This window comes from Phragmites australis, chromosome 10, assembly GCF_958298935.1.
Source record: "Phragmites australis chromosome 10, lpPhrAust1.1, whole genome shotgun sequence".
In the NCBI taxonomy this organism is placed as follows: Eukaryota; Viridiplantae; Streptophyta; class Magnoliopsida; order Poales; family Poaceae; genus Phragmites; species Phragmites australis.
In genome coordinates this window covers 955,645-1,095,544 of record NC_084930.1, presented here as the reverse complement: position 1 = coordinate 1,095,544, position 139,900 = coordinate 955,645, and the positions used below count along the sequence as shown (strand labels likewise).

General features: G+C 44.3%; 12 protein-coding genes and 1 long non-coding RNA gene across 22 annotated transcripts; 4 read left to right on the top strand and 9 right to left on the bottom strand.

Moving 5' to 3' along the window:
• Window positions 1–9,497: 9,497 nt before the first annotated feature.
• On the bottom strand, window positions 9,498–11,314 carry LOC133931205 (DNA-binding protein MNB1B). 2 transcript variants are annotated; one of them, XM_062378040.1, is made up of 8 exons: window positions 11,164–11,314; window positions 11,007–11,059; window positions 10,777–10,890; window positions 10,649–10,706; window positions 10,480–10,524; window positions 10,286–10,366; window positions 10,137–10,214; window positions 9,498–9,827 (listed from the first exon to the last, which is right to left on the bottom strand). In XM_062378040.1, exons 2-8 carry the CDS (start codon window positions 11,048–11,050, stop codon window positions 9,807–9,809), a joined length of 441 nt encoding a protein of 146 aa, XP_062234024.1. In that variant the 5' UTR covers window positions 11,051–11,059; window positions 11,164–11,314; the 3' UTR covers window positions 9,498–9,806. The 2 variants fall into 2 exon arrangements, with proteins under 2 accessions (XP_062234024.1, XP_062234023.1); XM_062378039.1 differs by having other exon boundaries at window positions 10,101–10,214; window positions 11,164–11,313.
• A 17,200-nt stretch (window positions 11,315–28,514) lies between these two features.
• On the top strand, window positions 28,515–30,435 carry LOC133931390 (uncharacterized). Of its 2 annotated transcripts, none has more exons than XM_062378263.1 (2): window positions 28,515–28,646; window positions 28,851–30,435. In XM_062378263.1, exon 2 carries the CDS (start codon window positions 28,883–28,885, stop codon window positions 30,023–30,025), a length of 1,143 nt encoding a protein of 380 aa, XP_062234247.1. In that variant the 5' UTR covers window positions 28,515–28,646; window positions 28,851–28,882; the 3' UTR covers window positions 30,026–30,435. The 2 variants fall into 2 exon arrangements, with proteins under 2 accessions (XP_062234247.1, XP_062234246.1); XM_062378262.1 differs by having other exon boundaries at window positions 28,763–30,435.
• A 20,359-nt stretch (window positions 30,436–50,794) lies between these two features.
• On the top strand, window positions 50,795–59,264 carry LOC133931198 (uncharacterized). 2 transcript variants are annotated; one of them, XM_062378034.1, is made up of 13 exons: window positions 50,795–51,085; window positions 51,928–53,092; window positions 54,028–54,246; window positions 54,365–54,564; window positions 55,139–55,213; window positions 55,521–55,592; window positions 56,074–56,172; window positions 56,260–56,331; window positions 56,420–56,534; window positions 56,877–56,945; window positions 57,050–57,371; window positions 57,859–57,976; window positions 58,064–59,264. In XM_062378034.1, exons 1-13 carry the CDS (start codon window positions 50,963–50,965, stop codon window positions 58,982–58,984), a joined length of 3,570 nt encoding a protein of 1,189 aa, XP_062234018.1. In that variant the 5' UTR covers window positions 50,795–50,962; the 3' UTR covers window positions 58,985–59,264. The 2 variants fall into 2 exon arrangements, with proteins under 2 accessions (XP_062234018.1, XP_062234017.1); XM_062378033.1 differs by having other exon boundaries at window positions 54,341–54,564.
• Window positions 59,265–61,154: 1,890 nt separating this feature from the next.
• LOC133931199 (protein CCA1-like) lies at window positions 61,155–64,311 on the bottom strand. Its single transcript, XM_062378035.1, has 6 exons — window positions 63,866–64,311; window positions 63,005–63,130; window positions 62,774–62,885; window positions 62,632–62,693; window positions 62,121–62,477; window positions 61,155–62,045 (listed from the first exon to the last, which is right to left on the bottom strand). Exons 1-6 carry the CDS (start codon window positions 63,887–63,889, stop codon window positions 61,416–61,418), a joined length of 1,311 nt encoding a protein of 436 aa, XP_062234019.1. The 5' UTR covers window positions 63,890–64,311; the 3' UTR covers window positions 61,155–61,415.
• A 2,019-nt stretch (window positions 64,312–66,330) lies between these two features.
• Window positions 66,331–84,192, bottom strand: LOC133931197 (callose synthase 3-like). Of its 2 annotated transcripts, none has more exons than XM_062378031.1 (42): window positions 84,035–84,192; window positions 83,649–83,898; window positions 83,470–83,570; window positions 83,078–83,202; window positions 82,902–82,995; window positions 82,688–82,798; window positions 82,486–82,617; window positions 82,298–82,390; window positions 82,065–82,156; window positions 81,730–81,856; window positions 81,415–81,552; window positions 81,260–81,336; window positions 81,082–81,175; window positions 80,544–80,666; window positions 80,321–80,435; window positions 79,522–79,856; window positions 79,380–79,432; window positions 79,236–79,296; window positions 78,582–78,663; window positions 78,461–78,510; window positions 78,293–78,379; window positions 77,851–77,976; window positions 77,559–77,747; window positions 77,314–77,474; window positions 76,656–76,779; window positions 76,479–76,579; window positions 75,963–76,092; window positions 75,714–75,865; window positions 71,435–71,544; window positions 71,194–71,319; window positions 71,013–71,081; window positions 70,753–70,927; window positions 70,144–70,288; window positions 69,468–69,587; window positions 69,268–69,386; window positions 69,049–69,132; window positions 68,728–68,840; window positions 68,418–68,647; window positions 67,527–68,336; window positions 67,391–67,441; window positions 66,956–67,141; window positions 66,331–66,861 (listed from the first exon to the last, which is right to left on the bottom strand). In XM_062378031.1, exons 2-42 carry the CDS (start codon window positions 83,869–83,871, stop codon window positions 66,613–66,615), a joined length of 5,883 nt encoding a protein of 1,960 aa, XP_062234015.1. In that variant the 5' UTR covers window positions 83,872–83,898; window positions 84,035–84,192; the 3' UTR covers window positions 66,331–66,612. The 2 variants fall into 2 exon arrangements, with proteins under 2 accessions (XP_062234015.1, XP_062234016.1); XM_062378032.1 differs by having other exon boundaries at window positions 83,649–83,893; window positions 84,035–84,156.
• A 16,764-nt stretch (window positions 84,193–100,956) lies between these two features.
• LOC133883758 (probable E3 ubiquitin-protein ligase ATL45) lies at window positions 100,957–102,303 on the top strand. Its single transcript, XM_062323189.1, has one exon. The coding sequence runs from the start codon at window positions 101,212–101,214 to the stop codon at window positions 101,824–101,826; it is 615 nt and encodes a 204-aa protein (XP_062179173.1). The 5' UTR covers window positions 100,957–101,211; the 3' UTR covers window positions 101,827–102,303.
• Window positions 102,304–104,646: 2,343 nt separating this feature from the next.
• LOC133931414 (monosaccharide-sensing protein 2-like) lies at window positions 104,647–107,151 on the bottom strand. The gene is made up of 2 exons (XM_062378286.1): window positions 105,538–107,151; window positions 104,647–105,447 (listed from the first exon to the last, which is right to left on the bottom strand). Exons 1-2 carry the CDS (start codon window positions 107,149–107,151, stop codon window positions 104,818–104,820), a joined length of 2,244 nt encoding a protein of 747 aa, XP_062234270.1. The 3' UTR covers window positions 104,647–104,817.
• Window positions 107,152–108,488: 1,337 nt separating this feature from the next.
• On the bottom strand, window positions 108,489–111,020 carry LOC133931082 (MLO-like protein 9). Its single transcript, XM_062377909.1, has 9 exons — window positions 110,421–111,020; window positions 110,200–110,260; window positions 109,996–110,084; window positions 109,766–109,840; window positions 109,543–109,681; window positions 109,252–109,466; window positions 109,145–109,180; window positions 108,947–109,014; window positions 108,489–108,870 (listed from the first exon to the last, which is right to left on the bottom strand). The coding sequence occupies exons 1-9, from the start codon at window positions 110,967–110,969 to the stop codon at window positions 108,489–108,491; spliced, it is 1,614 nt and encodes a 537-aa protein (XP_062233893.1). The 5' UTR covers window positions 110,970–111,020.
• Window positions 111,021–114,719: 3,699 nt separating this feature from the next.
• Window positions 114,720–118,418, bottom strand: LOC133931194 (phytoene synthase 1, chloroplastic). Of its 4 annotated transcripts, none has more exons than XM_062378026.1 (7): window positions 118,106–118,418; window positions 117,399–117,835; window positions 117,241–117,291; window positions 116,509–116,681; window positions 115,565–115,800; window positions 115,263–115,455; window positions 114,720–115,171 (listed from the first exon to the last, which is right to left on the bottom strand). In XM_062378026.1, the coding sequence occupies exons 1-7, from the start codon at window positions 118,183–118,185 to the stop codon at window positions 114,971–114,973; spliced, it is 1,371 nt and encodes a 456-aa protein (XP_062234010.1). In that variant the 5' UTR covers window positions 118,186–118,418; the 3' UTR covers window positions 114,720–114,970. The 4 variants fall into 4 exon arrangements, with proteins under 4 accessions (XP_062234010.1, XP_062234012.1, XP_062234011.1 ...); XM_062378028.1 differs by having other exon boundaries at window positions 117,399–117,883; window positions 118,106–118,417; XM_062378027.1 differs by lacking the exon at window positions 118,106–118,418 and adding an exon at window positions 117,964–118,099 and having other exon boundaries at window positions 117,399–117,883.
• Window positions 118,419–123,128: 4,710 nt separating this feature from the next.
• LOC133883273 (uncharacterized) lies at window positions 123,129–127,404 on the top strand. Its single transcript, XR_009902844.1, has 4 exons — window positions 123,129–123,530; window positions 124,291–124,379; window positions 126,710–126,901; window positions 127,327–127,404. It is a non-coding gene; the product is annotated as an uncharacterized LOC133883273 (long non-coding RNA).
• Window positions 123,930–128,161, bottom strand: LOC133883272 (sucrose synthase 7-like). The gene is made up of 15 exons (XM_062322544.1): window positions 128,026–128,161; window positions 127,808–127,940; window positions 127,558–127,712; window positions 127,271–127,463; window positions 127,056–127,174; window positions 126,659–126,971; window positions 126,384–126,560; window positions 126,195–126,311; window positions 125,934–126,100; window positions 125,614–125,838; window positions 125,218–125,539; window positions 124,867–125,111; window positions 124,624–124,762; window positions 124,323–124,528; window positions 123,930–124,213 (listed from the first exon to the last, which is right to left on the bottom strand). Exons 1-14 carry the CDS (start codon window positions 128,124–128,126, stop codon window positions 124,385–124,387), a joined length of 2,550 nt encoding a protein of 849 aa, XP_062178528.1. The 5' UTR covers window positions 128,127–128,161; the 3' UTR covers window positions 123,930–124,213; window positions 124,323–124,384.
• Window positions 128,162–129,409: 1,248 nt separating this feature from the next.
• Window positions 129,410–133,948, bottom strand: LOC133931192 (putative disease resistance RPP13-like protein 1). 3 transcript variants are annotated; one of them, XM_062378023.1, is made up of 3 exons: window positions 133,583–133,948; window positions 129,810–133,112; window positions 129,410–129,700 (listed from the first exon to the last, which is right to left on the bottom strand). In XM_062378023.1, exon 2 carries the CDS (start codon window positions 133,077–133,079, stop codon window positions 129,834–129,836), a length of 3,246 nt encoding a protein of 1,081 aa, XP_062234007.1. In that variant the 5' UTR covers window positions 133,080–133,112; window positions 133,583–133,948; the 3' UTR covers window positions 129,410–129,700; window positions 129,810–129,833. The 3 variants fall into 3 exon arrangements, with proteins under 3 accessions (XP_062234007.1, XP_062234009.1, XP_062234008.1); XM_062378025.1 differs by having other exon boundaries at window positions 129,410–129,588; XM_062378024.1 differs by lacking the exon at window positions 133,583–133,948 and adding an exon at window positions 133,228–133,572.
• A 2,100-nt stretch (window positions 133,949–136,048) lies between these two features.
• LOC133931081 (uncharacterized) lies at window positions 136,049–139,347 on the bottom strand. The gene is made up of 5 exons (XM_062377908.1): window positions 139,338–139,347; window positions 138,327–138,418; window positions 138,172–138,234; window positions 136,676–137,951; window positions 136,049–136,348 (listed from the first exon to the last, which is right to left on the bottom strand). The coding sequence occupies exons 1-4, from the start codon at window positions 139,345–139,347 to the stop codon at window positions 137,163–137,165; spliced, it is 954 nt and encodes a 317-aa protein (XP_062233892.1). The 3' UTR covers window positions 136,049–136,348; window positions 136,676–137,162.
• Between the last annotated feature and the right edge of the window lie 553 nt (window positions 139,348–139,900).

Sequence of the window (139,900 nt, the reverse complement as noted above, 5' to 3'; positions counted from 1 at the left end):
AAATGGAAAGCAACCATCATGGGATTGCAATTTGATGTTACGGGGGTTGAAAATACGTCCCCGACCGATCTTGTTGTTATCATACCACCTTTTAGCGGGTGCAGCAGGGGGGCCCATCGGCAGCCACCGAGCAACACCGCGTGCCCGCCCGGTCAGAGCAGGCCTGACACAGTAGGCGGTAGGCGATATGCCTCGAGCCCAGTGACGATATCTCCAAGCCGCACCGGATGATGCACGATGGAGCATTAAATGTCCCCACGCCTCCCTGCCAGGTGATGGCAGGGACTGACAGCAGGCGTGGGGGGAGTGGTTGGAAGTGACAGGCCATGCTCACTCTTAAATGCAGCATCGGACCTTTCACCAATTGACACCTCACTACTGAGCCCTTGTGGGGTCCACCGGCAAGGGGCTTCTCAGGTCCTCGGGGAACTTTGGGTGCTCGGGGACTACTGTTCATAGCCCGGAGCGCCATCTCCTGGATATGTCTCTTCTCTGTCCTCGGGGAATTCGGGTACTCGGGGACCACTGTTTATGGCCCTGAGCGCCCTCTCCCGGAACTGCCTTCTCGTGTCCTCGGGGAACTCGGGTACTCGGGGACCACTGTTCATGGCCCCGAGCGCCCTCTCCCGGAACTGCCTTCTTGGGTCCTCGGGGAACTCAGGTACTCGGGGACCACTGTTCATGACCCCGAGCACCCCTCCCGGAACTGGGTCTTCTCGGACCTCGGGGAGATAGTCCCTGAGGGAAAGTGCCACGTGGTACTCTGCTGCCCTGGCCTCGGGACTCGGGGACCCCTGGTTCCTATGTCACCAACAGTTTCATTTAACTTTCTCCATATCTCGTTAAACTTCACCTACTGGTTCTGAAGACACAACCATTTGAATCTCTTTACAAGCAACTTGCTACGATAACTTGTGTACAAGTTCGCGCCCAAGTGCTTCATGCACCATCTTCTCTCCACATCAGGCCATATAATGAAGTAGTTTGTGCTATCATGCATCACATCCAACACATACAAAAGGCCCTTGTTGTGGTCTGAGATAACGCAAATTCATTCCCTATTTCCCATGACACGTGTCCTCACCAAGGAGAGGAACCACATCTAGCGATCATTGTTCCACGCTCATCTATTGCATCCGCCGCCATCGTTGTCATAGTGGTACCATGGAACTTGCAGCTTAGAAATATGGCATCCACGCATACAATCGGCCTGCAATGCTTGAATGCTTTGATGCATTGTCTAAAGGACCAAAATAACCTAATGAGGTATCGATCAGTGGTGTTGTATGACCCATCATCTAGCTTGATCGGCTCATCCGTCATGACCCATTGAGTCCCTAGATTCGTCATGGCAATCTTCTGTAGCAGCCTCGGAGCATAGTTGTAAGACTCTTCGAAGCTTTCAGATAGTATCTTTAACGCCTTCTGCTTTGCTCGCCATACAGTGTGGTAATTGATCAGCATACTAGTCTTCTACACCTCCTCCATAATCGAATAATTATTTAATATTTGTCAAATAATTTTGGAACATAACTTTATTTATTAGTTATTTCTTAAGTATTGTTACATTTTTTATGATATTTAATACTAGTTTAATGTTTGTTAAATAATTGGGGATTCACGCTTTTATACAGAGCCAGAACGTTGCAGTCAAGGATCAATAATCTATGGTCGAATCTTCTAGTCCATGCTTTCTATAGACACCTATAACGATTGATATAGCATTTAATGCCTCATTACAAGTTGTGCATTGAGGGAAGGATGATCCCTTAACGTAGAATAATCTAATCCAAGCTGTGTCTAAATTGCATGCAAGTTCCTTCTGCTCTGCGTTAACAGTTATGCTTCAACATGTAACCACCAATGACCTTAAGGCTTTATAACATGAGTAGTGTCAAAGGCACCTCAGTGTGTGCGAACTAGCCTACCATCCCATTGTGCGTTTCTCTAGGAGGCGAAGAAGGATAGCGATGTTGCTTGATCGATATACATCCCACATTTAGGTTCGTCATTTTCTACTTATCTTTTTTCCACAGATTTGAACGCTCCTCTTTTGCGTTAGGCATTCCCGAAAGACGCATAATTAATCAACAAAGAAATTTGAAACTTCTTAGTGATGTATATGCTCTTGGAACGGGGGAGGGGTGTGATGCCTGGTTCGCGTAGAAGAAGACGAAAATCACTGAACCTAAGGGGTACACGCGCTCCCTCTACTATTCAAGTAGAAAACGATGAGGACGATGAGGATGATGATTTTATGCCACTAATGCCTTGACGTTGCAGCAACAATACAGAAGAAGGTTCAAGGAACACTAGAATAGGACGTTCACGCATCACATTGAGATGGTGTACAACCAACAATGAAATAGGATGTGCTCGTACCGTGATCGCTCAAGATGATGGCGACGACGACAATTTCATGCCACAACGACCCCTCCCTTCAAGGCCTCCATCTCCGGAGGACACTGATGACCCTAAAGATGATGGTGGATTTGTTATTACCCATTCTTATAACTTTCTATTACTACCTCGGAGATAACAACCATCTTACCCTGACAGTATTGATTGTTACAACGAGCATTTTTTTGCTATTTTGTATTGGCATTTTCACCACCATCTTGAGATGATCTAGGTATCCTCTATATTCTCTGAGTTAGTACACATTATATGGCAATACTAAATTGTTTGTGCACGTTGTGATGCAGGTATTTTTCGCATTGAGACTACCACACAGGTTTGCCACAACGACCATCCTCAGGTGGTGGAGGCAGCCGCCCAAGCATCAGCACGCAAGTCAAAGCGTGCCAGAGGCATGGTTCAGGATAGGGGTCAGGGTACCGGCCAGGGTAAGGGTCAGGTGTAGTTTCTTTTACTTGTATGCTTAGGCAATGTATTTTGTTCAGATTATGGCATGATTATTTATTCTATGTATCTTTCCACTACATTAGTTCAGTTCGATAGGTATATGGTTAGTGTCTTATATTACCATACTGTGTTATGAATTATTTGTGACCTTCATGTCTAATGCATGTGATGGTTAGTGTATTATATTAATGTATTATCCAAGCATACTTCTTTCCAACATGTGAAAAGCGTCACTTAGCCTCTTTCGAACGTATATGCTTGCCATCATGTAAGACAATAAATCGTTGGCTTGCAACTTTCCACATCAAAACCATTCGCACATGAATATAACGTTACATGATAGGGTATAATTTATTCAATTATGAACAACACTATACAATGAAATATTACATTAGGCTAAGATAGTACATCGGGACACATTGCTTCTAGTCATACAAAACTGGCAACACACGTAGCATACGACATATGAATGTCTTTCGTGAAATACATTAGCGGTAACAAACTCAATGGTCTGCACTTGTTGAACCACCCTTCCCATGATACGACTTTACTTTCTCTGCCTCCCACCTCACCTTCTTCAACCTCCCCTTCGACTCCTCCGCTTGTCACTTCATCTCAAGGTCTTCCATATTCCATTTCTTCAATAGGTTCACTCATTCCTTGTCCTCGGCTTTGATGTCGAAGTTGATCCACATTATGAAGTCACAAAGCCTAATTGATGATTGTACGTACAATGCAGTTACTATCTGGATCAAAAGGTGATGATTCATATGAAATATGACATAAATTAAATACCCCCTGACACATGGATGAAAGATCAACGTTTAAACACCAGAAGAATCTCCTCCCATAGGTTTTGATCTCATGGGATACCTTCATTTCGCATGCAATACCATACTTGCACAACGACAGTGGAATACTACATCCGTTCTCAAATAGATGTCATCTTAGAATGTGTGCAGTCAAACTTTAGAAACTTTGATCACTAATATACACAAAATTATTAGAATTTGGCATATGGAAATGATAGTAATGAATTTGTAATGAAAAATATTTTGACATCATCTAATTTTTATCAACTTTTATCAAGAGGTTGTTGTCAAAAGTAATAGTCAAACGTGCTTGTTGGAGACCGTGTTGATATCCTAAACATTAAGTAAAAGAGAATGGAGGTAGTAGCAAACGTATGCGTAAGGGAGCTCGCCATCTCTTTACTTCGTCTTGTGTTTGGGGCAGGGATAATATACGCAGTTCAGCGTTGCTTTTTATAGTCGCTCACAGCATCACTTGCAAACTGAAAGTTCATCTAGCCCTTAAGTGTGGTTTAGTAATTAATAACAATACCTAAGGACTAACAATATTGTTGAGCATTGTTGGTAGGTTGTTCCATTGGTGATGCATAGAGGAGGGATATGCATCAAGATGAATGAGCTCTAAGTGATGCTCGTGTACGTGATGATAATTCCTATGGACTAACAATTATGTTACTAATTGTTATTAGGATTATTCCATAGGAGATGCATAAAAAAATGAAGCGTGGATTCGTTGAAGCGTGACATGAGATCAAAAGAAATGCATTGTTATCATTGAGCCCTTAGTGATGCTCATGAAATGAATGAGAAGCTCAAGAAAATTGACAATAAGTATGAAGGCTAAGTTATTTTTGGAAATCAAGTAACTAAAGGTATAAGATTGTCAATTAGTTTTTATGGACTAATCCATGTGCTTCGAGCTTGAGGACGAGTTGAGGTCAGGTTCCATAATAAGGTATGAGTTGAATTGAGATATTCAATATGCCAAGTTGGAAGAAGCAAGATCAAGACAAGCTTAGTGTACAACTTATATGTTTGATGCTTACGATTTATGCCTAAGTGGTGAACCAGATGAAGATGATGAAAAGAGAGAAGTCTTCCATACTTGGTGCATGGGAAGCAATCAAAGAAACTTCATTAAGCTTTCAGAAGATCAAGTGAAGATCAAAATAGAAGCAAGGATGATCATCATCATCAAGAGAAGAGGAGTAGATGGCGTGCCTTGAAGAGCTATGAGAAGCATTGGATGATATGTTGATCAAGTCCGACGGGAATGCTCAAGGCTAAGGTATAACTAGAATAGGTTTTCTAATTTTACCAGTCTCAAGGAGTTTGGTGGGAGACTAGGTTATAGGATCGATAGTCGTACTATCAAGAGGGACTGCCGAAAGCGTTGCTCGATTGTTGTGTTGAGTGCTCAAGCCATGTGCTTAGTGCGGGATGGGTTTATGTTGAGAGTTCGCTTTTAGAGTTCAAGGTATCTAGAAAGTGGTTTAGATTTAACCGTTTGTGTTGTCAGCCTTAGTGGTGAAAAGTGGTTGTGGTCAAGCCTTAATGGTGTTTGGCATGTCCTATGTGGTTCCTAATTTAATCTTAGGGGATTAAGCTTTGAAAAATATGTGAAAGTGCCCAAATCTGTCTTCGGAGTGTTTATAGCTTTTATCAAATATGTTTGAGATCATGAATTCATTAGGGATGTGTATCCCTCCAAATAAGCTTTCCGTAGAGTCCAAAATTGCCGAAATCGGACTTTAAGATCAAAAGGTCGCCGTTTTTAGAGTGTCAGCTGTGCTAAAATCGGAAGTTCCAATGGTAGTCAAAAATTCTGATGTTTTAGAAATCCGGTGCTCTCGAGTTTGGAGTTAGCTTTTAAACGGAAGTTCTGATCTGGGGGATCAGAAGTTTCGATGTGTGCTGAAAATAGGTGTAGCGACTAGTTTCGCCTGTTGGAATTCATGGGATCAGAAGTTCCGATAGTGGGATTGAAAGCTCTGATATGTTCACTTTCAGTCCAATGGCTAGTTTTTCAGAGTGGGGTATTTATACCCCTTTGCCTCATTTCGTGGGGCTGGTTGCTTGGCTAGCTTTGTTCTGCTTCTGTGAGGTGTTTGAACTTGGTGTTCCACCTTTGAGTGCTCTCCTTCCTTCTCTATCAAGATTTGGTGAGAATCAAACCTTTGTGGCTTAGTGAATAAAGGGAGCCTACGGTTGTTGCATTAGTTACGTGTGTTGAGCACTTGGCGCTGATCGTGCACGAGATTAGGAGTTTGTTACTCTTGGAGACCACAGTCTCCTAGACAACTCGGTGGTGGACTGATAGTGATCTCCTAAAGTGAAGAATGTGAGGAGGCCCAAAAGTGGTTGCAGAACTCATCATCTCTAGAGTGGAGGAAGAGTTAGCCATAGTAGAGGCGAGAAGTGCATATGTACAACCTCGAGAGGAAAAGGGTTGATAGAAACCCAGCTCAAGTGTGACCGAGCTTCCTCAACGGAGACGTAGGATATCGGTAGATATCTGAACTTCAGTAAGAAATCATTTGTCTCTGTATTTCCTTACTCTTGTACATTACTTTGATATCCATAATTTTATGCTTATTTGTATGTGTATTGAGTTAATTTTGTAATTCTGAAATTTGTTACTTGTGAAAAATCCATTAGTCTATTTCTACTGCAAGTTTACGCCAAACAGTGAAAAGGGTGAAGTTTTGTTAAAACTACTATTCACCTCTCCCCACTATGCGACATCATAGTCCTTTCACAAACACACACTGCTGCCAAAACAGTACCTCTGTCGTGAGTTAGGCTTTAGACATGAAATGATCAAACGACTCGGCTTTAAGCATGAAATGACAACACATTCCTGCCAGTATATCATCTCTGTCACGACTCACACTTTAGACACGAAGTGACCACACAATAGAGCTTTAAACATTACAGTACAACATCTCTGTCGTGAATCAGGCTTTAGACACGAAGTGACCACACGATAGAGCTTTTAGCATGAAATGACAACACCTCTGTCCCGACTTAGGTTTTAGACCCGAAGTGACCACATGTCAAAGCCTTACAATCATGAATTAAATGGCAACACATCTATCCTGACTCAGCTGTTAGACAAGAAGTGATCACACGACAGAGCTTCAAGCATGACATGACAACAACTCTGTCATGAATCAGACTTTAGACACGAAGTGGCCACACAACTCAGCTTTAACCATAAAATGACAAAACATCTGTACAGGCTCAGACTTTAGACACGCGGTGACCACATGATAGAGTTTTAATCATAAATTAAATAACAACACCTCTATCCTGACTCACCCTTCCATGTAGAGGAAACAATAAATCCTTGTTGAACTTTTACAGAATAAAATGACCACACCAAGCAATAGCTTTCACATAAAATCTATATGAAGCATCAATGCCACAACCTTTTCAACTTTCACAGGGAATTCCATGCTCCAGCCCCCACCCATACCATGCACCAGCCTCCAATTACCATAAATAATCTTACCCTCAACCACGGATAGATCACTCCTTCCTCTGCCCTCTCACTACAATATTTTCCTCAGCTCCACCAAGCCCACCGAAGAAACATTGAAAGATTTTCACCCCCCAGGGGGTCGAACCACCGATGTGTTTTTGTAGTTACCCGTGTAGGTTTCGTGAGTCCTAGGACATCTACTACACATATGGTCTACGCTTCTTGATATGTGCCAACTACCAATACGACAAGCTTTGATATGGACTGTATGAGTACCCACTAGTATAGTGACATAGATCACTCACGTGGTATTTTTCAAATAATTTCATGCACTGTCTTACTCTTGTTTCATTTGTCCAGTCTCCTCCACCTATCTATAATTCATGGAATGGTTGGACATGAAGCAAAATGAGCACTAGAAGCGGTGAGTCGACATGAGCCTGCGGTGGAGGAGGGAAGCGCATGAACGCTGGGAATACAAACAACAGCAGTAGAAACTAGGACTCAAGCGTCAAGAGGAGGAGCGCATGAGGAATACGGACAAAATGAGCACATGAAGCTCGCGAAGAAAAAAGATAAAGGAAGCAGGAAAGGCCCCGTCGCGCTAAGGTGGAGGGCCTCGATGCTCTGAGGAAGGGCAGATATTCTAGATACACTTAGTAAAGAACATCTATAGTAACCCGATCTATTTTTATTCCCTAAGTCACGGTATGATTATGTGTGTGTATATATATATGTGAACTTAACCAATAACAATTATCTTGAAAATGCACACTATAGAAATCCATTTTATTTCATATCTGTGTACAAGCTTTTCCCAACCAAAGCACAAAACCTGTAGAATGCCCAATGCGATAGCAGCTTGATACAGCTAAGGCTGTTACTTAGGTAATAAAAGAAAATAATGCTCAATGCAAAGGTAACATAAGAAGCACAATATAAGGTATAGTGTACACCCTTGCATGTGGATCAGCACCGGCATCTAAGAGAGTAATTAAAATAAGTAGATGATTATTGTATGTTGCAAGGTGGAATCTTTAATGATAAAAGAGGTGAGTGTGAATTGAAAAAAATAGCTAGAAACTAAAAGGAAGCTATAGAACAGCATAAACTATGACAAAAGAAGATAATCTGCTGACGGGGTACAGGCCAGAGGTGTACAGCGGCAGGGACAACGTAGTTGCCATAGGGGACGATGGTGTCGACCGCAATGGGCGGCGAGCTAGCATGCCCTCATGTTGATGCCGACTCACGAGCCTTCTTTGTCGCTGTTGCTGGTGTTGGTGGTACTCGAGGTTGGATGGATGGCACTAACGGCTCAAGCAGCTTCGGCTCGGAGAGGTGACAGAGGGACCTGAGTGTGATGCCGTGGATGTACTCGTTAGGGTGCTAGAGGTTGTTGTGAAGGTTCTAGCAGATGAGGATCATCTCCAGCAATACCTTCCCCATGACAGTGTCGCGCTTGTCGTCTTAGCAAGGCTGTCGTCGAACTTGAGGTCCACCTTTATCTCGTTCGCGATCGAGCCTTTGCCAAAGTGCACAACTTCTCTATGGCCCCTAAGCCCGTCGGATCTGCTACGTAGGAAGTCGGTGGATCTAAGGGTAGGAGTTGGGAAAGAAGATAGATTATAATAATTTGATGTTGTTTGTTTTTTATTGTATAATCTACATTTAAGATTATAAAAATTATAATCTGAATGGTTAGAATTACAATAAAACAAACAAACAGACCTAACTAAACCGTAAGGATCAACTAGTCTACAACACGTACACTTAGATTAATACAGAAATTAATTGATGTAACCGTAGCTCGGAGAAGCCATTGTCGATCTCGGTCCCTCGGAGAAGAATAGCGACAGGAACCAGTACTAGGTTGAAGTGGCCACACATCAGTGATGCAGTGTTGAGGGCGAATCAAACACGTGCGTGAGTCATGGTGGGTCCAAGGCCCACGGTCAACTCGGCTTGTTAGCCGATATCACAACCAACCGATTGCTAACCAAAGAGAGTAGAGAAGCAAGGCAAAGGGCAACCAATCCATTGTAAGTATTTCCAAAGAGAGCAAAGATGCTAACCACTGCATGTCAACAGCCCACAAATCATCAGCCTACTCCATTGCTTCATCAGAGATTTGAAGGGTGTGATGAGTAGTGCCAACCATCATGTACACTGCATGTCAACGATACAGAAAGAGCAATTTGCCACATGACACAAACAGCGCACAATAAGGGCAGCACAGAAACAAACCCCACGATAAATCAAGTGCAGTCAGACATGGGATAAATCAAGTGACACAACTACGAGCACATTCAGACACAATGAAATACCCAAGGACAAGAAATAAAACACTGATCGCTTAATCTAGCATACCCAAACTGATATTATCACAATGTTAGCCGATGACAATGGAAACAGTAATCTAGGTACAAGCGGGCATTGCCAGTGGGCCAATCACGTACCACACCGCGCAAACACCCACCCCAGTGGCGCCAACAAGGAGCGCTATCCGTAATAGGACGACGAAAGTAAAACATCATGATGTGAATTGAAACTGAATAACTCTAGTAGATGGATAGGCTCCTTATAGTTCCACCACAGGGCCTTGTGTTGCCGCTCCAATGTTGATCGGAGCATCTTGAGCAAGCTCACTCGTCATCGTCTTCATCCTGCAAAGGAAGCAACAAACTTTAGCCTCCAGTTGGCAGTTCTAAACAAGCAGCTACCGACTTAGCCTTGTATCAACTTCGATTTGTGACCAACAACTAGACTTAACCGACCAATGAGAGTCTACTTGTCAAATCATCCGAGCGAGTTACTTCAAAGTTTGAAAAAGGGGTTATTAGGTAGATTAGATGCCGAACACATGGGCCTTCTTATTACTATCAAATTTCATGCAGTGAAGACAAGTTCAGTATGTGATACACGAAACAGACGTATACCTCTTCACTACCCTCGTCGTCATCCTCATCATTTACCTCGGACTTCGACTTGTCAGATTCCTCTTCGTCTTCCTCCTCTTCCTCCTTGGCAGGAGCCTTCTTGGCAGCAGTGCTCTGAACAAACCAAGACATGATTAGTACCGAATATTGGGATGCAGGATAAAGCACCAAGTATGCGTTCCTACCTCGCCCTTGTTATAGGCAGCAATGGCCTTGTTGTACTCTAGCTTGAGCTTATTGGCCTTGGCTACATAGGGAGCCTTGTCCTGCAATTAACAGCCACGTGTGTACGTTTCTCTAATCAGCACGATGTTGGTCAAATCTATCAACAACTACCACCAACTGAAAACAAACTAGACGGTGTCTCGAGGAGGCATACCGCATCGCTCAGGGATTTCCACCTGTCACCGGCTGCTTTTCCCACCTGAAAAGTTACACCAGCAGAAACAAGAAAATAATCACGACACCATATGAACTAACTAATCACAGATCACAGAGTAATTATTATCGGCTCGGCGACAAAAAAGAGTGGTTTTTAATGAACTTACAGCAGCAACAGACTTATTCTTGGGGTTCTTCTCCTTGAACTCCTTGCGGAATTCCTCCCTAACCACAACTAGATCAAACGACCACGCAAAAATAGAAAAAAATCTAGGAGGAGAAGAAAGGATCTCACATGAACACGAAGAAGGCACTGGGAGCCCTCTTGGGCTTGTTGGGGTCCTTGCCGGCCTTTCCCTTCCTGCCCTTGGCGGCAGGCTTCTCCGCTCCCTTGCTCTTCACCGCCAACCTAACAACAAGAGCGGGAGAGAAAAGAAAAGGTCAAAATCGAAATGTTTCGCGCGCCGTCGAACAGATCTGCCGCGACAAGAAGAAAAAGCAACACGAAAAGGGCGTGATTCTTACTTGGCGTCGGCCTTGACGGCGCCCTTGGATTTGGCCCCCTTCATGGCTGATTCCTACGGAAACACCCACGGAAACGGTCAGATCCGCGCGAGGCGAAGCGAACCCCGCTTCGAATCGGGCGAAACGGCGACGAATCGAGGGCGAATCGGGGGCTTACCTGGACGCGAGGAGAGGAGGGGAGAGCCTGGCCTGGAAGGGGAAAGGAAGGAGACACAGAGAGGGGGAGAGAGAGAGGGAGAGGGGCGTTGCAACGAGGGGATAAGAAGGATGCCCGACCCCGAGGGCATATCTGCGAATCCGCCCACTTTGCGAGGGCCCGCATCCAACTCCTAATTTGAATTTTCGTACCGATCGAGAGTTTTTCTCACCTGAAAGCGTACCCCACGCGATGACGCGTGGGTCCAACGAGTCGTGGGACCGGGATGTCATGCGGGTGAATACCCGGTGACGCCGCCCACGCACAAGTGGTGGAGGGGGTATTGGTGGTTACGCGAGAATCCAGGGGGTTAGATGGGAAAGTGGCGGCGGCAGGGGCTTGGGCGGGATTTTGGAAATTTTCGGCCGCGTTGATATTTTGCGCGGAAGCATGACAGGTGGGGACGGAGAGGTGGGTCCCGCAGGCCAGTGACCCACCCCCGGATATTTTCGGCCACGTCAGCGATCCGCGAGAAGAGGCGTGGTTGGCTGCTGGAGCGGGGTGCAGGGCGCCGTTGATCGCCTTGTGCTTCTCGCTGTGCTTTCTATGGCGCAAACCGTGGCCTGCTTCGCGGCTTTGCAGGCTCCGATCTCATCGATTTCAAATCTCTGGTTTTGCTGCTTTGCGGCGTTGCTTCGTTTGAGTTTTTTTTTTTATGATTAGCAGTGTTTTTTTTCTGATTGCACTACTAACTTGTGAGTCATGTAATTTTACCAATAATACATTGCAAGTTTTACCTTCGATCAATAGTTATTAGAACCTAGCTAAATTTTAAGTATGCTAAAACTAGTTATCGGACATGCAAGAAAGATATACCTATGATTATTCTATTTGTTTTTCGTTATTGCTGAATTGACTCGTAAAATATGCGACAGTGAATAAGGAATCATATAGAGCTAAATGTAGAGTATCGATTGCTTTTGCATAACCACAACTAGGTTTGGAAAACAGTGATAAAGCAATGATCAAAACTTCGACTATTATTACGAATGTCCTGTAGGATCAAATTACTCTTTGTGTTAACCATTACTCTTTACAATGCTCAAAAGGGCGTCAATTGATGCCTCAAGACTTCAAGAATAACCCAAGATTCCTACCGATCGTTGCTAGTATATCGAACAAGATTAATATGTTACGGTGTTAGTGTCTCAAATTAGAATGGTGTTGGCGCTTGGGCAAGTTAAATTATATCCCACATCATCTTCTCCGGCTCCGAACATTATAGAGTCCTGAACTATATTCGCTCCAGAGTGTCGTAAGATCAGAGAGACCAGCTCGTCGAGACTTCAAAGGCCAACCCTATCCTAAGACCACTCCCAAAACTAGTTTTGTTAGACATTAATTAGGTATCAACCTAAGTAAAAAAGATGATGTGGCAAATAATATACTAGAATAAAAAAAAATCTCATGCGCACATCCCCAGTTACAACTCGAAACACTGTGAGTTATAATTTGTTAGGTAGATCAGTTACAACTTCACGTCTATAAATGCATAATTGCAACACGAGAAACTAACACTGTGAGTTACAACTTGTTATACGCACTGCGTACATCCTAATTACAACCCGAAACACTGTAAGTTACCATCGAAACACTGTAAGTTATAACTTGTAAGGTGTGCGTAGACATGAAATATAGTGAGCATACCTACAAAATATACATACAATATATATATAATATACAGACAGATTCGTGACATACTCCTGAGCTGTGATGTTGTTGGCTCCTCCTTTAATTTTTTTTTTAACATGCACAGAAGTCCACCCTTTATCTTCAGCCAACCCACCGGAAAAAGGATAGAAGTGCAACAACAAAATAAAGGTGTTTTGTTTACCTGCCTTTTTATTCTTCTAGCTAGATAATATTGCTGGCTCAGCTGCTTTCTTTCTTTACTTGTCACTTCGTGTGTGCAATTACTTCTCTCCCCCGGCCCCTAGCTAGTCTTCCAGCCAAGGCAACATTCACCTCTAATTTCCCTCTGCATCGAAGAAACCCACTTCGTCTCATTTCGACGTGATGGCAACAAGCCGCTGACAATGCAGGCAAACAATCATGCGGACCTCAAGGTTTTCCATTTCACTTTTCCTTTGCTCTTCTCTCTGAACCGCATGCATCCCATTACCTTTATCATTTCACCTGTTCAAACAATACCGTTTTATTGCTCAACACCTTTGATGTAAAAATGGATGTTCTTATTCAAGTATATGGCCATCAGTATGTATGTATGCATATCAGGCTATGTTTCGTTTTCTTTCCTCGTTTGCATGATGCCTCTGCCTGTGTTTCTGAGCCAGTTGTTTGATATTTCATCGTTTTTATGCCATGCAATGCAAGCTGTTCGGTTATGATTATACAGGAGAATTCAGACTTCACTGCGTCACGTTGTTGTACCTTGACATTGTGCGAAGAATGCTAGTTGTACATTGATCTCATGCAGCAGCGGGAATTCTGAAGCTATTCTCAGGGGGACCAAAACGAAAAAAGAGGAAGCAGGAATACTGAAGATAACCACTGCATCTCACTATGTCAGAAATCTTACTAAAACCTGACACAACGCAGCCTAGAAAACAATGGAAATCGGGAAGCAGAGTACATGGCAACGGTGCGTTCTGTAATCCTGCCTAGGAAACCTTACTCTGTCCTGTTGTTTCATCAGTGTCTTTGTCATCAAGACTTGAGGCTCCTCGGAGCAGCCGGGACTTTCCATTGTCCGACAATATCATAACGGTATGTTCTCCTAGTTTCTACGTTCGATGTTAGGAGTACATTCATCTGTGGAATCAAAATCATCTCTCAACTTTAGACTGAGACTGTCCAAATATCTTCAAAGGTGTTGCTACAAGGACGCTCTCACATTTTTCAGTACATGTCTTTCTTCAGTTTTGTAGCACTGCATGATAGTTCTTACCAATATCTTTCCTGTCAGATGAGTCATATGCCATCCAAACGGTACAATCTTCATGACAGAGGCACTGCAGAAAAGGTGATCCACAACAACGAGTGTCATTGCCCGATTGATGGGCATCGACGCAATCCCAACACCACCAGCAAAGGGTTCAGTGATCACGCAACCACAAGTAACCATCAACCTGAAACCCTCTAGTGGTACTACTGAAACCAAGGCCATCTCGCCTCGATCTGCGCCATTCAAGCAAGCCAAATGCAGCTTGCTCTCATACCGCAGTAGAAATGGCGACTCCAGCACTGTCTGAAGAAGATGAGTGTACCAGGAAGATCACGCTCGCACCAGCGTCATCCACGGGAGGATCTCCTTCAGAAGACCAAGGAGGATTTCCAGGCATGGCCAACATCCAAAGCACTGGAGAGTGCAACAACTGTTGCAGCGTTAGGGAATAATAGTAAACATTTGGACGGTGGGTGTGTCAAATCCCTAAATTTATCCTCATCTCCCTCTTTCTCTCTCTTCTCTCTCCCGTCCCTCCCCGTGACACACCTGCCCCGCGCCGCGCTGTCGCGTCGCCGACCCGCAGTCCTCACACCCTGTGCCATCGCCTCGCGCCCCGAGCCACCTCGCCCCGCGCGCCGCCCGGTCGCCGGCCTATATAAAGATGAACAGTGCTTCTCCCCACCTCACTCCCACTCTCTCTCTCTCCCCGAGCACTCCGCCGCCGCCGGTGAGCCCCGCCCCGGCCCCCTTCTCTCCTTCCCTCTCCCTCCTTTGCCCCCCTGTGGACGTACCTGGGTCCTTCCCGTCGCCGACCGCCGCCGCTTTTCCTCGGCCCGCCGCCGCTTCTCCGCGCCGGGCCGAAGCCTTTTCCTCGGCCCGCCGCCGTCGTCACCCCTCCTCTCTCCCTCCCTCTCGTTGTCTCTGTTGCCCGAGCCGGCCCCCCTCCTATACTCTCTCTGCTCTCTCTCTCTTATATCCCCCTCTCTCTCCCTGTGTGGCTGACAGTGGGCCCCATTTTAGCCGAGCCGAGCCGCCGAGCCCACCGACAGTCGAGCCTGAGCCGCAAAATCGAGTCTGAGCCGAGCCGTATACACTGAGCTGAGCCGCGAGCCGAGCCCAACCCGAGCCGACTCAGCCGAATATTCCGGGAATATTCTCCCATTTTCTTTTTCTGAATTTCTCTCCCGGCAAAACTTCCGAAGCCCGTTTCTCCTCCGTCCTACCTCCGTTTTCAACGATTCTTCCATCGATATTCATCTAAATTCGAGATCTACCCAATCATGTCAATTTCATAATTTTTGTAAATTGTTTAGTCCTTGTTTTAATCATTTGATTGATTATGTGCCTTTGTCGTTGTTGCGATTATTAGAGGAAGGAGCATTCGAGGAAGATCCCGAGGACCCAGAGTTTGAAGAAGGAGTAGACGAGGACTTCAACGAAGGCAAGTCCTACAACCGTTGATCATGTTGATCATATGTTTTTAAATACAACCCGTAGAGCCGTTGTTTCAAACAATAGGAGTATGCATGATTAGATTAGTAGTTGTGGTTTTTTTAAGAAATGCTAGAATAGTTATGACCTAGCTTGTTTATCTCATGCCTTGCCATTGTTACTTTTATTCCATTGAAACCCTAGAAGGTTCCCAAGATCAATTATAATGATTGTTTGGATGAATACTTACTTACTAGTATGCTTAGGGTTGCTTTGCTAAAAAAAATAACTAGATTATTTACATATGATAATCATGCTTTGCAATGTGAAGTGATGTGTACTTGGTGCGTGTGCGTGTAAAACTTGTGTTATTGGGAAAACTCTAGAGTAGTGTTGATGAGGGTGAGTAAGGTGCCCCACAAAGGTGGGAACTACCTTGGAGCAAGGTTCGCCTTTGTGGCGTTCTTGCTGGGAGACTCTTGCCTCGGTCATATAAGGACCGGTTCGCTGTGACATCTCACATAGTATCCACTTATACAACCATATGATCTGTATGGGCAGGACTTGACCTAACCCCTCTGACTTAGTACGGTACCCACCCGGAGACCGGTAGTGGCAATGGGAATCAGGAGAAGACTTGGGTAGTGTGTAGCTCAAGGTCCGGCTGGTGATATTGTTGAGGCTATGTCTAAGCCTTGGAATTGCTAAGTGGTCTTTCACGTGAATCTTCTAAGGCCCCTGGTATCTTAGTGCCCCATGGGTGGATATTGTGGCTTCGTTGTGAGGTCGTTGCGTCTCGTTATGACAGCTTCACCAATTGCTAAGGTGGGAGCCTGTCCATATCTTACGGGTAAAGTGTACAACCTCTGCAGAGTGTTAAACCTATCCAGATAGCCGTGTCCTCGGTCAAGGACATGCTATGGTTTGGTCACAATGATTAGCTTTTCGACGTGAGTATCTTCTTGGTGTGTGAGTGGGATGTGTGCCCGTGTTTTTGAAAAGAAGGGTTTTGGCTTTGTGCCCTAAGCCTCCTGGATTGTGTGTCCGCTGGCAAAAGACTTGTGGGAACTGGCGGGACAGATGTATCTCCCCCAGGGCCGTCAACCCCCATAAGCTCAACTTATATATTTCTCTTCAAAAATATTTTTATTGAAGTTAGTTTTTGCAAAATGAACCTTGCATCAACAAAACTAGCTTTCCGCAAAACCTAAAAGACTCTACAGCCTTACCCTTGATCTACCTTTAAGCATCTAATTCCCCCCCCCCCTTGAGGTAGGACTTGCTGAGTACCTTATGTACTCATACTTGCTAATTGTGGATCCAGATGATCTAGAGGTCGACTTCGTCGAAAGAGAAGATGAAGATTAGAGAAGCCGGTTTCGTCTGCACTCAGACTGCCTGTAGGGCATGTGTCGCTTTTATGTGTTTCCGTTGTGCTTTGAGGGTTTGTTAATTTATGTCTTCGGACTTCTGTTGTAATGAACTCTGTGTTGTACTATATTATCGTATTTATTCGATGTATGTCTGTGATGTCTACTTCTGTTGGAGTTCGTGCGTACCAACTACTGATCCAGGGACTGGTATCCAGGGACTGGTATGAGCTACACGAGGTGACCCCAAAAGAGGGGTCCGACAGGGTGCATTCAGATAATTGCGCAGGAGAACTTGCGCAAGGAAAAGATGGCACGATATGGTTTTGGAAACAAGGTGATATAAAATGTGTAATCACTGAAGAATGTTGTGCAAACTAGTGACCAAGAAACCGATCCAAAGGTTGCAGCAGAAGCAAAGCCTGAAGACAGGGTCATCAGATTACTAAGAGTAAGTCACTGTGCAGCATCTGAAAATTTAGAAATTTCGAGGCAGGCAAGGATGGACAAAATCCTAGCACATCTGAAAAGTTGCACTCACGAACACGGATAGTGCTCTTGAGGCCTAGTTCCGATATAGATGTCGATGACCGGGAACTATTGGTTGGCTTGTCGAAGGTGAAGAGGGATGCCAACATGGAAGAGTTTCTTCAAGAGGTAAATGAGAGGCTTCAGGAAAAGCTGAAAGTGAAGGTTAGAGGTGAGCTCAGCACAATAACTTGGGGAACTGAACCAATGCAAATCGCTCGAGACATTGCAAAGCGGATCAAACAGACAGTCACCAAGGACATCGGTAAAAGATTTTCCCGGTCGGAGTCCTTCCGCGCTTTCAGAAGCGACAGCAAGCTCAATGATGCTACTATAGGTACAAAACATGCATCTCCGGAAGCACGTCAGGATCGACAGGAGGAACATCCTAGCTCACAGGCTAAAGAGTGTAACCTCAAGAACTGAAACCGTGTCACCGAAGAAAGAGGGGGAAGAATCGATGGACTCGTTTCCGATCAGAAGTAGAGGAAGGGTCAGATCACTGACAGACGTATCTCTGTCAGGCATTGGCTTTGATGAGCGAAGTTGCACAAGTGAATGTCTGATGAAGAACAATGTTGACAATGAGGTGTTGATCAACACCAACAGTTTTTCACCGCGCATACTAGTCCGATCGTTCTCTGCACCGGAGTCAGGGATCTCCCAAGGTAGGCTGTATCTGGAGGACAGTGTGGGCAGCACAAAAGGTGAAGTTTCAGATGTAGCTTCTGAAGGTGCTGCAGTGACAAGCAAGAACGCTAGGAGTTTATTCAGCTTGAGAGGGGCAGTATCAAGCTTGAGGCACGGCTTCAGCTTGAGAAGGAATCTGTTGGGGAGGAAGACACACTGGTCGAAGAAGCCGTCTGTTGGAGAACTCCACCTTCAGATGGCCGTCAGCATGACACCGTCACCTCCTGAAACTTTCAATCTTTTCAAGGTTGCACAGGCAAGTAAAATGTCAAAATCAAAGTTATTTATCCCTTTCTAGAAATTGTGATTATTTTACTTCCAGAAAATGGTCTGACAGAAATTGTGTTGCTTTTGGCTCCGGGGTTGCTATTAGGCTAATTTCACCGGGTTGCCTCCCAGCCCAGTGTCCCCATTGGAGATTGTAGACCACAGTTCCCGCCATTTCTTCAGCGATTTCAACTGCAGCTTGCCAGGTATGACAAGCTTCAAGGCTGCAAAACCACAAATAATTATGCTACATTTCGTTGACTAATAACTTTGAAACCAAATCCTTTGCAGAACCGAGTTCAGAATGTCCATCGGAATTTGAGGCACCTGCTAGTGAATTATCATACATGACAGACATTACTGTTGAAACGGCGTGCAACCAGGACAAGGCCTACATAAGAGAAGATCTTATTGCCTCTGGGTTATATGACGATGGGTCATTGGACAACAAGGGCAATGCCAGGGTGGACTCAATGGCGAGACCGATCTGCGACGACATCTTTGAGGTGATAGAGGACATTTACTACTATGGAGACAAGAGCAGTGGCCATGGCATCGGCCTATACAACTATTCTGGAGAAAATGCAACGGATCACAGGATGCTCTTTGATCTTGCAAATGAAGCACTGCAGAGCTTGGTAGAGAGTGCGAACACCTGTTCCTCACTGCGCCAATGGGTCATTGACAGCACCGACATGTCGCGGAGGCGGAAGCTGATAGATGAGGTGTGGCAGAAGGTCGGTGATTTTGGAAATAGAAACTTGTTCTTTGATAGTATGTCAAATTTTGACGACCGGAGTTTTGTTTCGAATTTCAGGTTCAGACTCTGAGGAAACCCCAAACGCAGGAAATGCAGACGATAAATAGCATGGTGGCATATGAAATCTGAATATCTGTGTGGAAAGAGGCGTTGTATGAGGATGTTTATGTTGTTGGGAGGAAGATTGAACATGCCATCTTTGATGAATTGATTGAAGACCTTTTGCCGGAGGTTTTCATCTGACAAAACCAAGCAGACGAGATGATGCTTCGCATGTTAGGTAATTAGCTTGGGCTCTTGGGAGTAAAACAAAAGAAAACTATCTTGGTTGGGAGTGCAGCGCTATGTTGGTCTCAGTGGCTTTGTCGGAATAATATTGTTTGACAAAGCAACACATCCTACTTTTTCATAGGCTGTTTTCAGAGTATATATTGGCTATGTTTTTGGGCACTGCTGCATGAGAAGGAAAAGAGGAAGATCTGGGCAGGAGTTGAAGGTCATTGCAATGTAGCCATTTTCTACGTACGGATGGAAATTTATAATATGTTATGTAATGTTTGATACTATTGTCGATTATTTCATAGTTTCCATTCTTTCCTCGTTACCTCAGCTTAATGCTGAATGAATGTAATAAGAACCAGGGTGCGTACATCTCTGTAACAAGTTTCCATTATCTTTTAAAAAAGAGAGAACATGCTAATCAGCAATTTGAGCTGAAAACTTTCAACTCCAAAATAAGAGCATCACCAATGCAAAAGTTGCATGTCTTGTTGAAATTCCCAACTCTGCTATTGGATAAGTTTTGATTGTTTTTGTATTTACAGGAGAGAACTATCCCTTCAATAGATTAAAAAAATACCTGAGAATTTGCCACTCCAAATAAGTGCATATCGGAATTTACTTACCCATTATCTTATCGACATATGGTATCGGAACACATAGGAGCGCCCCGAGTCGCTTTCGCTGGAACAGCTCAATACCTAACAGAACAATAACAAAAATATCTAGGTTCATTAGCTTTTTTTATATCAGCTAGCGGACTAAGAAGGAGCTCCAATCTGAAGTCTAAACTTGTCGGTGTATTCAGAACCAGGGGTCCCTAAGTCCCGAGGCCAGGCCGGCTATCCACCACATGTCACCACCCTGCGAGGTAAGAAAAAGCTAAGTCCCGGGAGAAGGTGCTCGGGGCCGCCGCCTCTGGTTCCCGAGCACCCTAGTTCCCCGATGATCTGCAGGGTCCAAATACTAAGACCAAAGTGCTCGGGAGAGAGTGCTCGGGGCTGCACGTGGCAGCCCCCGAGGACTCGGTGCCCCGAAGGTCCCACCGAAGTGCTCGGGAGAGAGTGCTCGGGGCTGCACGTGGCAGCCCCCGAGGACCCAGTGCCCCGAAGGCCCCACCAAAGTGCTCGGGAGAGAGTGCTCGGGGCTGCACGTGGCAGCCCCCGAGGACGCGGTGCCCCGAAGGTCCCACCGAAGTGCTCGGGAGAGAGTGCTCGGGGCTGCACATGGCAGCCCCCGAGGACCCAGTGCCCCGAAGGCCCCACCGAAGTGCTCGGGAGAGAGTGCTCGGGGCTGCACGTGGCAGCCCCCGAGGACTCGGTGCCCCGAAGGTCCCACCGAAGTGCTCGGGAGAGAGTGCTCGGGGCTGCACGTGGCAGCCCCCGAGGACCCAGTGCCCCGAAGGCCCCACCGAAGTGCTCGGGAGAGAGTGCTCGGGGCTGCACGTGGCAGCCCCCGAGGACTCGGTGCCCCGAAGGTCCCACCGAAGTGCTCGGGAGAGAGTGCTCGGGGCTGCACGTGGCAGCCCCCGAGGACTCGGTGCCCCGAAGGTCCCACCGAAGTGCTCGGGAGAGAGTGCTCGGGGCTGCACGTGGCAGCCCCCGAGGACTCGGTGCCCCGAAGGTCCCACCGAAGTGCTCGGGAGAGAGTGCTCGGGGCTGCACGTGGCAGCCCCCGAGGACCCAGTGCCCCGAAGGCCCCACCAAAGTGCTCGGGAGAGAGTGCTCGGGGCTGCACGTGGCAGCCCCCGAGGACTCGGTGCCCCGAAGGTTCGCGCAAGATCATTCAACGACCCGAAGGGTCCCGTCGTCAGGGTGTCATCCAGTCAAAGGCCCAATGCCGCATTTAATAGGCACGCGCGGTCTGACATCCTGACATCCTGACATTCTCAGCTGCCCACGCCCCAGTGTCAGACCCTGCCATGCACTGGCAGGGGGGCGTGGGTCCATTAAATGCACGGGTCCCGTCCCGTTTCATCCAGGTGCATCGGGATAACGTTGCCAGAATCGAAGCGCTCGGCCTGCCACCCTGCCCTGGCAGAAGAACAAGACAGGGTGGGCGCACCGGGCACCTCTGAGGCTGCCCGGTGGGCCCTTTTCATGGCGCCCCGAGGCTTCCGCAGCGGCTGGTGGTCGAATGCACGCCGCATTTCTCCACCGCCCCTGTCACTTCGCCAAGATGAAATGATTACGCCTTTTTCTCCGTGGCACCTTGGCATTCGCGTCACCTCTTTCCCATTCAGGATATGTTGAGGTCGGCGCGCCTATAAAAGGAAAGGATGGAGAACACTAAAAGAGAGAGAGAGAGCCTTCGACCACCAGACGACCAACAATCTCCGACGAACCAGGCCAAAGATAGATCGACAGACACTCGAACCAGCTCGAGTTAAGCTAGAACATAAGAGCCTCAAGCTCTTTGTAAACAGCTCTCCCCTTAGAACCAGATACCTCCTTGAAGAATTCTCTTCAAGGATAAATATAGTGTTCATACAGGAGTAGGGTGTTACGCCTCCGTGCGGCCCGAACCTGTCTAAAACCCGGCGTACCCACTTTTTCTTGCATTAGGGTGATTGTCTCCCGCCAGCCATCGCATTTATTTCCGTTCCCGCTTATTTCCCAAACAAGTTTTTTCAGGATCATCCCCCCGGCCGAATCTCTAAAAAGGGGTCTCTCGGGATCCCTGCGACAGGAGTTCACTCTCCGACAAAACTGGCATTCAAACTAGGTAAAGAATCTAAGTTCATTAGATGTACGTGTAAAAAAATGATTTTGTTAGGAAAATTAAGGAGCCGTGAATGTAAGATAAAAACAAATTCCCATAGCATCTATTTAGACAAATCTGACTTTTTTTATGCGCATTGGCGATGACATGAACAGACAGAAGGAACAAAATAGTGGAAGGGAGTGATGGTTTGGCTAAAGGACAAGTGAATAGATGCGCTTCAGCATAACTAAAATGTACACGACCAAAAAAAGAAAAGAGGACCGGCATGGTGGAGTCCTCGGAGGGATCCCCTAGGGGGAACCTCGGGAGGTGATCCTCTCAGGTGTCTTCCTTCTCTCCGGCGTCCTTCTCTCTGGCGTTTTTCTCTTGGCATTCTCCCTTTCGGCGTTTCCTTCTCCTTGGTGGTGCAATTATGGTTTTGTCTCTTCTGGACCATTAGCCCGGGATCGTATTTCATGGTGAAGTTTTACGTAAGTTTGGTCGTCCAATGGTCGTTGCGCCTGGTGAGTCTCCTCGGCCTTTCTTTCTGGTGACCTCCTTTGGTCGTTCTCAGTCCAGGCTCTCCTCTGATTCAGTCTCTATCGCTCTTCAATCGATTCTTGGTGGTTTTGCTTCGGGTTTCCAAGTTCTCCACTTGCAAGATAGAACTTTTCGGTTCTCTATTGCTTCAAAGGAAATTGGTTTCTTCATTTTCAAATCTGTCTCTTATGAATGTGATCATTTTAAGGTATTCTTTCACCTCTAGGGTAACGGAGGACCTCATTGGTGGTCGGAATGTAAGGCTTACTTTCAAGAGGAAGCAGATTCATGGATTCCTGTGATCAAGAAGTTTGGTTCAAGAATGTTTGCTAATGTGCTTAAAGCAAACTTAAATTCCTCTGTGCTTTCTGGTGCTAATTTAGTTCCTTTAGGATCGAAATGCTCTACTCAAAGAATTTCAGTCTTCAATCATATTCAATTTCCTCGGAAATCTATTTTCACGAGATTGGAAAGGCTTGATCCGCGTCCTTCACGTCAAATTTTGAATTGTGGCAGTTCTGATGCTAACTTGGCTTCAGTTTCCTTTCATCGGGGCCCCAATTTTCGGCCGTTAGTTCAGCGCTGTGCCAGGTGTCTCTCCTAATCATAATCGTTCTACCTATGTTAATTGGATTAAATGGCATAACTGCCTCAAATGGGGACATATTGCCTCTTTTTGCCTTCATGGACTTCCTTCATCTGGCATTCCAGTGGGCCCCTCTTTTTTACCTTCATGCAATTTCTCAGATCTGGTAAAGGATGATGCATGGCCATCTTGTTCTACGAAGACATGGTTCTATTAGCCCCTCTACGTATCTTCTGGGTCTGGCCCGAGTGAGCCCAAAACCTTTTCCTCCTTCCCAGAGTTTGGGTGGGCGGTTCTAGGAAACTCCCCCGGCACTTCATCTCATGTGTTGCAATTTGCCCCCAATTCTTTTGCTAGAACTTTGCCGGTTGTTCTAGGTGGTGGCGTGGGACTCAATCTGGTGGTGCAGGTGCCTAATTCACCAATGACATTTAATGAAGTTGATCCCGCGCCATTCTTGCTCCCAGGGTTTTCGCGGCAAGAAGTTCAGAATAGGCAGCTCTTCGCTCATGCGGTGGTTGATGCTGTGGCAGAGCGTGTCAATGAAGATGTGGCTATCGTCTCTCTTTCTTTGCTCCCTGAAGGTGAGATTCAGTTTGAGAACCTTCATGTTGTCATATCAGAGTTCCTAGTTCAGCATCATCAGGTCAATGTGAAGGAAATTCAATTGATCCCCTTTGAGAGAGGCTCGCCCTATGTTCGGCTATCCAGATTTAGTGAGAGGGATGCCCTAGTTCATCACAGCCCACATGTGGTCAGAGGTCTCACTTTTAAATTTATTAATCATAATGCTGGGCCTAATCTCAGAACAGCCAACTTCAATCCAGAGTGTTTGTTTATGTTGATAGGATTTTCTCTAGATTATTGGTCCATGGAATGCATTTCGGGAGCGATCAAGTCCTTTGGTCGTCTTTTAGTTTGGGAGAGAGAAGATGACTATCTTGCATGTATTCTTATTAAAGCAAGAGTCATAGCCCTTCAAGAAGTTTCGTGCTTTATCGTGATCATGGAAGGGGATGGGTTTCAAGGGTCCTCTTGGACAGTTTAGTGTGAAATTGTGCAGCAAAACCTTCTTGGTGTATTACCTCAAGATGAAGACTTGCCTCCGGATGGCAATGAGGGGAATAATCTTCCTTTTCATGTTTAACACAATCCAATAGCGCAGGGGCTAGCACAGTTTCTTCCCCTCCAACCCTTAGTGCAGCAGTGGTACTAGTAATGCTCCAGGTAATGCTAAGTACACATCACCATAAATTCGAATAGAAATCTTGCATATAATTGCTACTAATGTGCAAATTTTAATATGGAGAGAAATTGGTGATGCAAAATTCTTCTTGATTGTTGATGAGGCACGAGATGAATCTAAAAGGGAACATATGGCACTTGTAGTTCGATTTGTTGACACTAATGGTTTTATTTGAGAGCATTTCTTGGATCTTGTACATGTTCCTGATACAACTGCTGCAACTCTCAAGTATAAACTTTGTTCTATTTTATCTGATCAGTGTTTGGATGTTCCAAATATTCGAGGGCAAGGATATGCTGGTGTTAGTAATATGCGCTGAGAACAAAATGGACTTCAACAAAAGTTTACTGAAGAATGCCCTTATGCATACTATGTTCATTGTTTTGCACATCAACTACAATTAGCACTTGTTGTTGCATCTAAGGAAGTGGCTGAAGTTCATAATTTCATTGATTTTGTTGTTGTTGTCAATGTTCTTGCATCTTCTTGTAAGAGAAATGATGAATTGCGAGCTAATCAAGTTACCACAATTGAGAAATTGGTTGAGCTTAATGAGCTAGAGACAGGAAGTGAAGCTAATCAAGTTGGGGCTTTGCAAAGGCCATGCGAAACTAGATAGAGCTCTCATTTTTAATTCGATTTGCAGTCTTCTCAAACTATACAGAGCTAATTTTTTAGTTCTCAAAGATATAGCTTCAAGTAAAGGGCCAGGTACTTCTCCTTCAGGATGAGCAAAGGCAGCCGGTGATGTTAACATAATGATTTCATTTGATTTTGTGTTTATCTTGCATGTTATGAAAGAACTGATGGGAATAATAGACTTGCTTTGCAAGAAGTTGCAGCAGAAATCATATAACATTGTTAATGAGCAGAAATCATATAACATTGTTAATGCTATGCATGACGTTGCTACTACAAAAGAACTAATTCAGAAATTAAGGGATGATGGTTGGTGCAATCTGTTAAGTGATGTGGTGTCATTTTGTGAGAAGCAAGGTATTCTAGTTCCAGATATGAGTAGTTTCTATGTTGATTTTATTCGATCTCATAGAGGATGAAACTTCAGTTAGGCATCATTACCAGTATGATGTCTTCACAATGGCCGATGATCAACAACTACAAGAGTTGAACAGTAGGTTTAGTGGACAAACAAAGAAACTCCTAATTTTGTGTAACTCTTTGGATCCAAGGAACTCATATAGATCATTCAAAATTAATGATGCGTGTCTTCTAGCAACAAAATTTTATCCTTCTGATTTTTTAGAATAAGAGAGGATTAACTTGAGGCGTCAATTGCAACACTATAAACTTGATGTGCTATAGAATCTGGAGTTTCAGGATTTGTTCATTATTGTTGCTCTTTGCCGGAAACTTGTAGAGAGTGGGAAATCAAAAGATTATCATTTGATTGATAGGTATTTCTTATTCATACAGTAAATTGTAATTTTCTTCTGAGATATATAACTTTGACTTAGACTTTAATCAAATCACTTTTAATTTGTAGGTTAATTCATCTTATCCTTACTTTGCCTATTTCTACTGCAACAACTGAACGAGCTTTTTCTACCATGAAACTTGTCAAGACGAGACTTTGGAATAAAATGGAGGATGAATTCCTAAGATATTGCTTGGTAATTTACACTGAGAAGGAGATGGCTCTGGAGTTCACAGCTGATACTCTTATAGATGATTTTAATGCAAAAAAATGTCATCGTGTAGAGCTGGAGTGAACATCTAGTTTATCTAAATCATTTTTACTTTATTTTGTATCTCACGAAACGATTTGACCTTAGAAAACAAGAGGTTCTTTTGCTAAATTATTATATAATTGAATGCTTTCGTTCAATTGGCCCCCCTCGTATAAAATTTCTAGCTCTGTCCCTGCTTGGCAGTTAAAGTATGTGAACATGTGAATTTTAGATAAGGCTAATTGGCTAAAGTAAAAAGTAATGACTAGATGTAGTTTTGAATTGATCTTCCAACAACAACAACCGTCTGTGTTAGTCACACATGCATGCATGGTAGCCGTGTGTCGTATGATAACTTGCTTTGAGTTGTTGGCCACTACTCTACTCAGTGACTGATAGGAGGGGGATCCCCTACAATTCAATGCCCTGTATATCTTGTATAATGATGTGCCTCATGCGTATAGGAAATTTCCTTAGAATCCATTTTCCCAATTCCCATAGAGTCAGATGATGCATATATGCAGGAAACTATATAACACACACACAATGTGGCAAAGAAAACGATATGATAGTCGTCACAACATGCAGAACGTACGAAATGAGAAGTAGACCGATCGACAGGCAACTAAAAGATCTCTAGGCTCTAATCCTTGTGTAACTGATCCATCAAGCATGTCTGCTCAGCGTGCCACGACGCTTTGGAGGTGGTGCATGGAGTAGGTCTAGCCGTCCGATTCCCCCTCCCGCTCCTGCTAACTCCAACTCATCCACCGACGCACCCAATCTAGTGAACGTACAAGTGGTGTAGGTACTGGGTCACTAAGACCAGGGCTATGCCCAACATGATGATGCTGCAGAACTGGCTGCCGTCGGCACGTGAACCACCATCGGTGGGCAAGCTGAAGAGCACGGGGGCACCCGCGGGCACACAAACGTCGTAGGCCCTGATACAAATTGCTCCTCTGCAGTCTCCCTCATCTCTTCCGCCTCTTGGATTTTGGGATACCCTCCCCCTCATCCCTATTCCTCTTCTTATTTGGACATAAGCAAAAGATTAGGCATCTCTTTCTTTTTTGCATGCTTCCTAAGCTTCGGTCGACTAAAAATCATGAGGGTATTAGGGTTTGGGAGGTTTTCTTCGTTGTCGGGCTTAGATGAGCTCCTCAAAAGATAGGCAGGCTAGACGAAAGAGGTGGGTAAGTGGTGAGATAGCAGGACACCGCCATCCACGAGTTGTGGAGGATAGTCGATGGGCTAGGTTAAGTTGGGGGCATAACGATGCATCGTGTTAGCACAACGTATCTGATGGTGAGGACCCTGCCAGAGATAGGAGTAGGCAGGCAGGGAAGGAACGAGCGCATATGTAGCTTAAAAGAGAGAGAACATGGGATACTGGAGGTAAAAGACAATCTTTGGTTCGTTGGATCGGCATCCGACAACTGAAATTTTTGATGATTTCAGTTGCGTGATATATATAGCACCTCTTTTTTTTAGTCACTTGATTTCTGCTTGCTTGGACATAGGCAGATGGCTTTAAATTTTAGATTGCTTTGGTCTATATTATCTTTGTTCAGTTGATTTTTGTGTCGTCTCAGCTTCATCTGCCTAGATACGAAATAATTCATACTTCCAATTGGTGAGCACATGTAAAAAATCAAGGGGAAGAAACACAAACTTATATGACTTTGTGGACACAAAATGTCTAGTTTTGAATGTGTCCGTCTAGTCATTGATCAAGCGTTTCAGAACCTTCTTCCTCACTCGATTTTCCTAGCCATTGGAACAGGATTCGATACATCGCCTCTTTCTTCCTCCACCTACTTCCTCGCCTATCGCCGATATTTTAATCATCATCATCCCTGCCCTCACCTTGCCCACTGGTCATCCTCTGCCACCCTTGGATAGTGGTGTCTCCATCGTCTCCCTTGATCTCCCTTTAAACTCGTCGTTCTCTCTAGCCTGAAACCCTAACCTTAAGCTCGTTGGAGTTGGAGATAAAGGGCATGAATAGTGGCATTGATCTCCTGGCTAGAAAATCGAGCGAGGGAGGAAGGTAAAATGCTCGAGCAAAATTTAGCTTTTCTGTTATAAATTCAGGGACCAGATTGAACTTTTTTTTTTCCTGTAACTCTCTAGCCAAGCCGAAAGCCCTAAACAATACTGGCAGTCAAAATGAAACAAAGAGAAAGAACAATTTTTATGTGGTGTGATGGAGGACAACAATGGTTCGTGGGAAATTTTTCACCAACGTGGAAAAAAATGCGGACTGTTTCTGCATATAAAAATGTGCCTTTGATGTGTGTGTCCTCTTGGGTTTTGGGATCCCCTCGTCCACCCTGCTCCTCTCCTTCCTCCTCCTCACAAGTCACACCACAGCGCCGGCCTCCTCTTACCACACAAATCCTACACCAATTCCCTACCGATCTCTATCCAGTCCGCGCCCCCAAGGTAGGGTTTCTCCTCTTCTCACTCTGATTCCGCTGTACATGCGCGGCTCCCGATCCAATTCGATGCAGATTTCGATGTATCTGATGCTAAAGGAACGATTTTTATTTGCTTTCTAGGACCTCACCTCACCTTCCTGGTTAGGGACGGATTCAGAGATTTAGATTGTCCTTTCGCTGATTGCCTGCAATCTTGTGGCTCGGCCAGATGATCTGCGTACTCGGAATTGTGATCTAGAAATGGAGCCGTCGGATCTGAACATCCACCTGCCGCCGCGGAAGAGGCTGCTCGCCGGGCTCAGGACAGCGGCCACCGCCTGCGATGCTGAGCCCCTCCCGTCCCCGGTCGCCTCCGGCGATCTTGCTGCCCGCCTCCGCGAGATGGCGCGCGCGGCGAACGAGTCGTCCTCCTCGCCTGAAGAAATGATCGAGGCGGCGAGGGCGGCTGCAGCGGCCGCTGCTGATGCTGCCGTGGCTGCCCGCGCCGCCGCGGCGGAGAAGGCGGCCGTGGCTGCCAAGGCTAGGGCAGCTGCTCGGGCTGCTATGGAGTTCCTCGATTCCGTTTCCAGGACAGGCGCGTCGAGGAATAGGAATGGCCTCCAGTTCAAGGTGAAGTCGAGGAAGAAGCATGTCCAGGTCAAGCTGCTGTACAAGCCCAATGGAACCATGGGGGATGCACCGAAGCCTCGGAGGCGCAGGGAGAGCGATGAAGAGGTCGCACGCAACTTGCACCGTGCGATGAATAGCTCACCAAGGATCTCTCACACTGGACCACCAAAGAGGCCTCGCAGCACCGCCGGTGATGGGAAAGATGGAGTTGCCCCTGCTGTGAGTGACGGTGGGGGTGGTGCTGATGCTTGCAATGGTTCTTCAACTCATGCGCCAACTGTGGTTGACGGGTTGGCTAATGGATGCTCTGAAGGGAAATCCATTGAGAGAACAGTTCCATTGTTCGAGCATGAGGGACCTAATGATGGTGGTGAAGACTTGTCCAGGAACACCGCAAAGAGCAGCGGCGATGTTGCTGATAATGGAGTTGGGATTGGAAACTTCAGTGCCGGTAGGAAAGTGAAGATCAAGAGAAAGGAACTGCTTCTGAACCAACACGGCAGTAAAGAAACAGAAGAGCACAAAGACACAGAATCCTCTGTACATTCTATAGGACATGATGAATCGAAGTCGAATGGAAATGGCGCAGAGAAGCGTATGGGTCCTGCAGATGCTAAGGCCCCAGGTGTTAGCGTGGCACCAATGAAGATTACATCTGTGTGGAAGTTCAAGAAATTGAAAATGTCACATTGTTCTTCGGACAGCAAGGTGTTGCACAACGTGTGTTCCTCCCCTTCGGCAGCTGAAACCTCTGCTTCGGTGAAAGCTGATTAGTGAGGTACCATTGTTCCTCTCCTTCAGCAGCTGAAACCTCTGCTTCGGCGGTGAAAGCTGATTAGCGAGGTATCTTAGCGAATAGTCGGCAGATGCTTGTCCTAGCTACCCCTGTTGTGAGATTTTTGTGTGTTGAAATTGCTATTCGGACAAAGAGGGAGAGGAGGTACTCTCTCTCGGTAGATTTCACCTTTGCTTTGAGTCTTTATGGTATATAAGTTGCTGGGTATTTCTACCGAATTGTTTGTGTTGTGCTCTTCCCATTTCATGTCTGCAGTGATAGAGACTCTGAGAAACTCGTGTAACTGTACTAGTTATACGTATCATTCTAATAAATGATGCTCGTCACATACTAAACTTGTAATGGCGCTTCTGTCTTCTCTTGAGTAAATAACCCGTTTGCTCTCTTATTGGTATGGTAATGCAATGCAATCTGTTTAATATGTGTGGGATCGCCACAACAGGCAAGAGCTCCTGTTGCAATTGACTCCAGTGTAATTGCTTGTAACCACCAGAGAAAGTAATTGCTTTGGCAAGCATAGAAGTTGCTATTATCAAAGGAATGTAACTAATAAGACCTTACATGATGATTGATGTGTGAGCCTATTTTCACTGCTTGTTACGAGTAGATCAGTGAAATACTTGTGCTAGTGAGTGCTTTCCTGACTTGGATCATTAGGTCGCCATATTTACGGCCACAAATGAATGCTCTTTCAGATGGTTTGTTCATTAATACCAATGTTACTTTCTAGTAGTAAGTTGATAGCCATTTAGGGGTACACTGTTAGTAGTACAATAGACTACCACTAAATGTTGAGAAGCTACTAATATCAGCAATTACCATGCATGCGCATAGTGGTATATTGGCAGTCCAATTTCAAAGATAATCAGTCTTGCAACCTGCCAATTCCATATTTTGAAAATGTCGATCCCTTTCATTGTTGATGCCTTCAGAGCGCATGCATGTTCGTATGACTCTAGATAGCTACAACATGAAATTTATTGAAGCATGATAACTATCTGATATCTTGGCCACAAGTAACCTTCTCTTGTCCATTGGTTTGTTGTAGAATAAGTAAGGCAAAATTGCATGTATAGCGCTATTTTGAAGCTGGTTTACAAAGATACCACTCCTTTCCTCCAAATTACTAGTTTAGCACTACTTTGTTACCTCCCTTTGCTCCGTCTAGCATCGCACCTTGCATGACCGCCTAGATCACTCTAGGATCCTCACCACCGTTAACTCCGTTCTCTCCTCTCACTATTCGCCCCTCTTTCTCGGGGCGTTCGTTTTTTTCCACTCTAAGGAAGTAGCAATCGCTCATTTGCCACCCAGTCCCACATGCATAGACTCAGGGCGGCCCACATGTCATCCTCAGCAGCAATTGCCGTTTCTTTAAAGTGGTAACTGAGCAATTATCCCCTCTTTCTTCCCTGAGCCACCGGCGGCCATGCCCAGGTCCTCCTCTCCACCGGTGGCCTTCTCTTCCATCCGACCGGTAGCCGCTCGACATCCCATGCGGACTTGGCGCGTTGTTGCTCATCCCTAACTCGCCACCACTCTTCCTCTCGCATGCTGTTGCAGCTTGGCAGCGAAGGGGCTGCAGGTGGTTGCGGGAGCTGACACCGGGAAGGAACTACGAGCAGGTGGGTAGCCGAATCAGGGGTGAGGGGCTGCATGCATGCTGGCAGTGGTGGAGAGGCCTGAGGCTCGATCTGGTGGGCGCGGGAGCGGAGGCATGCCGGTGCCAAAGGAGAAATGGGAAGCAAATTATATAGGACTATGTTCAGAAAGATCCTCGTGAGATCCTATCCACGTCATTCATCTTGTGATCTAATGGCTGTGCTGAAGAGTGGAGAGGGAGTAGACACGTGTTATATATTGGTTTTTATGGTTATCGGCAAAGGATATGCGCGAAGATTATGGACTAACTTGTTCTGAGTGTTGCTTGGAGTTGGAAGACACTTAAAGTAGTATATGTCTTTATTTTACCTTTGGCCATACTAGTAAGAGGGGTCAAAAATTGTAACTTGACATAGTTGGAGATAGAGAGTTTGTTGTGATACACACTAGTCAAGTCTAGCACTATATAGCTCAGAGAAAGCCCACAAAAGCAAGGATCGAAGATGGATAAAAAATTGGAGTGAAATAGAGAAGTTCAAGTTTCACCGGAAGATCTACAGTGCCTCACCGGAGGATTACACAGAGAGCAATTTTGTGGCATCCCAAATTCTTATAACATGTCATTAAGCATTCATGAACATTATTAGTATCATGTTTAATTGTTTGAGCAATTTTTGCATGCACTTAAAATTAAACACCAATTTGTTAAGTTTAATAATAAGTGATGCATTGTGAAGAAACTCACAATTTTGCTATGCAATATAGGGTTTGAAATAATTTTAGAAATTAGTCCATAGCATATAAAAAATATTAATGATTTTTCCTAGATTTTTGGGATTTAAATTGAGACCTTAAAAATTAGAGCAAGTTAGAAAAGGTTGCAACTTTGAAGAATTTTCATTTACTTTTGGCTCAAATATTTTGGATCAAACATTGCATGTGAATTATAGTATCCCACAAAAATTGTCCTAGAATTTTTAGAACTTGGGAAGGCCTGCTTTTGGGTCAGAGAAGAGAAGAGATATCTAACTTGTCGGTCACTGTTCACTCTGGGCCCACTCGTTATCCCCTCCACCAACCTTCCTCTCTCTGCCTCTTTGTCGGCAGCTGTTGTTGACAAAGGAGGCTGGCCATTGAGCCACGATGTCGGCGCCACCTTGTCTGACCAAGCGAGCCCGGCCTTATCCCTCTCCTCTTGGTCTCTCTCCTCTCTCTCTCTCTCTCTCTCTCACTCATCACTCTCTCTTCTCCCTCCCACTATGTTGAACATAGAGCAGAGCACAACACACCGAGAAACACACGCTGCCGGCAAAAATCCCGTGCCATTGAGCCAAATCCTCAAGCCTGAGCCACGAGAACCCCGGAGGGAGGTCATGCAAAGAGTCCTAGGGCAAATCCCTGCAGCTCTCCCTCGAATCTGCGCTGAATCAAGCGTGCCAGCCTCTTCTTCCACAACTCTGGTTGTTCTTTTCCGCCCCTCACTGACAGCCCAGTGCACGGTTAGCTTCCCCACGCCCATCTCTTCCTTGTGTGTGCATCGATTTTCCTTTAGACTGACACTGGTGCCGCTCTCCACGAGAGCCGAGCGTCGCCACCCTCCTGTTCTCGCTGCCGACTATCTTCCAGCCAGGCCCATCGGCCAAGAGGCATGCCGTCGAGTTCACATGCCCGTGTAGATGCTTTAGGTGCCCTCGGCCAGGCCTATTGAACCACCGTTCACCACTGACGTGCTGGATCGAGCCACCGCTATACGGCCGCCGTCGTACGCTATCGCAGACCGCCTTTCAGTCATCACCGTCAGCCATGTGTGGCTCAAATAGGTTCCCCATGTCATGCCCTCGCTCCTAGTGCCTTTGGCCAGCCGAGCCGGGTTGCCGTCCACTGGCGACGTGATGCGCTAGTGTGCTGGCGAGGTGCCGGCATGGCCTGAAGGCCATGTTGACCCGAGTCAGAATGTTAGCCCCACTGGTCGTCTCTGAGGCTAGCTGCACTTGGGTGTAAAAAGGTGCCCGCACTTATTTAATTCGGTTAAAGGAGAAAGTCAGCAAATGAATTTGTGTTCAATGTGTAAAACAGTGTGAGCTTCAAAATGCATAGGAAATTAAATATAGCTAAAAAAAGTGAAACTAATTTTGTTAGGTTCATATGATCCTACTCCTACTAAAATTTCTATAGTTAATGAAATGTGTTTAGATTTAATAATTCATAATTAATTATTGGTAAGTCCAAAATTGGTGAAACAAATTTTGTAAATTTTATTATAGTTTATGCCCTATTTATGAAAAACACTCACCCACATGTTTTGCATAATGAATTTTTCTATTTAGGATTATGTTTTAGTTTAAGCTAAATTAATCTAGAAAAATTGCAAAACATTTAGTCATAACCTAATTTAATAATTTATTGTTGTGATGCACTCACGGCCTATTGCACTGCATATGGAGCACACCTCATAGCATTCCATTCATAGTCATTTACGAGGTGCAGTTCTATTGTTTAGACAATGAGTCAATGAGTGATGGAGGATTAGCTGAGGTTGAGCAGGAACCCGAGTATTATTGTGAAGCACCAGACAAGTATCTATCATATCTCTTCTATAATTTGGTGAATCATTGTTCAATTTGCTAGATATTGCTATGTGTCATATATGCATGTTTTATTTGTTGCATAGTAACTACCATGACAAAGTAGTTAATCCCGATCATTGTACCCTAGGTATAATGTGTCATGGTCCAACTTAAAAGTGATAGGTAATTTCTTAGCCTTACCTAGGTCATCGATAGAAGTTGAGTGATGGATGTCATCGTCATTCGCGAGCTATAGGGTTTTCAATTATTGTTCAAAAGAATGACAAGTTGTGATGATGAGTTAGTGAGATTGAGATGAGATGTGGGCACTACCAGGGGCAGTTCAGGAGAGGAGACCCAGGTGCCATGGATCGCTTGTGAGTTGACAAAATTGAGATAAGATGTGGGCGGTGTTAGGTGCAGTTCGGGAGAGAAGACTCGGATGTCATAGACCGCTTGCATCGTTTAAGCACTGTTCGTGGTGTCATCTGGCTTAAGCACTTTCTCGTACTAACCACATATCCGAATATGGTAAAAATCAGTTGAATACCTTATGTTGTTGTGACCCTTTGACCTAAACGTCTAGAGTGTTGTAGGCTAGCGGACTTGTAGAGGTATCTAGGTTGCTCTGGAAGTGGACCTAGTTGACCTCCGCACTAAGAGACACATGCTCCAAACAATTAGGGCTTATTTGTGAAGGTTGTCACGGGTACCCCTTGTGTAGCCGACAACTGGTAGGTTGCACAAGTTGAATGATCTTGTATCGTATGGGTAAAGAAGTACTCCCCTGCAGGGTGTAAGATCAATTTGACTTACCGCACTCTCGATCATGAGCATGTTTAATGTCCATTGGGCATCATCATAGAATTTTATTCTGTTTGGGAAAATGAATTATCTATGGGCTTTGGGAGAAGCATCTGCTGATGCTTATTTGAGATGAATAAGTTTACATTTTCTTTGCGATTATGTTTATTATCGGTTACTGCTAGCTGTTCAAGTCATTATGTTGATTAAAGTGCTTTTTCGCTGAATCAATTTAACTTGTGGATATTCTTTACTATTCAACTAAATGCATTATCCTTGGAGTTGAGATAGTATATACCAATATTGTATAAGTTTTGTGAGTATCTTCGTACTCAGGGTGCTGCTCTTAAGTTGTTGCAGGTAATGACGAACTTATATTAGGATATTTCTATCCTGTCGATGCCGACGATGGGCAGGAGTAGAGGAGGAATGTCTGAGCTAATCCTGGTGGTGTTTTATGGGCAATGGTGCCACTGGTCTTTTGTTTTATTAATATCTTTCTGCTGCATATGAAAACTCTGGTACTAAGTAGAAAATGGACTTGTGAACAGGGTATGTAATAAGAGTCAAATATTTGAACTCTATTTATATCTTGTGATGAAACTATGTTATAAACGGTATATGTTATGATCATGGACTTTGTTAAGCATATATCGGGACTGTCGAAATTGCTCTTGGTTTAATTGAATATTAGCTACAGTGGATGTTTTTAGATAAGTGTTAGCACTCGATATGTCAAATGATGGATGTGTGCTAACTCTTATCTTTATAGACAATTGGCACTGTTGATTAAGCCGAGTGTGATTTGGACAGGTCTGAGAAATTTTTAGAGGGAAAATGGAGTTACATTCACCACCGGAGGATTGCACCATAAGGTTTATACAGAGAGCATTTTTGTGGAAGCCAACAGAAGTTATACACATCGAATGTTCCGGTGAACAACAGAAGGATCACTAGAGTAATTACACAGAGAGGGTGTTGGAGATAGTTGAAGATGTTGCACACACTGGATATTCTAGTTTCATGTTCAAACCTCACCAGATCATCCAGTGAGTAGGGTCATACAATAATGGCTAGTTCCTGTACATTGTTGAAATCTACACACCGGATGTTCCAATGAGGAGAAGAAAGATATCACCAGATCATCTGGTGAGTGTAATTTTTCTGGGTGGAGGGGTAATGGTTAGTTTGTGGTGGTTGGCTATAAATGCATCCTCATCTGAGCCATGAAGGCTCTCTTGGCTGGTGGTTGAGTTTATTAATACCCTTGGGGAGTCAAGAGTAAGAAGAAGCACTTGAGTGATATCCAAACACCTTAATTGCAAGATTAATGATATCATTAGTGCTAGAAGAATAGCTAGTGTTCATCCACTAATCTCTTCGGTTTAGATTGGGCCAAATGAGGCTCTTAGCTTATTACTCTTGGTGATTGACGTCACCTAGACGGTTTAGTGGCATTTGGTCTTGAGGATCTTCACAGTGAAGTGATTATTGAAGCCCTAAGATGATCATGTATCGGTTTGGAGTCCATCGATCCGGAGTGAAGGACTACCACTAGAGAGTGCTTAATGCCTTGTGCGGGATTAAGAGAGAGCTATACCATTTAAAAGGGGATTGACATCATTTATTCGGGTGTTACAGAAACCAGATGTTAAAGCTAAAAGGGGACTGACATCTAGTATAAGGCCTCTTGTACTTGTGATGTCTCATAGTAGAGTCTGGCAAGGAAGGATGAATGAAGAATCTCAGTATGATTTGCTCCTCCATTGGCTATAGTTGGAGACTGAACATATTATGTGGGTACAGTGTACTACCTCCACAAAGTGTAAATTTATTCAAATAGTCGTATCCATAGTCATGGATTGCAAAGCTATGGACTCGCGAGACTAGCTTTATGGTATGAGTACTCCTTGATGTGTGAATGGGCATTGTGCTCGTGTTTTGGAGAATCTCGGTTGTATGTCGTTGAAACTGGTTAGAACTAGGTATCCACCAGCTTAAAAGATGGGAACTGTGGGGAATGGATAGCATTCCCTGGGCCAACAACTCTTTATTAACAACCAAATATATTTTGATTAAATGTTTTAAACTCAGTGTCACACCTAAGTTCATACTGCATATAAAATTGGCTTTACGTCCAAACTATAGTCCTACAGCTTTATCCTTGATTACTCCCCTTATGCATCTACTCACCCTCTTGAAGCAGTGTTAGGATTTATTGAGTACCTTTCGTACTTAGTCTTTCTACTTTCAAATTATGAGATGGAGATCAACCTCGAACCAGAGTAAGTTAAAGAGAAGAAGTCTAAGGTCGCATCCGCACTTAAGTTGCATATGTCATTGGGATGTTTTGTTTCTTTCCGCTATAGACACTTCTGCCTGGCTAGTCAATCGTGGATCCTAGTCCACGAGACCATCATTTGCCCATTTCAAGTAATTATTTTGTTCAAAGTATGTATCTGATATTATTCTGTTGAATTCTATGCATATCAGCCACTGATCCAGTGATTAATATATGAGGCACATGGGAACCCAAGATAGGGGCCCGACACCCTTGCGTCGGTGCTCCAACGAGGACTAAGGGTAGCGCCAACTCCTCGATACCTTGGAAAAAATCGAGTCTCCTAATCCCTTCTCTTTACTTTGACCAATTTACTTCTAGCATTTAATTTCCGTATTTATATTCTTGTAATTTTCTTTACTATGGCTGCTTTGCTAGAATAGGGATAATACTCGATTGAGCTTGCATGTTTTTCACCTAAAAACTAGTGCACATTTAGGTTAAAGTTGTTACTTTCCTTGCAATAGTTTTTAGAGGTAGAACAATTTAAGAACCCAATTCACCCTTCCCTCTTGGGTATCTTAAATCTACAGACGAGGCTAGATCATGCTCACTGACTAGACCGCGCACCAGATCAGATGGGGGCTGGCGTGGACCTAGACTAGGGCGCAAATGAGATGGGGTCGTCACGAATCAAACGCTATATGGCGGCCCTTTTGATTTGGTGAGTTGCTTGCTTGCGAGCAGGATCTCCCCTTGGAGCCAATTAGAATCTATCTAGTTCGGAATAGTATGCATGCGTATCTTACCTTTGCCCTATGTTACCGTGTGTCTGGCCATGTAACTAACTTTTAGGCTATGTTTGGAAGCCCACAACCCTGCCGGGTTTCTGGCCTTTTCTTCAAGGAGGAAGCCCGCGTGGAAAATTTTCACGAGCCAACAAATCAACCTATTTGGAAGCCCGCTTCATGGGGGTCTCCGGCCCGACCCACTCGTTTTCCATGGGGGAAACAAGCCCTATCTAGACAGGTTGGGGAAGCGCTCCCTGTCTTGCTCGCTCGAGTCATCCCATCGCCTGTGACACTCGCGAGCGAGACCACAGCCGCTGCCATCACCAACTCTATGGCCGTCACCTCCACCTCCGCTATCATCTCTGTAGCCATTATGGTGCCTCCACCTCCGCATCTCCCTCTCCAGTGACGATGTAAGTCAGCTCCCTATCTCCCTCTGTTGCCCCCACTAGGTCGTCACTGTCGACAAAGACCTAGCTCAGGCACCATGGTCACTGCCCATGCGGGTCGCCGCCGTGAGGTGCGCCTCCTCGTGGCGCTCCTCCTCTGGGCTTGGTCGTCTCTGGCCATTGTTTGGACGTAGGCTGCCGAAGGCTGAAGCAACGTCACTGGAAGCACGAGATCCACTCGTCGATCAAGATGGTTGTGGTGGTGGTGATGGAGAACCGTAGCTTCGACCACATCCTCGGCTAGCTCTGCCTCATCTGTCGTGACATCGATGGCCTCACCGGCAAGGAGTCTAACCACCTCAACACCTTTGACCCCTCATCCCGGAAGATCTTCGTCACTAACGAGGTTGGGTGCGTTGACTCCGACCTGGGACATGACTTCGAGGACATCCATGAGCAGATATTCGACTCCACCGACACCTCCACCGTGTCACCCCCATGAAAAGCTTTGCCCAGAATGCCCGTGGCATGGGACTCGGCATGTCGCAAAACATTATGAGCGGATTGAAGCCTGACCCCGCCCCCTTGTACACCGCCCTCACCGACGATTTCGTCATCTTCGACTGCTGGTTCGCCTCTGTGCCCACCTCCATGCAGCCCAACCGCCTGTTCATTCACTTCGCAGCCTCATGTGGCCTCACTTTCAACGCCCACAATGACCTCATCCATGGCTTCCCGCAAAAGACCATCTTTGACAGCATTGAGGAATGGCTTGTCCTTTGGCATCTACTTTGACTATTGCCCAATTTGGAACAAAATTATTCATGTAATACCATTTTACTCTCTCTCTCTCTCTCTCTCTCTCTCTCTCTCTCTCTCTCTCTCTCTCTCTCTCTCTCAAATAGTTCATTGTGCTACCTTTTGGTACTAACTATGTTGTTGTGTTGCATTTAACAGGATCATCCTTAAGTTAAGAAATTCCACAAAAAGTCATTTCCTTTGTATAACAACTTGGCTTTGTTGTATGAAGGTAATGTCGTATTGCTATGAACTTCCATATAGCTTACCTCCATATTGGTACATCAGATGATTCCTGTGGTTCTTTCATATTAATCTAATCTGAGTTTCAATTTTTTCTCTTTGGATAGGAAGTGTGGCAATAGGGGAATTAAATTTTACATCAAATGAGCAATTGGAGCTTTGAGCTAAAAGAAATACCTCTGAGCAAAGCATAGAACTCATAGTTGAAAGAACTACCTCCAAGCAAAGCATACAACACATGCCCACACCTCTGAACCAAATGATATCATTTATGTTCGTAAAAATCCATTTTTGACAAGTTTGGATGGGCAAGGGACATCAAGTGCACGTACTGAACCCAATGAAGCTCAATCCGCACAGTTTAATCCCAATTCAGGACCTCAAGAAGGTGACAGTGGGAGAAAGCGCAAGCAAAGTGTTGCATTTGTTTTGGGAGAGTTTTTGGATTTCAAGAAGGGCCAAACAAGCAAAAACAATGGAAGATCTGAATGAGAAGAGAAGATGTAAAGAAGAATTTTCTTTTTAAAACTGCGCTGATGTTTTGGAAGGTATGGAAGAATTAACTGATGAGGAGAAAGCAAACGCATTAGAGCTCTTAAAAAGTGAGATGAATAGACGAATTTTCATTAGAACAAAAAACCCAAATGTGTGAATGATTTGGCTGAAGAAGAGAATAACTCCATAGGTATGTTCCTTTCAATTTCTGAATAATCTAATTGTCTACTTTACCTCTAGTATAAACTATGATTTATGACCATCAACACTTCCTTTCCGTAAGAATTTTATTTGACAGGTATTCCTCAACGACTACTCAATGTTTACACAATCTTTTTTGAGCCAAGTCTCTTAATTTATACAAGCTAGTTAACAATGAGAGCAGGAAGTGAACTGACACTAAAGGTGTCTATTCAATTCCTGTCCAACATTGCTGAATGCCCTCATTTGAAATTGAGAAAAAACAATAGTTAAATAGCTGAATCCCAAGAATAGATTTAGAATTTGAACTCGTTGTACAACAATAGTTCACGTGCTACCACATTCTCATATAAACAATTGTTGCCACATTCTCATATAAACAATTGTATATACAGCACCAATATTGATCAAAGCTACTTTATTGTTAGATGCAAGTACCAACATAAGTTTACACAAGATTTTTTGTTATTTGTGTGATCATGCTACTGCACCCACTTTGTTTATGCTTCTTGTAGAGATCTTTATCTTACTTATTCCCTTGTGATTTCAGTTGTCGAGGAGTTGCGACACACATATCACACATATATGATATGCTAATGTGTGATGTGCCATAATGTTACTTGAAGAATATATGATGAGCTAATGTTTGAACTGTCTATTAACAAGACTTGAATAATACGTGATGTGTTGATGTGTAAATGACATATATTTGCTTGCTTGGATGTAAGAGATGATATTTTAATTATCTATGTTGGTGGAGAAACCTAATTCGATAGTTGTGCATATATTAGCTCCTATTTTCTCAAACTTTTATGGATGGAGAGAATCATAATTTAAATTTATGGATGATTTTGTAATATTGGTGAAGGTTTCTGATTTTAACCAAGGCAGGGAATAATCCTAGAGAAATGAGAGGGTTCTCAGGTGCCCTCAAAATCCCCCTAATAGGTTTCCTTCTCTGGGTGTCCTCCCCTTGCTCCCAAACAAGCCTTAGGAGTACTCGTGTATCTATGAACCAACCTGGCGTAAGTCTGCTCTTGTAAAAATGGCATGCAGTAAACCGGGGGCGTGGCTGATCCACAGGGCTGACTGCTGAGCAAGCTGCTGACAAACACTCAACTTAAATTCTTGCCAAATTAATTTTGAAGGCAAGGACCTATATTACTACATAGTGAAAGAGTAAGGGGCCGTTTGGTAGAGTCTGATTCTGTGGTGAGAGTGATTCTGTGGTGGAAATAGAGTGGGAGTGATTCTGTGGTGAAAGTGATTCTGTTTGTAAAATCGTTTGGTATGCTAGTGGTGGAAGTGATTCATGAGAGAATATTGTGTTGAAATCGAGGAAAATCAGTCGAAAATCAGGTGGAAGCTAGTTTTTTTAGCTCCCACCTCGCTATACAAAACGGGAAGTGATTCCTGCGCGGAATTACTCCCCGACCAGCCTGTTTGGCAACGCTGGGAGTGATTCTAACGCGAAATCAGCTCCCAAAACTCTACCAAACGAGACCTAAATTTGATGAGCAAGTGGCATGCATTATAATTGCGCTTGTCAACTCATTCAGATCTGATAGGTAGATAGATCGATCGATCTGGAGCCTAAGCATTATGCTGTATTTATCATGCATGTTGCTGCTTGTTGTATCTGATTGAGAGAATATCTTGGTTAAATTACCAGGCTGGCACTTATGTTAGCTAATTCCCTTTTTTGCATATAAAAGTCCAGGTGGGACTGAGTGACGTAATGGATGTTTCACCAAACTACGAACACCCAATTTTGGTTGGTTGCTTGGTTGGTCGTCATGCATGCATCTACTACTGTGTCTCACATCACAACCTTTTTTATTAAAACACAAATAACATATACTAATGTTTCTTGTTGCCGTAATTAAATTAATGTCCTGTGGTGCTGATCGGATCGATGCACTATGTTCTGTACATATAGTAACAGGTCTGATTCTTCAACTTTTGGCCGGCTTTCTTTTCGTGGAATTTTTACATTTTTCCTCTTTTTAAAACATATTTTACAAATGATACCTTCACAAAACGTCCTAAAAAATGGACTATTTTTTGGTGCCGTGAATTTCGATGCCGTAGCACTATATTAGGTACCACCACATTTGGCGTCATATTTTGACGCGTAGGAACAACATCGTAGGCCCTGGCTGACGTGGCAACACACGGCACTAGGTCCTTAAGCGTCGAACCTTAATGGCATAGCGCCACGACCTTTGGCACCGTAGCTTGGGGAATAGAAGTGGGCTTTCTTCTTTCCCTTTGCTCTCCCTCTCACTTTTCCCACCCGATGCTCGAGCACATATAGGGATGAAAACGGACAGAAACGGTAAGGAAAACCCTCTAACTATTTTCATTTTCATATATTCTCTTGAAAACGAAATCAAAAATAGGAAAGTCGAATATGTGTATGAACATGGGAATGTCGGGATATTGAAAATGAATCAATCCGAACGAAAACACACCGGTATCGATCGGGAACCGATAATTCAAACCAAGAATACCGCCTCGTAGAACTATGACTTCAAGCATCGACGTGACACATAATTAATTTACACTAACAAAAATAATTCATATCATACACAGATAGACCACATAATAATATAAGTCTTAACTAAAAAACAGCCAGCATGTCATAACACGAGTCCTCGATACAACATACAATCACACAAAGACTAGAATTGGAAGCGGCACATGCGCATGAGCTTGAACGACATCGGTAGGTTGGAAGCCGACTGAGGCTGGGCCTCTGGGGTCTAGGTGAAGTTTGGGATAGGGGTGATGTTTGGGCTGGCCGGCTAGGTTTGGCTTGTAGGCTATATTGTGATTTGTGGAGTTTAGTCTTAATTGGAAAAATAGGAAATTTCCGATTAAAAAGGGATACTGACAATACAATAGGAAAACAGTAAAACTGTTTCTGTCCTATTTCCCCGTAAGTTCCGAAAATCTAAAAACAATCGAAAAAAATATGGAAAACAGATCGAAACGAGACAGAATTTATCCCATATGTTTTCATCCCTAAGCACACAAAATAGAGGCCGAGCGTTTTTTAGTGATGATATGTCTGTTCCTGTATTGGTATCATCACACTAGTTCAAGCATTGGGTGTCTTCTCCACCAAACCCACCCAAAATGATGGAGAAGGAGGAGGAGGAAGCTAGTGCTAAGCGTGTAACCAACCCCTCTTGTGCCATTGTGGTGTTTGTGTCAAGCTGCAGTAGCCACCGGAGGTGTTGACCTATACTCTTTTTTTCGTTGCTCGAGACAAGACCATGTAAGTGGTGAAGCATGTCTTTGAAAATGACAATCTTTTGTTGTTTGTATGCTAATTTGAACATGGGTGCATGATGTATGAGCTGTGTGCAACTTTGAATAGTTAGTATATGGTCCAAAGTCGTACTTGCTAGATGAGGAGGAACAGGAAGAATACAAGTCATATGGCAAGAATATGCCATGTGATGAGAAACCACCGATAATATATTAGTGTGGGATCTCGACTCGGGAGGGTATAATGCCATATGAGCTCGGCCATATTTACTTTTGTGGTGACACGATGGGCGATAACAGAGTGTCACATCCCAAGGCATTAATTACATAATTAAGTATGCATAATCATATAGAACTATGTTTTACATGTATAATTATTATTTTAAACATTCAATCGGATTTCAAATGTTTTATGTTTGAAACCTTCATGCGTTTCCCCGCCTAAATGTGAGTATATTGTGAGTAAAAATGGTTTAGAGATCTTTAGAAAAAAACCCCAAACTTTTGAGCAAAAGAAGAAATAAAAAGAAAAGAGTCTGTTCCCACGGCCTGACCGGGACCTCTCACGGTCCGACCGCCAGGGCACAGAGCGCCCACTTAAGGAATCGGCCAACTCTCTCGATCTCTCTCTCACTTCTCACTCTCACTCACACTCTTCAATCAACCCTAGAGAGAGAAGGAGGGATCCACCTCAATGTGTTTGATGATAAGAGATCGACGAGGAGAACTTCCCCAACCTCCTTGAGGACTTTCCCGAGCCCATCCCCTTCCTCTTCTTTGCCGGAGATGTTTCTACATGTATTCATCCACCCTAAGCTCGTACACCACTCTGGGAGCCCGATCTCTAAATTGAAGCTTCCCCGGAGTGATCCCCTCTAATAGAAAACTATCCTATGCTAAGATGAGACATCTCCTACCATTTTTCTGTCATTCTCAAGCCCTAGCCGATCCCCATTTCGTTTAGACTCGAGCTCCACCCTAGCCTATATCCCATCCATGGAGCTTTCCAAGTTTGGCTCGATGAATATTGTCCAAACCACCCTACAAACACTCCACTAGTCTCCTAGAGTGCTTTGGTACCCTTCATGGTCGAAGGCATCGTCGGAGCCTTCGTCGGTGACCTCACCAAGGTGCTGTTGGCAGGGACTCGTAGTTTGACTGCTGTTCAGGCCGGTCTGACCGCTGGTTGTAAGTCAAAACCTCAGTCAAATTCCGTAGTCAGGAGTCAAACCGCCAATGGGCCGGTCTGGTCGCCAGACCACGCAGTCTAACCGCCCAGGGGTCTAGTCTGACCGCCAGAACACAAAACTCTCTACACGCCGACGGTCTGGCCGCCGCCATATTGCCAGTCTGACCGCTAGCTGCTTGAAGCCTTGAACTTAGGACGTTTTATCTGAGATTCAAACCTTTTCCAACTCGAGCCGTTTTTCGATCTTTTGCAAATATTTTTGAAACACGACATTTTATTGTTATTCAAGCATGCATCAACACTTTTTTTATCGTTTATTTGTTTATGTCACTTTTTTTATCGTTTATTTGTTTATGTGATGCATTCTTAGTTTATTTAGAGTGTGATGCGCTGACTATCCAAGTGATCGAATGCGACACCGAACCATCAGAGTTTTGTGAGTATTACGCAGGAAGTGTCAGGCAGGCGTCGGATAGGCAAGACAAGCATCTAGGTGTATTTCACCATATAATTTGGACCATGTAGAGTCTAAACTGACAAGTTATTACTTATGTAAGTTATGTATGTTAGTGTTCTAATGTTGGGTTATATGGATAGAACTTATGTTGCTGCATTATTTCTACCTTGATCTTGTTGATGTCCTTATTTTTGTAACCTGGGTAGGTCAGGAGAGGAACCCCGATGTCATAGACCACTTGCATCGTTTAAGCACCGACCGTTGTTGCAGTTGGCTATATCATTTTTCGTACTAACCACATATCTAATTATGGGAAGGATGAGATGAATATCTCGTGTAGCTGTGACCCTTTGGCTTGCACGTCTCAAGTGCCGTGAGAATAATAGGCTTGTAGGAGTATCTAGCTTACTTTGGGAGTAATTCTAGATGACCCCGTACCTAGAGGCGCTTATTGAAATGGTTGTGGCTTACTTAGGAAAGGTTGACATGAGTACCCCTTATATGGGCATGTGTGGTCATATAAGCCAAATGATCCTCAAGTCGTGTGGGTAAAGATGTACCCCTGCAGGGTGTAAGAACAATTTAAATTGTCGCGCTCTCGGTCATGAGCATACTTTTGTCCATTTGCAGCAGTCGTAGAGTACCGATGCAGGATGATGGTATTGTATATTGGGAAATAGTTGGTGATAGCTATTGATGAGATAAGATGGTTTTGTTACAGATATGTTTGTGTTATAGATTGATAGAAGTTTATATGTGGTCAAGTGTATGTGAGGAACCGTCTAAATAATATTCTAATTAATCACCAGAAGGATCATTGTTCATAATCACAACCTCGATGATTAACTAGAATATCATCCCAGTAGTTCTAGCACGTGTTTTGTGCTCAAGATCGGAACACATGCCTTTCCAATATGTACATCACAATAAAACTTAAGAAAGAGCGAGTAATTAATATTATATTACAAGTTCTTAAGTATGCAACAAGTTATCACAATTTACAGCAAAAGAGGGCTAGGAGTAGACTAAAATCTGCTCAATTTCTAACCAATAAAAAAACTAAGCAACGGAAGACTAAAAGCTATACAACAAAAGGATATGGTGCCACATGCCCTTAGGCTCTATACCAGAACACTGAGTTCGGAGTAGAGTGTGCTACTCCTACCCGCCACCCTAATCGGTAGGCACAAAATAGCCAAACACCGCCCCCTCTTCACCAACCTGTGAACCTGTATCAACTTAAGGGCAGCACCCTGAGTACGAAGGTACTTACAAGTCTTACACAATATGGGTATATAATATCCCGACTCCAAGGATTATGCATTGAGCTGTTAGCAAGAGTAGGCCACAAGGTTAAGTAAATCATATGCGGTAAGCAATCTAGACATATGTGTGAGCAACTAACTTAACCAACACATATGAAATTACCCTGCAACTACCAACTGATCATATGAAACTGAAACCACATTAGTATCAATGTATAACAAGTATCATCTCGACCACCTCCCACATATCCGAACCACAAACCACATATCCGAACCATACAACCGAACCAACCACGAGAACTCTACGACCGGGAGCAAATGAAACAATAGCATGCTCATGACCGAGAGCGCGGCAATTCGAACTGTTTATACACCCTGCAGGGGGATACTACTTGACCCACACGACACGAGGACCATACGGCTTGTGCCACCCGCTAAAGTGCACACAAGGGGTACTCATAACAACCTTTCCCAACCAGCCCCAACCGTGTGGGGCATGCATCGCTCGGCGCGGCGATACTAGAACTACTCCCAGAGCAAACTAGTACCGCTTACAAGCCCGCCCGCTCACATCGTCGATGTTCACGCCCACAAAGCTACAACTGCGAAGGTATTCGGCTCGCCTTACCATTAGATCGGCATGTGGTGAGTAAGGTAAGTGCTAAAGCCAACTACCCCGACGATCGGCCTTAAACGATGCAAGCGGCCTACGGTGTCCGGATTCCCTTCCCGAACTACCCTCGAACTTTCCTTGAGGGCAGATGACACCCCTAACACCACCCACATCTCGTCTCATACTCACCACTCGACCAACCAACATCATCGACCCAATATTGTAATCATTGTGAAGGTAATTAACCTATAGCTCGCGAACGATGGGACGTTCCACCGCTCGACTTCTACCGAGAATCTATGCATTGCCAAGCATCTCGCATCACTTTTAAGTTAGACCTTAGCATGATTAAACCCAGGCTACAAGGATATGAATCAACAATATATCAAGGTAGAGACAATGCAATTTAACATAGGATCTACCCATCAAAACCCAATATTGACTTCCTATACATGCAAACCTATACATAAGCATAATTTATCAATATTTAGACCCCCATTCAATACGACAAAGGTGCAATATGATAGATGCTTGCCTTGTTGTTCAGGTGGCTGTCCAAAATTTCCTTCTCTCTCTTGGAACACCGGCTCGACGTTCTCTAAAAAGAATAACGCGTGCAATACCATGAGTATGGATGAAATACAACAATGCATACCATAGGATGCGCAAAACATGTTAAAAGTGCAAACATGCGAGTTAGAACAAAATTGGGACTCAAACCAATTTGAAAAGTTACTGAAAGTGCGGAACCTCCAGAACCTCCGGACATATGCGGACTATCTGCAAAATTATGCGGAACATCCGGACATTGCGCAACTCAGGCAAACTCCGGACTATCCGGACTTTTCTCCGGATACTCCGGACATATATGGACCCTCAAGACTTTTGTCCGGACACTCCGGACCTGGGCTGAAAATGTGTTTTTCGATGATTCGTCGATCGATTTAACTCCAAACTTGAATCTGTGCTACATACACCTGCGTATATACCATACCAAGGGTTCTAGACTAACTTTGCAGCTTAACCCTAAGAAAATATTGAATACAATTCAAATTGCCATTTTTCCAGAAAGTGCGGACCCTCCGCACTTTGGTGCGTAACCTCCGCACATGTGCGGACTATCCGCACTTTTATGCGGATACTCCATACTTCTCAGAATTTCACTGATTTGGGGAAAAATTTGCCAAATCGAAATGTGATCTTTTTCCAAACTAAAGAGGAACATATTTGGGATGGTTTATGGAGTCTAAAATTCATTCATCAACCTAGTAACTCGATTCCTAGCTCAAAACTCATCTAAATCCTCATTTTGGTCCAAAACCTCAAAAACCCATGAACTTTGCTAAAACTCGAAATCGGTCAATCAAACCACGAATTCTTGCCATGGGAAGCCTAAGAGACTTACTCAAGATGCTTGTGGAGTTGGGTGACCGTTGGGTAGTGGAGGAAATGGAGGAAAATCGAAGAACTCCAGTGTTCCTTGAGTTTCAACCAAGAACACCAAAAGACATCAAACCCGGCTCGAATCTTTCAAGAAAACGAAAATGAATTGGATGGATGAGTAGCTTATGAGCTCTAGAATGCAATGGTACCACATGCATATCTCCAATCCTTCTTTAGAGCTCGAATTTGAGAAGAAATAGAGAGAGAGAGAGTGAGAGAGGGGAGTGAGAGCTCTTGCTCTCCTTGCTTAGGCCAGTTGGAGCACGGGAGTGAGGGTGGGAGCAGGTGGGAGAGAGAGAGAGAGTAGGTGGGTTGCCCCTTTGGAGTGGTTGGAAGGTGTGGGGCCGAGTGGGTCCCACATGTCAGAGAGAAAGAGATCCGTTTTAATTACGACTTTAATTTTTTTTCTCTCACCCAATTTTTTCTCTCTCACCCAAATGATTTCAAACGAATTACGTTAGTGTCACAAAACGAATTACACAAAATTAAACATAATGCTTAAGAAGCATAATTATGCTTAATTATGTTATTATGGAATTTGGGACGTAACAGTGTAGATGCTCACACTTTTGTGTCAAAATTACTTTTGCATATGAATCTACTTAATCTTATGGCCGATTCCTTGCTAAATCATCTAAATACATAATCTTTGGAATCAGGTTATTATATATACTCATTATAGATTAAATCTTGCAAGTACGTATTTACGCTTCTTTACATGTACTACATATGAGAAAGAGCTAGTATTTGGTTATTTCACGCTCGCCGATGTAGGTGATGGGCAAAAGTAATGCAAACTACTCGTGTGAGGAGGTTTTAGGATGATGTCTCAGGGTAAATAGTTTCACCTATCTTTTGTTATTCATAGATTTTGTTTTTCATTGTGTAGTATCGCTAGGTGCCTAGGAGGTGAGACTGTTCTTTTATCCTTCTAGTGTTTGTGTGTTGTAAATTTTTATAAATGATAATTCTCTAAAGGCTTGTAATATAATTTCATTATTCACTCTTTATTAAACTTTGTTGTGATGACATTATTGGAAAGATGTGTGTTTCAATCTTAGACATAAAACTCATACCAGAACTATCGGAATGATATTCTGAGTAATCATTACAGTCGTGATTATGTAAATGATCGACTCAATGATTACTTATAATACTATTTAGATAGTTTCTCACACAGGTGAGTAAGCGAATTATTATAATAATGGTGTTTGTTTTTTTAAATTCTAACTTTTAGATTGTATGTTGCAGGAGACACAGAAGTGCAATTAGAAGAGTTTCATTAGTCAGTGTCAACTGTTTAAAGATATACGACGGTTCACACCCTCCGATAAGAAGAGAAAAATTCAAGAGATAAAAGAATAAGATGAGAAGTAGTACGTCGTCATCTCCCTCGTGCAATGTTCTGAATCAAATTGTGAGGGAGAGGAAAGTCCATGGCAGATTTCCAAAAAATTCTCAATCCATGGCAGATTTGATAGATGAGGGGGAGGGGGATGAAGGAGAGGGAATGGGTGAGATGAGCACCTCCCGTTGGGTATGGTAGAGAAATGGAGAGATAGGGTAGAGGAAAGAAGCAGACGAACGACTAGTTCCGGTGCCTAAGGACATGGCGTCATGCCATTAAAATACGACGCTAAAAGACCTAACGCTGTGTGCTACCATGTTAGCTTGGACCTATGACGTGGGTCCTACATGGCAGGCTACAACGCAAAATCAGGTGGTGCCTAACAATGAAGCTACGGCGCCACCATGGAAATGTTTTGGACAACGTTTTCTAAAGGATCTATTTGTAAAATAGGTTCTTGAAAAATGGCCGAAAAGTAAGAATTCCACGTTTCTTTCTGGGGAGTGATAATTCATCATTTTGCCCTTCGTGTGACTGGCTGGTGGGGCCCCTCTGCAGTAAGGATTCATACATACATCAGGTCGGGTCACAAGCACGTGTTGTCGGGCATCGTATTAATACTTTACGGTTCACCAACGATGTCCAAGATTAATATTTTACAGCTGTACATCCTGTTGGTACAGTTAAAATTATGATTAATTGTTAAAAGTTATTATTCTGAAAAGCTATTTATAAATTTTGAAAAATCTATTAGTTTATAAATTTAATTTTTAGACTCTTAGTATATAGCTTTTTAGAAAAATCACTCTTTTAACTCATCAGATTTTAGTTCGTTCCATTATAAACCAGTTTATCAGTTTTTAAAAGATAGTATAATCATAACCTATTTAGCATAGCTTATAATTTTTAAGAAGCAGAAACTATTGATAAACTGTGCTAAATAGAATCGTATCCTTATTAACTAGTGGGACTGTTTTTTTTCTTTTCAGAAAAGCCCCTCACTGCGAAATCCAGCACAGCTCCACCCCATCTCTCCTCTCCTGAATGTCATCTCCGGGCACACACACCATATACCCGCCCACTTCTCCCGATCTCGCCGCCGGTGACAGCTCCCGCCTCCTCGCACCGGAGAACCCGTAAGCCCCCGACCTCCATGGAGGCGGCGTTCGACGCCTACTTCCGCGCCGCGGATCTGGACCGCGACGGCCGGATCAGCGGCCAGGAGGCCGTCGCCTTCTTCAAGGGCTCAGGCCTCCCGCAGCCCCTCCTAGCGCAGGTACCCTCAGATCTCCGCGCCCCAGCGCCAATTCGGTGCGGGGTCCTGTTGGTCTGTAGCGATCTGGGCCCTTCGAGCCACCGTGCGCTTCCAATCGCGGGATGGGTGTCGTAGGCGAGTTGCATCTGTCCGAATTGGAGCTCTTCTGGGCTCGAGGCGTCGAGATTTGGAGCCTACTCTGTTCTGTTCATTGCATTCTGGATGTGTAGTCGCTTCCTACCGGCTCTGGAGAACAACTTTACTTGCTTTTCCAGTGCTTGATGTTGATAATTAGATGTATGGTACTCCTGCTTTGATGCGCCCGCGTAATTAGGTACTCTAGCTCGTAATTTACTTGCATTGTAGTTTGGTGACACTACAATTTAAGCTGGAATAGTATCAATTTAAGTTTCTAGGGTGTTTTCATTAGCAAACGTAGACAACTGAGGTTTAGCTCACAGATTGGGGCTTTACATATGAGTGGCATCAAATTGGGATCCAACTTTCCTAGGAGCTCACCTTAGTGGTAAACTTAGTGATTTGGTAGTAGTTTTCGAACTTGGAATCTAGACGAGAGGACTTGCCCTTTGAAGCATGAAGATATCCTTGAGTGCTGCTTCGTGGTTCCAAATCTTGTCGACCTTCTGCTGTAATTTGGCAACATTTGGTGTGTTTCAAATGATAGTAGGAACAAATGGTCGTGTGCATGTGATTTGGATGTGCAATGAACTTCTTTTATTGGAATATACGATACAGTCTGTTATAATGTAGTTATTATTAGCGATTCAAACACTACTCAACTGCACATTGCAATTCTGCTTAATTTTACTAATGGTTTTGTATTTTTGTTTCCTCTGGTTCAGATTTGGACATATGCTGATAAAAACCGAACTGGTTTTCTTGGGCGTGAAGATTTTTACAATTCGCTTAAACTTGTCACAGTAGCGCAGAGTGGCCGAGAATTAACACCTGACATTGTTAGGTCAGCACTATATGGTCCCGCTGCTGCAAAAATTCCTGCTCCTCGGATAAACATTTCAACCGCTGGTCCTCAGACAAGCAGTGTAGCTAGCCCCTCGAATGCCACTCAAGCACTAGGTTCTGGTCAACAGAATCCTGCTATAAAAGGATCACAAGGACTTCCTGGTGCACCATCAAATCCACAAGTCCTTCAACCTGGTAATATTGTAAGGCCACAGCAACCTCCAAATGCAAACACTACCTCCCCTGCTCAAGGAATTGCTTCAAGGCCACCCGTAGGAGGTGGTCCAAGTTGGCTAAATCATACTAGTTCAACCACAGAAAATCTATCGACTGATTGGTTTAGTGGTAAGAGAAGTGCAAGTCCATTGGGTGCGACCTCACAAGCTCCAACCATAGGTATTTCTCCACAGGCCAGCCTTGGTAGTGTGGGAATATCAGCACAGAGTTCAAATCCTGTAGCAGGCTACAATTCTCAGATGCAGGCTGCTACAATACCTGTGAAAGCAAATTCGACAGATCTAAACCTATTGTCTTCACAACCATCCGTTAATGACTCGAAGGCATTGGTACCCTTGGGGAATGGATTATCATCTAACTCAACTTTTGGTGTTGATCCTTTCTCTGCAACTCCGCAAGCAAAACAAAACTCATCTTTGCCCTCCATTGTTTCAAATAGTTTGCCCAGCTCTACAGCTCCTGGTTCAGCTGCTGGACCTCTTCACCCCCCTAAGCCAGTGCAGGTTGGTCCCATGCACGGTATGTCATCGCTTCCTTCTCATACTGGCCAGTTGCCACAAAGTCAGCCAGCTCCTAGGCAAAACCAATTTAATGCTATACCAAGCGCTCCAGGACCGGTGAGTGCTAATGGTCCTGGTCGACAAATTCCTTCAAATCCAAACGTGTCTCAGGCCCCATGGCCGAAAATCACTCAAGCAGATGTCAGGAAATATATGATTGTATTTCTCAAGGTAGACAGGGATCGAGATGGGAAGATCACTGGTGAAGAGGCAAGGAATCTGTTTTTAAGTTGGAGACTACCAAGAGGTATACACATGTTTCTTCTATATTTACTCTTGCTCTTTCTAGCTGCCATAGCTCATGACCTGTGTGATCTATATTTTTCTTTCTGTTGATGATTCTACGAATATCATTTTCAGCAATCTAAGTAAATAACTAGTTGATACTTATATTCACAGTATACCCTGCAGAAACATCTATTTGTGTGTGAAAGGAAAACTGTTAGTTTGAAATGGTCATTTATAATCCTTAGTTGGCCCCATTTTTTTTTTGTTGCTGTCGAACTTGGCATTTCAGATGATTTACTAAATGCATCCATGGTTTTTGTGGAAGCCAAATTCATTCTAAACTGTTGGTGTGCTACTGCTTGTTGCCAACACATCCCCTGTGTGCATACATACATAGCTGCTCAGTTATTTTCGTCCTGTTAGCTTCACATTGAATTGACATATTGTTTCTGGTATTGGCAAAGCAGTGTTTTCTCTTTGCCTGACATTATATTTTTGGAAACTTGGTGTCTCAACAATCTTATGATATTCCTTAGACCATCTCCAACCATATTCCCTTCATTTCGTTCCCTTCCTGATTCTCTTCCCCGTTCTCATTCCCTTTTTTTTCTCTCATCTCCTAACAACTTCCCTTCGAGGGGAATCGCAAAGGGAAAGGAGAGAGAATCCTGTCCTGAAGGGAATAACCCTGGGAATCCCGTCGTGAAGGGAACAATGAAGGGAAACCGTTGGAACGCTGAAGGGAATGAAAATCCCTGCACGACGGGATTTTCGTCCCCGAAGGGAAACCGTTGGGCTTAGCTCTTATCAATGACAAAGTGCATTGAAGGGTTCCATATTTACTATCTTGTTGTTTCTACTTTGGAATACTTTAATGCTCAAATCTTTTTTGACATTGAGTTCTCTTTCTTCCATTTATAAAGTGTCTAAACAAATCTTCTGATCCACTTGTAGATGTCTTAAGGAAGGTGTGGGACTTGTCCGACCAGGATAAGGATGGGATGCTGTCTTTCAGGGAATTTTGTACTGCTGTGTACTTAATGGAGAGGCACCGAGAGCATCATCCTCTTCCTGATGTACTACCAGATAATATTTGGGCTGAGGGCACTTCACTACCCTCTACTGGCCAGTTTGCAGAAAACCCTAGTGGCCCGACTCCTCATCCAAGTGCTGGTATCACCCGAAAACTGTCCTGGCCATTTTTTTTAATTACCGACTTCTAAGGAAGTCGCTTGGCAATGATGTTCTTACTGAACTCTTGTTGAAGGATTTGCAAGTAGAACAATGCAAGGACCGCAGCATGGGATGCTTCCCTTATCCATGAAACCACCACCTCGAAGACCTCTTTCTATAGATGCTGACGAGACTGTTCAGACAGAGCAACAAAAGCCAAAAATCCCTGTCTTGGAGAAACAAGTTGGCCAGCTCAGCAAGGAGGAACAAGATGCACTGGGCGCAAAGTTTAAGGAAGCGTCAGAAGCTGATAAGAAAGTATGTTCCTCTATATTCTTATTTAATTGAAATATTCCAAGAGCCTTCATGTCTTAATTTGAGAAATACAAAAGGATATCCAAATATGATCGGAGTGCTTTTCCACAATTCATGTACTACAAGCATCATTTATTTCTATGCTGCCTATGGTCTCGAAATTCCTTTGAAAAGCTAAGGCATGACATGGTTGTTAATTATTGTATGTTTCATGATAGTGCAGAAATGGCTACAGCAACAATGATAAAGCTTATTCCCAAGTAGAAAATGGTTAAAATGTGAAAAACAGAACATATACAAAATTCTATGACACAAATTGATGTTCAGAACATTGTTTCATAGGTTCTAAATTCAAATCCACATCTCATGGTAATTGAAATGGCAGTGGCATTGGATCTTTACATAAAGTATCTTGGGGGCAAAAGTCAAGATTGCATCAATATCTTTTTTCATCTTTAGAGCTACAATATGGATTTTTCATCTTTAGAACTACAATATGGATTTGCAACTTCATGTAATTCTGCACATTTAGGCCCTGATGTGTTGTCGTGAACATATTTTAAATCTTTTTTTGAAGGTACAAGAGTTAGAAAAGGAAATCCTGGATTCTAGAGAGAAGACCGAATTTTATCGCACCAAGATGCAGGAGCTTGTAAGTACTCTCTAGCAATATGCCTTGCTTCTTGAATGCAAACATATATTTTGATTGAGGTTGTTAGTGTTCAAGTTTCATTTCCCATTATCTTCTACTACTCCTGGTGTTGAGCTAGCATTTCCACTCAACCACTGTAATGTTTCATAAGTGATCTGCTGTAGGCTAGTGCCTAACTATCTCGTATCAATTTGACACATCCATCCCTTTATCATTAGCTGAAAGATGTAACACGGTTTAGCATGAGTTATTCATTTGCGCTAGTTTTATGTACTCATGTTTGACTTTTTTTCGTTATTTTCCCCAGATTCTTTACAAGAGTAGGTGTGACAACAGGCTTAATGAAGTCTCAGAAAGTATGGCTGCTGATAAACGTGAGGTAATGTCCTTTTGTAACCTCAATGAAGAAACTATCTCTGTTATTTCTTTTTCTACTCTTTTCCTATTAATGATCTGTGGAAGTTGTTCGTGAAGTGCTAACTGAAACAAAAGATAGATGAAAATCATATCCCCTGTGTTTCAGTCCTAATCATATTGAACTGCACTGTTGCCCTGTTGTATATTGTGACATGCCAAGAAGTACTTTTGTACGACCTTCCTGTGTTACATGACCCTGGAATAGTTGCAAGTGTTAGATGTCACATAATCCAGCTATAGTAGAAATGTCATTTTTTTCTCTGGAATTGTATGTTTCTTTAGTAGAAGCCAGAAGGATAGTTCTGTGCACTTATAATTTTGCTGCAATTACTATGTCCTATGAACTATCCTGTTGTATAATGACGTGTAATTAACTGTGGCCACCCTTAGTTCTCATGTTTTTTTTACCAAAATCTCACAAATTCTATCAATTCTATATTCAGGTTCAATCCCTTGCAGCAAAATATGATGAAAGGTGCAAGAAGGTTGGGGATGTGGCATCAAAGCTGACAATGGACGAGGCTACTTTCCGTGAGATCCAGGTATACTTGTGATTTCATGCCAGTTCACTTGAAACTTGTGAACCTCACTAGAAACTGTGAGCGTATTATTTCGTCTTCTGTTTACAGGAGAAGAAGTTGGAAATTTATAATTCCATAGTTAAACTGCAAAAAGGGGATGAAAATGATGAAAAGCTTCAGGTTTGTATTTTGGTTCTTCAAGTATCTTTCCTTGCGTCATGCTGTACATCTGTTATCTGATCTTTTTTTTTTTTTGCTCTGTTTATAGGAGCGGGCTAATAAGATACAATCTGATCTTGTGGAGCTTGTGAAATCTTTGAACGAACAGTGCAAGAGATATGGGTTGAGAGCTAAACCAACTACATTAGTGGAGCTTCCGTTTGGTACTTGCTACTATTCTGTTTGTTTATTGACTTTTGTCCAATGTTTGCTTGTTATAGTTCTGCCTCTTGTTTGAGTTCATATTGTACACTGCCTTTTCAATTTGTCAGGTATGAAGTAATTCAAGATGAACCTTAGATAATTTTACCTTGTATCGTAATATCTATGTTCAGCAAAACAGTATTAAATGGCTCTTGTTAGTCTTGTTGCATCAGATAGGCATGCACTATTCATTGCGAAAACCAAATTTGCTAACAGGGATCCTGCTCTTTGCTTTTCTTCTTCACTTTGTGTTTCTTGGGCTTACACAATAATGAGTGGTATACTTTCATATCTCATTTTAGGTTGGCAACCTGGAATTCAAGAGACAGCTGCTGCATGGGATGAAGAATGGGACAGATTTGGAGATGAAGGTATCCTAGCTTGAATCTTGATTCTTCTACCATCTCCATTATTGAGCATGTCCTTGTAGAACATTTGTATTTTGAACTATGTTACTTCACTTGCATTTCTCCAGGATTCTCCATAATAAAGGAACTAACAGTCGAAGTTGAGCCTCCCATTGTACAAAAGAGTCAGCCTACTGTTGAAGATGGTAAAGTATCTACGGATGGGACATCAACGGAGAAAGAAGACAACAAGAGTGATAAATCTTCTGCTGCTGCTGCTGCTGAGCAGGCAGTCGAAACTAAAACTACACCATCCAATAGCAAACTAGAGTCAGCAAAAAGTCCTCCATTTAGTCCTGTCAAGAACAAAGAGGATGGTTATACTGATGAGCCTGATAAAAAACAATTTGGAACAAATGACGTCTCACCACATGCTGCTGAGAGTATCAGGTATTGATTCTGTTTTTCATTTTATATGAAATATACACGTCTCTTTCTAGAAAAAGAGAAGCCTGTACTTGTTTGTAAGTATCGTCTATTCGAAATACAACCGTAAGCTCTTGCAGCTAAGCTTCTGTGTCAATTTTCTTGGTGAATAAATATTACAAGTTGAGCATGATCTTGAAAAACCACTTAAGCTATTTAGACCAGTAGCATCTCCTATAAGCCATCCTTCTGCCAGCGTTTTATTTACTCAATATTGTTAATCTAGCTGGAATAGGAAATTCAATTCCTGAACCTTCTAAGTGAAACATGCTTCTTGCATGCTGGGAATATAGCATATTAATAGCTTGAATGACACCCTTCTTTTTGTTGGGAGGGAAGCTTGAACGACACTTTTTTGTGCTGAAGAATTGGCATTCCTCATTTGCATACTATTTTGTCGATCTTTTGTTTTTATTTAATCTATCTTCTTATTACATGGTAAATTTTACAGTAACCGGGGAGCAATGGATTCCCCTGTTCGTGGAGATAAAACCTATGATGGACATTCTTGGGCCCCATCGTTTGATCATGGCCATGATAATGATTCCCTATGGAACTTCGGTCATAAGGTTGGACTCTGTTCATGCTATGTGCATTGTGTCATGCTGTAGAGATACCACTCTACCTAACACTAACATCTGCGATCTGTTTCTCAGGATGGTGAGAATGGTGATTCAGATCTCTTCTTTGGGCCACAAGGTCTTCCTCCTATTAGGACTGGGGGTTCTTCATCTGGTAGTTCTTTTGGCAAGGAACAAAAACCATTCTTTGATTCTGTTCCCGGTACTCCAATGGAGAAGCCTTTCTTTGATTCAGTCCCAGGCACACCAGTGCAGAATTCTGTCTTTGATTACTCTGCCCCTAGTACACGGATGCAAAAATCAGTATTTGATTATTCTGTCCCAAGTACGCCGATGCAAAAGTCGCTCTTTGATTCTGTCCCTGGAACACCGGTGCAGAAATCAGTATTTGATTCTGTTCCAAGTACACCGATGCAGAAACCATCCTTTGACTCTTTCCCAAGCAATACAATGCAGAGATCACTGTTTGATTCTGGCCCAAGCAGAGCAGAATCTCCTACGGCCAGCAGCATATATGGCAAAGATCAAAAGGGGTTCTTCGATTCTTCTGTTCCAAGTACACCAATGTACAACTCAAGCTTCACGCCAAGGTATAGCGAAACAGGAGACGATTCATTCGACACCATGTCGCAGTACAGCTCCTTCGGCATGAATGAGACCAATTCTTTTGGTCAGCGTGACAGCTTTTCAAGATTCGATTCCTTCCAGAGCAACACTGATAGTGGTGGTAATGACACCTTTGCAAGGTTTGATTCTTTCCGCAGCACTGCAGATCAGGGTGGGGGCAACAGCTTCATGAGGTACAATTCCATGAACAGCAGCAGCGACCATGACAGAACCGATGCGTTTGCGAGGTTTGATTCAATGAAGAGCACCGACTATCACAACCGGGGCTACTCATTTGATGATGACGACCCTTTTGGAACTGGGCCGTTTAAATCATCAGAGACCTCCAGCCCGACGAGACGTGGGACTGACAAGTGGAGTGCATTTTGACAGGCATTGTATTATAGAGGTCATGTGCTTGTGCACCTTACTGCAGATGTATATACACGTACAAGGGCAAGACATTTTTTTGCATGGGCATGTGCTCTACACCTTGGGACGGGACGGGGCGGGGCTTGCTTGTGGTGTTTGCTTTGTATTTATTTTTGTACCTATGCTGGGATGTTCTACCGCACATGTTTGGTGGGATGGTGCTTATAAACATTCTTTATACCTTGTATTGTACAAGTACAGCTACAAGATGCGAGTCAGTCCGATGTGTTCTCTTTCATCTTAGCGTTTTTCTGCTTCTTCTGTCCCTACATTTTTCTTTGCTCTGTACATACACTTTCACTCAGAAATCAGGATCTGGTTATGGATTATATTGTCAGGTAATTAATCAGTTCAGTGGCAGCTTTTCTTGTAATCCCAGTAAGTTAGGATTTTGTGAGCTTCGTTGTCTCAACATTCCCAAGGTTCCTCTATTCATATCCTGAGCACATGCTTATCACAAGTTCTGTTTTGAGAGGCCTGTCGAAATTCGGTAATGTATTCATTTCTGCAGATTAAGTTTTGCTTTATATCTCATCTGAGCCGAAGCATGCAGCAACGTCTTACCCAGCGTAAATTGAGCCATGTGTTCTGACCAACTCTGTTTCCCCGACGGATCTTGGGACGAGGCATTTTGTCGAGGTCGTTAGTGTCTGTGATTCACCGTCTCCCGAGGAGCAGGAGTGGCCGTTGGACTAGTTGAGTTGCATCCGGCAGCCGGTGGATGCGGGGAGGAGGAAGATGATGTGGCATTACTAGGCGTCAGGGCCGCGGCCGGCTCCGACGGGATGCCGCGGCGTCGTGAGAGCGCGCGAACGGCGGAGGGAACCGATGAAGCTAACGTTGAGTGACCGCAGGAATGTGAGGTTTCCAATGGTGCCAGCGAGGCCCCGGGAGTGGAGGTCCAGAGCGACCACCCTCCACCCTCCCAGCGGCAGTAGCTGGCGCTTTCGTTCCAGGAGGCCAGTGCACCGGACTGGCGGGCAATCGCCGCCTTCAAGGCTACAAGAGCGGCTCTCTCGTCGCCGTGGGCCGTCGGCGACACGGTCGCACCGATTGTTGCCGTGGTGGTGGAGAGCAGCAGCCGGAGGAGGAGCACAATGTATCGATTGATCCCGTGGAGCAGCAGCATTGTCCACGGGGAGGGTTAAGTTAGCTCGATCGCGCTTCTGTGGAGCTATGACTGAATTATCAGCCAGCGCCATGCCAGTGTCATGCGGCCCGGCATGCCAGTGTCGTTTTGATCCGCTCCTTATTGTTCATCATATGAACAGTAATAATACTAGCTATTATTATCTGTGTTTTGGATCGGAAGGGTGTCTGTACACCCCACTCTATAACCCAGCTCCGCCACTAAATATCGATCGTTGCTTTCGCTTCCCGGCCTTCCACCACGGAGGACGAAGCACTTACCTGCACTCCAAATCACCACCGAAAATTTTACAAAAATCGGTAGGCAATGAGGGAGAATCAAAATGGAGAAATGTTCATCAGGGCAGGGGTGGTCGTTATTCGAGATACCGACCACCCCCCTCTGGTTCCATTGCACTTCAAACTGACGATCCAAATCCCCACCAAAATTTCAAGAAGCATTGTCGCAGAAGAGGATTCCAGGTCTGAAATGTTTCTGCGAAATTTCGATATCAGTGAAGTTCTTCAGAGGGAGAAGAAAAAGGAGAAACGTTCATGGCGGGGCACAAGTAAGCGTCGAGGACGCGGCTGGGGATGTCGCAGCTTCTCGTCGTCGCAGGCAGGCACGGTAGTCGGTTGGACGTCGTGGCGGAAAAAAATTCTATAAGATATGTTCTCATAGAAAGATCTCTTATGCATGCTAGAATTTACTTCGATAGCGAAATGCGTCGCCGAGCGCATCCCCAGGGTACGCATGCCTCCGTCAGTAGTCGACAGATCACAGCTGGGTACGGGGGCATCCAGTACCCTCCCTTCTTTTTAGGCTGCAACTGCTAGTAACCTCATCAGGATTCAAATGGTGGCGGTAAATTGATTTCCACCGCCCAAGTTTGCTTTAGATTACCACTAGTCTGTGCTCTGTACTCTTAGACAGTAAGCACAGCATTGCCATACTCATTCAGAAATCAATTTCCAATTAGGAAGGAACTCTGAACAAGAGTACAATAAATCATGGTTCCCTTATATAACAACAGGTCAGAGATCGGCATCCCTGCAAAACCTTTCTTCAGTCTACGCTTAACAGCAAACTACTTGCAGCTTCTTAAGCTGCAAGCAGGAAGCAATAATACACATACACGGCCAATCCCTGCCTCTCGGCAAGTAAAAAATTGTACACACTGGAAGAACGTGTGCAACTGGTTCCTACTGTTCAGAATTAATCTCAGTTAAATTAGCTGCAGAGAAATACTGTCTGCTTGGGTTATTCAACTTTACACCTCTTATATGGCACAAATCCCCTTACCGATTGATCTCTGCTGCTGCTCGGCTTTACTCTAACAAAGGCCGAATTCACGCTCGGTTTCAGCTCAAAATTTTGGGCTGACTCCAGCATCTGAATTGTTCCAAGTGGCTCCTTGACAACTTTGGAATTCTGCAGAATCGTTGTCTGAACATTGCCCATGGAGTCTGAACTCGATTCGACCGAAGGACTTTTCCCGGTATCACTCTCACCGGTAGCTTCATTATACAGTCCTGTACTTAAACCCCTTGGATGGCCTATGGGAAATCCGTAGTAAGGCCACCATAGATGAAGAGGGCCAATCTTAGCATCACCTGATTCACCCACATGGAATGGGAATGAATTATATCGAAGAAGCCATCCATTAGGTGCAGTATATGCTGCGACCCCTCCAACTGAGGGTGCTTGCAACGTTTCTTGGATAGAGGATTCGGAGCTTTGTGCACCATCTCTGTGTCCCCCATCCGAGGAACACACTTTCCTCGAGTCTGGAATGATAACTGTCTTCCCAAACAGCTTCAAACTTGTTTCCTGCACTCCCAATGAATCCTCTTCAGATAAATCGCCATCGCTGTTGTCCTGCTTTATTTCCTGTAACGGTGAGTATACATGGTTATTCATTATGTTTGCCCAGTACAAAGGATGATCCAAATGATAGATGTTTACCTTGCGAGACTGATCGATCTCTGTTTGTTGAGAAGGCAAACTTTCCTCTCCACTCACCAATGCAGGGACATTGTTCCCATCATCCGATGACACAGGAGATGTACACCCTGTCGACGGATTTGATACAGAAGATCCGAAAGCATCCGATTGCACTGCAGATAGCACTGACACTGGAGAACCATTTTCTTGGTCGGAACCATAAGGCGACGAAATAGGAGCAAGTTTCGATTGGCCCATTGCTGGATTCGCCACAGTGCTGGAACTGGCACACTTGCGAGGGTATGGATGCAGTGGTTTTCTCTTTGGCCTAGGGGGTGGAATCTCAATAGCATTACTTGCCCCAGGCTCGCGCACCACCTGCACGATAAGCACCACGATTGAAAATGAGGTAAGGGATCTCACTGGTTTCAGTTAATTGTAAGTCAGATTGTACAAGCACATGTAACTGTAGACTACTGTCAATGCAGTAATAGCTGCCAAATTGGTCATAACTATCGGGACGATTAAGCACCTTTGAGAAAAACTTCTGAGCATGGCTTCGAATCTGGACAGCAGTCTTTGTGCCAATGTGGTCTAAACAGCAGTATGGACGAATCAGAAAACAGGTCATCAATGAGTTCTAATGCAAAGTCAGATATATAGGCTGCACACACCTTGTATCTGGCGCCAAGACCGGCCATAAAGCTTCAGTGCCTCCAAAAACCTCTCATGCTCTTGTTCCGTCCACTTCTCCCGCTGCTTCGTGATCGTGTAGGGCTTCCGAACCTATTTGAGTCAGGTGGGTGATCATTAGGCATTGTGGCCTTGCTGTAGGATAGTACACACTGATGGGGACCAACTGGCATTTGCATACAGATGTCAAAAGCGGGATAAGAAACGGGTACCTTGACAGGGTACCCATCCATCCCCTCCTTGGGTTGCGTTGCATCATCAATCAGGGGAGATTTGACCGCATCCAAGGGTAGTCTTTTGTCAATTGGCAAGGCACATGAATCCAGTCCATCCCTTTCCTGCGGGCAGCAACAGGAAACACAGATTACTGCTTGCTATAGCTGCATACAGATTGAAATGATCGGTTTCTTTTTCCTGTAATCTTTAATCTCGAACCCATGCTAAATTTTACCATACAAAAATGGCCGAATGGATAAAGCATGGTTTGAGATTTTTCAGTGTTTGTGATACATCAACTTACACATATAAAAGACAACTGCTAACACAAAACTTTACTGATTGGGAATGATTAGCTCCAATGTTTCACTCATGGATTAAATGGAGACCACAACCACTACTACGAGTTACCAATTACCATTATAAAAAGGGGAAATGAGTACGCCTAACTACCAGAACCACCTTCCTAACATGGAAGACACTGATGTTTCTGAATTTGGTATTGTGGTTTTCGGCGTGCGTGATATTTTTAATCAACTAGAGTATGATAGGAGTATTGCCCATCTCGTTCTCGAAGCCTCTACAGATATCCTGACTAGGGTCCTCCCAAAAGAAGAAGCGTCTAGCTAGAAACAGCACATTCTTTAAGAAACAAATATAATATTGCCATTAAAAAACTTTTTTTTGACCAATAACCCATACAAAAAACATTGGCAAAAGAGATCTGAAGCGTTAATCAGCGCCAAAAAATAATAGTAATTATTAGCACCGCGCGAACAAACACACAACCAAGGTTGTGATTTCCAATTGACGCCGACAGGCAAGAATCAAGCTTGCAGAGAAGAAGAGATCTTTACCTCCACCTGCGCCATGGATGCCATGAGCCAGCCCCAGAGCTCAAATCACCGCTTCCCCTCAGCACCTCGCGTGCGCCGAGAGCCCAGGACAGAAGCAGCCGGCAGCGGCGCCGGCAGAAACAAGGAACTCGATGAAAGGTCGCGCCTTTCTCACCGGGGTCGCCCAGGAGCCACTAAAAACCGCTCGCCGGCGACCGAAGGCAGCCAACCCGGGGCCAAATGACTCAACACGAAAAGAAAGAAGAAACGAAAATTTGGCGGGGAGAGTCTGGCGAGCAGCTCAAGTCGTGGGGACAAGAGGCGCGGAGGTGGCGCGCTGTTAAGGATCCCGGCACAGGCGAGGCGGGAGGGAGGAGGAGGAGGAGGAAGAAGCGGCGGAGAGGAAGCGTAGGAGGCGGAAGCGAGGAGGGCAAGCAGCAAATGGCGAGAGGAAAGAGGGGGACCTGCCGTGCGGGAGATTTTTGGGGGCAAGGAAGAGGAGGGAGGCGCGCCACGTGGGACGTGGGCCCCGCATGTCAGAGCTGGAAATTTCGAGAAGGGCCGAGGATCTTGTGGCTGAGGAGCCCCGCGTGAAGCGGGACCACCTGCAGGGACACGTCTGGCTTCCTGGATACCTATTTTTCCGCTTTCTTTTTCCTTTTGGAGAGGGGTCCTCCCTTTTCCATTCTGGTACTTCACAGTTTTGAGTACAGGAAAAATTACGCGTATTCTAAAACCGTGCGATATTTGCTACTTAACAATAATATCCTGTCTAGACTGACCGAAAGGACGTAGAGTTTGGCATTTCGCACCCCTATGCTCATGCTCATGCTCAAATAGGAAATGGCAGAGAATAAGCAGCAAATATCTGGAACCGTTCAAAACAGGAGAGGTCGGGAGGAAACCGTATTTATTTGATGGATGAACAAATCATAGAAAGGAGAATGAAATTCGAGTGGCTCCTCCTCTTCTTATCCAACCACGATATTTTGGCCACAAAAGAATTCGGCATGATTTTAATTTATCCAAATGCTTAGATAGTTATTAGTCCAGATGTCCTCCTGGAGACTGAAAAGTAGCAACGTGTGGTGAAGGGAAGGGGATTATCCGCAATGAGATGGGGAGGGAGTCGCGGAGGCGAGCAAAGCGTACCTGTGCTTTCTCTCGGCCACGTCACGCCGACACGTGTCCGCGGGCCAGCTTCAGGTCGGGAAAGATCATCTGGTGGTAGGCAGCCGGGGGGGGGCCCACCACGACTCACCAAGCATCCCTGGCCACATGTTTCTTTTACTACAGGGAGCGAGTTCTGAATCGGATCGGATGCGTGGAGTCATCTCCACTCTTTTAAATACTTCACATTTTCTTCGAATATATATAACATTTACTCTTGAATTCCTCCAAGAGTTTCATACTAGTACTGTGTATTACCAACAATATCTAAAACTGGGATCACAATATTTTATCGACCTACACGTACTTGATTGATATGGTATATACCAGAAACCTTACTTGAGCTACACCTGGTTCTGCTCCTGCTCCTTCTCCTGCTCCAGGAAGATTTCTGCTAACCATGGGATTTGTGTATGAATTTAGCGGACAGAAGCGTGACAGGCTGCAAGATGCAAGGCACAGGAAAATGAGGTAGATATTAGTAAGAGTTGAAAATGGAGAGTAGAGTATGATTTTATCAGGTGAGGTGGGGCCTGCAGAATTGTGGATAGGGATGGGATAATCAAGAATATGAATATCCCCAGCAGCACATGATAGATAGATACATAGATGATGACTAGGAGCAGGAGATCGATCCAGTTAGATATAGAGCGGTGGTGGTCCAAATTAGCAAGCCGTCTGCTTCCCAACGCAGGTACATAACTACCGGGGCGGATCCATTTATATCTACAGGAACACTTGTTAAATTTTCGTTTTACAGCAATCTATCTCATGTAATAGTCTATATGACACCTTTAAATCTAATAAGTAAGGTATTCGGATTCCTAACACTACAGTCCACACTACTGACAATCAGAGTAATGCTCTCACAAGGAACCTCCAGCACGAGAGTGATACTGGCACCAGTTTATAAATCGGAGGGAAAGCAGAGCCACAAGTAGGACTGAGACTGACTACTACATCGTCCTCGTCATCATTTTTTATACTTTAAAATTCATTTTTGTTGTGCCGTTGTGGTGCATTACTCCCTACGTCTTTCGAGATGCTTCAATTCAACCAGGTTAGGTGGCCACCAACACACAATAAACTAGTGCTACTAGTGCAAAATCCTTCTTCAGTTCTTTTTTTTTCTCCTTCGCATCCCTTTTGGGTTTTGTTACTATACTAAAAAGGAAATGATTCATAAAAAGTCATCCATATTACTGTATTTATTTGCTTATGTAGTATAGAGTAAAGCATCCATGCTTGCACCAGTAAAGAGGTTAAACAAAACCCCTGGTATTCTAGTCTCAGTCATGATTTGAGCTCAGCCAGGCTAAGATTCAAGTCCAAACTAGATAGATAGATATACATACATGTTCACCATCAGGTTACATAGATGCAGGATCGAAATCTCAGCAACTAATACAATAAGATACTCCCCAGCAGTTGCTTAGAAATTGTATATCTAACACAGCAGCACACAGGACATGGCGGAGCTTTGCATACGGTTCTCAATCTACAACTACACTGGAAATACTAAGGAGTCTACTGAATAGTGAATTCCCTCTGATCTCTCAATCTGATAGCATGCAATTTGTCAGTCATGAGCCGTGAACCTACTCCTTGTTCCGGGTTGCTCGGTCCTTCTTGTGCCCTCCAAGGATACGGGAGATCTGAAGACCTCTGCTGAAAGCCTGGTTGAAGAGCATCCTCGTCTGGAATTCAGACACGAATGGGAACCAAGCAAGGAAGGCGATGGGTGTGAACAACAGGAGTCCCATGAGGATCTCATAGCCCCGGGCAAGAGCCTTGATCGATCCCCAGAGCCCGATCTTCTGAACAGCAGGCCTGATCGCTTGGGCAATCTGCAAAACAAGGCAAACCCAGGCTAAATAAATCAGCCCCTGAGATAAAAAGGGATAACGGAAAGCAAAGGAAAAAAAAAGTTCAGTCCCTAACCAGGAGCAAACCCCATCCGGTTGGCATGAAAGCAAGGATGCAAACGAAGATGTCAAGAACTGTCATGTGAGGGATTGCTATCAAGATTATAATAATGGAGATAAATGTTATAAATATGAGGCCCTTGATCAACCGGAAGACAAGCTGGAACTCTGCACTGAACCTCCTCCTGCCGACCGATACAGTCTGAAAAGAAAATCATAACTGAGTGTTCCAGAGAGAAAGAGAGAGCAGTTGAACCATAGGTTTCTACTATGGTTCCAACATTCCGAGAGCTAAAAAAGCAAACAGTACAAATTAAGTTGCCAAAATTTATAAACCAGAAGGGATTTTTTACTACGTAAGCACTATCACAACCAAACCAAGTGAATTGTGAAGTCTCTGGGCCTGTGCGTGCCAGAGCTAATTGAAGAAAGCATGAAAATTGATTGTTACCTTCATAACGACCAAAATAACGAAAATGACAACCCATGAGAAGCAATAAACCTGGAAATGAGCAGTAATTAGAAAAACTCCGTCCAGCACAAAACTGATGAAACCACCTACAAGCTAAATAAGATGAGTAAATTACCAGCACGCTGCGGGTATCCTTGGTTATATTCTTGGTTATTTTCAAATGATACACAAGTCCATACTGGTAGATAAAGAAACGCAATGCCAACAGTATTTCAACAATAGTACCACGCTTCCCGGAGTGTCGAAGAGGCTCCTGCTCTTTTTCCCACCATGACTCCCAGCTTTTCTCTGGCGCTACGCCAATACCTCCACGGTTGCTTATCCACTTGTTCCAGTCAGTCCAGTCATCCACAATCTTCTGCCACTCGAACCCAGAAGGATTGAACAGGAATGGTGCAAATAGCCAAGTTCCCACCATGAACCACATGGAAATGGTGATGAAAATGTATGTTATAGCCCCTCTATATGACTGCCCAAATATTTCATACACAACAAGTAAAATCATCAGCTCAATACCCTTGACAAAATGGCTGCGAGAATAGAGTCGGTAGTTGTCAGCGAATTTGGCATGGAACACCACAAATCCACGTCCAGTGGCTCTATATTCAGCTCCTCCATGGAGTAATGTCCTCCCGTAGTAGTGAGTTTTGGTCCCAAGTGAAAATGTGAAGAAAACAGATGCCAACTGAAGTTGCATTAGCACAAAGTCACTCAATGCCGTTCTGAATCCTCTCTCCAGACCGATTTCCATCATCATTGGTAGCGCCATCAAAAATCCAAGTTGCACGAAAGACTCTGATGCAAGAGCAACCTGGAGAGGTGCATTATGGACAAACTTCCTTCCAGTAGCCAGTGCTTCATCAAGTCCGCTAAGGACAAGATATAACCGCCCATAGAGGAAAACATATACGATCCAAACTGTGATCTAAGTCCAAACAGAAAATACTAGAAGGTTAAGAGTTAACCAATGATTCGGAAAGTGAGAAGTTCAGGGTCAAGAAAATACCATTGTACTGAAGTAGAAGCCAATTGTAGTATAGTAACAAGACAACATTCTAAAGAAATCAAAACGGTGCCCCAGCCGATAGATGTCACGGCTCAGCGTCTGTTCTCCATTACCATTTGCAATCTTTGCCTCAAATAGCGATATTTGATTAAGACCCACATCTCTTCCCTTGCCAACTTGCATGTATTCATGATGAGTAACATTGCCTTCACGCAATGTGGAATTGAATCCTGCATTAGAAGAAGCCACATTATTGCCAGAGCAGTTCCAGATTTCCAAAAGTCAAGCAGCAACAGCAAAAGCTTCGTACCGGCAAATATATCCTCGCTAAGATTGATGATTTTGGATGCTTTACTCACACCACCCCTTGTAAGGTGGAACAGACGATCGAAGATATCAGGATGGCCGTAGTGAAAACGGACCCTGAACAAAAAGATGTTCAGGAAAAGATTGTCAGGGCCAAATTTTGAAAAAGAAACACCTCAAAGAATCAGGTTACTGTCCAGTACTAGTACTATAGGGGAGATAACAGAGATGATTCACACGATCCGGATGATTGACATAAACAGAACCAGTAGACAACTTATGTCATACAATGAATGTACAATGAACTATGTTTTAAGACAAATACCTCAACGGATTGGCAAGCACACGTTGTCCAATAGTCACAAAACTAGTCTCCTGATTTGACATGAACCATGCAAGGGATGAAACACTGCACAAATTTAGTAAAAATCAAACACAATAGGAAAAATGGAACCCTACACAAATCACAGCTCAAAATAGTCCAAAGTAATGACATTGGTACATTATTTAACCATACTTCAGAAAATAGAAAATGACAAATTACCTGCCAGTAAATATGTGTTCTCTTACTCCAAGTATCGACGGATATCTCACACCATCATGCTTCTCCTCGAATTCTTGCAGCAGATTTCGCATCTTCAGAGCCTCTTCCATATAATGCTCCTGCCAGAGAGCTTGACATAAGTAAATACACAAAATATGCAAAAAATAATTCCTAAAGCCGTCAAGTACACAAAGCTGTACCTGATTCATATCTATTGTCTGGAGACATTCACCTCGAGTGAATATTATTGCATGATTCTGATTTTCTGGCTTTCCTTCACCTAGAATAGCATTACCTGGCAGTTTTATCTTGTAGATGACCTACACAGGAAAGACAGGTGCAAATAAGTGCACGGATTTCGCACCACTGAGGCTGTGAGAAAACATTCCTTCCAAAGAAGAAAAAGGGCACTGTAAATTGGATAAGTCATCTGAAAGATGTTGAAGCATTCTAGATTGAACATAGAACAGTCCCAATATCCGCACACACAATTAAAACAAGCATTTCAATTAAAAAATCATACATCACTAAACAGTTTGGATGAATTCATCCCAGACAAAAGGGAAAAGAAACAGATTTTGATGTGTATTGAGCACTTTAGCTATGGACAACAAAGATGGGAAAATGAACTACAACTTCCTTGGGTGCTATTTAAGGAAAAGCATTAGTAACTAGAAAATAGGTTCTATGATGTCACAGCTAGGATTATTTTCTTGGCATGCCTATTTAATCTTCCTCAAAATGCTTTCTCCACCAAAAACCATTGCATCAGATTGTAGTTTGGGTAAAAGTAAGAAGTAGCAGCCAAAGAACCAAGATAAAACAGAACAAATTACACGCAAGCAATACTTAATTAATAGAGCATTTTTGCAGTACCTGATCAAGACTCTGGCCAGGCTCATTAGATTTTGTAACAGAAGCCTTCACCAATGCTGAGTAGTACACCTTTTCAACCTTCTTGTTCCTATCCTGGCTAGGCGCTTCGACTTCATCAATATAGGCAACCCGAAGCGATGGGTATCTGTGAAATGGCCTTTCTGTTATTTAAGTACCATCATATAACCTAATAGACAGCAAATGAGCTAAAACAATGACAACATTAAGCAGTAATGTGCACTAAACAACTGCAACATACCCTGCAAAGTTTTGCACGTAGTTATTGGATTGTAGTGAAATAAGATGTTATAGAATTTTGCAGGGTATGTTGATTATCTGAAAGGACATGGAACACAGTAACACCACCTAGACAAAAGTAGGACAGCTTCCAACACAGTAATAAATTAACTCACAGTTAAACTATAGATAGTGCCATACTTAGATTGTTCTAGCTCACCAAGCATACTGAATGCATGCAAAAGCAATACTAATACCATAATGTTTCTTTTCAACTTGAGTGTATAGTTTGAAAAATGGAGCAAACAAAAGGAATATTCACAGTCTACTCCCGGAATAGCCATTGATCCAGAATTTTTCAATGAAACTCACGTTGTCATTAGTCTCAAAATGTCATGTGCACAAGTATCACCAGAACGTTTCTGGATTCCATACTGCTGGCAAGAGACAACATATGTAAACTTCATGTCAGCTATAGCCTTGCACTGAGTCATTAATAGTGAATCCTCAGACATCAGTTCAGTTGCTCTGTAGCCTTCCATAAGATCTAATGAAAACAAGAAGAGAAGTCATTACATACATCAAAAAATCCACATTCAGAACCACAACATAGACTGATATATTAGAAATACCATCATCTTTGGCCATATCAAGAAAAGCCTGAAGCTCCAAAGCTTTTCGATAGTACATCATTCCTCTCACTGTGTAGGCAAGAGCAACAATCACAAAAAATAACTAAACATCATACCTAGTTTAAGAGGTTTCTTGAGACAGAAAAATACAATGGGAAGCCACGCAAGAGGTATAACATACCAGTTCTTGTCAATGTTTGTCCTCTGTATGATGCCCAAAGGCGAAGCTCCTCTTCCAATCCTTCATCCTCACGGAGGTCCTCCTCATTCTTGCGCTCCACTCTTTCGAGGAAATTTTTCCATTCATCTTCAAAGAGGTTAATGAACAAAATGTCAGTTCCAAAGGACATCAGAGGACCAAACCAAAGGAATTTGCATCAAAATCAATCCCAAGTAAAATGTTACGCAAGGGAGAATATAACCTGGGTAAATTTTCTGCAAGTAGAAAAGGATGGAAACTCCATCTTCATTTGGCTCTTCTAGATTTTGTGAGGAAAACAGAACGTCTTCCTTGTAATACGGCGTCAAGACACTGTGGTATAGGAATCATTGCAGAAAAAGCAAACAAGAAACCTAATCAAAAGATTGAATCAAATACCATATATGTTAACTTTGTATAGATTGCACAAATGATGGATAGATACATTGAGGCCCAATGGGCACAATATATAAAGGTGGATGAGGGAAACCCTAGGACCAGGAGATGACTCTAATACCCTTAACACCCCCTCAAATGCAATGTGAATGCAATGAATTTTCCTTTGAAGAGTTGACACTAGGCACTAGACTTAAAAAAATGATACATCCGGAGTCCAATATCAAATATGTCATTGAAGCATGCAACTCTTGAACAATATCGATGTACAAACCAAACTCCTCCACAAGAGGGTACTGCCTTCATGACCTGTGCTCCAGCAAATACCTCAAGTCTTCACAAACTATCCTTCGACTCTTCAAATATGAATCTTGCTTTGGAGACTTTGAACATGACAAGAATATTGAGATGTGTCAAATCATACCAAAGGGAGAATAGAGAAATCACTGCTGCAAGACGACAAGCCGTGAGACAATATCATGATAACGACAAAGACGACCATTGGTCATGACGTGTAGCAAGACAGCTACAAAAGGACCAACAGGGAAAGGTCGCATCAATGACAACGACGATGGAGTTAACTAAATCGACGAGGCTAAGCTAACCACCAAACAAAAGAAGAAATTGGCTGACTTGGCAGAATTTTGTGAACACGCACGGCTAAGACGAACTGAAAAAGTGCAACTGACTCAATGAAAGCAAAGACCGACTGAGATGCTAGTAACGGCATGCAATTAGGATATGGATAGCAACAGCGAAGACAACCTCTAAGCATCAAGCAACAAACAAACAACCACTAGTAGCAGATTTGGATGGAGCAATGCACACATAAGAAACATGACTCAAAATACTGTAGATACTACAAAAGAAAAGAATATGACTTAGTGGACTATAGCAGCAAAGGGAACTGTGATATATAGAACCGGAGTACCAAAGAGCACCAGGACGAGGCAGAACCCGACAACTGCCACGGCCATCAACCAGTACCAGCGGATTAAAGAGAAACTCCCGACTACGGATTTGGAAACGGATCGGCAGTAGCCTAAAGATGAGGATCCAGAGGTGGCACCACGTGCGACCATGGGGTGGCTGCCTCCGTGATGGGCAACAACAGAGGTGATGAGCTTAACAACGAAAGGCATGGCCGTGGCGCCGACCGCGGAGACGGAGTTGGTCACTAGCACCTCAGCTTCGGAGACCACAAAGGGTGGCGACGACAGTTGCTCCATCCACGTGCCTCTTGAGGATGGTATCGGCGGGGCAAGACGGATCCGTCAAAAACGATAGCATCGACGTGGAGATCCGGCGACAGCAAAGATGGCGACAGATCCAGCAACGCGCGGAGATTCATGACAAGCGTGACACGAGGACCCACAAAGAATTACCTCGTTGGATCCACGACGGCACGAAGAAGACGGCGATACGAGGATGACGGCAGACGCGATACGGGTGGGAGCTTGATCATGTGGACCGTGCCGCGAGAACTGAGCTGCACAAATTCCTTTTGCGCGAGCTGCACGATTGTGACATCCGGCCCAATTTGGATTGAGCCCATGAGTGTATGAATACACATGTTTAGTACCACCAGCTAGTTGAGAAAGGGTGAAACTAACTTATAAGGCCACTAGAGTCCATGCCACCAACCTCGGTTAACCCTTTTACGCGAAACAAAGACAAAAGCGAAAGCAGGTTGATGGAGTGTGGTATGCCCGGTATACGGTAGGCCTAAGCCGGCTTGGACTCTAGGCTTGCAAATGGTATCAGAACTGACCCTAGCAGTTACACGAGCACGTGTGGGCCAGGGGCACAAGCATTTGGCGCAATGCACGTGTGAGCCCTGAGTGGTCACACGACATAGCATATGTGTTGACACTGACGCACAGACATGTGCTAAGAGAGAACGTTTATGGGCATTTGCCCAAGTGTGTAGGGCCGGACACACGTAGAAAGAAATGTGGGCCTTAGCCTCCAGTCAATTTTTTTTCTAGTTATTAACCCTTGGTTTCTACAGTTGGGCCCCCAGTCATTTTGTACACGGCCCCTCACTCGGACTCAGCGACTGGTCATCAATTCTCATGCTACCCATGGTGCTCATGCTAATTCAATTATCACAATTTTCTTGGCATGATTGATTTCAATTTTCAGTGCAGTTTCCAAACACCATCATCATATACACCTAACCAACAAATCAACATTTTTTCCTGAAATGTAACAGAGTACAGAATGACAGGAAAGATCATTTGCATAGACAAGAAAAAATGTGTATTCCTCACAGCAATTCTGATTTATATCATCATGATCCTTGAAATTGTTAGTTGTCAGGTATTTGTATAAGACTGATAAATCCATTCTGGCAGGGGAAGTACATTCTTGAGCGTGAGCGTGAACTTAGCCTCTACATACATGATACATAGTTTGCTAGCTTGGAAAGTATAGGTGATCTAGCTAAACTCATGGTGGATACACAGAAGCATCTCTCCTATCCTTTCGTGCATTGGCTTTTGAAACTAGCGCTTACTCTTCCCATTGCCACTGCAACTGTCAAGAGATGTTTTTCAGCTATGAAGATTGTGAAGAATGCTTTGCATAACAAAATTGGTGACAAGTTTTTGAGCTAGACTCATTTGCTTTGTAGAAAAAGATTTGTTGGACACTGTCACTAATGAAGTGATCGTTGATCATTTGCATAAGATGAAAGATCATCGGGAAGAATGCAATGTAATGTACTAAAACCTTATTCTCTTTTTATACTTACTAATTACTATCTTCAATTCTTCATTAGTATTTACATGGCCGGTACTAACTTATGTTTCCTCAGCACAGGTAATAATATTATTTGGAAAACAAATATTCTCTTTTGCAATTTATGAATTACATTATATGATATTGTGATATCTCAAAGTCATTTTGTGTGCAAAGGTTAGTTCACTTGAGTCATAAACTTGTCTTAATATTGTGTGATGAAGTTATCTTATGACTTATGGCAAAAGTATTAAGTTGTATATATATGACATAGTTACACGTTTTACGTTTATGAGTATATCTCTATAATTTTCATAGACGCAGGTGCCCCCACTCATTTTTCATCATGTGTCCGCCCCTCCAAGTGTGGGTATGTTGGTCCGATGAGGATGTCAGGTCCTGAGGGGGGTATGTGGCATATGGCCCAATTTGGATTAAGCCCATGAGTGTATGAGTACACATGTTTAGTACCACATTGCTACTTGAGCAAGGTTGGAACCAACTTATAAGGCCACTAGAGTCCAAGCCATCAGCCCGGGTTAACCCTTTTACACGAAGCGAGGACGAAAACGTGAGCAGGTTGGTGGAGTGTGCGGTTTGCCCAATGTGCAGATAGGCCTAAGCTGGTTTGTTACAGCAGTGCAACCGAAGACGATGAAACGGTGGGCGACGACCAGATCCTGTCACAAAGGCGATGGGTGAAGATAGTGGAAGACGGCGTCAAAAGAAGATGGATCATGGGAAGTGGATTAGATTAGTCTAATCCTAACCTTAACCATGCTCTGATGCCATGTTAACTTTGTATAGATTGCACAAATGATGGGTAGATATAGAGACCCAATGGGCACTATATATATAGACGTGGATAAGGGAAACCCTGGGACTAGGAGATGACTCCAATACCCTTGATTATTATATATTGACATCACCTTGCAAAAATGACCTGGGGCGACAAGTATTGTCAAAAAAAGGTGCAGAAACAAACTTATGCTAGCCAAAGTTATATAATCAATGTTGCTCAAACAATATAAATAGACAAGCATACTCTAGTTCAAACAAAGCACGGCCAATAAAATAAAATCATTTCAGCTGCCACCTTTTCCTTTTGCTAAAGGGACTAAAAAGGAAGGACAGCATCAACATTTCAAACAGATAAAACTGAAATATCATGGTTACGAAGCAATCATGATAGTCAATATTTGATATTGCCAACATGAAAAATGCACCGGGGGGGGGGGGGGGGGGGATAATAGTATGAAGATAGTCAATATAATATGTGCTTCAGAAGGTTTGAGAAGAACAGAAGTCAGTGCTGAATTAGTGAATAACAGATACAAACAGAGAATGAGTGGTAAAAAACTTACGAGAAGGCCAACATGTTCCACACTTTCGGAGCATTTGGCATCTCCATAAAGAGAGAATTTGCAAAGAACGATATTCGCCTTCTAGCATCAAGGTTCGTAGGGACATCCATAGCAGACTCCTTCACAGTTAGCAGAAGATGAAGCCTCTTTATCTGAAACACATATAGTATGAATCATTACATCAAAAGGAAGGACATAATCATCATATCAGAAATTCCGTTTTAATATGGACAGGTCTGAAAATCAAACCTTTTCAGTCCATGCATTCGATTCCTCCATGGGGAACTTAATAGCTTTAGCAAACAACTGATCTTGCTCATCTAGCGGTGTAATTCCTTCTTGTCTTCTATAATTCCCAACATGTATGGAATCCAACACTCTGAAAAAAAATACAAATATCACAGGCTATCAGAACATTTTAGGAGAGATCAAACAATCAATTTCAATAAGCATTACATATCATCGGAAAACATTACTACAAAAATCACTAAATTGTATGTAGAGCTGAAAATAGAACTCCAGCTTTAGATTCAAAAAGAAAACAACAGTGTGTGACTCCTTGCAGCAATCAGCAAATAGCAGCCTAGCCCTAGAAACACTATAATTCTCAGCTAACATGGTAAACAGCAAGAAAGCAAGCAGATCTGCATGACAACAACAAAATGGCTGTAACAAAAAAAAAATGGATGCAAATAAGTAGCATGGCACACGTATTATTATTTGAAGAAGATAATCATGTATTACAATAGAAGCTAAACTCCTCACCCGACAAGCTGCTCTTCCTCCATTATATCCCTTGTGACCACCTCAAGCATATCTTGGAACAAAATGACAACTTGACCCAAGTCTTCTTCCTTATTCTTTTGCTGTATTCAAAGATAGATGCAGTGAGGAGCTATCCTCTGCGAACACAACCTAAAACAATAATGGCAGGTTTTATACCAGTAACTCAAGTAAGTCAACAAACTTCTTGCTAAGTGCAGGAAGGCTCCTCATGTTCAGATCCTTTATCAGAGTCCCCTCTGCTATATGTTTATCCAAGACATCAAAAATCTCTTCTAAGACACTGAAATAGGCATTAAAAAGGAATTTTAGACAGGCAGATGTTGTAGGCAAAGGACAAAATATGTAAAATTATAATGATGTCAGGCCATCCACAAGGTGACCCTTCGATTCAGATAAATCTACTATTTTCAGGTTCATTAACTCCGAACCATAACACACTATGAAAGTGGACCATCATTGTGTGTGAAGAGATAAGGTTCGTGAAGGCTTCAACCGCCTACTAAAGTGCTGACAGTATTGTCGGGGGGAGGGGGGTATTCATTGCATAACTCCACAAATATACTCAGAAGCTGAATGCATCACTCAAAATTCCGAATTTTCAATTTATCATATTTTCGTCCTTTTCAAACCAAAGGCTATTGCATATGTTTCGGTTCCTCGAGTTGGGATGGAATGTTCAAAGCAGAATTTGTATTAGTTTAGATTTAGTGCAATGTTGCTTTCAGCTGGACTAGGAGCTATCATGTAATCTACATGTTTTGCTTTCAGTTCCTAATTCCTTAACAAATAAGAAGCCTGATAAAATAAAACATACTTTTTCTCGCGCTGGCCAAACACTAAAGTATTGATGATGTTTTTGAACAAAGCATAGCATTCTCTGATAGCATAGGAAAAATACGGATCTGATCCCATTCTCTTCGTCAGATCACGGTCTTTTCCACCACTGTCTGCCGCCATATCCAACGCTATTGGAATCTACAATCCAGTAAGTAAACCATAAACACTTGAATCCACAAACATAGTAAGTCACAAAATTACAGAGTGATCAAGAGGAGACACCTTGCTAGCGAGTAGGAAAGGTGGCCATTGGAATATATTCAATTCACGATCTTTACAGTATGGAACAAGTAGCAAATCCATCTCCCTGTTGTCTATGAGATCTTCTTCACGAAAACTTGTGATAATCAGGTTCCACATTTGAGCAAATCTTGCAGCTCTTTTCTCCTCCTCTTTTTCATCACCAGAAGCCTAAAAAATAAAGCGTGTCAGGTAACTGATAAATATTGTCTCTTCAATATCGATCTGCCAATAATCTACTCATAATGCCAAGCTTCACACTAGAAATCCATACCTTGGGTTTCCTGGAAAAAGCGGCTCGGAAACCTTTGCTCTTGCTTGCATCAGAAGGGATCAAGCGTTCATTGAAGGCCACAGGCAATGATTCAAAGCGAGATCTCAACATTCCTAACGTCCTTATCTGATTTTGTAGACCAAGGAAGGAGTCTACCATAAGTTCCTCATGATAAATAATGCTTCAAGACATTAGGGGAATAAACAATAGAGCATGACGGTGTCACTAAAAAAAAGCAGAATGTGGTAAAATAATTGGAAATGGTAGCTTAAAAGAGATGGAAAATTTAAAAACACCTGTCCTAGAACTGAGTTTTCTGATTTGCACTTGCTACTAAATGCAATGCAATTTATTAGAAATGGAACTGCTTCATAACCCAAAGCAGCGCTAGCACATTAAATCCATCGAATAATGAAGTAAGATACTGAAATATTTTACTAACCTCGCCAAGACGACGATAGGCCCCGTAGATACCACCAATCAATGTAGAGAAAAGAGCATACCAAATTTGAGTGTCCATGAAATATACCTGGACAATTTAATTAACAAAACTCAGCATATTGGTCAAGTAAGTTCTTTTTACAAGGGACAAGGTGGGGTTGAGACATACCAAAATAATTGGAGCCCAAAGTGCAATGACAATGCCAATATTGTTAGTTCCTGCAAATTGAACATTAATAAGAACACCAAAATAAATCCAAATGGAACATAAGAAATTTCAGGATAAATACCATGAGGGAAAAACTCGTGCCACTGGAATGTCCTGATTGGTTCTCTCATTATATCTTTCGTTGGCTGTACCAGAGGCTTGATCTGCAAAAAGACAGTAAGACAAGATGAATAGCCAGCAAATTAGTGCCCGAAAGTCTTGGTCCTTATAGAATCCCAAACAAATGGACAACATATCGCCAACCATTCAACAAGCCCTCTGGTAGCTTTTGACATGTACAAACAAGGTGTTGATGCTCATTTATGTGTTAACATTTTGTACATTCAAGACCAAGGAATGGCTTCTGTTTAGAATGATAATGTATAAATGAAGAAATACATATTGAGTTCCACACATCAAAGTTCAGGCAAAACCACAAGCTGTCATGGAAAGGTGCACAATCAACTTATATTTCACCACCTAACTACCATTGCAGCAAACAACATGATGTGATATTTTGGTTTCTACATTATCAGTTTTCCAACTGTCAAAATTCACAGTAGACATTTGGAAAAAATCATGGTCAATGCTCAACTGTGAGATTTTTTATTATTTCTATTTTTTAACGAAAACATACAAGCAATGATGGCGCAAACTTTGTCGTGTTCAAGGATACTGAAATGAAGCATATATCAATAGAGGTATAATAAATAAGATACAAGAAACAAATCTTTACCTCGATATAGAAGCTTACTGTCAACTTCATTGCTAAAAGAAGAACCCAGAACATGGTATACCTATCAGGACAACAATGCTGAGCGACTGGAAAAGGTGCAACACTAAAAACAAGACAATGTGAACATGAGCTAACTTAACATACTTGAAGAGGGAGAATGCGCCTTCATGCATTCCTCTGCCAACAAATAATCGAGGCTGCAGAGAAACATAGGATCTTATTGGAAAAAGATATCAACAACATCAACCATCTAATTAACAGCAGAAACCAATAGGCGGAAAGCTACCTGAGACCACCACATCATGAATGTTATGACCTTGAAATTTGAACTCTCCAGGTACCTTCTCAGAAATGGGAAAAGAAATAGCATGGAAGCAAGCATGTTTGGTGCCAAATATATCAGAACAGCCAAAATGTACAACGATGGCTGATTATGACCATCACCAAGCCAACTTTTTATTGTTCTTGCAAGACCAGTAGGATTCTCCCATGTGTATGCATAAGTTACAGGTAAAATAACAACCCATGCAGCAGCTGATATTAATTTCAAGACATATCGCAGCTTGACTACAAATGGCATGCTTCTTCTTGCTTTCCAGCCAAATACAATGTCCAGGATTGCTGTTAAACATATTGCAGATTGGTTTAAATTTATGAGAAATTACCTCAACGTAAGAAATATACATGCAAATGAAGGAACAAGATGCTTATGTCTGAAAAGCAATGCACTCAAATATATGACCTTCAGTGTAATGTTACGGAATTCGACATGGTCGAGAAACTGAACAAAGATTGCTAAGGTACAAGTTTATCAAGGCTGCCAATATTTGGTTGTTGCCAAAAGCAAAAGACAGGCAGCAAAAAGACAATGGAGTAGGACTGTAGGACTCAGGGTATTTCTATGAGCAGAAAAGCTTGAGAAGGCACATGCTGCTTTATCACGTAGAGCAGAAAAGCGAAAACTGCTAACTAGATTGGCGTATCAGAGTTCTGTAACAACTACTTAGCTCCGTACCAAACAACTTAGGACGTCCATTGGCAAATATGTGAACAGAAAGAGAGATGATAGGAGTTGGATCAAATACCTTGACCCAACTTCAAAATTGCAGCAGTTATAAATATGCTCAAAACCTGCTTAAATACTCCAGCATCAAATATATCACTTGGTGTGGTACCATTCCAAGCTATAATAATCATGGCCTATATTAAAACCGAAATCCATCAGAAATATGTGAAACTAAAGGGATGACAATGTTTAGCAAAGAGAGGGATGAAAAGAACTAAAATGTACGTGAAAGAGAAACTAACCTGTAAGGATAATATTAAGAAGATCCACATTCTGTCGAAACTACGGAATATGTGCCAAAAGGAACGTATCTCCACAAAATTAGCCTTTCCCATCCAATGGACGCTACCTGTAGATCTGTTCTCCTGGATCACAACCAGAAAAATGGGTAACCAAAAGGATTGATATTCCAAAAGGTCTTTATTTTAGCTTGTTTTATGTTGAGGGAAACAATAGACATCACATTAAGCCATGGGTCTATATTACAAGATAAACAATTTAAAAGACAAGGGACAAGGCGAAAGGCATGCAAAACAAGCAGATCAAATCTAGCTGGCACAATATTGTATATTCGAAGAAACAAATAGCCAAAAATGAGCATATGTACAAAAAAAAAAGAAACAAATATTATGCAGCACCTGACCAGAATACTCAATTATCAATTTTAATGGACGTGTACTTAAGCAATTGCAATATTATATAGCAGAAGAAAATATTAATGCACTGAATTTATGCATTGGAAAGAAAGGTGCAAGGATGTTAATATAAACAGGAACCTACTTCATTCAGACGATTAGGATAAGCATCTTTGGGAGTTTTGAAAAAATCAGCATCAGATCTCATCGGCCATCCTAGCCGGAAACAATCAACTGACCTGACAAGCAATACAGAAATAATTTGGCTTTATTAAAAAACTGGAGCACAAGATTGTAAACAACTCAATTCAACCATCGCTTACCAAAAGTACTCATTTATATCATCATAGTTTCTCCAATGTGAGTGCTTTGATTTTATGTACTTGCTCCTTTCAGCTTCCTATTAAGTTCCGAGAACCTGATCAGATATAAATTGAAGTATGCCAACATTTAAAATCTAAATATGCAACCGTTATACCTTCTCTATGACTTTGTATATTGGAGTCACAACTTTCATCAAGAAGGCCTCTTCATCACCACCATATGCTGGTTTAACATTTTCACCGGTCATTGGGCTCACATTTCCAGCCAACATGCCATAGAGTTCAAAAGCCATCTATTAAGATGCAAAATAGCACTTTTACCAATCAAGATGGCCTCGCCAGAATTAAAGCTTATACACAAAGATTCATACCAACACACAACCATTCTCCAATGAGTATATCAACACATTACTAAACTGAAGGTAACAAATATCAAGGTATATTTAGAAAAAGAACACAAGTTGACTTACATGATGGTAGATGTAGCAAAGACACTCTGGCATGAATCTCAAGTTAGCTGCCTCACCCCAAATCAGGAGGTACAAGCCCATATAAAGAAGCTTACGCTGCTGGACTTCCTGTTGGATGGTTGGCAACCTAGAGGTCAATTGGCCAAAACTCTTAGAGAAGCAGTAACTTGTGAAGATTTGTAATACTCCTTTTAAGTGGGAGAAACATTAAGTCTGAAATTTCATAATTATCTACAAGTTAAAAAAAATTAACTGAACAAAGGCATGTAACCACAGCTCTGGGAAACCAGTCCCAGTGATTCTAATACATTTGTTAGTTGTTTGACTGAACATACCATAAACTGCTTTTGCGGCCTAGGTACTTGCACCACTTCTTATAATTCTTGAATAGCTTCTTCATTACAGCATCAAGAGCCCAGTCATCCAACTGAAAAACAGAACCCCAAGAGACCATGTAAATACATCATCACATTATTAGTATGCAAATTGGGGACAGACCAAACGAAAAAGGGAAAAAAAAACTCATTTGGTTCCTCTCAAAATTTTAACTGGAAAATGAAATATGCACCTTTGGTTGTTGGTCAGTCTTTCGCATTTTCCTTATGTGCACATTTGCAAGTAACAGTATCAGATGTTCCCTTTGGTTGGATACATTATCTTTCTGCAAAGAGAGCCTTGCATAGATTGTTTGTGTTTCCAATGCAAAGTATACCTCAACAAAAAGAATTCACAGAAAAATGACTCTCACACGGTTACCTGAAACCCGAACATAGCCTGAAGCCAATCAAGAAGGTCTTTACCAGTATTCTTCTCATCGGGCTTCTTTTCGTGGTCCTTGGGCCACGGCAGGCCTCTAATATTCCGAAGCGCGTAAACAGCAGCTTGAATCTACATAATTGCTAAAGATGTAATTCAGCTGTAAGATGGGTTTTTTATGAGACTGAAGATAGATGAAAACCTCTGGATATCGCATGATAGCTTGATCAGTACTTTCAGGATCAAGGGGCAGAATATTGTAAGGAACATACAACTTCTTCTTTTCTTCGACTTTGTTGTGTGTATCCAAAATCTGTTGACAATTACAGGTACAGAAGATGAGCAGGAAAGTTGTGTCACAATTCAAAAGGAAAGGCGGACAGAATCCGTGATAACAGTAGAAATAATTTATGTACCGCTTGATCAACTTCGACGGACTGTGAAACGTTAACGGCTTTCAAGACCTCGAACAGGACAGCAGCTGTTTGATATGCTTTGGTGAGCAGAGCACTGAGCGAACAGAAGACCATGTGAGGTAGAAGCAACAAATCATCAGCAAGAGTAAGTAGACCTGACACGACAGGCGGCTCACCGGTCAGCCTTGTCAGCGGCATTCTGAAGTGCTTGGATGTACTTCTTGTAGTATTCGCGGTAGAAACGCTGCATCTCTCGAGCATCACTCTGGTGCACCCTTCCCTTCAATGTAGGATCGTTTTCCTAAGGAAGTGAAGCCTCAACAAGTCAAAGAGGGAGACCAATCTTAATTCTTTATCATAGAACTACGTGCACGTGCTCGAGGGATTCAGGAAATGAAAAAAAACTGTGCAAAGAGAGTAAAAAGAGGTTATCAAATTAGGACCCGCAGATACGAATTAAACTATCAGATCCCCCAATAAAGTAGCAGAAACACCGCATTGCATGGTGGCATGGATAGTAAATTCAGCACTGTGGGGTCAGCGGGGAGAAAAAAGAAAAGATTTTTACCCTCTCCAACCTTTGCAGAAGCGCAGTTTTAAACTGACGAACACCACGGCCACTCGAAGTCGGGTCGAGGCGATGGGCCTTCTCGAAAGCATAGAATCGACCTAGTGAAGGAAACCCAGGAATGCAGTAAGCATGCATGGAATGGATAGGTGCAGACGGGAGAGAGGGGAGATGCTTACAGAGATAGGCGACGCGTGGGTTGGTGGCCTCGACCTCGTTGGCGACCCGGAGGATGGGTGCGATCTCGACGAGCGAGGACGGGACGACCTCGCTGTCGAAGATGGACTCCCCCAGGTTGCCGACGGTCTGCGTCCGCAGCAGGCGCCTCCCGCCGGACGCCCCAGCCGGAGAGGGAGAGGCCGAGGACGAGGACATGTCCGTCCTCCTCCCCGGCGCCGCCATTCCTCTTGGCTGGCTCAAATCTCTTCTCTGCACAAAAAGGAAGAGAAAAAGAATCCAAAAAAGAAAGAAGAAGTGAGCAAAATGGGGGAAAGCAGAAGGGCGGGCGGGATGTGATATCCGGGGGATTGCCTTGGGGGAGGCGCATGGAGAGGCGAAACCCTACCTAGATTTTGGCGGCGAGGCGAGGTGTGAAGTGTGAAGGCTGCTGCTGCTGCTGGTGGCGGCGGTAGTAGCGCTACCGGAACGGAGGAATGGGGAATGGTGGGTGAGCGGAAAGGTTTTGCTTGGCTTTTCAAATTTTTTTGGTTTCCCCGTGCTTGTGAAAAAGGGCTGGGAGTTGTCGCTTTTCACACTTGTGCCACTAGACTTAATGGAAGTGAAATTTTCACACTGCCATAACGCATGGTTCATTCGTATCAGAAGAATAGCTAAAAATTATAAAATAAGTAAAAGAATTAATAGATAGATGAGTATTAGATGGAAAAAATGAATGATTAAAATAGACTGTGTGTATGTAACATTTTGTGAAATTGTATTTTGTGCTGAAGGAGTAAGATGGTGAGAGAAACGTACGCTCGTTCCGGCAACAACATATGCACCTCACTGAGCAGCATCTTTCATGTTTTTACGTGGGGTGTAAGATCACATTTGTAAGTATACACGCAACATGCCCACGTGGGTTGTGGTGCCTACCTATCACCACCAGACAAATTGAAATCGAAGAGAACACGTGATTCCTAAAAACAAAATGAAGTGAATATTTTTTGATACTGTGAAGGAGGAAATGACAAATAGCTTTAGGTCTATTTGTTTGGGTTTTCACTTTTACTCTTTATTGAATAACATGTGTTTTTGGTTTGTCTGAAAAGCTACTTTTAGAAATAGGTATTGACTTTTAAAATAAATTTTTGTTTTATCAGTACATAGTTTCTTAGAAAAATGTCTCTCCACGAGTTTTTTAGTTTTAATTCATTTTTCTCAAAAATAGATTTCTGACTTCTTTAGAAAAAAAATCTCATCTGTTCTAACTTCTGGCAGCAGTAGTAGAAAGAAAATAAAAATAAAAAATAAAGAGACCTTTAGTTAGGAAGAAACAAAAAGATTGAAAAGGAGGAGGCTTTAGGTGGTAATGGGGCCAAGCCAAGATTGAAAAGCAAGGGGGCGGGTGCCATGCCTTTTGCGTCTATATATAGATCAACGAATCTAATCCTGGGTTAAACACACATGTGATGAGCACCTGAGCATCTGCATGTGGAGCGGGACCAGAACGCAGACGGGCTGGATGGCATGCGCAGTGATCTCTGCAGCCGCAGATGCCTTCAGGGCTAAGCGAAAGAAAGCAGACCATTGGGCCCAAATTGAGTCGCTTCGTTTCAAAACGAGAGAGAGGCCCAAAAGGAGGAGAACATCCTACGCACGTCCACTCCATTCCGAGGCGTATAGGTATAGATATATGTGCCCTCACGTTGCATATGCTTTCATCACCGTATCCATTCATTTCACCCTACTGCAGCCTACATACTAGCTAGCAAACCGTAGATTTCATATACTCGTTACACTGCACTCTATCGATTACTCCCTCTAATTATAAAAAACTCACTGCTACAGAAAACATAATTATTACAAATCCCAAAAACAACAGTCATAATCAATTCCAAATCAAATGTTTCTGGGAACGACTAACGAATCCCGCAACTTTTCTGACTTGTCATGACCCCTCACAATTTCTGTGGAAGTCGAACCTACAAATATAACAAATTTACACGTCCGAGCAGTTTATGGGAGTAGAACTAATAATCTCACCCCTCGCACGAAGATTACTTATCATCTCACCTTACAGTCTTACCCAATTACTATAGGATAATTTATTCTTTCGATCATTCCTCCTCAAATATTTAGATGATTATTTGGTCATATAAATAGTTTTAAATGTGATAAACCAAGTTGAAATGAGACTTGATTTATATATGTTGAGTGATTGACAAGGTTGTTGATTTGGTTTGATGATTTTTGGTATTCTATAACCTTGGTTGTGTTTGCTATGTTTAAGACTAACCAAAGTTCGAGAGAGAAATGGAATTGGAGTTTTCTGTCTATGTGCCAAAAATAAATAAACTCACCGAATGATCTGATGTGAGGAAAGTTGACATCATTGTGTGTAAAGTCTGATCGGGTGTTCAGATGAAGTTCACGCCAGAGCATTTCAATTCAAAAGCAAAAATTGATGTATCCACCGGTGGTGTTCAAATGAGTGTACATCGGACTATTTTTTAGGAGAAGTGTAATCTTCAGAAGAATAAGTTTGAACTCATCGGATGGATCGGTGATGAACACCGAATGGTTCATCGGACTATTTTCCAAAAGGAATCCAAAAAAATGTAGATGTATGCACATTGGATGATCCGGTGATTGATGGTGTGAACACTAGAGGCTTCAACCAAGCCTTCTCTCGATGGATTTCAGATGAGACAAGCCTTGTACACATCGGATGGTTTGATGTTCAGAGGTCATACATATCAGATCATCAGGTGTTCACGTTTTCTGTACGATGAGCTTTTTAACATAGATTTATGAGTTTGACTAATTAGATATGAAATTAGGGAAACATGTGTGCTTGTCTTATGATGTGGAGATGATGGGTGTAACTTGGCGATCAACAACAGGATGATCAGGGCTAAACGGAGTGCTTGGTGCCGGACGATTAAGTAGGTCAGACGGAGTCAATGGTGATCCTAGCTATGCACGTGGGGATCAAACAAAGAGTGAAAAAAATAGATGAAGATGGTGTGTTGATAAAGGCAAGTGGAAGGGATGCCGATATAAGTGACATGGCGGCCCGAGGGATTAGGAGCATGAGAGACTAGTTGACGGTTGAGATCGTAAGGCGGAGTATAAATGTCAATATCGTGAGGCTTGCTTAAGGTATAAGCAAGCGGTGGTGAGTCGCGCTTTGATAAACGTGAAAGGTGGTTTCGCGATTTGTCCTCAACCATCTTGTAAACTTTAGATGTGGCGTAGAAGGGTAGGGCATATGAGTTTTGATTTGTTTTCTCGGTTGAGTAACCTTGGCTTGATCCAAGGATTTTCTAAACTCAAACTTGAGAAGAACCTTGTTTGTCCTCCTGGTCGGTATAGTAAGATGGTTGTAGTCTCTCATTCACTAGTTAATCTGGTAATGACTGAACAATCAGGAGAATTTCTCTATATGGACACTGTTGGTCCATCTTGATTCTAAAATATTAGTTTTACACTCTGCAAGGATGGTCCAACTTTACCCACAAGTTGTGATTCCCGTATGCACGTGCCATCACAGCACTTACACACTTGCGAGGTATGCGACTAGGTTTCACTACAAGGCTGTTACAAAACATTGTCCAAACAAAAAAATAAGCATGTTGAGGTTTCACCACCTTGCACCTTGTAGCTCTAGAAAGAATCACTATTTCCTTCCTATACCACCATTATCTTATATTATGTTGATGATCTACTAATTAATTGGTTAGACCGTACCCATATAAACCTCGAAGTTGAATTGTTAATCAGGGTTACCCATTTCACGAACTAGTCCTTAGGATACTAGGCAGACACTATCACCAACCATAGTGCTTCCACGTACTTGTTCATTCCCGCAACATCCCCATCTAGCCTTCTGCTCAACATTCCTATGTTTCATGTTGCTACAACAATTATTAATATTCTCAACTCTTAGTTGCATAGACCATTAGTCATGTTTAACCAACAACCCAACCATACCATTGTGTAAAGCTAAGCATAAGCTACCCAACATAACTACTACCGACAACTATTGCGACAAGGGATGTATGGAACATAGTACTATAAGTAAATGAGATTCAGAATTAACAGCATGCATATTTAAAATAAAGATTGCATTTGAAAAACTAGGATCGGAATGTTCAAGAACACTTCCCTCTTCTAACTTGCTACCCAAACTCTTTAAAGACTTGGTCCTAGAGATTCTCGAACTGCAATCTCGCTATGCATATACTTGTAATCATTCTATGTATATAGCTGCAACTAATAGTTGCAATCAATCTATACTAAATGTTCTAACTCCTCTATGCATATAATTGCAACTAGCTACAATCGCTACTCAAAGGTGAGAATGCACTCTATGTCTGTAGTTGCAACATGTAGTTGCAATCACCCTATGCTCATAGTTGTAAGTCTTCTATGCAAGAAGTTACAATTGGTTGCAAATCACTGCATATAATTGTATCCAATCTATGTCTATAGTTATAACTAATGTTATGATCATTCTATACTAAATGTTATAACTCCTCTGTACATGTAATTGCAACTAGTTGCAATCGCTGCTCAAAGATGAGGATGTATTCTATGCCTATAGTTACAACATGTAGTTGCAATCACTCTATGTTTATGGTTGTAATTCCTATATGCAAGAAGTTGTAATTGGTTGCAAATCGCTACTCGTCCTCCGATTGGACCACGGGGTTGGTGGGTGAGAGCATGCTCGGGGCATGGGTGGCGCACACTCGGGCCATGATGCTAGCGTGCACACCAGAGCCTAGTTAGCTACTAGGTCGAGCGCGCGCTAGACCTGTGCGCATTCTGCAAGTATGTTACGCGTACCTGCAAAATATACATACAATGTGTGTGTATATATATATATATGTATATATATATTATTTCTCGCATTTAGAGGCAGATCAACAAGGGAGGCTGAGGGGGCTCAAGCCCCCTACTTAGCTAGAACTAAAGACGTCCAAATGGGCCGTGTCTACTGGGCCGGTCCGAGGCACGGCCCAGGCACGGCACAATGTCACGGGTCGTGCTTGGGCCGAGCGCACGGCACGACAGGCCGGCACGGCACGGCCCGGTCAAGTCGGGCCGGCACTATTTTCTATTTTTTTATTTTTATTTTTAATTTTTTAGCTATTTTTAAATATTTTTTAAAATATTTTTTTATATTTTTATCTATTTTTTATATAATTTTTATGTATTTTTATATTTTTTTATCTATTTCGGCCCGTCAGGCTGTCGGGCCGAAATCGTGCCCGGGCCAGCCCGGCACGGCACGGTCACTGACGGGCCGTGCCGTGGGCCGAGGGGAAGGCACGCAGGCCAGCACGGCACGGCCTATTACTGTAGATGGGCCGTTTGAGCCGTGCTGAGTCGGGCCCGTGCCGGGCCGGCATGAATGGCCTATTTAGCCATGTTTAGCTAGAACGCCATTAAAAGAAAAAGGGGAGGAGAAGAAAAAAAGAGAGAGGAGAAGAAAGGAAAAAGAGCCCTTCTACATTTGGCCTATGTCTCCACCACTGCTCGCATTAATTTATCTATCCCTTAATTTATACCCTATCATGGGCCCATCATCTTTAACCTCCCAGTTCAACTCCACACTATGCAGCTACATTATTATTATTACTATTCAAATGGAGTAACATTGTTTGCAAATAATGACAACAATGACTAGTGGTGCGCTGATTGGCTGCTGGGTCATGCATGGTCCCCGGACTCCTGCATGGATGTATACTAATGTTCAAGCGCCTCTTTTGTACATACATAAAGAAAAAGTGGATCACCCAATTCTTGCCTTAAGCACCGTATGTATGTTGACTAAAAAAGACCTGTTTTCCTACAATATACAATATGAATCCAGAGATAGAGACCTCGACGTCCGCCAATGAGGTTTCTTTTGATATTTAGAGTTTTGGGAGGGTTTTGGGGTTTTAATTGGGAGGTGTTCTCTAGACCTAGAGGATGCCCTGGCAGCAGGTCGAGCTGTAAGGAGTTACGAAGAGTGGGTGGGAAGGTAGGGGAGGGATTGGAGAGTCTTCAGAGATAGGAAGAGGAGGGGCGAGGCTAGGAGTAAGGCAGGGAATCGAGAGATATAAATGAGACACAGCAGGATAAAGAAGATAAACAGTGGTTGGTGGCACAATGTTAGATGTGAATTGAACGGGCTGTGCTCATCGAGTATAATTTCGATTGCTTTCAAGCACCTAATGTATAGCCCCTCTGAAAATAATGGAGTCGCTGGTATTGTGAGTGTTTGATAGAAGAAAACCGTGGACGGAGGGAGTGATCATGCTGCGATGCATGTTAGCTAGACTGATCTTTGCATTGGTCCCCTAGTGAGAGTGGTATTACCTTCTCTCTTTTATGTAAAGTGCAGTGCATGTTGTGTTGGGGATAACTGATAAGAGAAGAGAAGAGGCATGATCGATGGGTGGGTCCATGCAAAGTTTGCAGTTGCAGGCACTTTCCTGGCATGATATGTCCTCTAGATATTTCCGTTCCTGCTTTAGATATTTTCTTAGAGCTGCAAGCAAACGCATGCATCATGCACTACTCCTATCCTAGGTGGGTCTATCAAAGCAAGAAGATTCGCCTTGTTTTAACTGACCGGCTTTCCGGATCGGATGGGTCCTTCAATCATTCCGTGATGGAATTGAAACACAATCGATGCACGGATGAAGCAGGCATGCATGTCGGCCGGGTAGATGGATCATATAGATGATGCTCTCATAACTGATATAATATATATATGAGTGCGCATCCACACCCATGGATGCATGTATATCTATATATCTGCAACTAATTCAGGAAACGAGCGGAGCAAAGCGGGTCAAAACCAAACAGTCTGCCGGTCGGATCCGTTCTTTTTTTTAGAACGCGCCAGAAAGCGTTATTTCATTAAGAGGGTGAAAAGAAAACTTTGTAACTTATATAGCAGGCGTTAAGAAGAATTGTAGCTGTCTGACAACCGGATCAAACTAAAGAGAGGAGGGAGGGCAATATTTCTGGAGAACAGAAACACACAGAGAAACAGCCCAAAGCAGCATGGAGGAAATACTAAGCATCGAAAAGCTACATCAACCGTTGATTTCCGACCAACATCCAGCGTCGCCCCTCTTCTTTGATCTCTCTGATCAAGGCACCCGGTAGCCTTGCTGATCATTCGAAGATGCAACTATTCCCCTCCTTCCATAAGCACCAGCACCCAAGAATGAAAAGGGAATCGAAGCCATACCTAATGCTCTTCGGCAGCTGCTTGCGGGTGGGGAGCCACCAGTCGACGAGCTCCAAATCTCCTGGCGGAGTGAAGCGATGTAGTCCGACCGGCCACAAAAGTAGCAGCCAAACCTCACGGCTGTACACACAGCCGAGGAGGAGGTGCTGAATGATTTTGGGTACCTGATTACAAAATGAGCAAGGTCCTCCATTCCTCATATTATGCATTTGTAACCGATCATTTGTCCAACACCGACCGAAGAGAGCCAACCAAAAGAAAAACTTGCACTTTGCCGGTGCCTTCGATTTCCACAACTGTTTAGCTTCGGGGAGGTCAGATTGACCATGGAAGAAGGCACGGTAGGTTGCAGACAACGAGTATTGTTGATTTGAGGACCATTTCCAGACAAACTTGTCCGGAGTGTCCTCTAATTGAACCTGCTCAACAGCGTCCCAGACTCTATGGTACTCGACCGGGACCGGGACTGTCAAGGATCCAGTGATGTCATGAGCCCACCGTATGTTGGTCAATGCGTCAGCCACTAAGCGTGACTGTGCGGTGCGCCTCCTGACGGCCTGAAAGAGGTGCGGCGCTAAGTGTTGGATGGAAGTACCGGCCAGCTATCTGTTTGTCCAGAAGAAGATATTGGTGCCATTGCCGATCTCGACCAAGAAGAACGCATCAAACATAGAGCGAACAATAAGTTCGAGCTTACCCGGCAGAGTAGTCCAGCTCCGCAACCATCCACCCAGTGCAGCCATTCCCAACGTAGGCGAAGAGCAAAACCCGGATAAGATAAATTGAGAACCCCCAAGCCACTGTCGGAAGATTAACTCCAGTCGCAGGGATCCCGAGAGACCCCTTTTTAGAGATTCGGCCGGGGGGATGATCATGAGTATGTTCGTCGGAGAAATAAATGGGAATGAATGCAACTGCCGGTGGTGGTGGAATGACCTAGTGCAAAAAGAAGTAAATGCACCAGAATTTAGACAGGTTCGGACCGCACGGGGGCGTAATACCCTACTCTTGTATGGATGCTATAACTGTCCTGAAGAAGTCCCTCAAGGATGTTGCTGGTTACAAGGAGGGTTTCCTATCCTAGAGCCTAGGGCTCCCTGTTCTTCGGCTTGTGTGTAATGGCTCTTCTTCAGAGATGTTGTTCGGGGGTGTTTCGGAATTCGGCGTCTTCTCCGGGGTTGGATTCAGCTCTCTCTTCCGGACTCTTTCAGCCTCTTCTAGCCATGTTGTCTCCTGTGCCGCCGGCCTCTTCAAATACATGCCAGCCGCGGTATGCTTCGCACAGGAGGACGCGAACTCCGAGGCGCCTTGAATGGAAAGGGCGTCATCGTCACCTCTGGGCGAAGTGACCGGGGGTGAAAAAAAGCGTCCCACGCCCGGTCACCCGTCGCCATAAATGCTCTGGCATCGGACGCCGTGGAGAGGGCCCACCGGGCAGTCTCAGAGTGACCCAGCGTGCCCGCCCTGTCTTGTACACCTGACATAGCAGCGCGGCGGACGGAACGCATCGGTCTTCACGACGTCATCCTGGGACAGATCGGGTGGCACGGGAGAGGATCCCGTGCAATTTAATGCTCCCACACCCCTCTGCCAGAAGCGTGGCAGGAACTGACACCGGGCGCGCCGGGAGCAGTTGGAGGTGACAGGCCACACGCGTTCTTAAATGCGGCTACAGGCCTATGGCTAGCTGACACCTGATCAGCAGACCCTCGTCGGGCAACGGTCGGGAGGTTTTCTTTGAGTCGTCGGGGACCCGAGTGCTCGGGGGTACTGTTCACCTCCCCGAGCAGTCTCTCACGAGCACATTGGTACGAGTCCTCGGGGAACCGAGTGCTCGGGGGCCGCTGTCTGCGGCCCCGAGCACTCTCTCCCGGTACTTCCTTTGGTGATTCTTCGGGACACGTGGGCGCCCGAGGGGCCACCGCCCGTGGCCCCGGGCACACCTCTCCCGGTATTTAGCCTTTCTAGTCGTCGGGGAACTTGGGTGCTCGGGGATTGCCGTACACCCTCCCGAGCACTCCCTTCCTGATACTTAGACTTCGCAGAACATCGGGGAACTTGGGTGCTCGGGGGCCACTAACTGCGGCTCCGAGCACCCTCTCCCGGGACTCAATCTTCTCTATCTCGCGGCGGAGACTCCGCGGGACCATGCCACGTGGCGGATTGCTGACCCGGTCTCGGGATTCAGGGACCCCCGGTTCCTGATTCACCGACAGCCGCCAAGAGAGAGAGGTCTACAGACACGCGACCACGAAACAAGACAATGTCCACCACTCACCATGTATGTGCCTCTCCAAAGGAACGCGCATTGGATTTTGTCAATCGCTTTCAGAGCCGAAGGTGGGAGGCATACTGCAATGGAAACATGAATTGGTATTGCCAAAAGCATCACCTTGGTGAGCACCACACGACCAGTGGAGGTGAGGAGGCCCAACTTCCAGGTCGGAAGCCTATTGGCCACGAAGTCGACGAACGGCTGGACGTCACATTTCCTTAGCTTTCTCAGAGATAAAGGAATGCCCAGATACTTGACTGGGAAAGGGGCGACTTGGTAAGGGAAGAAACTGCATATAGGCAACAATTCCTCAACCCGGCATCGAATTGGCAAGAGGTGGCATTTGGACAGATTAGTGTATAGGCTTGATGCCGCCGCGAATGCATTCAGGATGGCCTTGATTAGCACAAAGTCCTGCGTGCGAGGCGAAAGGAAGACCACCAAGTCATCAGTGTAAAAAGAAGGTCTGTTTTGTAATTCAGGTACCCCAAGATCCACGAACAAATGACGTGAATCAGCTTTGGCAATCAAGGCGTTCAGAGCCTCCATGACTAGCACGAACAGCAGCAGTGACAACAGGTCTCCTTGACGAAGTCCACGGGCATGGCAGATCCTTCTGCCAGGGCTGCAATTGAGGAGAATTCTCATGCTACAGGTGGACAGAAGAAAGGCGATCCAATTAATCCAATGACTCCAGGAACCCAAGTGCTGGAGGATGTCCAAAAGGAAAACCCAAGAGACGGTATCAAAATCTTTCGCAATGTCGACCTTGAGGAGCACGCTGGGCCTTTTCTTCCAGAGCAGGAGCCGCACCCCTAATTGGACAGCTTTGAAGTTGTCGTGAATTTGTCGTCCTTTAATGAAAGCTGACTGGTTTGGTGTCACCAATTGTTGCATCCGTGGAGCTAGACGACCGGCAAGTACCTTGGTGAAAAGCTTGCTGAAACCATGAATAAGACTAATCGCCTGGTATTCTTTGATTACCTAAGCTTCTTTTTTCTTCTTAAGCAAAAAATAATCAGTGACTGATTAATGAGATAGAAGCTTTTACTGTCCAACAACCACACAGTGTTGAAGACGCAAATGATGTCCGATTTGATAATTTCCCATGCCATTTTGTAAAAAGGCCTAAGAAACAGTCCGGGCCCGGAGCCTTGTCATCCGAGATTTGCTGTACGATGGACCAAATTTCAGCCTCCGAGAAACAGCAATCGAGGTCGGAGAGGTTCAGAGAAGGGATGTCCAGGCATTGCAGATAAAGGGTCAGGGACCTTTGCACACACGAGCCAAGAGCCTCATTGAAGTAGTTGAAGATTGCAGCTTCCTTGTCAGCCTTAGACACCAAGTTGAGTCCCTGGACGTGCAGCGATTGAATGAGGTTCTTGCGACGACGGTGACAAGCCTGCAACTGGAAGAAACGAGTGTTGGCGTTGCCTTCGGAGAGCTAAGAGATCCGGGAGTGCTGGCGGTCAATGGTGTGAGCCAGGGACGCCAAGCCCAGACATTTAAGTTTGAGCTCCTTGCACAGCACGAGCTCCACCGAAGAGAGTTTTCGTTTGTCCACCGTCGAGCCGGAAGACCACTTCTCTAGCGATTGCTAGCTTGAGGCGCACATGGCCAACATATTTTTGACTCCAACTCTTGAGGGCTTTAGCAGTGCTACGCAATTTGAAGTCCAAAGACCGAAAAAGCACCAGCCTCCTCAAAAGGGCACTGCAAAGCCCCCCGGACCGCATCCAAGAACCCTGGGAAACGCGGCCAGATAGACTCGAATTGAAAACGATTCTTGAAGGTTGAGTTCATGTTCGTATGAAGAAGCATTGAAACATGATATGTGCAGTTGAAAGTGAGGTTGCACAGGTGGTGGTCTGGGAAATCATTCTCCCAGTCAACGGAGACGAACATCTTGTCGATGCGCTCCAAGTGTAAAGCCTGCCATGAAGGTGTAGTTCCTTGAGCTCGAGATCATCAAGGAAATGCCAGAAGCGACCCATGGAGCGACGATGAAGAGCATGATTATTTTTGTCCTCGGCCTTGTAGATCATATTGAAATCGCCGCAAAGCAACCACGGCCCGATGCAACCATGCCTCAAGTCGTGAATCTCCTGAAGAAAGGTGACCTTTTCCTGCTCCCTTTGAGGCCCGTATACCGAAGTCAGTCACCACGGTGACCCACACAGCAGCGAGACCTTGAGCGTCGGGGAGTGGTCTCTAGGTGTGATGTTTGAAGCCGCCCAAACATCAGTGTGCCAGGCGATGATAATCCCCCCCCCCCCGAGTATTCACGGCAGGCAAAAAGCAGTAGCGAAAGGCTGAGCCTAACATACCCAACATAAGTACATTGTCAATTACATTAATCTTTGTCTCCTGAAGACAAAGTAGAGAAACATGCTTCTGCTCCACAGTCTCACGGATTGCATAGCAACGCGCCGAGGCATTGAGGCCGCGGACGTTCCAAACTAGGATGTTTTCGGAATCCATGAGAGCAACAACGACCAAGGGACAGAACTTCCTTGCCAAACTAGGTAGCCGCCGCCGGCGACAGATGCCCAGACGCATCACCAGGGGTTGCCTTGTGGAATAGTTCTCTGATCATAGCCTGGTGCGATGCGAACAACAACGTCTCAAACGTGCGTTCATACTCTACAAAGGCCAGCGCATCAGACGGCCGCGAGTTAGATGTGATCCCTAGGCTCCGCATGAGCACGTTCTGGGCTTGGGTGACCGGGTTGGAGACTTGGGATCTCTGAGCCGCCACCCTCCTGCTGCGACGAGGCAAGGTCACACCATCATCTGAGCGCTGGCCGGGAGAATGGGGGCAGCATTTTGGAGGTGGAGTGGCCAAGACCGGCTGCAGGAGAGGTGCTTGCACCGAACCGATAAAGTCAACCACCGTCGACTGGACCACCGAGTCATCAGCAACTATCTCAAATGGGAGAGGCACATGAGAAGAAGGCGTTGGAGAGGTACCATGTCAAGGACGCGGGAGGTCTTGAGCCGGTTGTGGAATAGGCGCTGGAGTCACCGGCGTAGGAAGGCGCGCAAGATTCAAAACCTCCATCGAGCTATCTTGGTGAGGCAGTGACATGGAGACGGGAGTAGCCTTGGTGCATCCAGGGCTAGCGGACAGGCCCAGTTCAGAAGAAAGGGGGCCCAGCCCGATAGGCGAAACAACAGGAGGGATGTGAGTTTTCATGATAGGGAATAGGGTCGTCCCGTCCATGAGCTCTGTCAACATAGCGGTATGGCACTGTCGAGCGGACTCATCGACCATTGGGTCCCACAAGCGGAGGAAACTTGCCGCTCAAGGGCGCGGGTGGCCAAGCGTTCCAGGGTCATGGGGTCAAAAGTTCCCAAAGAAGGCGTCGGTTGCATGGAGGGAGGCAGGCCTAGCGCGTCAGCCGCTTGGAGGGGAGCGGTGTGCAAAAGGTTCCACCTTTTTGCTTTAACAGGTGGCAGGGGAACAGGCTTACGCGAAGGAGGGCCCACCACGTCCAGACGGCCAAATTGAATTGGCCCGACAAGTGAGCCGGCAAGCCACCGCACAGGAGCACGACAGACGGGCTCCGCAACCGATCTGCCTGTGACCTGAGAAGAACGCCCGAAAGATTTGGCAGCAAAGGCCCTGCGACCAGCATCATCGGCCCTTCCTCCCGACGCTCCCTCAAATCTTGTGCGCTTCGGCCATGGCTTAGATCAGCAAGGTTGATCAAAGCCAGGGTAATTATGTTCTTCATTGTCTCAGTTATCTGTTGGTGTACCGCCGGAGGAGTCAGACGGCCGGCGCCAGTCGTGAACTTCATTGATGCAGACGCGAATTTTGTACCGAAGGCAAAACTATTTGGAATGTATAATCTCCTCCGGACGCAAGAACAAACCTTGTTTGACATATTCCTCCATGGGCTCCAGCACCAGAAGGGACACCTCCGTAGAGATGATATCAGGATCCACACACCAAGCGACCACGCAGTAGCGGCTCAGATCCACCATTGCGATCGTCTCCTACGTCGGCTATAGGTTGGAGTATGAAGCACCCAAGATGGACTCCGCCGTAGACAGCCGCCAAGCATGGGCGAGTATCCCTCTGAGTTCGATCAAGACACGGAACAACATTGTCTTAGCAGAAGCCATGGATTGCCTCTGCCATCTCCTGAACCTAACCTGGAATGGCGATCCAGCCGGCATAGGGGACCACATGACACGATCTCGCGCAGCCAGGTCACTGAAAACAACAACGAAGTCTTCGAGACAGCCACGATGAACTGAGAAGGCTCCAACGTACACCGTAGCCGTTCATCAGGAGCGACCAGATGAGCTCAGAGTTCACTGAAGGTCGAGTGCCAACTACAAGGACCACCAGGGCGAGCGAGAACCTAGACTCATCCAAGACAAGGTCCTACGATCGGGTAATAGCACAGAACGCGTGGTGAGGGCGGCGTTCTAGTGCGTTGTGCACAAACACGGAAGGTGATGAGGCAGACGACAGTAGTGGAGAGGGTGAAATGGCCGCATAGATTGAAGGTGTTGAGAAGGCCCTTCCGGTGGACTTTGATCCACCAGACACCATTGTCAAAGGCACCGGGGATGCGACCAGAGGTGCAAGCGAAGGTGACAGTTGTGGAGCGAGAGGGGGGGGGGGGCTGCGAAGCTCAACGGGAGCATGCTTGAGTGAAAGGTGCCCGAGGAGAGCGGGGGTGCTTGCAATGGCGCGCCTAGTAACCCTATTGCCTGCACCTCAGGCACCATGCGGGGTTTTGACAAACTGCTGCAACGTAATCGGTGGAGAGGCAATTGAAGCAACGACCAACCAAGTCTGCCGGAACCGGCCGGGAGGCCGTCAACCTTGGTAGTACCGTAGTACGCATGAAAAAAGTCAATACAATACAGTACAGAATGTAAGCTGCAGACTGCATGCATGTAGATTCATATACACATCTGCAATCTTATCTGGTGTGTATAGTGTAAGTAGTAGTCCAGCGTACAAAAGAAAAGAGCAGCAGTCTATCTCTATTCAAACTGGTCGCCCATGTAATGTATATGTAATATGTATATTCAGCGCCGAAAACGAAGACGGAAAGTTGGTACTACAGTGCATAATGTGCACGCGTCTGGAAAGCGGGCACTTGCCTGAAATATCCCACACTCTACACCCACTTTTCTTAAAGCTAGTTCTAGTGAGTCTCGATCTGCACACACGCGTTTACTGTGTTTATTACTTCAACTATTTTTTTTCTTGTACGTAGGAAATGAGACTTTTTCTTTTTACTACAAATTAATAAGCGGTTTTATTTCACTCGTATAGCTATCTAATTTAACTTACCAACCTGAATATTTAATAAGAAAAGGAAGATAAACATTCAATATATTATAGAGAAAAAAACTCCTATTTTGACAAATCACAGTTAGAGATATTGCTAGGATAAAAAAAGTTAATGGTATATTATAACTAATAGATTGAGAAGTCGTTCGTAGTGTACGATATCATTTTATCGTATATTTGCAGTAGCATACATTTACATAAAAAAGAGAAGAAAAAAAGAAAAAAAATCCCGACCAGCCTCTCTCCTTTTGGGCCGGCTCAGTTCCCTTCCCCTCTTCTCTACCGCTCGAGCCAACCCGGCTCGCTGCCTCTCCTCGTTATCCACCCGGCCACCGCTTGCCCTAGGCACCCCGGACGCCTATTCCTCTTCTCCTGTGCACTCGAGCGGCCGCCGCCTCCCTCCTCATGCTCGTGCCGCCTCTTTCGCGTCACGCCGCACACGCACTCAAGTTGCACCGCGCCCATCTCTGCTCCCTAGGTCAGGAGCACTGCCCCTCTCCCGAGCTGCTCGCCCATACTTATCTCCTCCCTGTGCTTATCCCTTCTCCCAAATCCGAACCACCTCGATCTAATTTCGCCACAAGGCAGCCCTAGCGGCTGCTATAAAGGACGGGAACGGGTGCCCGCGAGGGGGGCGGATTGAGAGGGGGAGAGAGAGGGGAAAGAAGATAGATAAGGAGGAGAAGAGAGAGCCACCACCGCCTTAATCCATCGTCTTTGTTGTCATCGTTCTTGCTTGTCTGGAGCGCCATGGCCGCCGTCATCCTTGCCGGTGGGTCCCCACTGTGATCCGGTTCCCTTCTCCCTCTTTCTGCTACAGGGAGCTGGCCAGCCTTTGTGCCGGGTGTTCGCCGGCCGGCTTTGTGCCACGACCGCGTGAGGTACAAGTGTTCGCATGCCGACTTTGTGCCGCGACCGCGCGAGGTACAGGTGGAGTCCGGCCGGCCCTCATTGTCGTGACTATCGCGATGCTTTGATCTGGTGGCCGTCGGTTTTATTGATGAGTCCCGACCAGCCTTCGTGTCGTGGCTGTGTGAATTGTGTATGGCTTTTGGCCGCGTGGGTGCTATCCCCAGCCGAGTGTTTGCGGCTGTTGATTTGGGTTGCCGCCGTATGCGTGCGTATGTGCCCCAGTCGGTGCTTGTGCCATGGCCGTCTGAGGCGTACATGTTCTTCTTTCTTTTGGTCGGCCTTCACGCCGTGGATGTGTGGATCGTTGTTGGTTCTTCCTGATCTGTGGCTGTGTTCCGACTGATTTTGCACCGTTGTCGTGATCCGTCGTGCCGGTCGGGAGTTTGAGCGTCGCCGGCGTGCGGCTAGCTTGTTGATTTAGTCTCTGCTGTTATGGGTGCACATGTGTTGCCGCGGAAAAAGAATATTTATTTCCCGCCAGTCAGTCCTGACAACATCACATCGTCTTCCATTAGGCGCGTGGGTGCAAATTAGGTGCAGATACAAACTTTTGAACTAAATCCTAAAATTTCCTAGATCATTCATCCTCTTCCAAACAGGCCCTTGTTGTGCATGCATATGTATGTGCAGCATATACGTCGCCCCAAAAAAAATTGGTTTGGTCATAGATAGGGTAGCTCCGCACACACCGTTTTCCTTGTGCGAGAGGAGAAACTAATATATATACACCTATATTGGATGTGATGAAGAGATGTCGACCTGTCTAGCTCGATCCATCTCTACTCTACTAGGATCGGTTATTTTGCCATATATTTACATAATTAAACATATGGTATCTATCTAGCCATGCAGCTAGCTCTTCTGAACTGCCCGCATGCATGCACGCGTACATCTTACTACTTAGCATGCATGGCAAGAATGTTTCCTCGTGGTATTATATTGCTGGCATGCGTATGCATGCATGGTATTAATTGTTCCATCTATAGCTTGTTGCTAATTTGTTTATGAAAAATAAACGATCACATAAATCAATCAGATGTATGGAGTGCTTATTGCACCTGACCGAATTATATTGCACTGTGCATGCTACGGCTTAACGATTTATTTGATCAAAAATTGATTTTGTGCATCGAGATAGATATATTCTATTCCAGGTTCCAGTTCCATTGCAGACGACATACCAAAGCATGCAGAATTATTCTTCTTTCCAGAAGGTGAAGTGGCTTGAAATCGATCAATAATCCCCAAGCTTCAGTGAAGAAACTGACATCAAATAAAGGTGTTTCTCCTCTTTTTCTTCCAACACTAGATCATCCCTAATCATATTTTCTTCATTTCGTTCTCTTCCGATTCCCTTTATTTTATCTCATCTCCAACAGTTTCACTTCGAGGAGAATTGCGAAGGAAAAGTAGAGAGAATTCTGTCCTGAAGGTAATGACTCTAAGAATCTTATCGTGAAAAGAACCGTGAAAAAAAAAACGTTAAAACGCTGAAGAAAATAAAAATCATTTCACGACGAAATTTTGATTCCGGAAGAGAATCCGTCGGGCTGGCCTTAACCTGCAACTCCCTGTGGTGCCACGCGGATCAAAAGACAACACAAATATTAATGGCACAGCTCCGTTGGCGCCAACCGTGTTGTCTACTGGTCCCACGCCTCCAGCACTCACCACAGTCTCACACGGACAGGCAGCAGCAGCAGCTGCTGCAGCTCAGCTCTATAAAAATTGCTCGCTCTCAGAGCCGAGCCGCATGGTCTGTCACGACAAAACAAGCAAGTGCTCCCAGCTCCGAGTCTTCCATCCAAGCCCAACGCCATGCGCGCCCCGGCGAGCCTCCTCCACGCCGCCAGCGAGCTGCCATCCTCTCCTCCTCCAGAGCAGCAGCAGCAGCATCATGAGGCGGCGGTGCTGCCGGTGGACTCGGACATGGTGGTCATCCTGGCCTCCTTCGTCTGCGCCCTCGTCTGCGTCCTCGGCCTCGCACTCGTCTCCCGCTGCGCCTGCCGCCTCCGCCGCCGACGCGCCTCCGACGATCCTGCCACCGCGTCGCCGCCTCCCAAGGGCCTGAAGAAGAAGGCCATCGACGCGCTCCCTACCGTGTCCTTCACCGCTGCCGCGTGCGGTGCCCCAGCCGCAGCTGCCCCCGCACCGTGCTCTGCCTCGGAGTGCGCGATATGCCTGGCGGAATTCGCCGAGGGGGAGGCGCTGCGCGTGTTGCCGCGCTGCGGCCACGGCTTCCACGTCGCCTGCGTCGACGCCTGGCTCCGGACACGCGCCACGTGCCCGTCCTGCCGCGCCAGCATCGTCACCGTCCAGCCGCCGGCGGTGGTGGCGCCGGGCGCGTGCGGGAGGTGCGGCGGCGAGGTAGCGGCGCCTCCGGCCGGTGGACGTCGTGCTGGTGGTGGTGCGGATGACACGTTCCTGCCTTAATTACTTGTCTGCTTGCATGCTCAAACTCTGTAGCTAGCCACTGTTGACCCTTGTTCTTTTTTTGTTGTTGCGTGACTTGTTTTCGCCATTTCATTGCCTCTCGTTTTGTGCTTAGTATTGTACTTGCGGTAAATCGCCCAATGGATAGATCGATCGAAGAAATTTTGTAGTCATCCTTAGACTGTAAAGTAACTGTGTGAGTGGTAGTAAATTTGTACTTGCGAATCAAATGGATGGAGTAAATTAACCCGTCAATATTCGTAGGTATCGAGAAGGAGGGGGGAGGGAGGATGAACATTTCGTTGAACAGTAGTGGCAAATGGAATCTGGAGACTGGAGTGGAGAAGCTAGGACGAAGAAATGTCTGTGTCCTGCTTTGCCTACCTTTGAGGAATTCGGAATTCCTCTTTTGCTTTATTTATCCTTGCCTTTTGTCTCTGTCAACAAGACCCGTTAAGTTCCGGCCTCTTGGTTTCACACGCTCACTCGATCCATCGATCGATGCTTGCTGTATGCTGCGTTGGAATATAACTTATCAACTACTATATATAAAGTGACTGAAATCCGTAAATTCTCATGGCTCCTGTTACTGTAGCAGTAAACCCTGTGTGTGCGCATATATAAGTATATATGTACGCGTATATAAGTATATATGTACACGTATATACATGTGTACATATATGTATAGGTGTATATGTACATATATACATATGTATATATACACATATATGTGTATTTTTCCCGAAATTCTAGAAAAATATCGAAATAAATATTAGTTACATTAATGAATCGGCTGAAAAAATCTAAAATACAAAAAAAAATCTAAAACTCAAAAAAATAAAACAAATTATTTTAGATTAGTATTACTTCCACTTACATGTTAAAACTATGTGCATGTATAAAAATACTATTATTTTCTCTATAATTAATTAAATATGTTTAACATTAATAATTTTATAAATAAATATTAAAATATACCAAAATTTATGAACCTAGTTTTTTTCTTCTCTTGTCGTACTTAAAAAGAAGGACGCGTCAATCATTGTCAGGACTCCGTTCCGGCGCGCTGAGCAAGGTAGTTCCTGTAGCACAACCATTAAAGGTGGGTACCGACCGCACTGGTCATACAATTCAAGTACTGTAGCACGATCATGACAAGTCTGTAGCACCCGTTCAGTCATAGCAGTGTTCCCTGCTGTAGCACTGTTCATTAACTGTGTATATATACACTGTGAGTTTAGAGAAATTCATTATCATGCGTAGACTTTAGTCGTCGAAAAAAACCTTGTCAATTTCTTCTTTCATTTTTCTCTCGTGTTCTCGTTTCATTCTAACTCTTTTCATATAAAAAAATTCAGATAAATTTAGCATCCTCATCAGCATACTTTAGTCGTTGGCTAAAAAATTATGGTCACTCCTTCCATATTTCTCTCATCTTTCTTTTCTCCATCTTTTACTCTCACCGAATAGTAAAGTTAGAGAACTGATTAAGTAGATATGCTCACCGTAGGTTCTCTCTCCAACTCCACGATCATCCTCCTCAACTCTCTTCCTAATATCTATCTATCCAACTTTTCTTTTCTTAGATCAACTTTTTTGTTTGTGTATGCAACCAACTAAGTACTATACTTAACTGCTTAAACTAGCAATGAATACTGCCCTTTTTCTTTCAATCCTACCTGGGATTCTTATTCCCCACATTTCTTTTTCTGTCGCCTCCGACTATGGATAGTAATTTTACTCGATTACATGTTTATCCACTGGTAAATATTCTATTAGGATCGAATATAGGTAGCATTTGGTATCCACGAGTATATTTATAGGTGAAAAATACTACTCGATAGATATACATGTATAGATATAAATACGAATCGACCTGGTGGACTCACCCCTCTAAATCCTACATTCCACATCCACACCATATAAATACCCTACTACCAATTCTCCCCTTAGCTCCATGGGATCTGTGGACACTACCCTACCGGCCCCACCCCGCGCCTGCCACCTCACGGCGCCCTACCCCGCCCCGTGTTGCCACTTCGCGTCGCTATGTCTCCTTGCCTCATCACCTTGCCCTACCCCGTGGGTGACGTGTTTGATTCCCGCTCTTCGTCCGTAGGTATACTCGTAGACGGAGCAAAAATTGACATATATGAATATAGGTGAACACACGAGCAAGACAAAAACTAACGAGTGCGAATATGAATAAATATTATCCTATACCTACCATACCCGATTACCATTCTTACCTCTGGCTGTAAGCAATCTTTGTTATGGTGCCATTTCAGCTCCCTTCTCTATGCAGCGCGCTGGCTACTATGATGTATCGGATTGGTTGGTATGTTCTTGTTCCCACAACTGACCCAACCAGACTCTATTTAGGTACAATCTATGGACTGATTTAGTGATGGACACAAGATAAACTGCTAGGGAACTCTCTCCTTCCTCCCCTATTTTCTTCCTCCACTCTTGAACCCCCCTGCCTGACTGCTGAAAATCCGCCTGACTGACAGACTATATATGTATGTAATACAGCTGAATCGAACTAACTTCTTACAGAACCTCTAAGGTGGGAGTGAGCCGAAGAGGATTTGAGCTCCTATCCCGCACACCCCTCACTCCTGTTGAGACGTTCCACGAACGTCAGGTAAAAAAGATCCTGGTCTAAAAAAACTTCTTACATACACTTCAATCTACGGGCATTTTCTTTCCGTACAAAAACAAATAAAAACATGAATGGACATCTCCAAAAAAACGCGAATGAATCAGTCACTAAACTAATCGTGGCATCAGTAAACATTGCTCAATTTATCAAAATTAACCTGTTTTGTCCAAAGCCTCTGGAACAAAAGAAAAAAGACATTACCTTCACGTGGAGTGGGAGAAACAGGGACTTACGCTAGCTTAGCTTTCCAGCATGCATACAAATATGCAAAAATGTTTTATGGATTATTGCGATGAGCTTCTTGTTGTGTTGGAATGATTCCTCACTCACTCGCTTGCTGGCGACACGCCCTTGGCGCCGACCTTGAAGAATTCGATGATGACCTCGAGCGGCATTCCCTTGGTCTCTGGCACCTTGAGCGCCACGAAGACGAGCGCCAGGCAGCACACGACGGCGTACAAGCCGAACACCCCGGCGAGGCCGACGGAGTTGAGCATCACGGGGAGGCTGTAGGTGACGGCGATGTCCCCCAGCCAGAAGGTAAGGGAGCAGATGGCAATGCAGAGGCCCCTCAAGCGCGTCGGGAAGATCTCCGAGCACAGAATGTTGGGGATGGGCCCGAACCCCATGACGAAGCAGCAGAAGTAGACGATGACGCTCACCGTGGACAGCGCCGCGTGCACCGTCGTGGCCATCGGCACCACGTTCGCCACGATCAGCACCACCAGCGACGCGATCAGCACCGGGATCGTCCACAGAAGCAGGCTCCGGCGCCCGGACACGTCCATCAGCCGCATGGCCACGCCGATGCTCGGCATCATGAGCAGGGTGGTCAGGCCGCTGATGAGGATGGACGTCGAGTCCGCGCTCAGGCCCAGGCTCGACAGCAGCACGCTCACGCCCGCCTGGTCTAGGATCTGGGGCGTGTAGTACAGCACGCCGTTGATGCCCGAGAACTACACACAGGACACAGCAATCGATCGACGTCGATGTTACCTGCTACCGGATCTGGATCTCCTTTCATGGGGATTATATATAGGGATTACCTGCTGCAGGATCTGGATCATCACGCCGCAGAAGAGCGCGTGCCGGACGCCGGGCTGCAGGAGCTCGCGCCACCAGGGCCCCGCGGCGGCCGCTTTCTTTGCCACGGTCTCGGGCGGGTTGGCGAACGCCGGCGTCGGGCTCTGCCCGATGAGGACGTCCTTGGTGTAGAGCATGGACTGGCTCACCAGCGCCGCCGCGTGCACGTAGTCCCCCGGCCCCGAGCCGCCCTCGCCGGGGACGCCCTCCTCGTGCAGGTACATCCTCTTCACGACGCCGCGACTCACGCCGTCGGGCCCGATCTTGTCCGTCCACTTCCACGCCAGCTGCCACCCGCCGCCGATGCCCATAGTGCTCGCCTCCTCCGCGCCGCCGCCGCCTCCCGTGATGCTGCTGTACCGCTTCATCATGCCCCCGCCCTGGCTCGCGCTCCCGGCCTCCTTCTTGCTCTCCACCTCCGTGCTCTGCCGCGACAGCAGAGCCTCCTTGAGGCCCGTCCCCTTGTCCTCCCCGTCCCCGTCCTCGTCGGAGAGGTACTCCTCCTCATCCTCCTCGTCGAGGTCGTCGTTAGGCGGCACGTTCTCCTCGTCCCAGTCGCCAGGCTGCTCCGCCACGCTCAGCATGCTCCCCAGGTTTGGGAACAGCGTGCTGCCCCGCGCGCTGCTCCCGACGCCGGACTCCGGCATCTTCTCGTGGACACTCCCCAGCAGCGCCACCACCGGGTCCTTCATATTCTCGTACATGCTGCCATGCCGCGACGCCAGACCGACGGCGCTGCCCAGCATGCTGCCGCGCCCGCTCACCACCGGGTGCGCCACCCACGACAGCCCTTGCTCCGGCCCGTACAGCGTCACCTGGTCCCTCATATCGTGCTCCTCTTCCCCCGTCGTGGCCGCCGGCCCGACCACGTACTCCTCGATGGCCGTCTCGCCGCCGCTGCCCAGGCCCTCGACGAGGAGAGCCATCTCGATGGACACGTCCTCCCGGCCGCGCAGCATTTCCAGGACGGCCCTGGCCTCCTTCATCCGGCCCTTGCTGACGAGCCACCGCGGCGACTCCGGCAGGTAGAGCACGGCCAGCGCCAGGTACACGAGCGACGGCAAGGAGAGCACGCCGAGCATGGCGCGCCAGTTGGGGTGCCGGGACAGCGTCATGGCGAAGATCATGCAGTAGGAGCCGAACATGCCGAAAGAGCCGGTGAACTGCGGCAGCGTGTTGAGCAGGCCGCGGATCTCCGGCGGGGACGTCTCGGAGATGTAGACCGGGACGAGCGTCACGGCGAGTCCAACGCCGAAGCCGTCGACGAGGCGCGCGAGGAGGAGGACGAACACGTTGGGGGACCAGAGCATGATGAGGCCGCCGGCGAAGTAGAGCAGAGAGGAGGCAATGAGCAAGGGGCGACGGCCAACTTTGTCGGAGACGGGGCCGGAAAAGGTGGTGATGATGATGGCTCCGATGAGCGACATGGCGACCACGAGGCCCTGCATGTACGGCTGCGTATTGAGGTGAAACTCCCGTTTGATGTATAGCATGGCGCCGGCGATAGTGGCGTTGTCCCATCCCTGCAGCAGGTTGCCGGTGGCGGCCACGATGGCCACCAGCACAGCGCCGTTCATGCTCCCGTACGTCGCCCACTCGCCGGAGATCTTCTTTAATCGGATCGAACAACCAAACTCGGTCTGGGTTTTGGAGTTTTTGTTTTGTTTTGTTTTTCAATCGGAGGTTTGGAAGTTAAAAGGAACGAAACAAACATAGGCGCGACAACAGGATAGACGTTGAGATTGAGATATCGGTAACAAGAAAATCGAAATTGGAGGAGTGATTGGTTATCGGCAGACGTAGTCATCTGCATGCATGCATGCATGCACGCAGATCCGAGAAACGAGGAGCTATCGTGCGATTATATATACCACGAGGTTACGTACCGATCGAGGCTGCGGTCCACCGCCAAGAATCGCAAAAAGTTACTAAAATTAGCTCAACACCCACGTACGTAGGGTTTGGATCCGAAGACCAAATTTTATGGGGGAGACTATACATCAATTAACTACTTTAAAAAAGAACAATGGAGCCAACCCTCTTCCCGTACTCTGTCTTTGAACTTGTATGCATGCACAAAATAGCTCTTGCGGTTCCACGGGAATAACGTGCGAAATGCAACTTAGCAAAATATCTGTGCGCGCGGATCGTATATGTGCATCTCTCATCTTTTTTTTCCCAGCTAACCATCTAGTACGAATCTAAATATAAATACACAGCCGGAATAAAATGTGCGTACGAACCACGTTATGAAATTTTCCTTTCTGAATAACTTCTTCGGTTGTTTCTGTGAAGCATGAATCTCAAGGCACGTTCTCAATGAAGCGGATAGTACATGCGCATACAGGTTGCTTCAAATTTTCTTGTTCTTCAATTTCTCAAGGTTAGCAGCCAAACATAATTTGGAATTGATTTGATCCGATTTCCATCTCCAAATATTCACTTGACAACCAAATAACATCATTGAATTGGTGCCTATTTCCGTTTCCGCATATATTTGGATTTCAGACCCAATTCAATTCAGTTCTTTCAATTCGGAGAACCAAATGGGGCCTTAGTATATAGTATTAACTTTAGCAAAATATTATGGCAAATGTTGACAAACTTAGTACATGAATCAAACAGATTCGTATCTTGTGTGCTATATATTACAGTACATCTTATAAAGTTTACAAGTAGCCCGACGTAGCGAAGCTAATGTGTATTTACTTGAACAATACACATGCAGATTAAACAAAAAAATAGAACAACAAGATTGCCTCTTAGTTCCTGCATGACCTACCGTACCGTCCTACGTACGTACAAACGCATACATACGTCCGTACGTGTCGCTAGTGATACAAAATACTACGTACTAATCAACAAGGGACGACAGCTAGCTGCATCGATCGTTGGTTGTTATTAGGGATTGATCTCACTCGTCGATCTTGATGAAGTCGTACTCGCCATCTTGTCCTTTCTTGCCAGAGCCGCCGGCGGCCTGCGCGGCGCCGGCCTGCAGCCCGGTGCCGCCGTCGGCCTGGGCGTCGGCGTCCCCGCTGTGCTTCCTCTGCGTGAGGGCAACACCGGAGTCGGCGGCCTTGGTGGGGCTGCCGGAGGCGGTGGGGGAGCCCTGTCCCTGGCCGCCGTGCTTGGAGTTGGAGCTGGGGGCCTTCTTCTTGACGCCGGCGCGCCAGTTCTTGAGCGCCTTGGACGTCTGGTCGTCGAAGATGGACTGCTTCATGTTGGAGCCCATCTGGGAGACGAGGGCGTAGAGCGGGAGCGTGACGTAGCTGCACAAGAACTGAACCACCGCTCTGCATGCATGCACCATTCAGAGAGAGGTTACAGAATCAACGAGAAGAAAATCAAATTAAAGCTCGAGGGACGCACCCAAGGCAGAGGCGTGCAACGACGAACTGTTGGGATTCGTTAAAGCAGGAGTCCATCCCGTATTCGTACTGCAGTGCATATGGTACGTATCACATGTAGAGACAGGCAGGCAGACAGTGAGTGAGTGACTGAGTTATATATATACATATGTGCATGCATGCTGTGTCACCAATATCCAGAGAAAGTAGTAGTACCAACCACTATCCAGAGAAAGTAGATGATCTGGAAACCATTCTGCAGAGCAGAGAAGAGAGGAAATTAAGTTCAGTAGTGTGCATGAGGAAATTTTATGGAGATTAGCTGACCTGGAAGAGCGTGAAGTGGATGAGGAAGAGGACGAAGGTTGGGCGCGCGAACCAAAAGTACTGGTCGCTGACTTGCACCAGCGGGATGCCCTGGATCACGGCGTGCCGCTCCGTGATGTCGATCGCCATCCGGCAGATGATGCCCTGCAGCTTCGTCCCCACAAGCAGAATGATCACCAGTGGCATGATCGATATCCAGAGCATGGTGTGCCATCCTGCAGGACGATGCTAATACTCACATGCATGCATGGATGCTTTATTTGATGATCGATCAATGGATTTCTCACTCACCACGGACATTGAGTAAGAGGAAGATCAGAGCAGAAGCCCACAGGGGAGGACTGATCCCCACAATGACTTTGAAGTCGTCCTCGAGAGACCGCTTGATGTATTTCTGGAAATCGAACTTGCTGCCAGGGGCCAAATGAACCTGCATCGCAATTCAGTTCATGGGCAAAACTAAAGATCATTCAAGTAGAACGTACTGAAGGTCCTAGACAATGCGCTGACTCACGTTGACAAAACTGTGACGCAGCGCGCAGTAGTCAGCCCTCCTCACGGATCTGAAGAATTGTCTGAAGAAGTTGCTCTGCATACATGCATACATACATTCGGATTGTGTCAGTTTGCTTTAAAAAGGCAATATATCTTTCCATGCAAGCGGTTTCTCGTATACATATATCTAATTCAGTTTGTGTTGTGCCTCCAATCTCAGAAAGAAACAAAGACGAAGATTTGGATTACAATGTAGAAGGATGCTGGGGTCTTGTTGAGGACATTCATGTGCTGCCTCACGAACGACGTCTCGTGAGTGAACCTGAACCGCGTCGGGTCTGCAATCGCATCCATCATTATAGTGATTTTTTTTTTGGTTCAGAGCTAGAGTACAAAAAAACAGAGGAGAACATATCTGTCGACTAACTCGGAAGAAACATGTAAGATACCAACCATTTGAGAACTCGTAATCTTGTCCCGCGGCTCCTTTCTCCCACTCCTTCCATCCACGTATCTACAGCGAGCAATGTCCACATGACAACGCAGACATAGATTGACTGATTAATCGGAGAGAGAAAAATACAGAGATCAATCGAGCTCGATGGAGGAAGAACCGAAGAAGAAGAAATTTGACAGCCTACGAGACTACGACGACAGGTACGTAATCAAGGTACCTTGGCCCTGCCGAGTGCCATGGTGATGGCGCTGTACGTGACGTGGAACACGGCTAGGAAGAAGATGAAGATGTGCAGCTGGTGCAGGCCGTTGATGGAGATGAGCGACACCTTCCCCTCTGGGCATTTCGTCGACATCTTGGCCTCGGCGAGGAGCCTGTGTGGGTAGGGGCTCAAGTTGGTGTAGTAGGGCGGCCGGCCGAGGACGCCCCCGAGGTGCTCGGCGCCCTTCTTGGCGTCGTCCTCCTTATTCTTGCAGGGGAGCATGGTGTCCGCGGCGTGCTCGGTGATGCAGATCTTGATGATGTAGTTCTGGCCGAAGACGAGCAGCAGGGAGATGAAGCCCAGCACCATGAGCTCCGTCTTCACCTTCTCCAGGGCCTCCACCATGGCCTTCTTCTTGCGGTGCGAGAAGAACTCGCCGATCCGGTGGAGACCCTTCTCCAGCAGGATGGAGATGAGCACGATCACGCCGCACACCGACGCAACGGCCCATGTCGGCGTCTGGTCGAGCTCACGCGTGTTCCCGCCCCCGCCTCCTCCCGCCATGGTTGCCGACGCCCGATGACGCTAGCTAGACTAGAGGGAGCAATAGCAGAGGAGGAAGAGGAGGACGGCAATGGCAACCAAGCCACAGGACACGCCTAATCGCACCGCATCAGCGTGCATGCATGTGTCCATTCGCAGGCAGAGGCTGAGGCTGCGCGCAAAGAGTGGAGAGGCTTCACCACTTCCTCTCAACTTCTTCCTTGGCTCTCGCTCAATTCTAGTAACTCTCTTCTCTTCTTTTCTCCTCTCTCGTAATGAGGATCTAATAATTCATTCCTAAGTAGTAGTAGTAGCTACTAGCTAGCCTAGCCTAGCCTTGGAATAGTGAGTGCACAAACAAATCAAACCAAACTGGTGGTCTGATATCTATCTTCGCCTTGCATTTACGATCCTAACATTCTGTGGAAGAATCTGATAGTATATTTTATGCCACACCTGATTTTATAAGATCAAATTAACTTTATATATATCAGAATTAATTTTATCATATATATATATATATATAGGAATGTCATTAGTGATAATAGTACTATATCGTATAAAAATAATTTTGTTGAAATAAATATTAGAATTTTAAACAGCAACGGATAAACATGAGAAAAGTCCATCGAAAATTTTAGGGCACACCAAAAGCAATCGTTGAGGAGCAACGCGATCTAGGGCGCTTCATCTTCTTTGTAGTCTTTGGCTTCATTGACCTCCGTATAGTCTTGTCTAATTGAGTATCATCTATTATAGGAAAAAAAAAGTGAGTGCATATCGTACTCAACAAGTGTGAAAAAATATAACATATTGACTTAAGACAATAAAGGTTTGACTCGGTATTACTGCATCTATGTCATCCTATTTACAATGCGTGACACCAAGACTTTACAAGATACAACTCATCAAATTCTATCTGACTACTAACCTCACCAGATATTCCATATCCAGCTACCAACTTATCAGGTCACCACCACCGACTACCAAAATCAACCATCCAAGAACCCCCACTAATCACGAAGAAGTCTAAGCCCGCTTTTGACCTGAGCATGACTGATATATCAGTTTTACACTCTGCAGAGGTTGCATACTTTACCTACAAGTCGTGATTCCCGTATTGCTTCACACTTCCGGAGGTCTCACTGCAAGACCTTTACAAAGCGTCTCCTAATATGTATACACACACTAAGGTTTCACCGCTAACAGCGATTCCATCCACTGTAGAAACCCCTTCTTGTGCCACTCAACAGCCAACTGGTGCGTACAGAATAAAAAAATATCTAATTAATTAGTGAGGTCGTACCCATATAAGCCCTATGGCTGCACTGTTGTGCCAGTTAAATGCTCCACAAATCAGTCCTTAGGATCCCAAGCAAGTACTACCACCAACCTACAATGCATACCCACACTATCATCATATGAGAAACCAAGTGGATAAGTATCTTGGTTGATACGTGTGACGAGTCATTGATAATGCTTGAGTTGAGTTGGACTTAGTTAACATGTGTTTATTGATGTTTGTTTTTGTTCATGACTAACTTGAGTTGAAGGAGAATAGAATTAGAACGATTTTCTCTAAGTCCAGGTGATTTATTCTCACCGGATTATTCGGTGTTTGGAAAATTGGCTTCACTAGATGATCTGGTGTGGTGCTGATACTGACGTCGGAGGTTTTCAGTTTGGCGGAAACATTTGAAATGAGCACCGAATAGTCCGGTGTTGACTACTTGTGTGCACCAGACTATTTCCAACAGAGAAGGATGCAAACTGGGTTTTGTTGAGTGGTACTCACCGGACAATCTGGTGATGAGCTATGTGAGCATCGGAGAGTACACCCGAGCTTTTCTTGCGGAGAGGGTGAAATTGTGAAGTCTAATGCAATGATACTCACCGGAAGGTCCGATGTGTGCACGATTGAACACTGAACTAATCAGCGGACCATTTCTTGCAGAGGGATTAGAACAATGTGTTCTGGAGAGATGAAGTCATCGGATGTTCTGGTGACTAGACAGTGAATACCGGAGCAATGCATCAGACCTTTTCTTGCAGAGGCGAGATTCTTAAGTGCACAAAGGAGTTGGACTCACTGGATGGTTCGATGTTCAGATGTAGAACACATCGGAATATCTGGTGTTCACGATTTCTACAGGGTGTGCTTTTAGTTGAGAATTTTTGTTTTGAGCGAACCTGGAGATGTTTTGAAGCAGGAGAAACATTTTTGCTTGTTTTATAGTGTGCAGGTGATAGATGCGACTCGGCAGTCGACAACGAGATGACCGAGACCAAGCGGAAGGCTTGATGCCTGATGATCAAGTAGGCCGGACGGAGTCAAGGGTGATCCTAGTAATATATGTGAAGGTCAAGCAAAGTATGGATGGAGAAGGATGAAGATGGTGTGTTGACAAAATCAAGTGAAGGGGATGCCGATGCAAATGACAAGGCGACTCGAGGGATCGAGAGCAAGAGAGACTTGTCGATGGTCAAGATCGCAAGATAAAGTACACATATCGACATTAGAGAGCTTGCTTAAAGCAAAGCAAGTGGCGACTGGTCATACTTTGAGAAACGTTCTAGGGTTTCGCAGTTTGGCCACAAAATCACAGGGGGACTGGAGGATTACGTGGCATCATCGTGAAGCTTGCGTCAAGGTAAAGCTAAGTCGTGAAAAAGCTATGTCCATTCGATGGAAGGAGCGAAATTTGCACCAAAATGTCTCAGTGGTAAGTAGAATTGCACTACCGATGAAGGGTATTTTGGAAAAATAGAAACTTAAGGGCCAAAGAAGCTCTCAAGGGCTATAAATAGAGGGGTAAGGTCAAATAACCCGTTTGAGGGACAAGTTCGCGTCGGGGCTGTCTCCAACAGCTCAGCGACGGCAGAGACCTTTGGGGATGATTTGGCGGCGGCTAGAGCTCCGTGCGGTGATTGAAACTCGACTGCGAGTGATCGGGGACAACAAGGTGCAGACGGAGAACATGGGTGCGTGCTCGGACGGCATCGGGGGAGGCTGGAGCATCCCGGTGACGATGACGGGGTGCGGTGGAGCTTCGGCGGCAGCACAAGCGCTCTCGGGTGGGGTAAAACCGATGGAAAATAGGGTCTTGAGCACATTGAGGTGAAAGGGAGATCGATCGAAGGTCAGAGCGGGGTTTATAGTCGCGGTGGAGGTTGTTGTGGAAACGGCAATTGTGCGTGCTCGTTGGAACGTGGGGGCGGCAGTTTCAGGAGGAGCGGGGTGGGGGGGGGGGTTGGGGATTATAGATGGGGCGCACGTGACGAAGAAAAAAGGTAGAAAACAGGCGTCACATTTTATTACATTTATGGTACTCCAATATTTCTTTCAACCAAGCACTATCTTAACTAGGTCAGGACAGCCTACAACCACAATAAACGTGCCGGGCATGAGAGCTTTAGATTCAAGCACGACTGCTAAATTTGTTCTGCCGTGATACTCACCAGAATCCTCCCAGTCGTTGTGTCCCCAAAAACTTCGATCTGCATGTCGTAACTAGGAAAGTATAGCAATGTCTGTTATTAGCATCGAAGATTCTTTACATCGTTCAACTGTTGCTCATTCTCATTAATCTCATGAGGCACATTTTCTATTCTTGGGGAGTCGATCACAATTTCAATCTGAATCTATCCACATGCATGTAGATACCAAGTAACCATAATCTAAAAATGGCCTCTCGACGTCACCTGGTTTTTGTAACTAAACTTCTAAGCTCACCAAGACACCATTTTGCTTTAGAAATTGCAGAACATTACTTTCGTTTGCCCCAAATCCGGGATAAAAAACTAGTATTCGTGTCCTTCTTTTCTTCAGAGACATACGTTCCAAGAGGATATACATGCATACATTCAATCTTCATCTAGGTTGGTTGCAGTGTTTTATCTGTGCTTGCCCCCAACAGTTCATATGATACACCTCAACAATAACTCCACCAATTCACCAGATTGTCTAATTTGAGTTGGGCTGATGTTATGACATCGCCCTATTTCTATCTAGCCTAACCTGATCATCTTGTCTTGTTTTTTCTGGCGGCTAGGTCTGGGCTACCTCTCAATGAACACGGCAGTAGTAGTGATTTCCCATACGCAACAGGAAGCGCTAGCAATTTCTTCCCTTTACCAACATAGGCCCTCTTTGTGAAGTTGTTGTAGTCGTTTGCTTCAATCTCATCGAGTATTTGGCGGTACAACAATAGAGAGGCCCAAACCTGCAGTGGAACAAGGAAATCCATCACTTATCGTGCTAAAGAAGAAGCAAGAATGCTGTACTGTTGTTCAGTGTGAAGTCGTTGAACTTACGGGCCATCTGCTAGCCTGCGAGAGCTCAGTCACCCCTCTTTCTGCCTCCTCAAAAAACATTCTAGCCCTCTTGATCTGCCTCTTCATAAAAATTCTCCATCTCTTTGTCACGACCCCATTGAAGATGTCCTCGTCAGAGAGCCCTGCCTGTGTGAGTTCATCTTGTGGCAAATATATCCTCCCTCGTCTTGCACTAAAAAACATGACAACCACAATGGAAATGTTTAGGACTGTGCTATTTTTTTACATGTTCATGCCTTGTTCTCGGCAAATCCGCGAGAAAACGATTTTTTGGTACTTACTCCTCTCCAACATCCCGGAGTATATTCGTGAGCTGGTTTGCAATTCCGAGAGCCAAGGCAGCACTATACACACTTTCAGTTGGTGCCTTAGACTCAGGTGCGATGCCCATCACAGGTACACTCATTAATCCGACAGTTCCTGCAACATAGTAGCAGTACATGTAGAGCTCGTCGAAGTTCTTATACCTCGCCTTTCTAAGGTCGCTCCGCATCCCTTCAATCATGTCCCTGAATGGCTGACACATGTGCATTGCGTAAGAGTTTAGTCATGTAAGAATGTTGGTATGCGCAGCATAATTTGTAGAACCACTAACCAAAACTGATGGTGTTCTCGTAATCATGTTAGACTAATAGAATGCTGGTATGTCCCTGAACTTGGACTTATTCTCTAATTCATCCCCTTCTAGATCATTACCCATATCCTTTTATTTTCTTCTTGTGATGCTCGTGTCAATTACCTTTTGCTTTTTAAAAGGTCATACCAATTAATTCACGTTACCAACCGCATACAATTAAATCTGAATTGGTGCCTTTCCCTCCATGATTTGCTGTGAGGCTGTGCTCTAGCAACAGTTTTTTTTTTTTTTTTTTTGAAGCAAAGCAACAGTTCTTTCTAAAAGATTCTACAAATTTCCCTCTTTAGTTGAACATCTTTGACCCAACGACTCTCCTAGTACACTCACCTCGAGTTGCCCACTGCAATAAGTGCAAGGTTCATTGAACTAAACTATAGCATCAGAGACTAAAGGCTGACAAATCTTAGAATTTGTTGAGCAAACAGTATAATTACTTCTTGTCAACTTAGTAGGTCTAGTCATCTTGCACTAAATTTGTGAGGCCTACGGAATCTAGTACTAATAAGGAATAGCAACAACTGCAGTTTAACAGGAGCATATCAGTTGGATTCACTAGGTATTGTGATATGCAGATACACCAGGTGCTACCTGAATGTCTATGGGGAACCTGGAGATGGTATCAGAGAGAGCGGCATCAAGCATGTCGTAAGGGCGTCCCGCGAATAGATCCTCAAGCCTCTTCTCCCACCGGTCAAGAGCTGTTGGCGTGATGTAATTAGCGTTTGGTCCATCAACAAGCTCATCTGTCCTCCTACACCACACTGCAGAAATACTGCTCGTGAGACTCCCAAAGTCATGTCTCAAGTAGCTCATTTAAAATTGACAGTACTTCAGATTCATATTCCTTAGGTAGTTTGAACTGTCAAGAATATGTTCTCATAACTTTCCGCTTAGTATGAAAGTATCGATGAAGCCATTCAGTAGCATTTTAGCCTACCGAAAACCTATTTTGGTGCTTCCACAGATATGACCATAAAAAGTACATTAGACCTTTATTCGACATTGACTATAGATCCACAAACACACTGCATGGTAGTTATCAATGTTTCTTTTCGTTATAATATTTCCCAGTGAGAACTAACTAGTTGACAGCATTACTTCAAAAGTATGCCAATTTTCTTTGGGGTTCTTGCAAGTTGCTGTTATATGCATTTTACTTTAGCAGCCCGTGGTGCATGCAAAATATAGGCATATGCAAATGGGGTGATTTTAAGAGAAATAAACTAGTACCTCCGGTTTGAGTAACATTGCTGAAATTTACTGATACATAAAATGGTAGCAATGGAACAGTGGAGAAAGACATGGTGATTGTTCAGGTACCATAGATGGCCCATATGGCGCGCCGCCGCTCCTCTGTCATCAGCAAAGTTCCTGCCATGACCAGACATGAAGATAAACATGAACTCCATGATCATCAGAAGATGGACCTCGTGTAGAGACGGCTATGGTGGCTGAGATGAAGATGTGATTGAATGTACCGAGGTAGAACGTCTTGGCATACTCCTCGCAGATCTCGCCGCACCGGTCGTAGGCCTCCTTGAGCCCGTTGCGCGGCATCTCCAGCTCTTGGGGCCTGGCGTCAAGAACGGGTGGCGTCTGTGCGCGCAGCTGCCGTTTCAGTAATGCTGCCTGCTTCAGCACCACGTCATACACTTTCTGTTCTGATGAGACGACGGCCTCCGCTGCCGGGTTCACGGCCAGGCTGGAGTACACGGCGGAGCTCCGAGCAACCTCCCCCGGGTCGACGCCAAGGCATGCGTACCTGAGCGAGCAAAGCGTCCACCGCCGCGCTGGTACCCTCTTGTTGAGCAGAGTGGAGCACTGGAGACTCCCATGGTGGCTGCCGCTGATGTCCCGGACGGCGTCGGAGAGCCCGGGAGACGCAGCTCGTACAAGTATGATGGCCATTTGGTATCTACAAGATGGAACGAATCACCACAGGATCGCAGATCAGCTGCCTCTCCTGCAAGAAGGAGGTATACATGAGGAATTCATCACTCTGGGATGACTGGAAGGGGAAAAGAAGTCTTGTTGCAAACGCACTCTGGGTGCTGGCCGCACTACCGGCCAGTGGTTTGCCGTGTGCGTTTGCATACACAGGTGTGGGAGTCACACCACACGCATCGGGCAAAAGGTTCCATGGGAATGTACTGGGGACTGGAAGCATACAGCTTTGGCCACTCACCTCTTATCAACACTAGGTCCCTCTCCGACCGGGATTTCAGTCTCACAGCATGCAGCACTTTGCATCTGCTCCGTGCGCATCCATCCAGTTCACCATAAAGCAAGAGCAGTGGCTGCACTTGCACACTTGGACGGCTAGATCCTTGCGATAATCATGAATGAAACATATGTGATGGGTGTTTGCTTCTAAGGTTGCTGCATACTAGGACAAATCTGTGTCTTTACGCTGTGTACTTGTTGCTTGGTTTGTGTGTAGTATGCTCTGGACTCTGGAGGAGGGAGGGAGAGAGACGGACGAGGACGTGGAGAGGAGGGCGGCCAGACGAAGCAGGGTGAGGATAGATAAGCTTATCGCCAAGCTCACATGGAGTGCTGAGGGTGCGTGCCTTCTTGGAGGCCGCTCAGTGGCGACACCTGGAAAGGTCCGGATTCACCCTCGCCGCTGGGCCTGTCCTACGTGGCGTGAAGCGATGGTGGGCCCCCGGTGACATGGCATTCATTTCGTGGCTTCAGGTAACTAAGGGCGTCTGTTTGGTTCCACGGACGGAAGGAGCCGGGAGATGGCCGTCCATTTTTCTTCGTGTTTGGATGGGAGGATGCGTTGGATGGGGTGGTTAGGGGAAGCGAATATGCTGGACCAAGCCATCCGAGTGAAAACGGCTGGACGGAGCCATCCAATTTCGTACTTGTTTGTACCTTGTGTGCATTATGATTTTTTATTTAACTCATGATTTTATTTAAAAGTTTAAAAATTCTAAACGTTTTTACGATTAAAGTAGGGCTCACTAGCAACCTGTTTTAATTGATTTGATAAAAAATATGAGCCAATATTTAATTAATTTTTTTTAAAAAAATCTATTTTTGTAACTTCTAGCAATTTTTAATATATCAAATAAATTCTTAAAAAATTAAAAAAATCACTAATATTTTTCTCATATAATGTACTATAAATATAAATGAATCATTCTATCCACTCTAATCCAACCAACCAAACAGAAAACTAGCTCATCATATTCATTCTTATTACACTAATCAAATAGAAAACTAACTCATCACATACATCCCAACTAAACAGAAAATTAGATTATCCCATTAAAAAAACATAAATATTACTATCCTATTCAACCTCGTCCTTCAACCAAACGCACGCTAAGTAACGAATGGTGATGGTCTGGCTGAGTGTTTTTTTTTTTACTTATTGCTGTGCCTTTCACTTTTCATCTCACTGTTTATACAGTATTCGCGGCAACAACAGTTGCCGTTGGAGTTTGGCTTTGCTGGATATTTAGCAGATCGAGTGCTGCTGAATTTTCTTTCACAACGTTGCACGGCCTTACGTTGCCCTGTAATCTTGTATGGGTTTTTCCAAATACAATATTTCCTATAGCTGCGAAAGCTTAGCTTAGGGATTAAACGACGTGAACTCAACAAGCATTTCATATTCCTGCAAGTTGAACAAGAGGTCCCTTACCCAACGTACCAAAGTTTCATATTCATGCATGGAACCTTTTGACTTTGTAATCCGGTGGTGATATGTGGCTAGCTGCAAGTTTGGTGAGGTGCGCAGGCAGTCACTAGCAGCAGCACTAGCATTTGCATTTGCATTTTAGTGGAGTAACAGAAAACGCGTAGGATTTTGGTTTGGCTTTGACCTGGCTAGACTCCAGAACTGTTGGAGTACACTGTATCTCTTCTTTTGCAGATTAGCTTTGTTATTGTATATTGACTCTATGCTTACACACTAGCTGTAGTGCAAGGTGGAACTAGGTATATTGCAAAAAGTTTGTTGCACTTTAGTTTGGCCTTGACTCCGGATATGATAGTGTTATGTTAAAACTTCGCTTACACCTAGACCTAATCTCTGCAATTTAATCTTACATATTACTATTCATTGACCTTTATTCTCGTATAACTATTTATTTCTTGGAGTTCCATTTATTGGCTGACTTTTTTTTCCGAATAATTCTATTGTCTGGCTTATATTTTTTTTAAAAATATAAACTTTATTAACTCTCATCGTTACATCAAAATAATATAACTATACAAGAATTCATTCTCAACTTTTGTATAACAAAAGTACACATCTAGATAGAAAAAATACACTCAACAAAATGAGCATGAACCGGGGTGATGTGCATGCGGATGCGGGAGCCGCCAGGCAAGGACACAATAAAGTCAATGCCTATCCGCCGCCCAATTTTTCAGTCAAAAAGAAACACCGGTGACAGAGAGATTTTCCTACCATGTCACGTTTGAGCGTCTCCAATTAACTTCTTAAATCTCATATTTTTATATCTATTTTTTTATATGTTCTAACCGATTTTTTAAATCTCGCTATTTGAATTTCACTTATCTATATTTTATTAATATTCTATAAAAAATATTTTCAACCACTATATTTTCAATAGTTATATTTTTTTTCTATATATAAAAATATGTATAAATGAACATTACAAAGGAACTCATTTTTCATCATATAACCTAGGGTTCAAAATAATTTTAGAAATTAGTTCATTGCATAAGAAGAATATTTGTGATTTTTTTTTTATTTTTTTAAAAATTTATTTGAGGCCCTAACGACTGTTACAAATTATAAAAGTGTTATTTTTTTGAGAATAATAGTTTAAATTCTACATAGGATTTTTAGTAAATCCAATTAAAATATGTTGCACATAGATTATGAAACATAAATAAAAAGTTTTTAAGATTAGTGAAGCAACAGAAGACAATTGTTTTGATTTAGTCCATAATCATCATATGTAGTGTTATAGCCAGTCCTCTCCCGTTTGCTAGATGTGACGAGCCAGACGGAGCGGATAGCGAGCCGCCGCCAAAATACCGACTGCTATAGCGAGTCAGTGGGAGCCTTTTTGTTTGGCCCAAATCACCTAATTTGGCTTTGCCGAGCCATTGAAGATGCTCTTTTCTCTGCTCGGCCCTCCATGATTAGAGTCTGGAGAGAGACAGACAGAGAGAGAAGAGGGGCATTAGCTTGGAGATTTTCCTCTAGAATTGTTTCTAGACTAAAAGCAACAATTTCTCTGGATTTGAAAGAACAAAAAAGAGAGGCTTTCTTTTGACAGAAAAGACAGGAAGGTTATGCTCCCTTCTTTAGAGCAAGAAGGGTCAAATGGTTTCTATTGGCAAATGCGGCTCAAGTAGGCCCATATCTTACCAAGTGCTTCGGCCTTCTCAAAAATCAAATTCCAAGTGAGCGTCTCTTCTTTTCTTCTTCCTTCCTTGGATGGAATATTGACAAAGATACGGGTTTTAATATTACATCAATTGCTAGATGTGGCGAGCCAGACGGAGCGGACAGCGAGCCGCCAAAATACCGAATGCTATAGGAGTCGGTCGAAGCTTATTTTTGGCCCAAATCGCCTAATTTGGCTTTGCCGAGCCATTGAAGATGCTCTTTTCTCCGCTCGGCCCTCCATGATTAGAGTCTGGAGAGAGACAGACAGAGAGAAGAGGGGCATTAGCTTGGAGATTTTCCTCTAGAATTTTTTGTAAACTAAAAGCAACAACTTCTCTGGATTTGAAAGAACAAAAAAGAGAGGATTTCTTTTGACAGAAAAGACAGGAAGGTTATGCTCCCTTCTTTAGAGCAAGAAGGGTCAAATGGTCTCAATTGGCAAATGCGGCCCAAGTAGGCCCATATCTTACCAAGTGCTTCGGCCTTCTCAAAACCTGGATAAATCAAATTCTGTCTCGACTTAGCTATCTCGATGACTCTTCTTCTCATGGGATGGATGGTCATGACTTCTTTATGATTTAGTTTTATCTCGATATAAGTTTTATGATGATAGGCCCATATCTTACCAAGTGCTTCGGCCTTCTCAAAACCTGGATAAATCAAATTCTATCTCGACTTAGCTATCTGGATGACTCTTCTTCTCATGGGATGGATGGTCATGACTTCTTTATGATTTAGTTTTATCTCGATATAAGTTTTATGATGATGCTACGTACACTTTGTCTGTTCACGGTTTTGAGGTTAAATCATGAAACTATCTTGTATGTTTCTTAAAGTGTGACTCACTATCACTTTCTTAAGCCTTAAGCAAGTATCTCGATGTCGACGCGTGTATTCCATCTTACTATTTTGATTGCAAGCAACTCTCTTCCGCTCCTGATCCCTCGAGTCGCATTGTTATTTGCACCGGTATTTTCTTCGTTTGATTTTATCAACACACCGTCTTCATCCTCATCTCACATTTTGCTTGATCTCCACATGCACACCTTAAAACTACCCTTTACTCCGTCCGACCTCCTCGATTGTTTGGCACCAAGCACCCGTTTAGCCCCGATCATCTCGCTGTTGGTCACTAAGTCGCATCCATCATCTACACAGCATGAGACAGGTAAACACATATCTCCAGTTTCATCTCCACTTAGAAGAAATTAAAATCTCTTTTGAAGGAGACATCCCATAGAAAACGTGAACACCACATATTCCGTTGTTGCCAAACCTCATCACCAGACCATTCGGTGCATTCAATTCCATCATACCCTCATTCTGCACAATCTCTGCAGGAATTAGTCTGACATGCATTGCTTTCCTTTGCCGGATCATTCGTTGAGTTCAATTCTATCGAAGTCAATTTGCAACATCTCTGCAAGAAATGCTCCGACATAGCATCTGACGTGTACTCTTTAAGCGTCGGACCATCCGGCAAGTGTAAGTCTACCGAAACCGATTTTGTAACCTCTTTTCAAGAAAAATTCTAGCGCGTATTGCTGCCTAATGTAAATCTCATCTGAACGCTGAACCATCCGTCATGTTCAATTTTTAGAACACGGGATCATCTCACATGTGTAATTTTTCTGAATTCAGAAAAAAAACATCAAGTCTATTTTTTTCCACAACTTTAGTTAGTTAAAAACTTAATTACAGCACAAATACATACTCATACATTTTAAAACCAAAATAATAATATTATTAATTTCTCATTATATATAAATCAAGACATAACTTGACTTGGTTTATCAAAATCAAACATAAAGGCTCCAATATCTTTCAGTTCCAAGAGTTGAAGAAATGAATGTCCTAGTAGCAGAGGTCCCCATCCCCATCCCATCTTCGCCGCCTGGTCTGCCCTTCCCGGGGTCCTTCCTTTTGCTCTCCTCCCGACGTCCACTTCCCCTTACCTCCACTGCTCCGCCCGACCACCTCCCATGAAAGTTTCTCTCTCTCTCTCTCTCTCTCTCTCTCTCTCTCTCTCTCTCTCTCTTCGCAGAATTTATTTGAGATTGAGATTTTGTGAGATGATGATACGATGTATCGCCCTGCTCCACATTCTTTTTTGCAGAATCGTTTGGTTGTGATTTGAAGCGCAGGTAAGTGATTTGGCGTGGTTGGTCTTGTTTGAAACACTCTGGAGTGCAGTGCAGTGCAGCGGATCGAAGGAGAAAGCGTACAACAGGTTCACTGCAGCAGCGTCCCTGGAGCTTCTCCGTTTCGTAGTTACTAGTTGCTCTTGATTTCATCCTTCTTGAATGATAGTTACTTCACATCGATGTTTGATTGCATATATTTATCTTAGGGTTCGTTGTTATACAAGTTCTCTTGCTTAATTTTCTTGCCATTATCTGAAACATTCAGTCCTCAGTGGCCAATGACGCTCTAAATTTTCCAGCAAGAATTACAAAAAAAAAAAACGCATGTATACAAATTCATGGTAGTAGATGAATAATGCTTACTTGAAACTGGCCCATAAATTCATGGTAGTAGATGAATAATGCTTCACGGATCTCAGATCTTCAGTCAAAACATTCTTCATCTTGTAAATAGATCGAACAATTGCTTAGATATTTTCCACATGTTTCGTGTTGTGCATTCTTGCATTTAACACTCCTCAATCCTTGTATTATTATCAATTGTAACCATGTACAGTTCCATCTCTTTACATCTCTCCAATCAACAATGAACACAATAAAAATCACACATGTATACAAATCTCACTCCAATCACTTTACAATGCACTCTGCTTTCAATGGAATAATTCAGCTGTGAGTATATTGCCTTCAGGGTATCATTTTAAATCTCCTGCTGAAGCTGTTCTAATCAGAGGTTGAAGGGTTTTGCCCGAACAAGCTGGTCATGATCCTAAGCAAACAAGTAGAATTCAAGAATTAGAAGGCAGGCTAATTTAATCCAATGCTCATCATTTAATTGTTTCACAGTTAAATCCATGTAAGATGAACAGGATCCTCACCTTTGAATCCGAGTCTGTGGCTTTCTGCAGAACCCAGATTTTTCAGAAAACAAACGGGTCAGTCAGTTGCTTCCCCGGTCTCTCTTCAGTAAATTTCTTAAGAGTGGGCACACTTGCCTTTCTTTCGGTCTTTCTGTGATTGCACTAGGCGCTGCGCTTGTTGAGGTTTGCGGAGCATGTTCGCCTACTCTTGGTACAGTCTTTGCCTGCAGGGACGATATGATCATTGATTAGACTTCCTTTTGTTTCAATCTTGATCGCATTGTCATCATTGCATCAGATATCTAAATTATGAAATTACCAGATTCCTGAACTGAAGATTGTAGAACATCTGCAGGTAGCGCTGTTTGGCTACTCTCTCTTCCTTGTTCAGAGTCCTCCAGAAGCCATACATTGAACCCATGTTCAGTACTTTCGTTGCATAAATCTTCCATGTGTAGCTGCCATCATGTATAACAACACATGGTTAGTTTTTATTTTTCATTAGATGGGTCCAAGAGGACTAATTGTACAAGAGGTAGGTCAGTCATATTACGGTGCCTACCATTCGTAGATGCGTTGAAGCCCAGCAGTAGACACCTTGTTCCAGTAGCTTGGGTCTTCCTTGCACTTTTGGAAGAACTCTGCAATCTTGTTGCTAGCCTCCTTGCCGTTCATTGGGTTTATGTGGAAACCGGAGACACCATCGACAATGATCTCTGCTGGTCCTCCCTGATTTGTTGCAAAGGTTGGCAATCCGCAATTCATCGCCTCAATGACAGTCAGCCCAAATGCTTCATAAAGTGCAGGCTGAAACCATAGGCATCATAAGATTAGAGTTGGGTCCTATTCTCTGCAACTTTCAGAGGGGGGCATATATTACTCATGATCTAACAGCATCGAAGTTGTTGCATACCTGAGCAAATGCACCCTTTGTATCAGCAATGCAACGGTACAACTCACCGTTGCGTACACGGTCAGTCTGTGCTTTGATCCAGCGGATCTGTCCTTTCAGCTGATACTTGTCGATCAAGTTGTGCATCTTGTTGATTTCCTCTATCTCTTCTCGGTCCTTGGACTGCAAAGCATCCAGCAGGCCTGCAACGACGACAAGGTTCACAAGGTCCCTCAGCTTCTTGTTCTGGCCATACCACTCCACTAGTCCAGTGATGTTCTTCACCTTGTCCAGCCTTGCCATTGAGAAGATGATTGGCTTGTTTCTGTCTGCCAGATATCCTCTGATTTCATGACATCACCACTGTTAGCTAATTTGTCCAATGAACGGGAGTTCATGTGTTTGCAAGGGGCTTACATGTGTTCATCAGTGTCCTGCTTGCTGTAGAGCAACTCTTCAATCTGCGGGTGTAAATCTGTCAGCCGCTTCTGCTTCTGTGTGAAGGGGAAGTAGATGGACTGGTCTGCGCCAGGTGCAGCAATGTTAAACTTTGGATCAAAGACATTGATGCCTGTGGCGAAGCGGCAAAGCCCCGGCATTGTAAATGCGTAGTGGTGCTCATATTGGCCAGGCTTCTCTTTGCTGCATCATATATATGCTCAGGTTTGAGGCTTCTAGGATTAAGTAATTCAAAGTTGTTAGAGCACTGGAGCTACAGTAAGATACGTTCTACCTACCTTCCAGCAATTTCTTGGTATGTGCTAGTGATGATAAAGTCACTAGTGTTCATCGCAATCATATCAGCAGTGAATTGACAGGAAAAGTGGTACTTCTGGTCTAGCTCTCTCCACTTGACATCTGAGTCCTCATACTTTGTCTTCTCGAGAGCGTGTGCAATTGTCCCCTGTCAGTAAGATCATTCGGTGCGTCATACCAAATTTTTGTTGATAGCAAAAGAAATCTTGCAGGGTTCAATTTGATGACCCATTTTTCCCCACCTGAGTGACTCCAAGTTTGCTTGACATGAGGGACGCCACCAAGTTTCCATCGGTGTAGTTGCCAATGATCAGGTCTGGTTTGCCTTCCAAAATGTCAAGAATTTTGGCACAAGCATCCTGAAATAACCTAGGTGAGCATTCACACAATAGTAAACCCCACAAAGGTATAAGAATTCACAGCTGACAAACCTGGGCATATCTCTCTAGGTAAGGGTAGATATCAAACCGGGACACCCACTGGCGCAAATCCTTCCCGTCTTTGGTCTTGAATGGCACACGGAGTATGCTTGAATGTTTCGTATTTTCAACTGGTTCCAGCTCCTCATTGCATTTTGTACCCTTGGCATCTGGTATCAGTCTTGTTAGCTACAGGAATATATATATAGCAGCCATTAGGGCATCTAGTTCTATGATAAGATGACATGAATTACAAATGACCAGGATGATGATGCAGTGAACTTTACCACAAGAATATTTGGTGTTACATGCAAACCCTGCTGCTTGATTCTTTGCAGCAACTCCTCTTCAAGGGCCCTGACTTGGTCCAGGATGTAGACAACCTGACCACCAGTATCTGGCAAGCCAAGAACCTTTTCTTGACCAAAGTAACCGTGAATAGAGAAGACGACGATGTTGAATATGGATGGAACTCTGCTGAAGAACTTCTCCATGTTGATAGGATCCGGTGCTTGGAGCACTTCAGAGAGGTAATTCAGCGTCTCTTTGCACCTTTCAGCAGTGTCGCCCCATCCTTTCTCCAATCCCCACTCCTGAAATCTGCAATGCCGTTGCATTCAGAAACTTTAGCCACTATGCATAACCATTGCACAAAGAATTTTATCAACTTGAGATGGAGATTACCTTTGTTCAAACTTCAAGAATGGAGTGTATCTTGGTAGCCCGCTAACAAAAACCTCGGCGAGGAGCAGTGCTGTCTGAAGCTTGTTCACCGTGTCGATGGTATTGTTTATCATCAGCTTCTGCGTGTTCATTCAAGGTATGAGTTAACTCAGTGGGTTATTTTAAACTTCTGATAATCTCTGGACCATTATGAGGAGAATGGCTGATCTCCTTACCTCACCACGGTAATTTAGCGTGAGCAAATAGTCCAACAACGGTTTCATGCTTTCAGGCTTGTCGCTCAGTTTTGAGGACAAGAATTTGGAAACAAACTGGAGCCCGTTTCCTATGGATGAAGGCAGCGTCAGATGAGGTGTCGAGAGGTCAAGAGCCCCGAAATCAACTTCCAATGAGTTGTCATCCTTGGCCCTAAAATTCATTTATTCAGTTCCATGAGAACTCAACTTACGTTTCTGATCAATGGAGAGACTCCTATTATATTAGATTGGTTAAGAATGCATACCATTTCTCGTCATATAAGGTCTCCTTGAACTTCAGGTACTCTGAAGGTGTAATACCTTCTACTGACAGATCATCAGAATGAATTTTTACGTACTCCCAGATGCCAGGATTCATTCTGACAGCAAATGCGACATACGGTGGTAGCACCACTGCTTCCTGCGAAAATAAGGTTTCCCAGGTTAATAAGGCCAGTTCCATCAAATTTAATGTTTGCCGCAAAAGAGAAGTATGCATTTTTAAAGCAAGATCACCTGCGTCGAACAAACAATGTAACCGAGGAAGCCTTCTACAAGCTTTTCTTTCTCGACTTTGTCATCCAGTGATTTCTCCAGCTCCTCCATGAGCTGCTGATTCTTCAAGAGCCTCCTTCCCTTGGATACATACCTGAAACATTTTCACCCCAGATTTTAGAATTGCAAAATAAAATCCATTCAATCTCATCATTGATGATTTCTAAGTTTAAGAGTACCTTTGGAAGCATCTCTTCATCTGGTACCGGCTTTGTCTTAGCGCATCGGGCATGTTTTCTGCGATGCTGTCCATTCTCTTGAAGCTGAGCTTGGAGGCCATGGTGGGAGAACCAGAGTTGGAAAGAGGGTGGATATGGCTTTGAACAATTATGTCGGATCGGTGAGGAAACTTAGGAGGAATGCTGTGAAGTTGTGACTGGTTGGGTGTTCATGAACAACGATTTATAGAAGAGAGCAGGAAGCTTTCCTCTCTTGACAAAAGTTTTCTTTTTGTGGACACCAGCTGGAATGGAAGATAGGGGAGGTTAAGCTCAGGGGAGAAAGCACATTGCTCGGGAGAAGTTATGCTGAAGAAACATGGAAGGCAAGAAAGGCACAATCAGGGGGAAATAACTTCAGTTATTGAAGGTTACAAGCAATGAAAAACAGTCTAAAAGGTAGTGTGCCATCGACTTGTCGGATTGGATTTGGATGACTTTTGTGTGTGACAGTGTACTCATTCTGCCACTTGAGATGATGACCACACGCAAATAGTTTCATGGTTAATACTTTCTACAGGGCAATGCTTTCATCCCAGATTTTCAGTTCGTAGCTTGTTCAGTTCAAACTGCTATTATATAACTTAAAGATTTGGATGGATTTCAATTGAACCTGACCTATGCATTTCGAAGCACATTTTAGCATGTCACCACTTACCAGTTATTACTAGTACACGCCATATTCCAAAAATTCTTACTAGAAAACGTTCCAGTCACAGCTGCCATGCTGTAACTTGAGAATTAGGCCTACTTTCTGTTGACTAGTTACGGTGTAGGCAGAGCATGCGCGGCAGGCGGGTCTACACCGGAGCGGACACGAGAGCATGCACGGCAGATGGACCTATACAAGAGCACGCGGCAGTGCGGGACGTCAGCCCACACGGAGGAGCGGAACACAGACGAAATACTGGAAGCGAAACACATGCGAACGAAACAGGAACCGGACATGAGTTTAAGGTCTGGTAAGCCACACTGTAGCTTACAGATACATCTTAGTACATGTAAGGTCTATTTGTTGCGCTATAGCTCACAGAATTCAGACATACCCATGTAGATCGTAAATTTGCGAGCATTTAGGGTGACTGGTTAAATATAACATACCAATTATATTTTTACCAAGGGGGGGGGGGGGGGGGCTGTATATAATCGCCAATACTAAGTACTCGTCAAAATCCATCAAACTCAATATTTACAATTTACAGTTCACCATAACCAGGAAACAGAAAATAATTACACATATTGAGTCCTGGTGAAGGATTAAGCCCATATTCAGAGTGACAAGAAAACGTGAGCATCTGCAGATTGATTCACCAAAGAACCATACTTTCCTCAGGGCGCATCAAACTGTCATACCATTTCCACTTTATATGTCGGTAGAGTGATAAGAACAAAAGGCCCACAACACAAACAAAGACTCCTGGATCAGTCGTGATCAGAATACAAAACTCGCAATATAAATACAAGCTCCCGGAACAATCGACAGGGACAACTGAAACGTGTGGCTATACCAAAACAAACCAGTGGCTGCAAGAGAAAGGAACACAAAATGCTTGTGTAAGTTGTTGTTATACCATAACTGCGGGAACAATCGACAGGGACAACTAAAACGTGTGGTTGTACCAGAACAAACCAGTGGCTGCAAGAGAAAGGAACACAAAATACTTGTTGAAGTTGTTGTTATACCATACCATATAATGGGATAACTTAGACAGGATGAGCAAAACTGAAGGGTGTGAGGAACATACCGCACCAAGATTTTCAGAAAGGCTTCATTCTTCAGACTGAGCATTCGTGTGGTAGATGCGACGGTTCTTGTTGTACCGGATGTATCTCTTGCCATCACAGCTTATGATGCGCACCTCAGGGATCTGCTGCACAATGTGCCAGTTCTTGCCACCATCCAGGCAACTCCTGAGTAATGGCAGGCTGCACTGCAACTCAAACCGTCGCAGGCCTTTGCACTTCTGAATCAGCAGCTCCAACCACCGTGGGAACGTGATACTCCAGAAGATGATCAGCTCTTCAAAATGAAATGTCTCGGTGGATGGGAGAAACACTAGTCTGAGGTGCTGGAGTGCATCAAGACCCGTCACATGCTTCAGTTTTGAGCAATCGTCAATAATGAGGGAACGAAGCATGCGAAGGTTGGAGATCCTCTGAAGTGCCTTGTTATCTTTGAGGTGGAGTTCATCAGATAGTTTTGGCAGATCCTTGATTTCTGTTAGGTTATATGCACCCTCCACACGAAGGTCACACAGCGCCACATGCTTTAGGCCCTCTGGTAGAGCTTTCAGTTTATGGCAGGACTGTATGTGCAGTGACTTAAGACAAGGTAACAGTACCTGGCTCTCTTCCACTGCTAAAGACCACTCTTCCAGTTTCTTCATGTTTCTGAGCTTTAAAACCTCAAGCTTAGGAAATGAAATGGCTGGTGAAAGTACAGTGTTGCCAAGGAATTCTGGACCAATGGTGATAACTGAGTCCGCATTTGAGATTTGGAGGGACTGGAGCTGATTCAGCAGGCCAAGTGAAGGCAGTCTAGTGCATGACATGCAGTTGTCAAGATCCAAAAACACAAGGCTGGGGAAGGAGGTTCCTAGCTTGGGACCTTTCATCCAATTTGGGAACTTTACACCTTTGTAGTTCTTGATTAGTAGCTTCTCGATGCTCTGGGGTGGGGTGAGTTCATTCCATATCTTTTCACTGGCTTTGGCTGATTCCTCTCCACTGCATTGGCCACTGCTTCCTTCCTGTTCTTCCTTCTCTTCTTTCCCAGTTTCATCTTTGTTCTCCTGATTCTCCTGTTCTTCATGTTGTTGTTCTTCTGTTACCAGTGCTTGCTCAGAGAGGTACAGATCCTTCAGGAATGGCTTGTTTGCAAGTGCAGCAGCACCTGAAGTAGCCCTATCCAAACTCTCTATATGAAGGTGCCTTAATTCTGACAAAGTTTTAAGGTCATCTAAGTCACAACCCTCAGGTCCGTTATTGTCATGACCAATGATTAGACCAGATAGATAATTAAGATGCTTCAATTCACCGACACCCTTTGGTACATAGCTTAGGGAAGTTCCCTCCAGACAAAGGCATCTAAGTTTTAGCAATGCCCTGATGGACCAAGGAAGTCTTTGTAATCTTTGGCAACCTTGAAGGCTCAAGGTCTGCAAGTTTATGAGAAAGCCAATGGAAGAAGGTATGTCTCTGACCTGAGTTCCGTCAAGATTGAGGTATCTCAAATATAACAAGTTGCCAATGGATTTTGGGAGGGATTCTATTGCTGTCTTGCTCAAATCCAATACACGCAAGCATGGAGCCGGCTCGAGGAGAAGATCTATTGATCTGACATTTGGGCTTTTGAAGAGCATCAGTGACCTTATGCTCATCTTCTGCTTCAGTGAAATTGGATCCTCCAGACTGTTCTCCATGTTACACAACGTGAGATGCCGGGGCTTTGACAATGAGCTCGTGCTCGGTTTCTGCTGACCATTAATTAAAATACTCTCCTCTGCTATCAAAACACGGGCTAGTGAGCGAAGAAGATCATGGGTTATCCAGCACTGTTCAACATTGTCAGGATCAGGCTGTAATAAGTTTCTGCTTATCAGTTCTACATAATACTCTTCAGCTGATTCTTCCAGTAACTTGTTGTCCCTGGCATTTACAATGCCTTCAGCAATCCAATGCCGCACAAGGTCAAAGTGCTGAATGGGGCATTCTTCTGGATACAGAGAGCAATGGAGGAAACACTCCTTTAGTTCAGAAGGCAGGTCAACATAACTCACGTACAGAGCTTGTGGTACTTCTGGAATGATCGGGCGCATGGACCAAGAATCACTTTCCAGGACCATCTGCCACTCAGCCTTGCTCTTGCCTCTTGACCTTAGGACACCTGCAACGACCTTGATTGCTAGAGGATGACCATCACATTTCTCTGCGATGTTAATCCCAACATCCTTCAATGCTGCAAGCTCTTCTGAATTGCATTCTGGAAGAACTTGTTTGCAAAATAATGCCCAGCCACTTTCCGTGTCCATTTTGTCAACAAGGTGGACAATTGCCTTCATGCTTGTCGCCACTTCCTCATTACGTGTTGTGATCAGTATTCTGCCTCTCGCCACACCATCTCCCAACGGATCTTTGAGCAGATTGTCCCATATACCTGGGTTGTCCAAGTCATCTAAGACAATCAGAAACCTCTTTGAAAGAGCAGAACTGAGGAGGCCGAGGAGTTCCTCTTTGTTCTCTGTATCCCCGACATTGGCACCGGCACCCCTGATGATCTTCTTCAAGAAAGCTACCTCTGACAAATCCTTCGACATCTTAACCCACACACAAATCGGGAAATTTTCAGTCATCCTGCCGTCATTGTATATCTCCCTAGCAAGGGTTGTCTTGCCAATCCCCACTGCACCAACAATGGCGAAGACATCCACCTTCTTCTTGCCCTCTCTAAGCATCCTTGGCACGAGGCTACCCACTGCCTTCTGAACTTGTGCTCCCACTGCATGAGGCTTAATCGTGTCATAACATTGCTTACAGATGTTATTACTGAACCAATCCCTTTTTGCATCGGAGTGCACTGATCCAGCAGGAAGCCTGGGCATTTCCTCCTCGACTTCCCTCAGCCTAAGATCAATGTTCCTAATCTTGAAACCGATTTCATGGTGGAACTTTCGGGGGCCTGCATGCTTGAAGCAGGAGAACATGAACGAGCACCGGACCTTGGGCGTGGGCGTGTGGGCGTCGGTGAGGATCTTTCCACCCTCGATCATGCAGATATCGAGGACGTCGTCGACCTCGTACATGGCATCCTTCACCTGCGCCACCCATGCGTCAACTTTGGCGCTCAGGACCTTCCTCTGCTCCTCGTGGGAGACGATGGCCCCTATGCGCGAGAGCGTGGCCAGGAGGCTCCTGACGTCGTCCCCGATACCGAGGGCGGCGCAGGCTTCCTGGCCGGCGAAGTCCTCCAGTGACGCCGTGCATCGCTTCACGAAGGAGTCGAGCACCATCGCCATGGAACCCCCCAGCTTGCCCAGAGGTATCCAGCCCTTGCAGAAGGGAAAGTAGGAATTTTTATCAGCACGCGGACAGAAAGCTCGCACCTTTGAACGGGATTTTCTTCAAGCAAAAACAGCAAAGAATCACCAAGACAAAGGAAATTACTGATTTCCAAATATGCAAGAGCCGGAGCCTCCGCGAGGATCAACTAAGTCGAAAATTCATTGGTTTCATGGAGTTTATGTATTCATTGGACATGTTGGTTTTGCAAAAGAGTTTTTTTTCCCTCTTTGGAAGATGATACCGATAGATAAGAGGAAATTTACACTAGATGAAAAAAATCATTGGATCATTCATGGAACAATAGCAAAAATTACTGAATAGCTAGCGAATCTTGGAATGATCAAGACTAGAAAGAGACAAGAACATAATAATCATCTAATCAGATCGAGAGCAGCTTGCTTCAAAGATGGAAGGAAACAAAAAATCTGACAGAAGGAGCAGAATAATTGAGGCATACCTGTAGTTGGAGAAAGAAGGTTGGGGGCAAGCAGGAGGAGGAGGCGGAGGAAGAGGAAGGTGATAGCTAAAGGTGGCGACAGCGAATGCCACCACCTCGATGGCTACCACCTTCCTCCCCTCCCTATTGCTCCAATTGCAACAAAGCAAGAACCAGCAGCAGGGAGCTTTTGGATCTCCCCGTCCCTGTCAGGAATGGCTCAACTTTTATTTGATCAGATCAAATATCAACTGGATGATTCAGACAAAAAAAAAACATCATGCTGTTAGGTGGGCAGGAGGAATCGAGGATGCGCCATTTTTATGTTTAGGAAGAAGAGAAACGGCGGGTGGGATTGCCTCGCCTGTAACGACCCCATTTAGTTTAGCAAGGACAGTTTGCTCAGTCCCCATTTAGTCAGAGCTTCTTGACACCCAGGCCCCTGGTGAATTGCTGTTATTCATTACGAGCACCAAGAGGGGTGTAACTGCAACAAATATGAAGGAACTTTTCCTTTTTGGGTGTGGCGAGGCTACCGGTTGAATTTCACGACAGCAAAGAGTAATAATTAAAGCTTTTTTTTTCGTGTGGGCAAAAAATCAGGTCAGGGCGTGTACAACTAAGAAGAGTGCGTAGGACAAGCAATGGGTGATGGGTCCATTTCCACCGGAAATTTTGGCTTGGACGGCTGGCTGGATTTTTCCAGACGAAGTAAGTACAATTTTAAATCTTTATATTAACTTGGTGTCAAAACGCCTCTATATATAGTCATTTCATAAGTGTAAATATTCATATTGAGACTCGAAATCGGATGGACAGATTAAAAAAAAACCTAAACAACAAACTATGCTCACTTGATACGTTGGTTGGACTGGATTCGGTCAAGGAAATACTCTTTGGCAAACAAAAACCAAGGCACATTTTTGCTTCATAGACCAATAATACATGTACTGACCTGAACGATAAGTAAATTTGTTTTTACCGGTTTTGATCCCTAGTTGCTTGAGATTGCGTCAGCACATTCATCCGAATTCAGAAGAGGTGGTTGCTGACATGGAATGGAAAGTTTCCGGTATGTACAACTGTACCATGTATACATACATCTGATACATACACGAAAGGAATACACAACCTCCACTTGACCAAGATTTAATGCATCCCTACATGTATAGTATGATGTATGTACATTAAGAAATCGATTGACGAGTAGTGGCAAGCCATAACGACTCAAGGCCTTGCTGTCTGTTTTTGCCTGTTTCTTTACGCCATGCCGTGTCTTCTTACAAATACAGATAGGCCCTTTCAAAAGAGAAACGAAAATGAATTTGTCCTGTCGGCGTACACTTGTTTATTTCTCTTGCACGATCCAAGTGATCAATATAAAACTGCATCCTGTGATCCAAATAGAACCTGCCAGCCTTGTCCAGACAACATCATCAACATCATGATGAATAGGAACACACATAGCTGCATACAAGTCTGGCTGCATACAAGTCTCCACGTGCTTGCATTCAGGAAAGTTGTTGTTAAATTTCTGTCATTATTTATTTTTATAAGCGAGCAGTCGGCTTCCTCAATAAATAGAACGATCTAGAGAAGCTTGTGTCATCAAATTTACATAAACAAAGAAACAACAAGATTGTAAAACGACTCAAAGATAACAAGCTGAGTGGCCTAACTAAATATATTTGAGTTCGTCAGATTCAACGAAAGCGTCACAGTACACACTCAAGATTGTAAAAGAAAAGGGAAAAAATGTGACAAACCAAGCAATCCGACTTTGTTATAAACGGCCAAATTAAGTTCTTTTGTCAGAAAACAGCATATCATTTCGATTTCAGTTCAGAAAAAAACTTGGACTTTGTAGCTGTAAAAAGGAAAGAGAGAAAGAATGGAAAAGGACTTTGTGGAAGTGAAAGAGATGGGAAAATGACGCCCATTTTTTTAGAATAGAGGCCGGATGATGACACCCGACTGGAAACCGTAAAGGAGGATGAAAAATTGTTCAAGCATCAGAAAAGGAAATCAAGGAGCTGAAAAGTAACAGTGTAAGATGCAGCAAACGTAAAGGATTGAAACTCTTCAGCTTACAGATGTCGAACCAGAAGGATATTGCAGGGAATGTAACCCTCGAGCTACCAGAGAAGATAAAAACAGGGTAAGAGTTACAATTTTCAAGTAACCGCGAGTTGCAACTGCCTGTTGTGCACTTGGGTGATAATGAGAGCCATATGCTTGCTCGGCTGTGTAACTTATGAAATATCATCACCTGCATGGAATCAAACACCAGAGAAATTTGGACACAGATAGACTACTTACTGAACATAGACGAAGGATTTTTTTTTTAACATATAAGAGAGCTGCGGATCATTTCATTAAAAAGAAGGAAAACAAGTTACAGCAAGAACACTTAGAAACAGAAACGCGCCACACGCATGAAGAAAAAACGACCTAAAAAGACTAACATAGACGAAGGATGATAACAAAACATGGCCTTGACCTCAAGGAAAGATTTTAAATCTACAGATGCTAGAGCAATGAATTTGATTAATGATGATTAGTGTTTCTTGAGTCATCTGAAAGATAGGCTTCTACAACACTCGAAACATACACTATTTTTTTTTATCAAACATAGAGTAGAATACTACAACGTCAGATATATACACGTTGATGAAGACAGTCACATCAAATGCCTAGCCTCTTGGTGCCACACTCTGAGCAGAATTTTGATGTTGCCCTTAAATATGGGGAACCACATTCATCACAGAACTTCGCAGGGCTGGTTGGCTGAAATAAAAATGGTATCATCAAGGCAACAAATAAAAAATGTTGCATTAGATAGCACAACCATACAACTATGAAATCTACTGGAACTTCTAGAACAATGGTTGGAGGCAGTAATACGGGGATTAAGGACAGTAGAACTTATGTTCAATTGCTAATCTATTGTTCAGTTCTTCAACCATAACAGGTGCAGGCAGGATTGGTGTACAAACCCAAGCCAACATGGCTCTTTGTGAGGAAAAATGTAGTTCAAGTGCAAATCATGATTAAAAAATGATAAGTTATGCACCATGTAACTGTTGCCGATGCTAAATGAAGAAGGTTACTCACAAGATGCGTGCGTCCTCCAAGATGACCTTGTCCAGCTTGCAAGCAAGAATACATGCTGAGATAAATAAGACTGCTGCTGGTGTTGGGGATTATCTGATAGATGTGGAGCGCTCGTACATTGATGAATGGGAGGAAACTGGGTACTATGTTAACTTGCTGAATGGTATCCTCCTCTGCTTGATAGAAAAGGTGTAAATAAGGTTGATTTTCTAGCTGTTCAATATGTCTCTTCGATGTTGACTCATGCTGATTTTGTATTTTTTTTTTTCTCGAACGGGCAAGAGAGCTACGTGTCATTTCATTGAAGAAGGAAAAAAGGAGTTACAAATGAAAAATAACCGAAACAATACGCACTCACACCACACACAAACACACAGTAGACCAAAACAAAAGCGCCACAAACAGGGAAAAGGCGACCACAAGCCAAAACAACAAACCCGGGAGGGAGACCTAGACAAGTCCCTAGATAAGTCCCATGACCAAAGATCTAAGGCCCTTGGCCCCGGCAGCGCACCAGATAGTCCTTCATCTGCACATCCCTGACCATCAGATTCAAGGATGGTAAGACATTGTTGAAGATGCGATCATTACGATGCTTCCACAACTCCCACATGATGAGGATTATAAAGGTATTTAGGTCTTTTCTGGACTGTTTATCGACCCCTTTGATCACCCTGTACCACCAGCCAGACAAGGGAGATGTATCCGGTTGGGGGACTAAATTGTGCAGTCCAAACTTTTGGAAAACGATGAACCACACCTGCCGAGCAAATACACATGAAATTAAAAGGTGTTGTATGGTTTCTTCAGCTTGATCACAAAGAGGGCAGACACTCGGATGTGGTAATCCCCTTCTCGCCAGTCGATCCTCAGTCCAACAATGATTAAGGACTGCAAGCCAAACAAAGAACTTGCATCGCAGCGGCGCCCAGGACTTCCAAATGTGCTTCCAAGGTGCAAATCTGGTGGAGCCAACAAAGTAAGCATTGCAAGCCGATTTGCTAGAGTAAAGACCAGATTTTGTGAGCCTCCATGAGTGTTGATCCTGAGCCCCATGTTGTAGAATGATGTGTGCCAAAAGATCCCATAACCGAAGATACTCATCAAGGACACTAACAGAAAATGCACCGATGATATCTCCAATCCACCGCCCGTTTTGCAGAGTTTGACACACAGTTCTCTGATTGATGGTGCGGCGAGGAACAAGTAGGATAAGATTAGGAGCCACCTTGGCAATCGATTTGCCCTGCAACCAATGATCATGCTGATTTTGTATCTGGAAGACAACAAGCTATATATTAGCTAGTAAGTTGGATTGGTAGATAAACAAGAACAAGGCACCAAATATGGGCACTATATGAGAATTTATTTGGTCATGGCGCAACAAGAATGAGCAAATAACAAGTAAAAATCAGCAGGGCAGAAGGCCAAATCATTTGTACAATGTATGTTGCTACTTGCCATTACCATGAGGCAAGGCAAAAACGTATAGTTACCTTGTTTGGTGGACGGAATCCTGAAGAACAAACCAATGGAGAGTTTTCGTCCTCTGGCAAAGCCTAAACAAAAAAGAAGAGATTAATAATAATACAAGTAAGTTACTCGTGTTGGCTGCATCCTTGCATTATCTGAAGCCAAATATACAACTTACACTTGTCACAGGGATGCCAAATGCTGGCTGCGGAGAGCGTCTGAACTTGTGTCGGGGTGAATAGAACTTATAATCTCTTGAAGAAACAGTAACTTCATTTTGACCAGTCAATCTTTTGAACCTTCACATATTTGGGATAAGACTAGAAAATTGGCACGCCCCTGGTGCCGCCTGTGGTAACCCTTTTAGCAGCGGTCTTTATCTTGAGGCTATGGCTGATCTCTGTAAATTAATTGTATTAATGATACATAGTAATTGGTCTTCTTTATTGAGAGACTATGTCTGGTCTCAGTGAACGAATAATGGTTTATATAAATGTTTTAGCTCTGTTTTTATTTCTGTAAACGTTATTTAATGTTTTTCTAGGTAAAAATTATTGCAAAAATGTTAGAATAAATGCCTTATTTTGGAAAATGGTTTAGAAAATATAGATGAATTATGACAATGTATTAAATATGTTTCTTTAGTAAAGCAAATTCTTTTAAAATGTTTTGTTGCATATAAATTATTTTTATTTCTAGAAAAATGTAAATAAATTCTATAAAATTATTTTAATCAGTTTTATGCAATAAAATAATTTTAGAAAATTTTGAATAATGTTTTAGGCCTTTTAAAAATTAGATTTAGTTTCAGAAAAAAAGTTTTTGTCATTTTTAGCCGTTTAAAAATTCGTTTAGCGGTTTTCGTCTCGTTGCTCTGATTTGGACGGTTCTGACGCCCAAATCTTCCAAAAATCGTGTTGTAGCGTGTTCTAGCGTTTGCTTAATTTTTTTTGCTTTGTTTAGTGTTTGTGCTTAGTGTTGCTTGTTTATTCGTGTGTAGAGGAGTTTGTCCCGAAGGCGTTCGAGAATATTCAGGATCAAGACTTAGGGGATTTCGAGCAATTTAATGTAGAAGGCAAGTGTCCTTGATCATTTTGCGCCTACTTTTATAACGTTTTGTTTTACAAATTGCATGCTCGTCAAATATGATATCCCATTGTTAGGGTTTACTAGTTTTCCTCAATCTTACTTGTAGCCATAGATTGGTTTTCATGTTATACATAGAATGTGCTTAGTTGCGTTTACTCATGGATAACATAGAAAAAAATATGTTTTGGTTAATAATGATGAACTTTGGTAAAATACTTAGACTTGAAAAGTAGGGTCTGAGCAAGTTTGTCTTGATGTTTGGCATGTGGATGTGTTCCAGACAAGAATATTGGTTTTGTTGGATATTGGTAATCTCTATATGTTGGATGTTGGCGGTCTTGTCCAGAGCATGTTAAGATCTGTTCATGGAGTAACCATGTCACGTCCCAAATTCATAATTGCATGATTAAGTCAAATTATACGTCTTTAGCGTCATGATTAGTTTTGAGGCAATTTATTTTGGAACGCTAGTGCAATTTGTTTAAAGTCAATCGGGCGAGAGAAAGAATTTTGGGAGAGAAAAGAATAGAATTTGCAATTAAAATAGACCCTTTTCTCTAACACGTGGGCCCCACATGTGGCCCACCACCCATCTCTCCCTCTCTATGGGCAGAAGCCCAACCACTCCCTCAGCTCCCAAACTCCACTCCCATGCTCCCTCTC

Coding starts and splice junctions, on each gene's coding strand:
- LOC133883272 (XM_062322544.1), bottom strand. CDS start 128,126: ATGGCCTCCAAGCTCAGCTTCAAGAGAATGGACAGCATCGCAGAAAAC. Junction 127,464..127,557: donor ACCTTATATGACGAGAAATG/GTATGCATTCTT, acceptor AATGAATTTTAG/GGCCAAGGATGACAACTCAT. Junction 125,112..125,217: donor CAAAGGGTGCATTTGCTCAG/GTATGCAACAAC, acceptor CTATGGTTTCAG/CCTGCACTTTATGAAGCATT.
- LOC133931198 (XM_062378033.1), top strand. CDS start 50,963: ATGGAGGCGGCGTTCGACGCCTACTTCCGCGCCGCGGATCTGGACCGC. Junction 53,093..54,027: donor AAGTTGGAGACTACCAAGAG/GTATACACATGT, acceptor ATCCACTTGTAG/ATGTCTTAAGGAAGGTGTGG. Junction 54,247..54,340: donor GACTCCTCATCCAAGTGCTG/GTATCACCCGAA, acceptor CTCTTGTTGAAG/GATTTGCAAGTAGAACAATG.
- LOC133883758 (XM_062323189.1), top strand. CDS start 101,212: ATGCGCGCCCCGGCGAGCCTCCTCCACGCCGCCAGCGAGCTGCCATCC.
- LOC133931390 (XM_062378263.1), top strand. CDS start 28,883: ATGGAGCCGTCGGATCTGAACATCCACCTGCCGCCGCGGAAGAGGCTG.
- LOC133931414 (XM_062378286.1), bottom strand. CDS start 107,151: ATGAACGGCGCTGTGCTGGTGGCCATCGTGGCCGCCACCGGCAACCTG. Junction 105,448..105,537: donor TGATCCAGATCCTGCAGCAG/GTAATCCCTATA, acceptor TCCTGTGTGTAG/TTCTCGGGCATCAACGGCGT.
- LOC133931082 (XM_062377909.1), bottom strand. CDS start 110,969: ATGGCGGGAGGAGGCGGGGGCGGGAACACGCGTGAGCTCGACCAGACG. Junction 109,841..109,995: donor CCCCAGCATCCTTCTACATT/GTAATCCAAATC, acceptor GCATGTATGCAG/AGCAACTTCTTCAGACAATT. Junction 109,015..109,144: donor TCTACTTTCTCTGGATAGTG/GTTGGTACTACT, acceptor TATGCACTGCAG/TACGAATACGGGATGGACTC.
- LOC133931194 (XM_062378026.1), bottom strand. CDS start 118,185: ATGCGCACGGAGCAGATGCAAAGTGCTGCATGCTGTGAGACTGAAATC. Junction 117,836..118,105: donor GGACCTAGTGTTGATAAGAG/GTGAGTGGCCAA, acceptor TCCATCTTGTAG/ATACCAAATGGCCATCATAC. Junction 116,682..117,240: donor CGCCATATGGGCCATCTATG/GTACCTGAACAA, acceptor GTATTTCTGCAG/TGTGGTGTAGGAGGACAGAT.
- LOC133931081 (XM_062377908.1), bottom strand. Junction 138,235..138,326: donor TTGGCATCCCTGTGACAAGT/GTAAGTTGTATA, acceptor TTTTTTGTTTAG/GCTTTGCCAGAGGACGAAAA. Junction 137,952..138,171: donor GATTCCGTCCACCAAACAAG/GTAACTATACGT, acceptor GTTGTCTTCCAG/ATACAAAATCAGCATGATCA.
- LOC133931197 (XM_062378031.1), bottom strand. CDS start 83,871: ATGGCGGCGCCGGGGAGGAGGACGGACATGTCCTCGTCCTCGGCCTCT. Junction 79,297..79,379: donor GGCGCATTCTCCCTCTTCAA/GTATGTTAAGTT, acceptor TTGTCCTGATAG/GTATACCATGTTCTGGGTTC. Junction 67,142..67,390: donor TTATTTTGGTCGTTATGAAG/GTAACAATCAAT, acceptor TTTTCTTTTCAG/ACTGTATCGGTCGGCAGGAG.
- LOC133931192 (XM_062378023.1), bottom strand. CDS start 133,079: ATGGCGATGGTGCTCGACTCCTTCGTGAAGCGATGCACGGCGTCACTG.
- LOC133931199 (XM_062378035.1), bottom strand. CDS start 63,889: ATGGCATCCATGGCGCAGGTGGAG. Junction 63,131..63,865: donor CATCCATGGCGCAGGTGGAG/GTAAAGATCTCT, acceptor TGCTGCCCGCAG/GAAAGGGATGGACTGGATTC. Junction 62,046..62,120: donor AGATCGATCAGTCTCGCAAG/GTAAACATCTAT, acceptor TCACCGTTACAG/GAAATAAAGCAGGACAACAG.
- LOC133931205 (XM_062378039.1), bottom strand. CDS start 11,050: ATGAAGGGGGCCAAATCCAAGGGCGCCGTCAAGGCCGACGCCAA. Junction 10,525..10,648: donor AGAATAAGTCTGTTGCTGCT/GTAAGTTCATTA, acceptor GTAACTTTTCAG/GTGGGAAAAGCAGCCGGTGA. Junction 10,367..10,479: donor GGAAATCCCTGAGCGATGCG/GTATGCCTCCTC, acceptor TGTTAATTGCAG/GACAAGGCTCCCTATGTAGC.